Consider the following 144179-nt stretch of genomic DNA (forward strand, 5'->3'; position numbering starts at 1 on the left):
GACATTGGCTTGTAGGACACCCTGGCGATAAACGACCGAAAACTTGTATGACTGTAGGTCCAAGAACCACCTTGTGACTCGTGGGTTCGACTCCTTGTGCATGACAATCCACTGTAAAGATGCATGCTCCATTACCAGGGTGAACTCATGGCCTAAGAGGTTGTACCTGAGTGATTGCCCATTTAATCGCTAGGGCCTCCCACTCCAAAGCCGCATACCTGGTTTCTTGGTCCAACAGTTTCCGACTCGGGTACATGACTGGGTGTTCAACTCCATCGACACTTTGGCTCAGCACGGTTCCAAGATCTGTGTCTGAAGTGTCTGTCTGGAGGATGAAAGGCAAAGTAATGTTAGTACCTTTCAATACAGGAGCTGACGCCAGGACCTGCTTTAGGTCACTAAATGCAGCTTCTGATGTAGCATTCCATACTACATATTTCGGACTCCTCTTCCTTGTGAGGTTTGTCTGGGGTGCCACTCTCAGAGAAACTAGGCATTAACTGTTGATAGTAGCCCGCTAATCCGAGAAAGGCTTGGACCTGCATCTTGGTCTTCGGATGGGGCCATTTCAGTATGGCGTCAGTTTTAGAACACTGTGGTTGTACGGTACCCCGGCCCATCAGGTAGCCTAAATATTTGGCCTTGGTTAATCCAAAGAAACATTTCTTTGGGTTAATTTGCATCCCGGCTTCTCCTAATGCCCTCAATACTGCTTGTACCTGCTGTAGGTGTTCGTTCCACGTGCTGGAATAGATAATGACATCATCTAGGTAGGCAGCACTATATATGAGTTTTGGGGATGGAGCACTTTATCCACCAGATGCTGAAAAGCCACTGGCACCCCGTGTAATGGAAGGGCGCAATACTGCCAGTGTCTTCTGAGAGTGCTAAACGCAGTCTTCTCCTTTGCAGAATCCATTAAGGGAACCTGCCAGTGCCCCTTTGTCATATCTAGGATGGTCAGGAATTTGGCTTGTCCTAGCCACTCGAGGAGGTTATCCACTCATGACATTGTATATGCATCAAATTGGGAGACCTAGTTAAGCCGACGGAAGTCATTGTAAAACCTCCAACTCCCGTCAGGCTTTCCAACCAATACGATAGGACTGGCGCAGGGACTATGACTCTCCTCTATCACACCTAGTTCCAGCATTCATTTGATCTGCAGCTCCATTTCTGCTCTTTTTTCCTCGGGTAGCCGAAATGGGCATTCTCGGACTATTACTCTGGGTTCTGTCACTATGTCATGTGCAACCAGGGAAGTCCATCCAGGTTGTTCACTCAGTACCTCTGGGACAGACGAGATAACCGTTTCCAGCTCTCATCGTTGATGGGGAATCAAATTACCACTGAAGTAACAGTCTAATTTATGAGAGAAATGCGTATGGGGCTGTCTGGAGGAGGGATCGTGATCTCTGTCCTTTCATGGTTTCAGCAGATTTATGTGGTATACCCGCTCACTTGGCCGACAATTTGGTTGTTTAACCAAATAGTCAACAAGCCCCTTCCTTTACTTAACCTTGTATGGGCCTTGCCAATGGGCAAGTAATTTAGAATGTGAGGTAAGGACAAGTACCATGACCCGATCTCCCGGGAAGAACTCCTATAGAAACGTGCCATGGTCACAACAGCCAACCTGAGCTACTTGCGCCTTTCCCAAGTGGGTTTTTAGTATAGGTTGGATTTTAGCAAATCTATCATGTAACTGTGCGATATACTCTAATATGTTTGTTGAGGGGAAGGCCTCTTCTTCCCACCCTACTTTTAGAATGTCCAATATGCCCCTGGGTTGTTGTCCGTATAATAATTCAAATGGTAAGAACCCTGTAGAGGCTTGTGGGACTTCCCGATATGCAAAAAGGATGAGAGGGAAGAGCTAATCTCAGTTCCTTCCTTCCTCGCTGACCACCTTGTGAAGCATATGTTTGAGGGTTTGATTAAACCGCTCCACTAAACCATCGGTTTGAGGATGATACACCGAGGTTTTCAAATGTTTTATCTTCAGTAACTTGGCCGTTTCCCTGAATGTCTCCGAGATAAAGTGCGTCCCTTGATCTGTTAGGGTTTCTTTAGGGATACTAGCTCACGAGAAGACCCCTACCAACTCCCGTGCGATAGCTTTAGAAGCTGTTCTGTTGCGCTCAGCTACAACCAATCTGGTTGCGTAATTTACCAGGACCATTCCATACTTATGTCCCCTGGCCGAGGGCTCTAAGGGTCCCAGCAGGTCGACCCTGACACATTCAAAGGGAATATCAATCAGGGGTAGGGAACCAGAGAAGCCCAGTCCCTTCTAGGAATCTGCCACAGTTGACATTCCAGACAGGAGACACAAAAGCAGCGGACCTCCTCATTGAATCCCGGCCAAAAAATTTGGAGGTTGATATGCTCTAAGGTGTTTCTGGGGCCCAGATGTGCTCCCAGGAGGTGGGTATATGCCAGTTCACAGACTTGTCACTGGTAAGTCTGTGGGACTAACAGCAGTGACCGCACTTCCCCCTCGTGTTCAGCCACCCAATATAGAAGGTTATTGTTTAACACAAAGTGAGCCTTGTGGCATAGGATGCTGAGTGCGTGGGCCATCTATCAGAACAACTGCATTTTTTTATCACTCTTAAACCACCTGTTTGTTGTCTGGTATAAATCTTGTAATCAATATTTAACCCACTTCCTATTGTCCAAATGACTTGAAATTTTGCCCACTTACTCACTTCTGATGACAATATATGAATCAATAATCAGTTTCACTAATTAATAATTAATCCATGTTAATTAAGAAATGAAATTTTCACTTGAAAAATAGTTCAAGATTTCACCAATAGATGGCGCTAGTAACAGAGAGAAATATTCAAGGAAGTGTTAAAATATTGATTACAAAATTATACTAAAACAAACCCAAGACTAAAAAGTTGAAAATAATATATATATAAAATACTTTTTAAAAAACACGCTTATATTAAGTTAAAAAATGTACTAAAAACTAAAATATAAGTCTCTTATACATAACTCATAAAATAAAAGTGTGGGTGCTTTTCATCAATCAACATTCAAAAAACACTTATTAAAATCTTAGCAAAAATACCCACACTTTTTAACTTAATATAAGCGTGGCTTTTAAAAAAAATTTTTATATATATAATATTTGCAAATTTAAGGGGGGAATCATTCCATTGCTCCGTTTAAAATGAAGCCGAAGTCTGCCTAAATTGAAAGTGCGACCTCAAGTGGTGTAGTTTCTTTCCTCCAGAGCTGCCGCAGCTTCTGTGGATGATGTATCAGCGTGTGACATCCCGGGAGTTTCCATGTCACTGTTAGAAGCCGACCTCCGGATCTCCTCCAGCTGTGAACACAGCGTGGAGGCCATTAAGGACGCGTTCTCTTCGTCCATTACTAGGCCCAGTGTTTGTTTAGCAGTGGTGAGTGTTAAGCTGCTTTTACTATCTGACCAGTCTTGGCCTAATATTGCTGGGAATTGAGGTTTTTTCAATGGTCCTCTCATGGCTGAAGTAGCATTAAGTGGACTTATACTGGCAAATGTTCCCATGCACATAGGTTAGACTGGTCTTATGTTTAAGCCATTGTCACGGTAACACCAAGTGGCTAGCAACAACTGAAATGTTACTGCTGGAATCGAATAATGCTGCTACTTTAAATCCATTTACTATAATCACTCCAGTATGAGAAAAGGCTAGAGGATTATCAAGTGCATACCACCTCTCTCTCTCTCTCTCTCTCTCTCTCTCCATTTCCCCACAGACCCCTTTGTCACTGCGAGGAAACTGCCGCCGGGTATCAGGAGTTCCCGTCGTTCACTCCACAGTGTGAAGACAGGGGTCAAATTTAGAGATGCAGGTACGTCAGGTTTCACACAGGTTCCATTCTGGTTCTCCAGAGTAAGTCTCCACCCTTATGTTCTTATTAGGGATACCATGCTTTTAATTGGCTGTCCCCAGGCCGGCATGGCGAGATCGAGGGGCAAAGGCTCTGAGCACAATTGCACAGGCTATCTGCTCCACCACTTGTCAGACATTATTTTGATCTGGCCGTAGCCAGCACCCAATTTTAGCCCATAAGTGAAATGCATGGGAAGCAGCTGACAAAGATGGGCTAAATTCCCACTGGCCTGGGGCACCCCCACCTATCTCAAAGGCTTTTCCCTTTGTGGGGTTCCGCGGAGCAGTCCCTTTTCTCGGAAGCCCATAATAAGCCCCAAATATGCCCCCGTTTCAGCCATGCTCTAGTCCATAGGCCCCTTGTCCACATGACCAATGGTCTATACTAGACCCCTGGGTCAATGCTCGCCCTGGGTTTTCCTTACCCACAGCGACTGTCTCCAACGCAGCAACTCGGGAAGGTTGAAGGTCTTGGTTATGTATCAGGGTTGTCTTCTGGTTTTGCTCCAGGTCCCACAAGGAGGCCATGTAAAATGAAGATATCCTGACACAAAAGGAGGTTTGGGGCAGCCACCCGTATACTGAAAGAAGGCTGCAAAAGTAAGGTTTTGTTGCACAGAAGTGTACAGATCGAGTCCACAACACAACTGAGTTTGTGCTGGAAGTGGTCTGGGTTTTATGGCAGTTCAGCAGAAGTGACGCCATGGAGGATGGAACCGGTTGTGACGTCTTCATAGACGCCAGACCTGGAAGTGACATCATGGGAATCGGCAAGATTTTCCATGTCTGGTCTGCAGAGATTAAAGAGAAAGGTTTAATGCACCCCCTGGCCTGGTATGGAATTACCTTCTTTTGGTCCTTCAAGATGCCTCCCATGCGCAAAAATGTGTGACACTGTATTTGTTTTGCTGTTTATTATCATCTGCATTCACAAAGTACATGTTCATTCAATGTACTAGTTATCTGATATCATATCATTGAGTTTACTTGTATGCTGCCCACAAACATACACACCAGTGACGTCCTTTGTGTTCTATAATGCTATGATGACCAGTATGATTGTCTATGCTGTGGTGTGCTGGGCTGATAACATCACAACAAGAGATACCCACTGTACCTACCAGCTGATTAAGAGGTCAGGCTCAGCTATGGGATGCCCCCTGGACCTGCTGGAGTTTGTAGCAAAGGAGAGAGTTAAAACCAAACTGTGAGTGCCATTATGAACAAAGCTGCACATCCTCTCCTGATGCACTGAAACTGAAGGCTTTCTGCCAATGAATTATTCAGCAAACGTGTGTTAAAAAACACTACTGGGGCTCCTTACACCGATGACAATATGCCTTTATAAAGCCACGCTGTGACTGCTATTTAATCTTTTAGCACAGTCAGAAGATTTGTATTTGATTTTGTAAAGGTTGACTTTGCTTTAGGGGAAATTTCTGTTATAATATTTCTTCAGCTTCCTCTATAAAGCTATTTTTTTCTTCTTTGGGTGATGAAGATAAATCTATTCATCCATCCATAGGAGTCTAAGTGTCTATAATGCTTTATGCAGAAATCCTTGGTGGACGTAATTTATGAAATTGGCTGGGGAACTTTGAATGTGCAGAGAACGTATTCTTCTTGTTATTGAAAACAACAACAACAACATCATTTATTTATATAGCACATTTTCATACAAAAAGTAGCTCAAAGTGCTTTACATAATAAAGAAAAGAAAAAATAACACAGAATAAGAAATTAAAATAAGACAACATTAGTTAACATAGAAAAGGAGTAAGGTCCGATGGCCAGGGTGGACAGAAAAAACAAAACAAAAAAAAAAAACTCCAGAAAGCTGGAGAAAAAAATAAAATCTGCAGGGGTTCCAGGCCACGAGACCGCCCAGTCCCCTCTGGGCATTCTACCTAACATAAATGAAATAGTCCTCTTTGTAGTTAGGATTCTCACGGAGTCACTTGATGCTGATGGTCATACAGACTTTTGGCTTTTAATCCATCCATCATTGTTGGAACATCATGGTGCTTTGGGTAGATGGTGGAACTGCCACCAAAAGGACACCGGAAAAGGAAACAGAAGAGAGAGTAGGGGTTAGTACAGATTTTAGAGCCACCATGAATAGTTATTATAATGAATTGGATATACAGAGTATCAGGATTAAATTACAGTGAAGTTATGAGAAGGCCATGTTAAAGTAATGTGTTTTCAGCAGTTTTTTTAAAGTGCTCCACTGTATTAGCCTGGCGAATTCCTACTGGCAGGCTATCCCAGATTTTAGGTGCATAACGGCAGAAGGCCGCCTCACCACTTCTTTTAAGTTTTGCTCTTGGAATTCTAAGGAGACACTCAGTTGAGGATCTGAGGTTGCGATTTGGAATATAAGACATCAGACATTCCGATATATAAGCCGGGGCGAGATTATTTAAGGCTTTATAAACCATAAGCAAAATTTTAAAGTCAATCCTGAATGACACAGGTAACCAGTGTAATGACATCAAAACTGGAGAGATGTGCTCGGATTTTCTTTTACCTGGTAAGGATTCTAGCAGCTGCATTCTGCACTCGTTGCAAACGATTGATGTCTTTTTTGGGTAGTCCGGAGAGGACTGCGTTACAGTAATCTAGTCGACTGAAAACAAATGCATGAACTAATTTCTCAGCATCTTTCAATGATATAAGAGGTCTAACTTTTGCTTTGTTTCTTAAGTGAAAAAATGCTCTCCTAGTGATCTGATTAATATGCGATTTAAAATTTAGATTACAGTCAACAGTTACCCCTAAGCATTTTACCTCCATTTTGACTTTTAATCCTAATGCATCCAGTTTATTTCTAATAGCCTCATTGTATCCATTATTGCCAAACAGCAGGATGTCGACTTCCTCTATCAGAAAATCCTCTTTCACATGTTTTCTGGCCCCTTATTGGAATTTGTGTGTGCTTCCTGTGTCCATGTGCTTCCTCCTCTTCAAAGACATGCAAATTAACTGGATAGGCAAAGATTGGTCCTAGGGTATGCATGTAAGCAGTAAGCAAATTTCGTGGCCTTTACCTCACTTAAACTTTTGCACACTGTTAGTTTCCATCCCTGTAACGGCCGTACAATAAAGGGTGTCATAATGGCTCAGGTTGGGTCAATTAGCTATTCATTTTGGCAGAAGGGAAATTCACAGTTCAACACAATCAAATGCTTCAAAATGGGAAGAAGAGCGTCTATAAAATCTGTTACTGCAATGAAGCATTATAATTGGCTCAACAAGTAAAAGGGTGACTGAGTAGCAATTTTCTGAATGGTTTTAGTCAGTTACCAGGCCATGGTCTTTGTCTGTCCTGCCATTAAATATCAAAGGTAACCATCGTCAACGACACTTCAGCCTAAAGCCAATGTCACATTACATGACGTTTTTGTCATGAGGCACATGAGACATCACAACTGCAGTCGCTGATCTCATTACCTGACAATGTTAATGTAAACAATTGAAAATCGCTGCTTATGTCACATTTAGTGATTGTGTGCCAACCATTCAGCAGAGTCGTGCTCACCTCTGTTTCTAACAACCAATAGTATGCTGCCTGATGAAGCCCGTGGTGTGAAAAGGGTTAACAGCTGCCGCTGTTCAGTGGCCATCTCTGCCATTTGTTTATTTTTCCCTTTTGTTATGACATCTGAACCACGAGACATCAGAAAGGTTACGGTTCAAAACCTGCGCATTTCTTATTCCTCTTCATTTAATTTTATGCCTTCTACTTCAGGAGAACATTCATTGGTTGTCAGCTGTCCTGCACACACAGTCTGCTCCTAAGACTAAAGACAAAATCAAACCTGTTTAATTTTATCTCCGCGAGTCACAGGCTAGTTGAAGTCAGACGTTGAGTTTGTAACATTAGGCAACCAGCTTCACAGGAACACACCACCAACTGCCTCCATCTCTCTAAGATGATGTAAATGAAGGCTATGACTTAAAATTAATGGATATGTTGTCTAATGTGACATCACCCTAAGATTCATCCATCCATTTTCCAACCCGCTGAATCCGAACACAGGGTCACGGGGGTCCGCTGGAGCCAATCCCAGCCAACACAGGGCACAAGGCAGGAACCAATTCCGGGCAGGGCGCCAACCCACCGCAGCACCCTAAGATTGAAAAATCCAAATCCATTATTTAAGTTCCTCCTTCATTTGCCCAATTTCTTAACTTAATCCTGATGCCTAACTTGTATAAACCTTCCTTAACATTAACTGACAACACAATTCTGGGACCCCAACAACACTGAAAGTTTAAACAAAGTAGTGAATACTGTTGACACTCGTCTGTACAAAATGGCCTCCTTCTACCCTGATGGACCCTCCTTTCATTCCCAAACTTGTTTTATACTTAATTTGATTTAAAAAGTGAGGACTGATTGTCGGCTTGCTATGAACTATCTGAGCTGACATCAGCTTTAACTAGGAGGAAGTTATAAAAATCAAACGATTTTAGATCTGAATGGTGCAGTTTTAATTGTACTGAATCCTGTTCTTTTCACAGAGAGAAAGAAAAATCTGCCATTTACTGCAACATTTAGATGGATGTGAAAGCGGAGACATGTGAGGCTGACATGAATATCATGGAGGAGAGGACTGTAAATGTTAAGGAGGAGGACTGTGAATGGGAGTTTGTCCACCCTAAACAGGAGAGTCTGGACATTAAGGAAGAGGACTGTGAACTGGGGTCAGTGAGTATTAAAGAAGAGGATGAAGAAAAGTGTGTCAGCACTGAGATACACAACTATAGGAGTATGGAGAGTGTCAAGGAAGATGACCATAATTACGAACATCAAGATGGAGCAGTGACCGGGTTAGTCTCTTCTCATAGCAGACACTCTTTATCTCCGGTGTCATCTATCAATTTAAAATATGAATCATTACAGTCTGATACAAAGGGGAGTAAAGGAATTTCATCTGCTAAAACACAGGAGGGCCAGCCACCACCTAAGACGTCCTCTAAAACAAGTAAGTGAAAAATAAAAATTGGTGTATGTTTTAGGGTCAGGGTTATGAGCCTGAAAGTGCTGTCTTGCTCTTTTTTTTTTTTTTAAAGAGAAACTCAGACGAACTTTCAAACTATATTAAACCCACAATTAAACCCAGCAATTTCACTACAATTTTACAGGGTTTAGAAATGTGCTGTTCTTTTATAGTTTGTAACATTATGTAAACATTCTAAGAAAAAAAGTTTCATAACCCTTTGGAATTCACTTTATTTCTGCAAAAATTTCTCCTAACAGTGTGGTCTAATCTTCAGTTAAGCCCCAAAAACAGACACTGACAATCATCTTAAAACTAATAACAATTAGACTTCTTGTCATTCCTGACTACATTGTTTAAACCTGAACAGTCCAGTTTGTGACCCCCTGTCTTCACTAACTTGCCGATCCTCCTTTAGCTCCCATGACCTCCATCAAACATTTCCTGCAGCTTCTGCTTTCCAGGGTTTTCAGTTCCTTGATGTCTCCGAGATTCCTTGAATGATCGGCTGTCTTCAGGTAAAGCCAACAAATCTTAAGCTCTGGAATCTGATTGGCCAGTCGGGAACACCAGTTTCTTCTTTTTAAGCGTTTCTCTTGTCAATGTCTTCTGTTGTTTCAGCTCATTGTTTTGTTTCTTCACCTAGCTTTTATTACGCTTTCACTATCCAGCCATGGTCCAATCAGATTTCTTTATATTCAGTGTTACGTTGATGATGGCATCCTGTCCAGGTCCTGCTGGAGCAAAACAGTCCCAAACTATGATTCTACCATGAGGTGTTAGAATTCGTGTACGGTGCACTTTTACTTTCAAACCACTGTGAAATGGGGACACAAACATGGTGACATAGGGTGACAGGCCTTCAAAAGACCTACACACCAGACCAGGGGTGACATTTATAAAGCTTTGCATGGATCCGAGAGTGGAAATTTGCGCATGGCAAAAACAAAAGAACAGGAAATGCATACACCCAACAAAAAAATCAGATTTATAAAACCTGGCGTATGCATATTTCTATATAATGTACTCTTTATAAATCACAATTACTTTGTAAACATTCACATATGGAGCCTGCTAATTCATCTCATACATATGCTGTCAAGATGCTGAAGAACTGCATTGGCTGTGCTGTCAAGATGCTGGAGAACTGCATTGGCTGGTAATAATAATAATTTTTTACATTTATATAGCGCTTTTCTCAGTACTCAAATCGCTATCCACACAGGGAGGAATGGGGAAGCGAACCCACAATCTTTTACACTCTCCTTAATGCAAATCCGCAGCACTACCACTGTGCCACCTGTAAGGACCCGATGAGTATCATCTGTGGTAGATGAGTCTCACCTTCCTGACACTTTGAGACCCCATCACCTGCATTCAACAATATCTGGCTTTGCTCTTCATCTGAGAGTGAAAGCTCATACTTGGTATTTTAGCGCCTCTCCTCTGTGCTCTGGGGCTCGGGAAACGTGTACGGCAAAACTGTTTGAGCAGGTAGCCACTGTCACGTGGCACATGTATTGACACGATTGCTGTTACAATGAATAGTTCAGACCATATCAAACACTACAGGTTACTTCACCAACATGCAGTTCACCACATATAGCAGAATCACATCCGTTATGGCTGCTTTGCCACAAAATAAATGAATCACGGGTTGAGCCAGGCCATGGAGACATGACGTTTTGTCAGCCGCATCTTTGACTTGTGTATCATTGGAATGTCACTGCTTATAGTTAACAAAAGCAGCTTCAATCTTTCTATGTGCCCTATTTTGCAATATGAGTGCTTTAAAGTGCTTCGATTGTGTTAGGAGAGCTGGACACAACTGCAAATTGCCTTTTTTAGTTTACAGACACGTCGTTTTATGTGTGTACACCCACACTGTATGAAAACCGGCTGTAATGCATCAGCAGTCAGCTAACGGCTTCCAGCACAGCAGGCATAATGGAGTGACGCTTGGCCAAGGTACTGTTGAGCTATTGGCCAGTTCACTGAGAAGTGACATCAACTAGTGATGATAAAACAGAATTACTTTAATGCAAATACGTATCATTGGCACTCTTAAAGTGAACTAAAAAACAATCTCTACATCATAGTCATCATTTTTGAGGTGTAATGTTTGTCACTTCACCCTTATAAAAATGGCTAGGTGAAATGAATTACTAAACTTGTGAGTGGTCATTTAGCTGGTTTGGCTGCATTTTACTGCTTGATTAATGGCGTCATCATTTCCCAGTTTCACTGAAATATGATGTATGTGTGGGTCAGAGCTGCTCTAAATATATGTTTGTTCCCTGTCAAGTTTCCATTTGTAAATTTCAATATTTGTATTCGAAAGTTGCATACACAAATTTCAAGTCTCACTTTCTACGTACACAATGTTTATAAATGAGGGCTCAGGACCTTCACTAGCCTACCAATAGATAGAAACTTTATGGACAAGGAGAGGCAAAATCAGAATTATTAGAGTATCGGGTAATGTTAAAAGTAGAAAAATGTTCAGCTTTGTGAAGATTCAGTGGCTTTTTTGATTTCCAACCATCTATAATTTCAGGCTGGAAATGATGTGGGCAGATAGATAGATAGATAGATACTTTATTAATCCCCAAGGGGAAATTCACAATAGACGTGCACTGTCACTTTCCCTGGTATATATTCGATGTCCAGTTATCATCAAGCTGCTTTGCTATTCTGACCGAGTTACTATTCTGAAAGACGCACACAAAAATTCAAATGTAACCTTTCAAGAATGGAAGATCTTTTTTCACTCCCAATTACTCAGTCCACATCACACAAGACCACATCTCTGGTGATCAGAAAGGCTCCACAAGGTGGTCTTTCTGCCTCCCTGATTTACAGTTATATGAAAAAGTTTGGGAACCCCTCTCAGCCTGCATAATAATTTACTTTCAACAAAACAGATAACAGTGGTATGTCTTTCATTTCCTAGAAACATCTGAGTACTGGGGTGTTTTCCGAACAAAGATTTTTAGTGAAGCAGTAATTAGTTGTATGAAATTAAATCAAATGTGAAAAACTGGCTGTGCAAAAATGTGGGTCCCCTTGTAATTATGCTGATTTGAATGCATGTCACTGCTCAATGCTGATTACTTGCAACACCAAATTGGTTGGATGAGCTCGTCAAGCCTTGAACTTCATAGACGGGTGTGTCCAATCATGAGATATAAAGGTATTTAAGGTGGTCAATTGCAAGTTGTGCTTCTCTTTGACTCTCCTCTGAAGAGTGACAGCATGGGATCCTCAAAGCAACTCTCAAAAGATCTGAAAACAAAGATTGTTCAGTCTCATGGTTTAGGGGAAGGCTACAAAAAGCTATCTGAGAGGTTTAAACTGTCAGTTTCAACTGTAAGGAATGGAATCAGGAAATGGAAGGCCACAGGCACAGTTGCTGTTAAACCCAGCAGGTCTGGCAGGCCAAGAAAAATCCAGGAGCGGCATATGGGCAGGATTGTGAGAAGGTTACAGACAACCCACAGATCACCTCCAAAGACTTGCAAGAACATCTTGCTGCAGATGGTGTATCTGTACATCATTTTACAATTCAGCACAATTTGCACAAAGAACATCTGTATGGCAGGGTGATGAGAAAGAAGCCCTTTCTGCACTCGCACCACAAACAGAGCCGCTTGTTGTATTCAAATGCTCATTTAGACACGCCAGATTCATTATGGAACAAAGTGCTTTGGACTGATGAAACAAAAATTGAGTTATTTGGTCATAACAAAAAGCGCTTTATGGCGGAAGAAGAACATCGCATTCCAAGAAAAACACCTGCTACCTACAGTCAAATTTGGTGGAGGTTCCATCATGCTGTGGGGCTAGTTCAGGGACTGGGGCCCTTGTTAAAGTCGAGGGTCGGATGAATTCAACCCAATATCAACAAATTCTTCAGGATAATGTTCAAGCATCAGTCACAAAGTAGAAGTTACGCAGGGGTTGGATATTCCAACAAGACAATGACCCAAAACACAGTTGGAAATCTACAAAGGCATTCATGCAGAGGGAGAAGTACAATGTTCTGGAATGGCCGTCACAGTCCCCTGACTGGAATATCATCGAAAATCTATGGGATGATTTGAAGCAGGCTGTCTATGGTCGGCAGCCATCAAAATTAACTGAACTGGAGAGATTTTGTATGGAAGAATGGTCAGAAATATCTCCATCCAGAATCCAGACACTCATCAAAGGCTATAGGAGGCATCTAGAGGCTGTTATATTTGCAAAAGGAGGCTCAGCTAAGTATTGATGTAATATCTCTGTTGTGGTGCCCACATTTATGCACCTAATTTTGTTATGATGCATGTTGCATATTTTCTGTTAATCCAATAAACTTAATGTCACTGCTGAAATACTACTGTTTCCATAAGGCATGTCATCTATTAAAAGGAAATTGCTACTTTGAAAGCTCAGCCAATGATAAACAAAAATCCAAAGAATTAAGAGTGGTTCCCAAACTTTTTCATATGACTGTATCTGGCCAAGCATCACAGATCCTTCCCAAGAGAACAGTGGCTGTTCACTGGTCCTCAACAGGCACCCAATGCCCTGGAGTCCTTCATGTCACCGGTGCTTGGCCACTTTGATTGTTTTATGTATGATATTCCTGTACTGCTTAAACATTTTCCAGAATATTGATTCATAATGGCTACTTTCTTTCCTTTTTCATGTGTGTATGTTGTATGTGTACATGCACACGTGATCAGAGAGCTGTTGTGAGTGTTCGGGATGTGAGCCTTGCATGCTCCATGCGCTGAGTGTTTCTCTCGGCCCACGATTGTTTAATATCTGTTTGCATGTCATAATTATCTTCAGATTTGTTTTGTCATATTTTCACCACGTTGACTCTTGTATTGTCAATGATGGGGTTAGAAAGGCTCTCTGTTTGCCCACTCATACGCATAACCTGTTGCTTTTTTCCTTGTTTTTATTTGACAGAACTCTGTTTAGTTTTTTTGCATGTCTGGGGTGGGATTCTGGAGCTACTGTGTACATTATATGCGATTGCTGGCAGGACTGCGGGTTAATCTCATTATTAGATAGATGTCTGGGAACCTTGCCCCACCGGGATGCCGGGAGACGGAAAGGACCGGAAGAGGGGCTATATCTTCCCCGGGACGCAAGATGGCGACCTCCTTGGATTGTATGGGGGACATACAGCTTGGAAGCTCAACCTTATGGGAGGATGTGACCACCACCAGGGTGCGTCCGGACAGCTCCGGAACTGTGGTCAGGGTGTGGCAGAAGTGCTGCCGGTTGTTAATTGTGGAGTACTTCCAGATGCACTATAATAGCGGCCACCTCACTCCATTCCGAGAGCCGGAGTCAGGTGGAGGGAGACGAAGTTTGATGGCAGATGAGAGAAAAAAAGAGCCTTATCGTGGCTAGTTTGTGCCAACAATAAAACGTGTGTGTTTTGGATCATTTGGAGTCCATGTCTGTCTGTGTCCGGGTTCAAGGTTCACACACCTTATCATGTATTTCATTTGCAGTTCTTCTTTGTTGCTCATTTTTGTGTTGCTCTCTCCTGTCTAATCTCATTGAGAATTGCAAAGTTGCTCTCTTCTGACTGCAAGCATTTGAGTGTTGCTGATCTTTAAACCAAGTTGGAACAGCCTGTTTTAAAGAATCGTTTTTGCTTAAAGCTTAAATCCAGCTGCCACAAGGCAATATTGTGTGGCTGCATCCTCCTCTATTACTAGTAAAGAATGTGGAGTTTTGTTCATTGTGCTCTGCATTGTTGAGAATTGTGATCAAGGATCAATGCGCTGCATTATTAGTTTTTGTGTTCTTAGCTATGAAAAGCCTAGGCCTGAAACAATGTTAAAAGGACACCATTAGTTTTGTAAGAGAGGCCTCTCGCCTGCCTGCCCTTCTTACTTGCTTTATTTTGAGTTTCTGTGAGTCGGGCTGTGAGACAAGTTCATCATGCTCTCGGAGGAAGCCAGAAGGCAAACTTTGTCTCATCTTCTGTCAAAACAAACTGCATGCAAGGCCTTTGCCTGTATGAGTAAAGGGTAAGCTCTTCAGCTAGCGTATAAAACATATAAGCCATTAAAATAGCATTTAGAAGCATTAGAGCTCATCAATACCTTAGGCAATAAACTTAAAACACAATATATTATGATATTAGTTAGTTTGAACACTATAGGGGCTTAAGAGTTGATTACTGAAAGCTAGGGCACTTTTTCCTGAACATGTGCCGTGACGTAAACAGTAGCCTGGCCTCTTCTGTCAGACCACTGGGCAGCTGTGTGCCATGATAACAGCACTGCTGTCTGCAGTCATGGGCGTTTATATTAGCACGCACGTATATGTTTTACAGTAGCATTTAAGTTTATATGGCAATGTTTCTTTATATAGCTTAGTGATAAAAATAATAAGATATACCCTAGGTTCTTGTCTATAAGCCGGACTCGTGTATAAGCCGGAGACCAAAAATCATACGAATTTTTAAAATAAAATCTTATAATAGATAAGCCGGACTCATGGATAAGCCGAATGTACTATAACCTATAACTAATAGAAGAGAGGGAGGTCAGTGGTCTCACTCGCACCCATTTAATTTCTTTAAGGGGGGAGAGAGTGTGAGATATTGGCGTCTCTCTCACGTGGCTGGAGCGCGTTCTTTCTGCTCTGGGCATCGCTGAATCAACATGCGCGCGTAGCGGTCATTTAAATTGTGATTTTATATGTAAGCATATTTAAATATATATCGCGGATTTTTTGCTGGTTCGTGGATTTCTGCAGACAATGGGTCTTTTAATTTCTGGTACATGCTTCCTCAGTTGGTTTGCCCAGTTGATTTCATACAAGGGACGCTATTGGCAGATGGCCAAGAAGCTAGATTGCTTATTTTTCTCTTTCTCTTGCGCTGACTTTCTCTGATCCTGACGTATGGGGATTGAGCAGGGGGGCTGTTCGCACACCTAGACGATACGGACGCTCGTCTAAAAATGCTGAAAGATTATCTTCACGTTGCTATCTTTTGTAAAGCTGATTCCTGAAACGACATGCACGGTGCTTCGCATACTTAAAAGCTCGAATGGCACGTATTGATTTTTGACTGAAAAACAAACTCTGTCTCTCTCTCTCTCTCTCCCTCCCTGCTCCTGATGGAGGGGGTGTGAGCTGCCGCCTTCAACAGCTTTGTGCCGCGGTGCTTCGCATACCTAAAAGCCAAACAGCACCATTGATTTGTTTGCTAGAGATTGTTTTCTCTATCTATGTGACATTCTGTGCTCCTGATGTGCACTCCTTTGAAGAGGAAGATATGTTTGCATTCTTTTAATTGTGAGACAGAACTGTCATCTCTGTCTTGTCATGGAGCACAGTTTAAACTTTTGAAAAAGAGACAAATGTTTGTTTGCAGTGTTTGAATAACATTCCTGTCTCTCTACAACCTCCTGTGTTTCTGCGCAAATCTGTGGCCCAAGCATGACAATGTAAAAATAACCATATAAACATATGGTTTCTACTTCGCGGATTTTCTTATTTCGCGGGTGGCTCTGGAACACAACCCCCGCGATGGAGGAGGGATTACTGTATAATCCGGATTTATGTATAAGCCGATATTCTGTTTTTTCATTTTCACAACTTTTTTCCTTAGATAAGCCGCGGCTTATAGACAAGAACTTAGGGTACTAGCACAAAGTATGAATGAGCTTAACAAATCAATTGTTAAAGGCTTGTCTTTTCTCTCAAGCGTGAAGCACTGTGTCGTGTCAAGGTTGTTCACAGCTTGACCCTTATCAGTGAAGATGTGCACTGCCATTCACTGGCACAGTTGCCTGTTTTGTTAGCGTTAGCCTTACAGGATGCTAGTGCAACAAGTAATCATTTATTGAATTATTAATTAGGCAGTCCAGCTTTCATACATGGGTCCTTCTGATCTCAAGTTAATTGTTAGGAATTGAATAGTTAAGAATTGATTAACTGAAAGGCCATCGATCTTAACAGCGCAGGATTAGGCCGTAAGAATAAAGGGAGGGGTAATCAGGTGATGCTCACCGCCAGATGGCAAATATGTCCTGCCAGCAAAAATATTGTTATGAGAAGGTTTATCTGGAAAAAGACTATTATGGGGATGTTGTGATGGATGGCCGACTAAATATTCTGGCACACACCTCCAGGCCGCCAGGTGGAGCCCTCCCAACAGCATGGAGGTTCCCCGAATTCCAGCAGGGCCTTATGGACCTTGTAGTTTTTATACACAGCCCTGCTGGATACCTTGGGGACCACCGGGAGTCACTGTAGGGATGCTGTCGGACTCTTACGTGCCCTATAACCCGGAAGTGCGTCATGATCACATGACAAGAAGAAATGACGTGCTTCCAGGTTGAAGAAACTGACTTTTCCCCTGACTCGGAAGTAATGAGAACTTGTGGATTGTGGGACAGGAACACCTCCGGGTCAGGGGGTATAAAAGGACTCTGGGAAAACCCAGACATTGAGCTGAGCTGGGAGGAAGGGTGGCGAAGTGTCTGGGAGAGGAGGAGTGTTTATTTGTGCTTTATTATTGATTATTGATTATTGTATGTATAGTGTGGAGTGGAGGGTGCTTTGTGCACATTATTATTATAAAAATAAAATGGACTTGGACTTTTACCTGGTGTTTGGCGTACTACCTGAGGGTTCGAGAGGTCGATAACAGCCTCAACTGTTACAATGTCTTCAATATTGTGATGAGAAGGTCTGGAACACCAGGGGCCTCATGTATAAATGGTGCGTATGCACAGAAATGTTGCGTACGAACGTTTCCACGTTCAAATCGCGATGTATAAAACCTAAACTTGGCGTAAAGCCACGCACATTTCCACGGTAACTCATACCTTGGCGTACGCAATTTCTCCACTCGGTTTTGCAGACTGGCGGCACCCTGAGTGTCAAAGCAGTGCTACTGTTCCTGTGTGGTCACCCTTTCTTTCTTAGCTCCACATTCCTGACGCGGCTTTATACATACACTGAAACTAACTGCTGCGATGGACGACCGGCTACAGACTCCGGTCGCCACCCCCAGGCCGCTAGGAGGAGCCCTCCAGACAGCATGATGGTGCCCCGAGCTCCAGCAGGGCCTCATGGACTTTGTAGTTTGTATACACAGCCCTGCTGGATACCTTGGGGGCCACCGGGAGTCGCTGTAAGGGGGCTAGTGGGCTCTTATGTGCCCTATAACCTGGGAGTGCATCATCATCACGTGACAGGAAGGAACGACGTGCTCCCGGGCTGAAGAAAGGACTGTTTACCCTGACCTGGAGGGAATAAGGACTTGTGGGTTTGGTCAGGAACCACTTCCGGGTCAGGGGATATAAAAGGACTGTGGGAAAGCCCAGACACTGAGCTGAGCTGGGAGGTAGGAGGGCGAAGTGTCTGGGAGTGGAGGATTGTATTGGTTTTGTGAGTAGTTTATTGTATGAGTAGTGTGGTGTGGAGAGTGCTTTGTGCACAGTTTAAAAGTAAAATAAATACCATTTATACTTTTACCTGGTGTTCAGAGTGGTACCTGAGGGTTCAAGAGGTGGACCACACTTCTATCTGTTACACTGCATATTGTTTATTAGTGTAATGCATCTGATTGTAATTAACCTGCAGCAATATAATGGTCCAGGAAATGGCCATAGTATTCCAAATACTATAACTGCTTTAGCGTTGTTACTCTCACTGCATCTTCATCTTCTTTCAGCTGCTCCCGTTAAAGGTTGCCACAGCAGATCATCTTTTTCCATATTACTCTCGCTGCACCACTCGGAGTATTTATATCACTGTATCTGAGTGAGGAATCACAGCAGCAGCTGATCGGAAAGAGAATTATCAGTATACAGCATGAAGCAGATACTGCCTGAGCCACAGCAAAATGCTTCAGAGACTTCCCTGTACGGACTTCGCGGTTTAGAAAAAGTTTCATCCCAAGAACTATAAACGCACTCAATCAGTCCATCAAATGCTCCTTGTAGACCTGTTTGTACTTATAAGTACAATCACCTCACTGTAAACTTGCACTACAGTTATAATATTGCACAACCTGCGCCACTTTATAAAGCGCGTATTTACATATGACTATCATTTTTAAGATGAAATGCAGCAAAATATGTTGATTATATTATACAGATAAAACTTTAACTTCATTGAAATAATCTTTATTGATAATTATCTATCTATCTATCTATCTATCTATCTATCTATCTATCTATCTATCTATCTATCTATCTATCTATCTATCTATCAAACATGTGAGGACACGGTGCCGCAGCGCTAGCTAGTTCAGGGATTGTTCCTGCATTGCGTTGTATTCTTGCTGGTGCTGACGCGACACTGGAAGGATAGATGGCTATAATAATTAAACATGTACTACGAAGATATTTCAATGTTCCTTAAAAGTTTTGTAGAATCGGCGTTTTAAGCTTACAGATGGCTTCACGTCTATATAGCTGATTGTGTGGCGATTGGGTTTTTGGAGAAAGAAAAGTAAGGACAGGAATTGGAGGTTAGTACGTTTGAAAGAGATAGTACTTCTGTAATAAATTATTTCATTGAAGGTTGCGCATGGCGCCACAAGCCTCTTGCGTGAGACATGAACAAGCACTGCGCCACAGTGTTCCCATGTTTAATAACATGCTTTCATTCCTATCATCATGAAAAAGATATCACGTATACATCTCAGTATTTTAATTATTCGGAGAGCTGTAATATCATGAATGTAATGGATTATGTGTCCTGTCGGAGAAAGAGAAAGCCCGTTTAAGAAGCAGGTAGTGATTCACACATGTAGAGCACATAGAAGATCAAATACAGAACAAAGCATTTAACGTGCCACTTTAGTTACAATGGGTTTTGAGAAACTAGTAAATTAAACGATTTTAAGGTGAAGTTTATGATGTTCTACTTTAATGGCAAAAAAAACTATGTGATTAAAGTGGAAATTTCGAGATTAAAGTTGACATTTCGTGCTTTTTTCCCCACTGTGTGCCTATTTTTTTTTTGTCTGTACCCTAATAAGCTTTCATATGACACTCAGACGGTGGGCTACGACTCGCCTTTTCACGGCGACTTTGATATGTGATTTCTTTTTTATTTCGGGCACTGTGCGACTTTGTGAACTTGAGCTTTCGAGTTTCTCCGACACTGTCACTCGATCAACTTTCTTTTGTTGATTATACCACTGTTTAAACCAACAAATAGTACGTTTTTCCTTTGCCTCCACTTGGTATTCACTGAAATTCTTATTTTCCCCTGTGCTTTTCCCATTGTCTTTTCACAGAAGGCTGTTTATATTGATTTGCATATTCAAAGAGGCGTAATTCTGGGAGGAGTTGGGGCGGGACAGAAGGCACGCGCACATGCGTTACTTTTCATGCTGATCGGGATTTATGTAGTGGAAGAACGTGAAAGTATGCGTGCACACAGATTCCTGCATCTGGATTTTTCTGTGCGTATGCACAATCCCGCTTTGTACATACACCATGTTATAGTGTGAGTTCTACGCACGGCGTTATACATGAGGCCCCAGGTGATTGTTATGGGTAAAGGTGCTGAGTGGGTACAACATCATGGGAAACTCTATACAGTAGAGTAGAAGGTTCTTTGTTCTTGAAGTGTTTCAGAAGGCAAGTTTTGTTATGCATTAATGGAGATTGGTTGAAGAAAACTCACCTGTGTTTCAGTCTATGGCGCTCCTCCATAGAATAATAAAGTTGTATTCATCCTTTCTTTTTCTGAATTCCTACCTAATCATCGGTATGGATACAAATGTATTTATCAAACCCCAGCTCGATAAATCCCCTTCCCTGATTAAGTGGCACATTCCTCTCTCTTTCCAGGCACTCGCCAGATTTATGATGGATCTAAACTCGATTGATGTATTTGTATTCTTGTCCAGGTTGTTTGACCACTGATGTGTTAAGCTTCAGCTTTTTCTCCCCTGGCTTTTTCACATGTGATTTTATTTAACAAGCCTCTGCTACACTTGAGGAATTTACAGCTCTAAACAAAGACTCTGTTCAGGACCCAACTTGTGTTTGGGGGGCTATAAAAGAACATATTCGAGACTGGACCATTGCTTTTGCTTCCAAACTTTCTTCCATGGCATTCAGGTACATTGACAATCTTTAGAATCATCTGAATAGAATCATCTGAATAATCTTGAAAATGCATGGCCGTGTATTTCTGATCCTGTGCTCAAAATTATGCTAATCAGAGTTGAGGTAAATGACCTTCTTATACGGTTGAAGAGTTGAAAATTCATTGCACATGAACTTGTTCGCACTTTGATTGCGCAGATGGGACTCATTAGCCTCCATGTCCCAAGTCGAGCAAAACTATTGTGTTACTATACATATAGATAATATCACTAACTAATCCTGGGAACTTAGTAAAGAGTTTTTCATTTTACTTTTGTCTTTTTCTGAAATTCCCTTCTGCTGAATCCCCATTTTCAGAAGTGGTTTGATGTGTTTTTCAATTCAATTAATTTACCACAACTCTCACAAAATGATGCTGCCCTTGTGGTGGCCCCTGTTCTAACTGAAGATATGCACTTGCATTACTTCAACATATAAATAATTGTAAATGATATTTGAATGATATTTGATGATGCCATTCTAGAATGTAGCTGAAAAATGTGACCAATAATCATGTTGATTGTGCCTATCACAAGCGATCTATTTATTTTTCTATTTTAACTTTTTGGCTGCTGTAATTGTGCTCATGTGGTGAGTAGTTGTAATACAGATGAAAAAATTAAGTAGTATTTGGATAAACAATCAAATTGTTAAGGCTTAAGATTGTTTATGCTTGTTAAAGTTTGTTCATAAATTCAACCAACATTTTATTTACTGTTGTAATGTAATGTCAAAATTAGTGTAGTGGATTAAAAACTAAGCTTTTGTTTTTTCTCTTTTAAACTTTATACAGGTATCATACTTTACTGCTGTTGTGAGTGTGGAACACTCTTTCCTGACATGAGTATATTTCAGAGCCACAAAAAATTTCGCACAGGAGAGAAGCTATGCTGCTGCCATGAATGTGGAAAACAATTCTCTGACAGTTGTAATCTTCAGAAACATATTAAAACTCACGCGGAACAGAAGGCATATTGCTGCTCTGAATGTGGCAAAATATTTTCACAGAGAAGTGATCTTCAGGACCACCAAAGAATACACACAGGAGAGAAGCCATATCACTGTTCTGAATGTGGTAAACAGTTTTCACAGAGAAGCTATCTTCAGATCCACCAGAAAATTCACACTGGGGAGAAGCCATATTGCTGTTCTGAATGTGGCAAAAATTTTTTACGGAAAAGTCAGCTTCAAAGCCACCAAAGAATTCACACAGGGGAGAAGCCATATGATTGTTCTGAATGTGGTAAACAGTTTTCACAGAGAAGCTATCTTCAGAGCCACCAAAGAATTCACACAGGGGAGAAGCCATATGATTGTTCTGAATGTGGTAAACAGTTTTCAGAAAGAAGCAATTTTCTACGCCACAAACTAATTCACACAGGACAGAAGCCATTTGCCTGTTTTGAATGTGGTAAACAGTTTTCAGAAAGAAGCAATTTGCAACGCCACACAATAATTCACACAGGGCAGAAGCCACATTGCTGTTCCGAATGTGGCAAAAAGTTTTCACATAAAAGCTATCTTCAGAGCCACCAATTAAGTCACAGAATGGAGAAGCCATATGAGTGCTCTGAATGTGGTAAAAAGTTCTCACAGAGTAGCACTCTTCGGAAACACCAAAGAATCCACACGGGAAAGAAGTCCTATTGCTGCCCTGAATGTGGTAAAAAGTATTCACAGAGAAGCCATCTTCAGAGCCACCAAAGAATTCACTCAGGGGAGGAGCCATATCGTTGTTCTGAATGTGGTAAACAGTTTTTAGAAAAAAGATATTTTCAACGCCACAAAAAAATTCACAAAGAAGAGAAGCCATATTGCTGTTCTGAATGTGGCAAAACATTTTCATGGAAAAGGTATCTTCAGAGCCACCAAAGAATTCACACAGGGGAGAAGCCATATTACTGTTCTGAATGTGGTAAACAGTTTTCAGAAAGAGGCAATCTTCACCGCCACATAACAATTCACACAGGGCAGAAGCCATATTACTGTACTGAATGTGGTAAACTGTTTTCAGAAAAAAGCAATCTTCAACGCCACATAACAATTCACACAGGGCAGAAGCCATATTGCTGTTCTGAATGTGACAAAAAGTTTTCACAGCGAGGCCATCTTCAGAGACACCAAAGAACCCACACAGGGGAGAAGCCGTATTGCTGCCCTGAATGTGGAAAACTATTCTCTTGCAATAGTTATCTTCAGACACACATTAAAATTCATGTGGCAAAGAATTCACATAAGAGAGAAAAAATGACAAACTCCCCCTCCTTGTCCACTGCTGAACACAGTACAATATGTTAAGGAGCAGAAAAAGAATTCAAAAAGTTTGTTCAAAAACACACAAGAATAAATTGTGGAAACCACAATTATTGTGGTAAATACGCTGTCCTGCTCATGTGGGTGCAGAACTTTATCCATGCATGCCTTATGAAGGGTGAAGTATGACAAAAAGGTGAAGGCCTAAGAAGTACAACTTACCAGTACCAGAAAGACACTGGGACCACAACTCAGACCGTACAATGGAAAATGAGAAATACTGCCTGACTGAAAAATAGATGCCAGAAAACCAGATGTAATAATCAAAGAAAGCCTGGATAATAGAAGTATCAGTTCCTAGTGAGTACTCAGTCTTAAGAATGGAGAGGCAAAAGAGTAACAAAATACCAAGAAATGCAGTCTTAAATATGCCAAATGAAATATCGGACAAAAAAAAAAAAAAAAAACAGTTCCTGTTCTATGATCAACAGGACTGATAAAGAAAAACTTTTAGGCCCATCAAATTAGAATAACTTCTTATAACCTCCAAAAAGAAGCTTTATTATGAACAGTGCAGGTTCTAAACTGAGTCTGTGGGAAACTTGAGAAAGTTAGAAATTAAGTGTAACATGAGAATATCTTGACTAAAGACTGAGGTTCACTCCTATTTTGAAAGCAAGCTGTATCCAGCAGGGGGCGCTAGTTCCCTTATTGGAATAAGTTCTTTTGTAATTGCGGTATGTTGCATAACCCGACACTATATAGATATAATATAAAAAGGTGATACCCCTCCCTTAGTGAGATAACGTTATCTCTCATCTGTCCGTTGGCTTCAAGGGTGCGCCAGGCAATGTTCCAAGGCGTTATACTCTTTCTCCATGTGCAGGCCCCCACTTCGGTGAATCATGCCATTCCCAAACAAGGCACAGAGGATACAGTTTCATGCTGACTTTGACACACAGAAATAGTGCACATTGCCCATTTCGTAGTTGTTCTTAACTTGTCTGGTCTTAATGCTTGCCTAGCAGTTCTAAATGCTGTGCCCCTGTACTAAATCTGACTTTGTGTTAGCTGTACATGTGAGAAGAAAAGAAAAGCAGATTTAAAATATTTACACAGTGTCATATTAAACTTATATTCTGATTACATAAGCACACCAAGAAAATTTGGAAAAATGAAACCTGCGAGAAGCTGAATTGCTGTTCTGAATGTCGTAAACAATTCTGGCACAGAAATACTCTTCTGCTCCACATTCAAATTCACTCAGAAGAGAAGCCATATGGGTGTTCTGACTGTGGCAAACAGTTTTCACGAAGAAACAACCTTTTGGATACAACAGCATTTATTTAAATAGCACATTTTCATGCAAATAATACAGCTCAAACTGCTTTGCAAGATGAAATAAAAAGGAAGTTGATATAAAACATTAACAAGATTTGGCAATAATATTGTACAGTATGTAATAGAGAAAAGGGTAAAGTCAAATGGCCAGCAGGACAGGAAAAAAAGCAAAAACGTTAAGTTAGGCTGGAGAAGAAAAAAATCTGCAGGGGATCCAAGGCCAAAATACTGCCCGGCCCTCACTGGGCATTCCATGTAACTTTTTTTTGTTTTTTTTTTTAACATTGAATTTATTAAAATTAAATATCATTCCCTGAGGTAGGCTGGCGCCCTGCCCGAGGTTTGTTTCCTGCCTTGCACCCTGTGTTGGCTGGGATTGGCTCCAGCAGACTCCCGTGACCCTGTAGTTAGGGCATAGAGGGTTGGATAATGGATGGATGGATGGATGAAATATCATTCCATACAAGCAAGTCAGATTTTACAGACTAGGTTCAAAACAAATAATCACCCTCCCATGAGTAATAATAGTAGGAAAAATAAATAAATAGAATAAAAAAAGGAAAGGGAATCCACTTCATCAATTTAAATGCTTATTCTAAAATGGCATTAATTAGAACCTTCCAGGTTGTAATAAAGGTTTTGCACAGATCCTCTAAGTGAGAATTTGATTTTTTCCAATTTCAGATAATACATAACATCAGTTACCCACTGAGTTAAAAGAGCTGAGTTAGGATTCTTCCATTTGAGCAAGATAAGTCTACCTGCTAATAGCGTAGTAAAGGCAATTACAGTTTGTTGGTGCTCCATCCATCCATCCTCTTCCGCTTATCCGAGGTCGGGTCGCGGGGGCAGCAGCTTGAGCAGAGATACCCAGACTTCCCTCTCCCCGGCCACTTCTTCTAGCTCTTCCGGGAGAATCCCAAGGTGTTCCCAGGCCAGCCATGAGACATAGTCCCTCCAGCATGTCCTGGGTCTTCCCCAAGGCCTCCTCCCGGTTGGACGTGCCCTGAACACCTCACCAGGGAGGCATCCAGGAGGCATCCTGATCAGATGCCCGAGCCACCTCATCTGACTCCTCTCGATGCGGAGGAGCAGCGGCTCTACTCTGAGCTTCTCACCCTATCTTTAAGTTTGTTTGTCCTTCTCCACTTTAAGCTCCTCTGTGAGCCCACCAAACACAGCTGTTAGTGGATTAGGAGGGATTGTGACCCCAAGGCTGTCTGAAAGGCATTTAAAGATTTTGGTCCAGAATGATGTTCATTTGGCGCAGGCACAGAACATGTGGCTGGCCCAGTGATGCCGGAGCTTGATTGCAGCGTTCGCAGGTTGGATCTTGCCCTGGAAACATTTTAGACATGCACGACGAATGCTGGGACGGACGGGACCCTGGATGGAATAATTAGACATGTACAGTGAAGATTTTTCAATGTTCCTTAAAATTTCGGAGCACTTTGGTGTCCTAAGTTTATAACTAGGTTTACTATCGCAAAGATATTTATTGTGTGACCCACTTGCACACTACTTTGAAGGGAGGGAGTTGCAAGGCCCCGAGTTCTTCCCTGCCATTTAGCACATAACAAACCACAACTTACTCCTAGTTTACAGCAAAGGAACTTTCTCATTACTTGAAATCAACAACAGACAACCAAATATTTGCATATTATAACAAAAGAAAAAACAATAATAAACTATTTACAAAACCATATATCATCCTCCCAACACTACACTAGTGTTGAACTCACCCTTAGTCCCGATACCTTTCAGAGTAATTAGTCACTCCGTCGGGGGCCCCACATGTAACTCGGGTGCGTAGTGGGCAACAAATAAAACGGCACTGGCCGCTTCACTTGAGTTTCACCTCAAGCCAAATAACACTCACAGACCTTAGGTGAGTGAAATCCTCCTCCTCCTCCTTGTGTCCCTCCTTTGGCCATTCATCTCACCCCGTCTTGATTCAAAAAAAAAAAAAAAAAACTCACCAGCAGGTTGCTAGGGCTGCACTTGCATCCTACGGTCTTTCTCTTCTTCTCTTCTTCTGTTCCCTGCACGCTCCATCCACCTCGTTTCAGTTCTTGTCTCCCGACTACCTTTGCATCCTGGACACCTGTGGTGCCTTTCTGTTGGGGTTTGCTTTCACTTTCGTCTCCATTAACTTGTCTATCGACTTCGGTTTCTCCCTCTCTCTGCACACCACCGTTTTGCCATAATTTTCTTCTTGACATTTCTATATATTATACCTTTCTCACCCTCGTCAGCGTTATCCTGACACTTCTTTTCTACTCGTTTAGCGTTTTGCTAAAGCTTTCTTCTTGTGTATGTCTGTCTCACTTAAGAATTCTGCTTAAGTTATAATATCTTTCTGCTATTATGGCGTTCAGCTCTATTCCATGTGTCCCGCCTCTCCTCTCTTTACTTCCATTAATCTCCACTTCTTCCTTCTTCCTCCAATCCCATCCCTGTATCTACCTGACACAACCTGAGGATGGACCAGTGAGGGAGCACAGTCAGGTATTCGGCTAGGCGTTATGGCCCTGCACAGTTTATGGTAACTACTTACAACCACACTATTTTGAGTTATGGGCTTAACTTTATCAACAACATAACATTCTCCCCTGTTATAAGAGCCATTTTCCTAGTTATATAAGATTCATGAGTATTTTATTAGATGACAATGCATAATCTATAGGAGATTCCTATAACCCCCATAATTAGAATTGAATTGGTATATTCTTGCCATTTCTAACAGCTTTGAGTAAACATTATTCTTCAGTTAGTGACCAGCCTTGCGATGTGTAAGGTGTAGAAGGCATAAGTTTTTAAACCGTGCCTGGGCACATGCTCGTGCCAACGGGCCGTTTGAGTGTGTAAAGTAACTTGTGCTTATTTAATCGCAAAGCCGTACGTTTAAAGCCTATAGAAGAAGAAGCAGCTAAGAATCTTTAAGTACAGAATGAAGAAGTAAAGAACTGTTAAGTACAGAAATAACTAAAGTTTCTCAAGAGAAGTTAAGTTTAGAGAAGACACATTTTTCCCTTTTTTTTGCCTTTTATTCTACGTGTGTAATTAATTTTTTCTTTTATTCTTGTGTGGATTATTTGCTTTTAACTTTCACTAAATATTTTAAAACAAACTTTTGGACTGAGAGATTTCTTTCAGCACACGTTTTACCCGTACTTGATTTCGGTGGCTACACTAAAGTTTAAAACCTGCCGAGGATTGAAACCTGCCAAAGACTGAAAGCTTGAAAATTGCCTTGGATGGAACTCCTGGGTAAAGGGTCAAGTCATCAAGACAATGCCAGATGCAAAAGAGGCAGTCAGAAGAGTTTGTGTGCACACTAAGACCAGCACACTGGACAAACCTGCGAACAAACTGCGCCTGCTCCAGGAAACAGCAAATGATTGAAATGATTAATTTTTCTTTTTGCATGCTTAATTTTTTTGTTTTTGTGTTTTTACAGTAGAATCTAAGTTTTAAGTTTCTTAAGTCTGATTTAAGTTCAGTAAAGTAGTAAAGGCTCTTATTAAGTAATGTTAAAGTAATTGATTTCTGCCCTAGCATAAACAATTAGGGGCTGGATGTATAAGAGCCATTTTCCTAGTTATATAAGATTCATAAATATCTTACTAGATGACAATACATAATCTATGGGAGGTTCCTATAACTCCCATAAGTAGAATTGAATTGGTACATTCTTGCCATTTCTAACAGCTTTGAATAAACATTATTCTCCAGTTAGTGACCAGCCTTGCCATGTGTAAGGTGTAGAAGGCATAAGGTTTTAAACGTTTGAGTAGAAAGTAACTTGTGCTTATGTAAGCACAAAGCCGTATGTTTAAAGCGTATAGAAGAAGAAGCTAAGAATCTTTAAGTATAGAAAGAAGAAGTAAAGAACTGTTAAGTACAGAAATAACTAAAGTTTCTCAAGAAAAACTACGTTTAGAAAAGACACATTTTTCCCTTTTTTTTTGCCTTTTATTCTACGTGTGTAACTACTTTTTTCTTTTATTCTTGTGTGGATTATTTGCTTTTAACTTTCACTAAAGATTTTTAAAAAACTTTTGGACTGAGAGATTTTGTTTGGCACGCGTTTTACCCATGTTTGATCTCGCCTTCTACTTCGGCGGCTACACCTGTGTTTTTTTTTTCTTCTTTCTCATAATCTACCCTGGCTACAATTGTGTGATGATTGGTTATGTGGGGAAAGAAAACAGAAGGATAAGAACTGGGGATTGGCATGTTTGATTCCCAGGACACCTTGCCACAATATTTCTTAAAAGTGATTGCAAAGGCAGCTGTACATTCAATGCAAAGAACATTTATTGCAGTTGTAACCAATCGCCACACAGTACGTTCCGTAATAAATGTAAAACCAGCTCTAAGCTTAGAACGCCGATTCTTCATAACTTTTAAGGAACATTGAAAAATTTTTGTTATACATATTTCATTATTCCATTTATCCATCCACCTAGGGTTGCGTCAGTCCCCCCAAGCATCAAGCATGAGGCAGGAACAATCCCTGGATGGAGCGCCAGCTCATCGCAGGATGAATATGAGCAACATATTCACTAATAGTGTCAATTCAGCATCACCAAATCCCCTAACCTGCATGCCTTTGGAAGGAAACCCACCAGGGAAACATACAGGCAGGGGACAGTGTTTCTGCCATGACAACGTGCCCCCACATGTTTAATAACAGTATACATTATTTAAAAGAAGTTAACAAATTATCTGTAAAATGTCATGTACATACTTTAATGCATTTCATCATAAAACTGATATCAAGCATACAGCCCAGTATTCTGACAGCACAGAGCTCCAAAATGATAGTGCCTGGACATCTAAATCGCCTGAGACGACAGTCATCATCATGGATCAAGAAGTCAGTATGATCTGCAAAACACACTTTCTTCTAATTCCTCCATTTGCAATGTTTTCTAACAACTTTAAAGCAGCTGTGGTAGTTGGAACAGTTTGGTCATTCCATGCACTATTATATTGTTACAGAATAATTATAATCAGCTGTGTCAAATTTGTGAGCTATACTCAGTTGATTTTACTGTATTTGATAAAGCCCACATCATGGATGTGATAAAAGAAAGGCAGACCACACAGACACAGTAGCTGGTTTGGTCGTTGGGACTTTTACCAACCTGAGAGGCCATAATGGAAGGACAGAGGCAGACTGCTTGCCAGGACCAAGTGTTTCCCCTGTATATAGGGTGGCAGTATCCCTCTGGTGAAACACCCATTTGTACAGCTGCAGGGCATATTGGGAGCTGTAGTCCTGAGGGACAATCCTGTTGGGGTACTAGAGAGTTGCAAGGGAACACTTCTGATACTTTAGGGGGGGGTTCCAAATGGCCCAGAATTGCTTCCAACGTGCAGTGCTTGGACACTAAAAGTACTCCCAAGTCCAGCATAAAAGAAGCCTCCTACTCTACATCAGGGAGTCCAAGTCAGGAGGCAGTAGACGACACCTATGGAAGAGTGCTGGTCAAAGGTGACCAATTGTGCATTGTTATTATTATACTTGACTGAATGAGCCCTGTAAAGAACTTATAGTATGTTAGAGTACCTTTTATTTTACCTTAAATTGTGTTTGGGGCGCCCCCTGGTGGCCACACTATATAATGTGCCTTTGTAGAAATGCTGCTGTATGTGTTATGTACAGTATGTAATGCATCTCAGAATAATATATCTAAGAATTATATACTGTTGCTTGCAGTTTAGGTATTTTGATTCATAAAAATAAATTTAAAAAGCACAATATTCAGCTTTGCACCTTTCTGCAGTCTGAAGTAAGGTGTGTGGCATTACCCCTTCTGCGCAACTATAATTAATGATTCACAACAACGAGGGAAGGAATGTGGTAATTAAACCATTAACATGCAGAGGGAGGAAGCAATTCAGCAAAGTTCATGAAATGCAAAAACAGAACAAAAAATAAAAAATAAATCACAGACACTTGGCTACAATGTGAAAAGTTCAAATGACAATAAATGACATGGCCTTCCACAGGACTGAAGTGGCCTGATGACCAGACGAGCACTCAAGCCATGTAGTGCCCTGCTTTACTGGTCTACCTGACCTGTACCTCAGTTTTCAGCAACAAATCAATGGCACTCACTTGATGGATTTAAGGAGGAACATCAGCACCCAGGGTGGCATGGTGGCGTAGTGGGTAGCGCTGCTGCCTCACAGGAGACCCGGGTTTGCTTCCTGGGTCCTCCCTGCGTGGAGTTTGCATGTTCTCTTCATGTCTGCGTGAGTTTCCTCCGGGCGCTCCGGTTTTCTCCCACAGTCCAAAGACATGCAGGTTAGGTGATTGGCGATCCAAAATTGTCCCTAGTGTATGGGTGTGTGTGAGCCCTGCGTTGTTCCTGCCTTGTACTGGCTGGGATTGGCTCCAGAAGACCCCCGGGACCCTGTAGTTAGGATATAGAAGGTTGGATAATGAATGGATGGACATCAGCATCCACACTGAAGAGCCACAAGAGCAGCAGTCTGCATCAAGTGAGTAGTTAGTCAGTCTATCAGTCGGAGGGCTGCTGGAGCCTATCCCAGCTAGCGCAGGGCACATGGCAGGGACACACCATCGCAGAGCAGCAAGTGAGTCCTGTCAATCAACTCTTCTTTCATGATAAAAATTTTAAAAAAAGAGAAAACTCTGTAAAGGTTTTTGTTCATCATGTAAGGCACTCTGTAAAGTAAAATTAATCTGTAACCCCACTGCCTGCTTCTCATAATTTTTCATTTTGTCAGTTAAAAAAAATTAAAAGGATCTCAGTGTGAAAATGGTGTGTCATATTGATTGATGATTGAGTGATCTGTGGGTTATTCATTGTAAAATAAATAAAATTAATATTAACTAAAAATAAAGTACCATTACATTACTTATTGCAATATTGTGAATTTCCCCCTGGGATTAATAAAGTATCTATCTATCTATCTATCTATCTATCTATCTATCTATCTATCTATCTATCTATCTATCTATCTATCTATCTATCTACCCCATCTTACCAATATCTGCTATTTTAATGAAATTAAGGTTGCAAAAGTTTGGGGATTCTGAACCATAACAGACTGGGGCACTTGCACGGAGAAATTGTGAGGCTTAAAAACAAATGTCATCATCACAAAGTGTTTTAGGAAATGAGTGCACAGCTGAGAGAGAACTTGGACCGGTGACTTAGGGGAACACAAAGGACAAGTGAGGACTTCATCTGGATGGCTCTGTCCATGAAACTGTCTCAGTTTGCTCTCCTCTCGTCCATTGTCTGCCTGGTCTTACAGGTCCCACAATGGCTCTGCCCCTCACTCCTTCACATCTCTCTACCTGTTTCTCCCATAAATGTCCATTCTGCTTAATTTCCCCAACTCACTGTGTCTCTGCTCACAAGATGTCCACTGCTATGGAGTTTGTTTATGGTCAGCTGCCTCCTGATGACCCACCAACATCAGAGAGTATCCTGTGACTGCTAAGGGCTTCTACTCCTCAATATCTGCAGCTGGACTGACCAGTAACAGGACCGGTGGCTGTGCTTGTGTTTGTTGCGTTCGTTACAGATGGTCAATGAATATTAAAGCTTGTGCTCCTTGTGTATTTGTGTTTTTTACATTAGTTTAACTTAATGGTATATGTTAATTAATAATAAACTCTACCAGAACCATTGAGTTTCTCAAGTCAAGAATGTTCTACCTCTGTCAGTGTTTTATCTGAAGGCTCATCTAATCCACTGTGACAGACTGCAGTTACAGTTGGATAGAAATATTGGAATATTTGTAATGGCATTGTCATCTTTTGCTCTTTTTAAACTGTTCTCACCCCACGTTTACAGCATTTCCTTCAATTTAGATGAACAATCCACACATCGTGATGGCACAGCAGTAACCAGTGATAAAAACACTGGAGCTTGAATAGCCTGATCATGTTACAAGATATCGAGGCATAGGTACTGTATAACAATAATGGCTACGGTTTTACTTGGCCTCGACAAAACAGCAAGGCTTTGGACAAATATATTTTATTCACGTTGGCTTGTCAAATCTCCACTATAATTACGAGTAACTCTTCGTAAACGAACTTAAAAGGTGACACGGCGGGATTTTGTCCCCTCCGCTTCTCGCTGACCACAGCAGTTCGTCCAGTGCTGGGCTGCGTACGGGTCAGTGTGCCCAGTGTGATGAGTCCACCCAGAATAGAAGGAGCACGTGGCGAAGTCGAAGTGTACCGCACAGTATAACACTTCACAGGGCACAACCGCGGAGCCGCAAGTACACTGAAAAATGCGTAACATTGATGTTGTTCATTCAACGTAAATTTTCTCTTTCAAGCAACTTAAGATTAGTCATTTAGTGTTGTAGCTTGAAATATTTGGTTTCAGATCTCAATCAAAGTAAAAAAAAATTGTTTGTACCAAAGTAAGTTATGGTGTAGGGTATAAACATAAAAATCCTATTTCCGTTAACCTAATATTTTAAGGAAGTTCGTGTACTGTGTGGGAGGGGCTGTTTGTATTTTCTTCTGGTCGAACGTTCCAACTGCCAGTAAAGAAGAACACTTTCCTGAGTGGAGTGGACGTGGCTATACCTGTCTGGTCATTTTCAGCAGCAGACTTTTATAACGGAGGATTTCTGGTAAATAACCCTGTTTCTCAAATGTTAATTTTAAGTATAAGAACTCGTAATAAAACATACATTTAAGAAAGCTGTTGAAACGCTTAATAATTTTTTGTTGAATATTTAAGATTTATACTGCAAAATGCTTGTGTATTTGCACTAGATTTTTAAATAAATGTAAAAACTACAGCATTAGAATGTGTTATATTCATAATATTTCTAATAGCATAAAAACAGGTTACGACCAATTAACCATTTAAAATTGTAACAACTTAAAAAAATAGATTTACTTCAGTATAAAACAAGTGAATTGCACCCAATCACTCTAAATGATTTGCCTCAACTTAAAAATTGTGGGTTCAATAAGATAAAAAGAATTATATTGGATTAGATTGGAAATATTGAGTGTGGATCATTACCTTAATTATTTTAAGTTGAATGGAGGTTATACTTTTTTCAGCACCGCCGTGTTCCCAAGTGCACAGTTTGCTGAAAAACTCGGCTTACTCAGCGCCGAGTTTACCCGGCGATTTGCCGACTTTGATGCCCAGAAATGTAGGTTTGAACTGCTTAGTAATCCGTTTGCAGTTGACGTGGAAAGCGCACCAACTAACCTCCAAATGGAGCTGACTGAACTCCAGTGTGGTGACACATTGAAGTCAAAGTACGACGCTGTGGGCGCTGCACAAGCTGCTCAAATGCTCTCTATGTTCAGCAGCACATATCTGTGTGAGCAACTATTCTCCTTGATGAAGATGAACAAGCCATCACACAGGAGTCGTCTCGCTGATGAACACCTTCACTCAGTCCTGAGGATTTCCTCAGCTCAGAGCCTGAACCCAAGCATTGATGAACTAGCATCCAAGAAGAGATGCAAGGTATCTGGCTTGGACCAGTGTGCATCAGAGTAGATCAGAGTGGAACAAACTGAGCTTGAATGAATGTTTTCTTTATGCACTTGTCCTTGCTACTGCAAGGCATGGACTCGACTGGTTGGATTTTCATTAAAGGAAATTATTATTATTATTGTTAGCCTGTGAAAAAAAGGTTACTATTGAAATTTAACTCAGAAGGCAAATAGAGACAGAGGCAAAAGATTTTTTTTTAATTTTATTTACTGCTTTTTGCAGATGATGTTGTCCTGTTTGCTTCATCAGGCCGTGATCTTCAGCTCTCTCTGGATCGGTTCGCAGCCGAGTGTGAAGCGGCTGGGATGGGAATCAGCACCTCCAAATCCGAGACCATGGTCCTCAGCCGGAAAAGGGTGGAGTGCCCTCTCAGGATTGGGAGCGAGATCCTGCCCCAAGTGGAGGAGTTCAAGTATCTCGGGGTCTTGTTCACGAGTGAGGGAAGAATGGAGCGTGAGATCAACAGGCGTATCGGTGCGGCGTCCGCAGTGATGCGGGCTCTGCATCGGTCTGTTGTGGTGAAAAAGGAGCTGAGCCATAAGGCAAAGCTCTCAGTTTACCAGTCAATCTATGTTCCTACCTTCACCTATGGTCATGAGCTATGGGTAGTGACCGAAAGAACGAGATCGCGAATACAAGCGGCTGAAATGAGTTTCCTCCGCAGGGTGTCTGGGCTCTCCCTTAAAGATAGGGTGAGAAGCTCAGTCATCTGGGAGGGGCTCAGAGTAGAGCCGCTGCTCCTCCGCATCGAGAGGAGTCAGATGAGGTGGCTCGGGCATCTGATCAGGCTGCCTCCTGTACGCCTCCCTGGTGAGGTGTTCCGGGCACGTCCAACCGGGAGGAGGCCCCGGGGAAGACCCAGGACACGCTGGAGGGACTATGTCTCTCGAATGGCCTGGGAACGCCTTGGGATTCTCCCGGAAGAGCTAGAAGAAGTGGCCGGGGAGAGGGAAGTCTGGGCATCTCTGCTCAAGCTGCTGCCCCCGCGACCCGACCTCGGATAAGCGGAAGAGGATGGATGGAATTTTATTTAAGAAATTAATGCCACAGATGTGTCTTTTATTTGACATTTGATGTCACATGTGTTTATAGTATTAACCTTTGCTTGTTCCAGATTCAATGTTTAAGCAAAACTTAAGTTTGTTTCCATATGAAAAGGTTCATCGTTATTTCTGACGAGAAGGAAAAACTTCCTCAGTTGTAGACATTTTTTCAATAAATATCAAGGTTGGCCCGCGACTTTGTCGAAGTTTTTAATTTTGGCCCACTGTGTATATGAGTTTGACACCCCTGATCTACACGATAAACAGAGTTTGGACCCAGTGGGTGGTCTACTCTTTGGGCAAATCTTGTCCTCCTAGCTGAAGTTGCAGACAGATTCATTTCAGATAACAAATTCATGACACCACGTCGCCTCACACAGTTTTATATTTCTGCATCACGTGATCCAAGAAGTTGATCCCACCCTCGTATCTCGATGTCGGTGGCCAAGCGCACTTGACTTATATTGGAGGAATTTCTACGTGTTGACAATCCCAATTCTGACAGTCACATTTTCACACTTTTTAAACACATCGTTTCCCAATGAAACAGGGAAAATGAGAAGTGGCACATCGTGCTCTGACCTCCCTAGATGGATATGATAAATTAAAGCCTTATGGTAGAGAGGTGTATCGGGCGGTTTTCAAGAAAGATTTTATGGCTTACATATGGACCAAACAATAATCACCCAGCGGTTAATTGCAACAAATCATGTGCTTTGTGTATCAAAACTTGTGATTGTACCGATGAGACTGAGGAAGGACTGTGGAACAGAAAATACCTTGATGGCAGCAATGCAGTGCACGTTGTGCTCTCAAGGACACAACCACTTCACTGTGTAGGTAGCCATGTTTATGGAACGTCTGTAATGAATCATAGAACATGATCCTGTGGGCGCATTTCAGAAAGCAACAATATTTGTGTTTATATTTTGTTATAGTAAGTCCAATCGTAACTTACTTAAACAGTAATTGTAAAACATTTATGAATAATATAAAAAAGAACTTGGCCCCTGCATCACGGAGTTTTAATTTCTTTTAAATGTGTAACCTGCCATTGTACCAAGCAATGAAACTCCATTAAATGAAAGGAGACAAAAAAGAAGCAGCAGCGGCCAAACTCCATTAGACAAAAGAAAAAGATGAAGTGATGAAACTAATCGCTCGCTATTTTTGACAATGGAAGTAGTTGTGTGCTTCGAAATGAAAACTTTTGAAATTTGCACAGTTTTCTTCTTATTTTTTTAATAACTATGTGTTCCATGGTTATGTTTGTACTGTGAACCTTTCTCGTTTGTATTAATTTTTGCTGTACTTCCTTAGAAGACTGGCGTCCTTCAACATCTGCAATAAGATGCTGCAGATGTTCTATCAGACGGTTGTGGCGAGTGCCCTCTTCTACGCGGTGGTGTGAAGAAAGAAGAGGGACGCCTCACGCCTGGACAAATTGGTGAGGAAGGCAGGCTTTATTGTAGGCAAGGAGCTGGACAGTCTGACATCCGTGGCAGAGCAACGGGCGCTGAGCAGGCTCCTGTCAATCATGGAGAATCCATTGCATCCACTAAACAGTATCATCTCCAGACAGAGGAGCAGCTTCAGCGACAGACTGCTGTCACTGTCCTGCTCCACTGACAGACTGAGGAGATCGTTCCTCCCCCACACTATGCGACTCTTCAATTCCACCCGGGGGGGTAAACGTTAACATTATATAAAGATATTGTATGTTATACCTGCATTGTTATCACTCTTTAATTTAATATTGTTTTTTGTATCAGTATGCTGCTGCTGGAGTATGTGAATTTCCCCTTGGGATTAATAAAGTATCTATCTATCAAGTAATTGATTTACAGTGCATCCGGAAAGTATTCACAGTGCATCACTTTTTCCACATTTTGTTATGTTACAGCCTTATTCCAGAATGGATTAAATTCATTTTTTTCCTCAGAATTCTACACACAACACCTCATAATGACAACATGAAAAAAGTTTACTTGCTGTTTTTGCAAATTTATTAAAAATAAAAAAACTGAGAAATCCCATGTACATAAGTATTCACAGCCTTTGCTCAATACTTTATTGATGCACCTTTGGCAGCAATTACAGCCTCAAGTCTTTTTGAATATGATGCCACAAGCTTGGCACACCTATCCTTGGCCAATTTCGCCCATTCCTCTTTGCAGCACCTCTCAAGCTCCATCAGGTTGGATGAGAAGCGTCGGTGCACAGCCATTTTAAGATCTCTCCAGAGATGTTCAATCGGATTCAAGTCTGGGCTCTGGCTGGGCCACTCAAGGACATTCACAGAGTTGTCCTGAAGCCACTGCTTTGATATCTTGGCTGTGTGCTTAGGGTCGTTGTCCTGCTGAAAGATGAACCGTCGCCCCAGTCTGAGGTCAAGAGCGCTCTGGAGCAGGTTTTCATCCAGGATGTCTCTGTACATTGCTGCAGTCATCTTTCCCTTTATCCTGACTAGTCTCCCAGTCCCTGCCGCTGAAAAATATCCCCACAGCATGATGCTGCCACCACCATGCTTCACTGTAGGGATGGTATTGGCCTGGTGATGAGCGGTGCCTGGTTTCCTCCAAATGTGACACCTAGCATTCACACCAAAGAGTTCAATCTTTGTCTCATCAGACCAGAGAATTTTCTTTCTCATGGTCTGAGAGTCCTTCAGGTGCCTTTTGACAAACTTCAGGCGGGCTGCCATGTGCCTTTTACTAAGGAGTGGCTTCCATCTGGCCACTCTACCATATAGGCCTGATTGGTGGATTGCTGCAGAGATGGTTGTCCTTCTGGAAGGTTCTCCTCTCTCCACAGAGGACCTCTGGAGCTCTGACAGAGTGACCATCGGGTTCTTGGTCACCTCCCTGACTAAGGCCCTTCTCCCCCGATCGCTCAGTTTAGATGGCCGGCCAGCTCTAGGAAGAGTCCTGGTGGTTTTGAACTTCTTCCACTTATGGATGATGGAGGCCACTGTGCTCATTGGGACCTTCAAAGCAGCAGACATTTTTCTGTACCCTTCCCCAGATTTGTGCCTCGAGACAATCCTGTCTCGGAGGTCTACAGACAATTCCTTTGACTTCATGCTTGGTTTGTGCTCTGACATGAACTGTCGACTGTGGGACCTTATATAGACCGGTGTGTGCCTTTCCAAATCATGTCCAGTCAACTGAATTTACCACAGGTGGACTCCAATTAAGCTGCAGAAACATCTCAAGGATGATCATGGGAAACAGGATGCACCTGAGCTCAGTTTTGAGCTTCATGGCAAAGGCTGTGAATACTTATGTACATGTGCTTTCTCAATGTTTTTATTTTTAATAAATTTGCAAAAATCTCAAGTAAACTTTTTTCACGTTGTCATTATAGGGTGTTGTGTGTAGAATTCTGAGGAAAAAAACGAATTTAATCCATTTTGGAATAAGGCTGTAACATAACAAAATGTGGAAAAAGTGATGCGCTGTGAATACTTCCCAGATGCACTGTATTTATATATATATATATATATATATATATATATATATATATATATATATATATATATATATATATATATATATATATATATATATATATTGTAGCAGAAGAGACGTGTGTCCACCTCTTGAACCCTCAGGTACCACTTCAAACACCAGGTGAAAGTACAAGACTCTTTTATTTTCTTCTTATACAATGCACAAAGCACCCTCCACTCCACACTACTCATATAAACAATAAACTAATCACAAAACTTTCTCCTCCTTCTCCCAGACACCTAGCCTCCCTACCTCCCAGCTCAGCTCAGTGTCTTGGCTTTCGCAGAGTCCTTTTATACACCCTGACCTGGAGGTGTTCCTGCCCAACAGTCCACAGTTCCTTATTCCTTCCGGGTCAAGGTAAACAGTCCTTATCTTCAACCTGGAAGTACGTCATCTCTCCTGCTCACGTGACCAGGATGTACTTCCAGGTTATAGGGCACTTATGAGTCCACGGGCTTCCCAACAGCGACTCCCAGTGGTCCCCAAGGTATCCAGCAGGGCTGTGTATAAAAACTACATAGTCCATGAGGCCCTGCTGGAACTTGGGGCACGTCCATGCTGTTGGGAGAGCTCCTCCTGGCGGCCTGGGGGTGAGAGCCGGAATAAGAAGACGGCAATCCATCACAATATATATATATACATATACAGTATATATATATATATATATATATATATATATATATATATATATATATATATATATATATATATATATATATATACAGTATATATCTATACTAATAAAAGGCAAAGCCCTCACTGACTGAACTCACTGACTGACTGACTGACTGACTGACTCACTCACTCATCACTAATTCTCCAACTTCCCGTGTAGGTAGAAGGCTGAAATTTGGCAGGCTCATTCCTTACAGCTTACTTACAAAAGTTAGGCAGGTTTCATTTCGAAATTCTACACGTAATGGTCATAACTGGAACCTGTTTTTTGTCCATATACTCTAATGGAGGAGGCGGAGTCACGTATCGCGTCATCACGTATTACGCCTCCTACGTAATCACGTGAAGTGAAAACAAGGAAGAGATTTACAGCACGAGTCAAACGCGGGAACGAAGTTAAATGACGTTAATTGTTGAGTGTCTTTTAATACTGTGTAATTGTTGAGTGTCTTTTAATACTGTGTAAGCATACATATTAACAAATGTGCAATTAAATGTGTGCATTTACGGGGTGATTTCTCAGGCTTAAAGCTCGAAGTGATCACTCCAGTGAAGGCAGCTTCACAAAAAAACAGATCCTTAACAAACTGTTATTGGTATATTTTACCTCAATTTTAAAAGGTTTTCTTTTCTTCTTAATAAAAATTTAAAAGCAGAACTTCGCCGGTGCAAACCGCGGGGATTTGAGCGACTGACGCATACAGACATATTCATGAGTGCAGGTACTTCGTAAAGAAAGCACCGTGTAAACCTAAAGTTTAAATTAAGTTCATAGGCCTACAAAAGGTTGCCATTGATTTGAGGCAAGATTGCTTTTCTTCTGTACAACTATATGTTGCATTCTTAACAGTAAGCTTGCACGGCTTGGTCATATTCCAACAGGAGTGCTGAACTGACAATAGATAGATAGAGTTATATATATATAGATAGATAGATAGATAGATAGATAGATAGATAGATAGATAGATAGATAGATAGATAGATAGATAGATAGATAGATAGATGTGTATGTATGTAGATATGTATATATGTGTATATATATATGTAGATATGTAAATATGTATATGTATATATATGTGTCTGTATGTGTATATACAGTCGACCCTTGATATACGACCGGCTTGACATGCGAACAACTTGATTTACGACCAAAATTTTTATTTTGATTTACGACCAACATCTTGCGTTACGACCTGAATGCGGTCACGTGTATCCGCTTGCGCGATTGTAAACAAACAGAAACATTCCTATTAATGCGGCACTCATTCAATAAAATGTCAGGTTTGTAAACTCTCTTGGGACCTCTCCCAAGTAGAAGACATGCCAAAGTCCAAACTCCGTATGAAAGACTGTTTATCTGTTGCTGGGGCAAAAGCCGGCTTAAAGCTGTGCTGAGTCTCTCAGCCTAAGCAAACAGAAAAGATATCGATGGGTGATATGCATGTGATATCCCTGCCCGGCAATGGACAAGCAAGCTTCCACAGTCGCGGCAATCGCGCTTCAGGACGCACTTCAGCACGCACTTCAGCATGTCGTTCCCATTGAGTGGGGAGTGGGGGGTCTCAGAAGAGTTCAGAAACAGTTCCTTGTATCATCGCAAGGAAATGCTGAGAAAAATTCTCATCAGAATAACTTGTAGGCAGGAGGAGATTAAAATTAACGCAAAAGAAGCTATTGAAATGATTGCAAATGCCTGAGCGCAAGTTAAAGAAAGCCTTTAAAAAGCCTTCAGTTTCATTATCATCCTCCTCCCTTCCTGCAGCCCAAAGATGTCAAATTAAATGGTGAGTACAGTATGAAATTGTTGTTTCTGGTAGGCTAGGCACTTTTTATTACTTTTTGGTTAGTACATTAGAAAAATTATTGGTGTTTTGGTAAATTATGCACATTATACAACCCTTTTTTTATTATGAAAAGGTTAAGTAAGTGTTGCAGTGGGAGGTTCGGAACGCATTATGGGTATTTCCATTATTTCTTATGGGAAAAATAGTCTTGACTTACAACCAACTTGAGTTACAACCAACCCTCGCGAACGAATTGAGTTCGTATGTCAAGGGTCCACTGTATATATATATATATATATATATATATATGTGTGTGTGTATGTATGTATATGTGTATATGTATGTGTATATATATGTTGATATATGTATATATATATGTGGATGTGTATATGTATATATGTAGATATGTGTATATGTAGATATGTATATATAAGTATATATGTTTATGTATATATATGTTTACATAACCTCTTTAACACACTACTTCTCCGCTGTAAATCAAAGACAAAGAGTCAAAATGCTTACTTAGTGCTTCTTTTTGAAATCACTAAAGTACCTGCTCACATCGGACTGAGCGAGTAGACACCCTGCTAAATGAAGGCCAAGAAGCAAACAGAAAATTAGAAGGTACAGAAATAATGGACAGCCAGGCCAGGGTCATTTTTTGTTCTTATTCTTTTGATTCTTTTTTTAACATTTCCTTAGGTAAATATTATTTTCTCTGTTTTCAGGTTTAGACTTTATTGAACCATTAATGAGAAGACAGAAGATAAGTAAAGTCTTGCACTACATCTGAAATGAAAAAACAAAATGTCTTGCTATTCTGTTCCTTAGCACTGCGTTCTGCAGATTTGAGATCTTTACTTTTAGAAGAAACATCAGCCTCCCTTCTCCAATATCCAGCACAGGGCACCGATGAGCAGGTTCAGACACCTCATTTTATAAACTTCCATAAGAAAGATGAATTACATTTTGTTGATGCTGGCTTACAATGCCAATGGTATAGTGAATAAAGTGTATAAAAAGACAATGTTTGTCTCAGATGCCGACTGTTAATCGTTAAGCAGTAGGAGTCAAAGCCCAAAAGACTAACAGCCTGTTTTACATCTTCTGACAAACTGTAGTACTAGTACAACTCTTAACAGCCTTAAAACATTTGAAATGCATTGTGTGCTGTGTTAATAGTGTATTGTAAGAAATATTGAAGACTTGTAGAATCTGTGATTGAAAGCAGTAATCTTTAATAATGTATAACAAATTCAGAATATACTGTACATTATTTTTTTACTTTCTTTTTCTTACATTCCTTGTAAACGTGGAGGAAAAGTCTATAAACTTAATAATGACCACTTAAAGAATTTTCTTTTTTTTTGTTTCATTTATTTTTTTCATAAAACATGTTACAGCAACACGGAATCCTTCAGCATCTTACCGAGGCAGAGAAGTGGTGTGCTGAGAACATTTCTGTGTTTTAGGGGGCACATCTCACTCCTTTCATTACTGTCAATGGACAAAGACGACATTGAGGAGGCCCTTCAGAAATTTGATTTGCTATCTGAATTTCCAGAAGAAGAGGAGAGGGAATATGTCTTTAGACCCTTTGTCAAATTTGGAAGATATGCATCTGTTTTTAGATAACATGAGAGGAAAAAGGAAAATGACTGTGTTTTGTGAGAAAATGTAACAAATATACATTGTTCAGTTACAACCTACAATTCTTGCTCAATTCTTGTTCTATATTTTATATATTCTTTAACTTTTTTTGTAATGTTGCAAACCAACTTCATCTTTACAGTCCATTGTCTCAGTTCTGGACTTCTTAGTGTTATGTATTAAAATAATGTTTTATAAAGCAAGGCAAGGCAATTTTTATTTTTAAAGCACATTTACAACAGCAGCCAGAACTGAACCAAAGTGCTGTACAAGGAAGGGTAAAAGAAGCCGTTCAAATATAGCGTATGTAGACAGCACAAAACTGCAAGCATAACCAACCATTACATAAAAGAAAAACTCAAAATACCCACACATACAGTATATATTTATAATCATGAATGTACATGAGCCAACATATACAAACAATGTGAACCTCTTGCAGGGTCAAATGGTAGCAAGAAGAAATAAGACTTTAATGATGACTTAAAAATGGCTGGTTCTGGAGCAGACCGAATATAATAAGGCGATCCATTCCAGAGAAAAGGAGCAGCCACTGCAAATGCCCAATTCCTCCTTTGTTTCGGCCTCGACACAACTAAGAGCATCGGGCTAGTAGACTGCAGGGCTCTTCTTGGTAACATACAAGTGAAGAGGTTCTGAGAGGCAAGATGGGGCTGATCCATTTAAACATTTGATAACAAGAAATAGAATTCTAAGGTCAATTCTGAAACGGACCAGAAGTAAATGAAGCAAGGTCAGTTTTGGTGAAATATGGCCACACTTATGAGAGCCATTCAATAAGCGAGCAGCAAAGTTGTGGAATAGTTGTAAGCGTCGTAACAGGGCCTGACCAACACCTACATACAAAGAACTGCAATAGTCCACACGAGATGTTGTAAAAGCTTGGATGGCCTTTTCAAGATCACTGAAAGAAAGAAAAGCCTTAAAGTCTCAGCTGGAAAAGCATCATTTAACCTCACAATTGTCGAGTTTGAATGAGTTGTCGAAGATCACGCCTGGGTTCCTAACTGAAGCTTTATGATACGTATATGACAAGGGGTCCAAGAGCAACGTCAGAGACCCTCAAACTATCTTAATGTTTGGACACCATGATCACAGTTTTATTATAATTTAGTTTAAGAAGATGCATTGCCATCCAGGTTTTAATACCATTTAAGTAAGCATGGAGGGTCTGTATTTTTTTATCGCTTTGATTTTAGTGGTCATCAGCATAGAGAAGCCATACTTGTTAACAATGGAGCCTAAAGGTAACATGCATATCAAAAAGAGAACTGGTCCAAGAACGGAACCCACAAGTAAGAGGAGCTACAGAGGATGAGAACTCACCCAAGTGAATAGAAACACTCCTATTGCTTAGATAAGATTTAAATAATTTCAGGGCATTACCTTGGATGCCTACATACTGTTCAAGGCAGGAGATAAGAATCATAAGATCCACGGCATCAAAAGCTGAGGTAAGATCTAGCAGTACAAGAATGGCAGAATCACCAGCATTAGCAGCTGGGAAGAGGAGGTCATCGTAAACCTTTAACAAGGATGTTTTAGTGCTGTAAGAACATCTGTATCTGGACTGAAATTTTTCCAGAATACTATTTTCATCCAGAAATGTTTGAGTTAGGACAACTTTTTCTAAGACTTTAGATAAAAAAGGCAGTTTAGAAATTGGCCTGAAAGTTGACACATTTATTTTGGTTTTTTAAATAAGTTTCTGCACCACAGCATGTTTCAAGGCAGCAGGAACACAAACAAATCAAGCTAGCATTTATTAAGGTAACAATACTTGGTCTGACAGACTCAAAAATCCCTTAACTAATTGAGAGGGGACATTGTCCAGGGGGCAATTTGTAGGATTCAGGCGTTACACCAAATCAGACAACAGAGACGATGACACACGCTGGCTCAAAGTGTTCAAAGACAGCTGAACACACTATGGGAAGAGATGAATCCTTAGCAAGCAGTGAGACCGATGACCTAATAATGGTAATCCTATTTACAAAAAAGTATATCTCCGTTTGGAGGGTAAGTCGGGGAATGCGACAAATGACAAATTCCTAATACAAGAAATTGTATATGGCGATTAAAGGATTTAAAATCACTAAAAACTGGATTTGTAATTATTGCATCTACCCAAACAAAACATTTTTAAAGTTAAGTTTAAAATCTGTTAGTTCAGTTCCAAAATAAATAAAAAAGACGCTGGAAGTGCACCTTTCAATAATGCAATTTTTTACATTTCTTTAGAAAAACAAACGATATAATATCTATTAAGCAATTTAAGAGATTTGATTCACTTTTTTTGATAAATACATACTTATAAGTTAGTGTCCCAGGGAGAACAATTATGCATTATATTTAAAAACCAGGAAAATGTTTGAAAGTTTAATAACTCCGCTTGAAATGTATCAACATTACAGCAGCAGCGTAGAACAAAATTAAGAATACACAATTCAAGACAGACAATAGAAATGAAGGTATGAACTGTATAGTAAGCTGGATCATTCAAAAAATTGTTCAGTATAAACAACTTTAAAAGTATCTTTTACTGAGAACCCAAAAGTTTAGACCTTCATTTTCACGCCTGTTGATTGTTATGTTGTGTTACTGATTTATCATCATGATTTAACATCATTTAACATCATTTATTTTGTAACATAATAAATTAATGTCCGTGTCTGTGTGGGTTTCCTACCACAGTCCAAAGACATGCCAGTTAGGTGCATTGGCGATTCTAAATTGGCCCTAGTGTGTGCTTGGTGTGTGTGTGTGTGTGCACGCCATGCACTGGGCTGGCACCCTGCCCGGGGTTTGTTTCCTGCCTTGCGCCATGTGTTGGCTTGGATTGGCTCCAGCAGACCCCCGTGACCCTGTGCTTAGGATATAGCAGGTTGGATAATGGATGGATGGATAAATTATTGTCATTAACGGAATTTTCCTTTATTGAACGAGGTTCTAGAAATAATGTCAGACATGCCGTTTAGTACACAAGTACCGTAAAAATAATTTCAAATATTTTGAATGGTAGAATTCACTATAATAGCAGATAGAGCAACCACATTCATATTTAGTATGGTGTTTCCTTAATCTAAAAATATGTTATGTTCTCTTTCTTTTAACTATATCGAATCCTGATGCATATAAAACTGTTTTTTTTTTTTTGTTTCTAAAAGTAAATACGACACTAATACCATAAAGAGAAACTCAGATTCTGGCCTCATGATTGAAGGAAGTCATATTAATATCATCTTTTAGGGTTACAGGGTAAATCAACGTTACTAGTTTTTTTCAACGAAAGCAATGTGACAGAGAACAGACGCGAATGCTGGGGGCATGGTGTGGAAGGCAGGAGGCATGGGAGGCCGGGGGCGTGGAAGGCCGGGTATGCCATAGATTGTGTTGCCCAGTCGACACGATACGTCAGCGCGCCTGTCCTATTGCGAGTGACAAAAGTGCCATTTAAACTAATACAGGTAGACGTGGAAACTGGGTTTTCTGATGAAAACAACAATAACATTTAAAACAGTATTGCTTACATACAACAGATTTTGGCGAATCATTTACATGCAATTATTTATAAACATTTATACACTAATAATGGCAATTATTAAATAATAATCATAATTATTATTATTATTAAATAATTCCTCCGATATAAGTAACATTTCTCGGACTGCCTTCTTCCATCTCCGAAACATTTCTAGATGTCCTGTTCTTACGCAACACAGTACTGAAGTATTGGTTACACCTCATGTATAGATTACTGTAATGCTGTTCTAACTGGCATCCCACAAAAACTTATCCATCGCGTGCAACTTCTTGAAAATTCTGCTCTCAGGATAATAACCTGCTGTTCTAAATCCACTGAACATATTACACCTACTGGCTCTCTGTTCACTACCCTTCTTTTTCTTCTTTCGGCTGCTCCCATTAGTGGTCACCGCAGTGGATCATCTTCTTCCATATCTTTCTGTCCTCTGCATCTTGGTCTGTTACACCCATCACCTGCATGTCCTCTCTCACCACATCCTTAAACCTTCACTTAGGCCTTCCTCTTTTCCTCTTCCCTGGCAGCTCTATCCTTAGCATCCTTTTCCCAATATACCCAGCATCTGTCCTCTGCACATGTCCAAACTAATGTAATCTCGCCTTTCTGACTTTGTTTCCCAACCGTCCAACTTGAGCTGACCCTCTAATGTCCTCATTTCTAATCCTATCCATCCTCGTCACACCCAATGTAAATCTTAGCATCTTTAACTCTGCCACCTCCAGCTCTGTCTCTTGCTTTCTGGTCAGTTCCACCGTCTCCAATCCATATAACATAGCTGGTCTCACTACCGTCCTGTAGACCTTCCCTTTCACTCTTGTTGATACCTGTCTGTCACAAATTACTCCTGACACTCTTCTCCACCCATTCCACCCTGCCTGCACTCTCTTCTTCACCTCTCTTCCACAATCCCCATTACTCTGTACTGTTGATCCCAAGTATTTAAACTCATCCACCTTCGCTAACTCTACTCCCTGCATCCTCACCATCCCACTGACCTCCCTCTCATTCACACACGTGTTCTGTCTTGTTCCTACTGACCTTCATTCCTCTCCTCTCTAGAGCATATTTCCACCTCTCCAGGATCTCCTCAACCTGCTCTCTACTCTTGCTTCAGATCACAATGTCATCAGCAAACATCATAGTCCACGGGGACTCCTGTCCAATCTTGTCTGTCAACCTGTCCATCACCATTGCAAATAAGGGAAGGGCTCAGAGCCGATTCCTGATGTAATCCCACCTCCAACTTGAATGCATCCGTCACTCCTACTGCAGATCTCACCACGGTCACACTTCCCTCGTACATATCCTGTACAACTCTTACATACTTACAATACAATACAATACAGTTTATTTTTGTATAGCCCAAAATCACACAGGAAGTGCCACAATGGGCTTTAACAGGCCCTGCCTCTTGACAGCCCCCCAGCCTTGACTCTCTAAGAAGACAAGGAAAAACTCCCAAAAAAACCTAGTAGGGAAAAATGGAAGAAACCTTGGGAAAGGCAGTTCAAAGAGAGACCCCTTTCCAGGTAGATTGGGCGTGCAGTGGGTGTCAAAAGAAGGGGGTCAATACAATACAATACAGTACAGTACACAGAACAATTTCTCAATATAGTAAGAAATAAAAAATATAAATTTTAGAAGTACAGAGCAGAATTTAACAGTAGATGATATATCCCATAATAAGATTTGTATTTGTATAGAGTCCTGGAGACCTCATCCTTCAAGCTGCCTCCCCCATTTGGCCATTCCACAGCTGAAACAGTGCTGGGCCAGCCAATCCGATGAAAGGAGCCCTCTCTCCCACGATTCCTGCGATCCTCCATCTGGGATGACTTTTCCTTAGGCAGGCAAAACAACTTGGCAGGTGGGCCGTGGCACCAAGTGCCACATTTAAGTACCGAGAAGAAAAACAGAATAAGTGAGGGTTAGTATACAATTATAACTGTCATGTTACTTATGTTTAAGTGCTAATGACTAACAACAGAGATGCAGTCTGTACAGTTAATCAGCAGCTCTAGTCAGGATATGCTAAACTGAAGTAGTGAGTCTTCAGCCGGGATTTAAAAGCTGAGACCGAAGGGGCATCTCTTATAGTAGCAGGCAGACCATTCCACAGTTTAGGGGCCCTGTAACTAAAAGCTCGACCCCCCACTGTTATTTTATTAATCCTTGGAATCATAAGCAGACCGGCATCTTGAGATCTTAATGTGTGCTCTGGTTTGTAAGTCATGATAAGTTCAGACAAGTAAGCCGGACCTCGACCATTTAATGATTTATATGTTAAAAGAAGGATTTTGAAATCTGCCCTAAACTTAACCGGGAGCCAGTGTAAGGATTTAAGAACTGGAGTTATGTGTTCGTATTTTCTTGTTCTTGTAATAATTCTCGCAGCCGCATTTTGGATTAACTGGAGGCTGTATAAAGAACAGTTTGAACATCCAGTGAACACCGCATTGCAGTAGTCAATCCTACTAGAGATAAATGCATGAATTAGTTTCTCAGAATCCTGTTTATTTAAAAAGCGCCTTAATTTCCTAACATTTTTAAGATGGAAGAAACATGTTTTGGACAACTTTGTAATATGTGCTTTAAATGACATGCTAGAGTCAAAGATAACTCCTAGATTGCGGGCTGATTCAGTAAAATTGACTGGGAATACCATTGAGTTAAATGATGACAAAATATTATTGTGATCAGCATCATTCCCTCCAACAATTAACATCTCTGTTTTATCTGTATTTAAAGACAAGTAGTTCTTATTCATCCACTCCTTTAATTCACTAACACAACTAATTAAAGACAACATTGGAGAAACTTCATTTGATTTAAATGAAAGGTATAACTGGGTGTCATCTGCATACGAGTGAAAATTAACATTATGTTTCCTAATGATAGATCCCAGTGGAAGCATGTACAGTGAAAACAGTAAAGGTCCCAGTACTGAGCCCTGCGGGACACCATATTGAACTTCTGTGTATAATGATGAAGTACTGTCAGCACATTTCTGTACATATTGGAATCGATTTGATAAGTAAGAACTAAACCAAGCGAGAACGGTGCCTGTAAGCCCAACATCATTTTCTAGCCTGTGCAGTAAAATAGAATGGTCGATGGTGTCAAATGCTGCACTTAAGTCCAACAACATAATTACAGTTGAGTTTCCTTCATCAGAGGATATCAGAATGTCATTTACAACCCGCGTTAGTGCCGTTTCTGTACTATGACCAGTGCGAAAACCAGACTGGAATTTCTCAAATAAATTGTAATGCGTAAGGTGTGTCTGAAGCTGACTGGTGACTACTTTTTCTAGTATTTTAGAGAGAAACGGTAAATTTGAAATTGGCCTATAATTATTTAGTATATGTGGGTCAAGGTCTGACTTTTTAAGTAATGTTTAATGACCGATACTTTTAGTGTATCAGGTACTGTACCATGCAATAATGAACTATTGATAATGTTTAGGATAGGCGCTGCAAGAACATCCATTGCACTTTTTACTAGTTTTGTTGGCACTGGATCTAGGGAACAAGTAGTGGGCTTCATTTTAGAAATTAAACTTAAGACTTCCTGCTCAGTTACAGGATTAAAATTACTAAAGTGCTGAGTGCAATGTGAGACAGGGTCTGCTAAGCTAGTATTTGGTTTGTACTGTGATGCAGAGATCTGGGATCTTATATTTTTAATTTTCTCATTGAAGAAGTTAATAAAGTCTGTACTGCTAATGTCTGTTGGTATTTTGCACTGTTGATCTGAATTTCCATTTGTTAATTTAGCCACTGTTCTAAACAGTGCCCGAGGATTTTTATTATTGCTATCTATTAATGTAGAATAATATTCTGACCGAGCTTTAAAGAGGGCTTTTTTTTATTTATTAACACTCTTTGTCCATGCAATTTGAAAGACCTGTAGCTTTGTTGTTCTCCATCTGCGTTCCAGTTTTTGACACTCTAATTTAAGAGCTCGAGTGTTTTCATTAAACCAGGGAGAGTTTCTATGTGCTTTGATCTCTTTTGTTTTAAGGGGAGCCACTGTGTCCAGAGCATCTCTCAAGGTCACATTATAATGTGATGTTAGCTCATCTAAATTGTTTTCCGTGTTTACATTTGATGTTAACTGATCTAAATGGTTTTCCACAATTACATTCGACTTACTCAAAGTATCTATAAATTTTGAAGCAGAATTACAATCTAGATGCCGCACTGTCTTTGTTTTAATCTGGGAGTGTGTTCGCAAGGGCAGGACTAAATCAAATGTAATTAGTGATCGGAAATAACTTCATTTAATGGAGTAATAATTAAATTTTGAATTTCAACTTTGTAAGTTATAATTAAATCTAATGTGTGGTTATGATTATGAGTTGGACCTTTGACATTCTGACAAAATCCTACTGAATTTAACAAATAAGTAAAACATTTGCTAAAAGTGTCAGTTTCCACATCAATGTGTACATTAAAATCTCCCATCAGTACTACGTGATCATAATTTATAGCCAAGTCAGATAAAAGGTTGCTAAATTCAGACATGAACAATGAATACGGCCCTGGTGGTCTATAGACTAGCACTATAGTTGTGTTGGAATCTGTTTTAATATTTAAAATGAATGCCTCAAAGGATGTAAAGTTGCCTACATTTTTAGAAGTGATTTGCATTTTGTTACAATTAATTATTCCAAGGCCCCCTCCTCGACCTGAATCTCTAGACTTATGAAGGAACGAGTATCCATCTGGTGACGCCTCAGCTAGGGGAACAGTGTCATATTTACTAAGCCAGGTTTCGGTGAGAAGACACAGATCAGATTTTGTACTTAATATAATATCATTTACCAAAACAGCTTTAGTGCCAAGAGAGCGAATGTTCAATAAGCAGCATTTAAAACTGTATGCTTCTTTCTGAATTGGTGATATACTTTTTGTTTTAATTTGTAGTAAATTTCTATTACAGGTGCCCCTGGTGGAGGGTCTGGTTTTATCCCTTGGTCTAATCATACACCTTATTTTTTGGTTATCAATTAATTTAAGGTTTGTATCAAGACTAAATTTACTGGATGCCCCAAGACAAGGATTATGGGTAACAGCTTCAGGAAAGTAACAGGTGGGATAAACAACAGCCTGTGATTTAAGATCACATGACTGAGGCCTGGATGGTGCTCTAATCAGTCAACCAGGCAGTTTTGCTGCCATATTTTGGGATAATACATAAGATCCCCTCCAGTTAGTATGAAGACTATCTCTTCTGAAAAATCCAGGCCTTTCCCAAAAATCATCCCAATTGTTCACAAACGCTATGCTTTTGTTTGCACACCAGGTTTCTAGCCAGCAGTGAAGGGAATGCAATCTGCTATAAATCACATCCCCTCTATATAATCTTGGTAAGGGGCCAGATACAACTAAGTTCCGACATTTTCTTTTAGCTTTGATGCAAAGAGAGATGAAGTTCCTCTTTAATACCTCAGATTGCTGTGAATAAATATCATTAGTGCCGACATGCAGCAACTTCTCTGCCACTCCCGACTTCCTCATACAATACCACAGCTCTTCTCAAGGCACCCTGTCATATGCTTTCTCCAGGTCCACAAAGACACAATGCAACTCCTTCTGGCCTTCTCTAAACTTCTCCATCAACACCCTCAGAGCAAACATTGCATCTGTGGTACTCTTTCTTGGCATGAAACCTTCCTGCTGCTCACTAATCAACACCTCACTTCTTAACCGAGCTTCCACTACTCATTCCCATAACTTCATGCTGTAGCTCATCAATTTTATCCCCATGTAGTTACTACAGTCCTGCACATCCCCCTTATTCTTAAATATCAGCACCAGTACAATTCTTCTCCACTCCTCAGGCATCCTCCCACTTTCCAAGATTCCATTAAACAATCTGGTGAAAAACTCCACTGCCATCTGTCCTAAACACCTCCATGCTTCCACAGGTATGTCATCTGGACCAACGGCCTTTCCATTCTTCATCATCTTCATAGCTGTCCTTACTTCCTCTTTGCTAATCCATTGCACTTCCTGATTCACTATCTTCACATCATCCAACCTCTTCACTCTCTCATTCTCTTCATTCATCAGCCTCTCAAAGTAATCTTTCCATCTGCTCAACACACTCTCCTTGCTTGTGAGTACGTTTCCATCTTTATCCTTTTATCACCCTAACCTGCTACACATCTTTCCCAACTCGACCCCTCTGTCTAGCCCATCAGTCCTTTTCTCCCTCCTTAGTGTCCAGCCTGTCATACAACTCATCATACGCCTTTTTTTAGCCTTCGCCACCTCTCTCTTCACCTTGTGCCTTATCTTCTTGTACTCTTGTCTACTTTCTGCATCTCCCTGACTATTCCACTTCTTCTTTGCCATCCTCTTCCTCTGTATACTCTCCTCTACTTCCTCATTCCACCACCAGGTTTTCTTTTCCTCCTTCCTCTTTCATGATGTCACGCCAAGCACACTTCTTGCTGTCACCCTTACTACATCTGCTGTAGTTTCCCATCTGTGTGGTAATTCTTCACTGCCACCCAGTGCCTGTCTCACTTCCTCCCTAAACTTAACCTTGCAGTCTTCCTTTTTCAACTTCCACCATTTGATCCTTGTCTCTGCCCTCACTCTCTTCCTCTTCTTGATCTCCAGTGTCATCCTACAGACCACCATCCTATGCTGCTTAACTACACTTTTCCCTGCCACCACTTTGCAGTCTTCAATCTCCTTCAGATCAGGTCTTCTGCATAGGATGTAATCTACCTGTGTGCATCTTCCTCCACTCTTTTACATAACCCTATGTTCCTCCCTCTTCTTAAAATATGTATTCACCACAACCATGTCCATCCTTTTGGAAAAATCCACTATCCTCTGACCTTCTTCATTCCTCTCCTTGACACCATACCTACCCATCACCTCCTCTGTTCCCTTCACCAACATACCCATTGAAATCCGTTCCAATCACCACTTTCTGTCCCTTGGGTACACTGTTCATCACTTCATCCAACTCACTCCCAAAATCTTCTTTCTCATCCATTGCACACCCAACTTGTGGTGCATATGCACTAACAACATTCATCATCACACCTCCAATTTCCAGCTTCATAGTCATTACTCTGTCTGACACTCTTTTCACATCCAAAACACTCTTGACATAATGTTCCTTCAGAATAACTCCTACTCCATTTCTTCTCCCATCCACACCATGAAAGAACAATTTGAATCCACCTCTGATCCACCTGGCCTTACCCCCCTTCCATTTAGTCTCTTGCACACACAATATATCAACCTTCCTTCTCTCCATCATATCAGCTAACTAAGTCCCCTTACCAGTCATACTGCCAACATTCAAAGTTCCTACCCTCAGTTCCACTCTCTTTTCTTTCCACCTCTCCTCCTGCCTTCGGACACGTTCTCCTCCTCTTCTTCTCCTTCTTCAGCTAACAGTAGCCCAATTTCCACCAGCATCCTGTTGGCTAACAGTACTGTTGGCGGTCATTGTTAACCTGGGGCTCAACTGATCCGGTATGGAAATTTGTATTGTTGTCCGCATATTGATTTGGCAAAATTTTACACCGGATGCCCTTCCTGACGTAACCCTCCCCATTTTTCCAGGCTTGGGACCGGCGCGAAGAAACACACTGGTTTGTGCATCCCCTGTAGCTGGATACAATACACAATACTGCTCTTAACATTTAAAGCTCTCCACAACCTCACTGATCTCCTACAGACTTGCTCACTCAGATCCTCATCTGCAGCTCAACTTTCAGTACTGCACATCAAATTCTGTTCTCTGGGAGCTCAAGCGTCTCTCATAGTGCTCCTCAACTCGGGAATTCTCTTCCCTCTCATGTACATCAGCTCGATTCAATAACACATTTTAAAACTGCCCTCAAAACTTATCTTTTCAAACTGGCATACCAATTGTGAATTTTGTACTGTTACTGCCAGTTATCTTCGTGTGTCTTTCTTTTAACAGTGAAATGATACACTCAGTGACAAAAATAAACAATTTTATTATATACAAATTGGCTTAATAATTTCTGAAAACATTTCACTCATTCCTCTCTCAATCTCTCTCTCTCTCACACACACACAAAATGTAGTTACTTAAATATGTACAGGATAGGATCTAAAATCCTTGAAACAGAACTGTCTTACATAGCCTTTTCCGTGTGTTGCCACTCTGTAACTTCAGAGTATTCAGTCTGGCAATATGGTGCAGCCTTAGTTTGTGGAAGACAGACACAATTAAAGACTTGAGCATAAAATGATGGTTGTCAATTTCAAACTGTGTTTCCTCAACGTGCTCCTTGAGAAAAACACATCATCTGAACCAATCTCAGCCCGAACAAACTGATTGATCAAAGATACACGGACAGCTTGCCCTAATGTCGACTGTCAGATAACACGCTCAGCTACTTTGACCACCTTGACTGTACCCTCAGAAGGAATCATCAAACCTTCTTTGTTTTTTTTAATGTGAGCAAGTGATTACTTTGATCATATGATGCCGGTACAGCATCTGTTACCAAACTAGCATGGCACACATCACAGGACAGCTTTCTCAAAATCCTGTCTAAGGGCTACCTCCCACTGCTTCCTGAGGTGGATTTCTTTGGGAAACTTTCAAAGTTTGAGAAATGTTAACAGCTAACAACACTCTACATAGTTAGTGACTAAATACGTTTAGCCAAAACGTTGTTTGGAGGCTCACTTGAGCACATAAATGAATAGCTTTGCTAGCTTAGCCTGGCGTAGTTAAAGTTAAGATTATAAAACAGGATTTTCTAATGGCCAAATATAACCAAAACAATTGTTCAGCTTTACCTATGAAATGTAATCCCTGTGATCTGGTTTGGAGCGTACAGCAGTTTGTACAATTCCAAGCAGCACATGCGTGAGGCATCTTTATCCATTACTTCACTCCACAGCAGTGCCACTCGCAATGTGGCGGCGCCGTTGACGTACGATGTTGCTGGTCATGAGGCGTCTAGTAATGTCTATGGGGTATGCGACCTGTAGCCGGATTCAATTGGAGAGAAAAAAAAAAACAAACAAAAAAAAAAAAAAAAAAAAACCATTGTCACGTGACCCGTGACGTTTGCAGCTTCGAAAGTCATCAGTGCTTCACAGTGCGCTTTATTGGTTTGACAGTTTTGGAGCTATATTAAGAGGTAGCCTATATGTAGCTGCTGAAATATAAAAGGTGTCATCAGGCACGGGTAAGACGCGTGTCAAAAGAATTCTCAGAGTCCAAGAGTTCGTTTTAAAGGTAGTTAGTGAAAGGTAAAAGCAAATAGTCCACACAAGAATAAAAGGAAAAAAAATAGTTACACACGTAGAATAAAAGGCAAAAAAAAAGGAAAAAAGTATCTTCTTTAAACTTAGCTTTTCTTGAAAGACTTTAGTTATTTCTATACTTAAAGGTTCTTAATTTCTTGCTCTGTATGCCTTGGCGTACGGTGCGGTACTTAAGTAAACAAGTTTTCTTTACTTGTTATTTCTCACATTCAAAGAGCCCGTAGGCCATCGAGCACTGTTACGTGCGGTCACGTTTCTTCTTCTCTACTTAAAGGTTCTTAGCTTCTTCTTCTGTACGCTTTACGTACGGCACAACACATAAATTAAGTGTTGTTAAGTCCATATTTGCTTCAAACTCAAAAGGCTCGTAAGCCGGTTGGCACAGTGCAAGTGCCCAGGCACGGTGACGTGCGATCACGGTTAAAAACCGTATGCCACTACACCTTATACAAGGCAAGGCTATCACTAGCTGACTGACTAATAATGTTTACTCCAAGCTGTTAGAAATGGTAAGAATATACCACTGCGAATCTATTTACGGGGGTTATAGGAACTTCCCGTTATTTATGCATTGTCATCTAAGAAATATTCATGAATCTTATAGAACAAGGAAAATGGCTCTTACACTATATAAAATGCATCATTGTCATTCAACAATGTTGGGTTGTGTGTAGAGAGAGATTTGGAGAGCTTTGGTGACAGCGAAAAACGGCGTTCAAAAGTTAAATAGTATAAATGGACAAGGACCTTAGAAGAATAGAATGAACACAGACGTGTCTGGCCTTTCACCGGTGACATGAGGCTGAAACAGCGAGTGCTGCTTCACTAGCGCTCATGAACGGTTGCCTTGACCTCAGTTAACCACCAGATGTCGCACTTCATACTGGGGCTGAGGCTTCAAAGCTTCGAATCTTTTTCGGCACAAACAGAAAGAGAGCTTTAAAGCTTCACGAGGCTTCATTTTCCCATCGCTAGTACTCAGTTAATTCGACAGACTTCTGAATATATTAGCAAACGCTATATTTACATTTTTTTTTTATTTTAAACACATTACTTTTTTGTCCGGATTCCAATCAAGAAAACTTTGGATTTATTGTTTCAAAAGAGAAGCTTCATCAACTGGCAACACAATGCAAGAAAATGTACAATTGTGAAGATGAAAGCATACAGGAACATTTAGATTTTATAAAATATCCGTAAAATTACCAAAATCTACTTTCAAGGAAATCTGCTGTAGAATTATGTTTGAGACTAAAAGAAATTTGGAAAATCTGAATATTTTTGTAATTTGTAAGTATCAGGTAGATTATTTTTCTTGTGTATGTCACAACATAAAGTCCTGTTACTTCTCACGTATTTCAGCTCAGTGGTTACAACGCCCACGTTGTAGCACTTTATATTTAAGTAAATATACATGTATTTTAGGATTCTTTTCCATGAGTCCATTTCTAGATTTTGCTTAATTTAAATCAGTTATTCCAGTAACATCAAGGATGTACCAGAAAACCAACTGCAGACAGGACTTGCATTGGGTCTTGCAGAATGAAATGCTAATTGAATTGATTTGAGTCGACCGTCAGAAATGCAGTTGCTGTGAATTTGAGTTTGTGTTGCAGCGACAAATATGACAGTAAAAAGACAACTGAGACACTAAATGTTATTTAACCTTTCAACAGCAGTGTACCAATAGTGACAATATAGTTTACAATACACAATAACTACATGATTAAAAACTACAGTGGTGTGAAAAACTATTTGCCCCCTTCCTGATTTCTTATTCTTTTGCATGTTTGTCACACAAAATGTTTCTGATCATCAAACACATTTAACCATTAGTCAAATATAACAGAAATAAACACAAAATGCAGTTTGTAAATGGTGGTTTTTATTATTTAGGGAGAAAAAAAAATCCAAACCTACATGGCCCTGTGTGAAAAAGTAATTGCCCCCTGAACCTAATAACTGGTTGGGCCACCCTTAGCAGCAATAACTGCAATCAAGCGTTTGCGATAACTTGCAATGAGTCTATTACAGCGCTCTGGAGGAATTTTGGCCCACTCATCTTTGCAAAATTGTTGTAATTCAGCTTTATCTGAGGGTTTTCTAGCATGAACCGCCTTTTTAAGGTCATGCCATAGCATCTCAATTGGATTCAGGTCAGGACTTTGACTAGGCCACTCCAAAGTCTTCATTTTGTTTTTCTTCAGCCATTCAGAGGTGGATTTTCTGGTGTGTTTTGGGTCATTGTCCTGTTGCAGCACCCAAGATCGCTTCAGCTTGAGTTGACGAACAGATGGCCGGACATTCTCCTTCAGGATTTTTTGGTAGACAGTAGAATTCATGGTTCCATCTATCACAGCAAGCCTTCCAGGTCCTGAAGCAGCAAAACAACCCCAGACCATCACACTACCACCACCATATTTTACTGTTGGTATGATGTTCTTTTTCTGAAATGCTGTGTTCCTTTAACGCCAGATGTAACGGGACATTTGCCTTCCAAAAAGTTCAACTTTTGACTCATCAGTCCACAAGGTATTTTCCCAAAAGTCTTGGCAATCATTGAGATGTTTCTTAGCAAAATTGAGACGAGCCCTAATGTTCTTTTTGCTTAACAGTGGTTTGCGTCTTGGAAATCTGCCATGCAGGCCGTTTTTGCCCAGTCTCTTTCTTATGGTGGAGTCGTGAACACTGACCTTAATTGAGACAAGTGAGGCCTGCAGTTCTTTAGACGTTGTCCTGGGGTCTTTTGTGACCTCTCGGATGAGTCGTCTCTGCGCTCTTGGGGTAATTTTGGTCGGCCGGCCACTCCTGGGAAGGTTCACCACTGTTCCATGTTTTTGCCATTTGTGGATAATGGCTCTCACTGTGGTTCGCTGGAGTCCCAAAGCTTTAGAAATGGCTTTATAACCTTTACCAGACTGATAGATCTCAATTACTTCTGTTCTCATTTGTTCCTGAATTTCTTTGGATCTTGGCATGATGTCTAGCTTTTGAGGTGCTTTTGGTCTACTTCTCTGTGTCAGGCAGCTCCTATTTAAGTGATTTCTTGATTGAAACAGGTGTGGCAGTAATCAGGCCTGGGGGTGGCTACGGAAATTGAACTCAGGTGTGATACACCACAGTTAGGTTATTTTTTAACAAGGGGGCAATTACTTTTTCACACAGGGCCATGTAGGTTTGGATTTTTTTTTCTCCCTAAATAATAAAAACCACCATTTACAAACTGCATTTTGTGTTTACTTGTGTTATATTTGACTAATGGTTAAATGTGTTTGATGATCAGAAACATTTTGTGTGACAAACATGCAAAAGAATAAGAAATCAGGAAGGGGGCAAATAGTTTTTCACACCACTGTAGTATAACTTGTCAAACTCATCTTTACTTTTTCTCTATAAGTCTTCATTAAGTAAAATAAAAGCTGGTGGGCAGCATTAGAAGGCTGGTGGCAACAACAGGAATATCACACGCTGTGACTGATCAGGAAAGACTGTGGATATAACAACGTGACATACTGTCTGTGTGTGTGTGTTTGGTGCCGGTTTTAGGCATACTGTCCTTTCCGCTACCCAAACAGTTCAATACTTAATATCTCCTCATGGCTGCTTGTGGCCTTCTGTAATCTGACAAATTGAAAGTCGTCATCAGCCCACCTTACAAGTTCTACAGAGCAGCCAGGAGAGGCGCAGTCAGTTGTTGCTGTACGACAAGCAAATGTCTGGAGTCAGAACACGGCCACGAGACAATCCTGTGTTTGGGGTCAGGGACTCTTAACACGTCTACAGCCTAGAATCTGCTCCTCACAAAGGCCCACGTCAGACAGAGACGTGTACGACTGGAAACTTTGTTTTGGAGAGCTTCAGCTACAGTTGTGTTGAATGATGCAAGAAAATCCTTCAACGGGATTGTGGACTGAGTACCTTAATGATGGTAAGATCCTGGGCTGATTGTATACCTGATATAGTGGTTATGGCTTTGGACCTCAAACCCTGAGGTTGTGGGTTCAAATCCCACTACTGACACTGTGTGACCCTTCACCTGCCTGTACTCCAACTGGAAAACTAAAAAGAACTTTAACCAGTTGTATCATAAATTTTGTAAGTCGACTTGGATAAAGGTGTCAGCCAAATAAGCAAATGCAAAGGACAGCAGCTACACCAGAGAGTAGTTTGAATCGATTTTCAGGCTTGCATCAAGAGCTTTATTGGATATACATGCACATGCGTGTGATATCTAAACAGAAATAAATACAACAAGTTCACAAGTAAGATGGAGTACATATACAAACATAAATGATCAAAAAGCAAAAATGAAACATTACAGATTAGTCAGGAAGAGGAATTGCAAACCACAGTTCCTCAAAACTTAAATATCCTTTACCCCAAGACAACCACAAGATGGCACTATTAACATACTTTTTGAATAAAGGCACGGCGTTGGCAAACAAAAGAAAATGCTTTACGTTTAATACATTTTATACACTTTAAACATGTTGATATTAGCAGCTTCGACTGCATGGCCGTCTTAACAGCATCAATGACCCCTTAGTAAAGTAGCGTGCTGGGACCGCTGAACATACATAGGCACCAGAAACATCGTGGGCTCCTGGGGTCCCGGCCAGTGCGCATACATTAAGATGGCCGTGTCTTGGAGCAAAGTAAAGCCGCCACACGTATGTTTATGTGCCATTTCTATAAAGCTCTGCCGATGATATGAAGTCAGCGTTAACTCAAATATTACAATAACTTCAAACCAACCCACAGCACACTGTAGAAGTATCTTTAAATATTAATAATAAATTGGAGTCAAACTAAGAGATCCTCAGCCTTATTTCTTTGTTGGTCAAGAGGAGTGACAAGTTTGGTTTAATGCTGGTGAAATCAAAGGTGTAAATTCATTAAATAATCTATATATATAATTCACTAAGCCGGGAGACAAGTAGCCACCCATGGAAAGCACGCCAGAAGGGGTGTGGATTCACTAAGCCGCCGACAAGTAAGCCGCCCATGGCGCACGCAGGAAGGAGCCACGCCCACACACTCTAAGACCATTGGATACGACGACAACTCGCAGAGCCACGCCCACCAACTCGGACGCGATGACTGGGAAAAAACACCGTCATTTATGTTCGTCTGGGCTAGAGGCCACATGCATCTCTGAGCCACATTGACTTTTCATTAGTCAACCTCAGTCGAACCTCGGTTCACACACAGGCAGCCCGAGAGAGAGAGCCGCGCACACACGCAGGCAGAGCCAGAGAGAGACAGAGGCACACTCAGATAGATAGATAGATAGATAGATACTTTATTAATCCCAAGGGGAAATTCACATTCTCCAGCAGCAGCATACTGATACAATAAACAATATTAAATTAAAGATTGATAATAATGCAGGTAAAAAAAACAGACAATAACTTTGTATAATGTTAAATGTTAACGTTTACCCCTAACAACATGGGTGGAATTGAAGAGTCTCATAGTTTGGGGGAGGAACGAGATCTTCTCAGTCTGTCAGTGGAGTAGGACAGTGACAGCAGTCTGTCGCTGAAGCTGCTCTTCTGTCTGGAGATGATCCTGATCAGTGGATGCAGTGGATTTTCCATAATTGACAGGAGCCTGCTCAGCGCCCGTCGCTCTGCCACAGATGTTAAACTGTCCAGCTCCATGCCAACAATAGAGCCTGCCTTCCTCACCAGTTTGTCCAGGCGTGAGGCGTCTTTCTTCTTAATGCTGCCTCCCCAGCACACCACTGCATAGAAGAGGGCGCTCGCCACAACCGTCTGATAGAACATCTGCAACATCTTATTGCAGATGTTGAAGGACGCCAGCCTTCTAAGGAAGTATAACCGGCTCTGTCCTTTCTTGCACAGAGCATCAGTATTGGCGGTCCAGTCTAATTTATCATCCAGCTGCACTCCCAGATATTTATAGGTCTGCACCATCTGCACACAGTCACCTCTGATGATCACGGGGTCCATGAGGGGTCTGGGCCTCCTAAAATCCATCACCAGTTCCTTGGTTTTGCTGGTGTTCAGGTGTAGGTGGTTTGAGTCGCACCATTTAACAAAGTCCTTGATTAGGTCCCTATACTCCTACTCCTGCCCACTCCTGATGCAGCCCACGATAGCACTGTCATCAGCGAACTTTTGCACATGGCAGGACTCAGAGTTGTATTGGAAGTCCAATGTATATAGTTACAGTTGGTGGGCGGGTCTCTGTTAGTTGCTTTTGCGAGCGGGCACATGACCAGGCAGTGTGTATGCTTTGAGAGCGAAGGTGGACGCGACAGCACCATCTAAGAAACATCAAATTTGTCGTGGATGTGAATTGCTGTATGCAGCGTGTAAAACAGTTTGTGAGGGGTATTCCATGGTCTTAGCAGTGTCTGTACTTCAATGTGAATCGATGTATGCGTATTGTATGTTGCCCTCTCCAGAGTTACATCTTTTCATTCACCTACAGTCGTATCCTCAAAACCAACCCCATTCGGACAACTGTGTCTTTCAGGAAGTGTTCACCCATCAATACATAATTATTGGCTAGTAAATGTATAAATTGCTAGCCAGCTATAAAGGTCTATGAGGTGTAAAAGTTTAAAAAGCACAAATTGCTTAATCAGTGCGTTTATCACAAGTAAATGAGGTGAACGCTGATTTGTATTCTAAACTCGTGGCCCACATAACAGAAGCTCGAATCCTTCTGACAGTCACTTGTGTTTCTCCTGCTGTGCACACATTCAGTGTCGGAGTTTCATAAATGACGTAAGGTGCAAGTCTGCTGTGCATGTGCTAAACACCACATTACCAATTCCATGAAGCTTACGAAGCAAATGTGTTCTCCAACCCTTGAGTTCTGCCCTTCAGTACCTCACAAGTAGTCGGCCGAGCGTGCGACCGTCCTCACCTCCTCTCGTCTTCTAGTGACACTCAGCCGGCTAAACTCCACTTTAAAAAGATTCTCTAGAATTCCTGCTGTTAGTTTATAAGCAGAAAAACAAAAGTGTTTCAAGAATCCTGATGGATTTTGTTTCATTGCTTCAAGAACATCGAGTGTGGATGTCCTTCCTTGAACCTGCTAAAAAACCTATTCAATGAGATGAGGTTGTTCTGTTTTTTTATACATAGCATTTATTTCATACTCTGAACATTACAAGGTGAATGTCATTAGAAAAGAATATCCATCCAGCCATTATCCAACGTGCTATATCCTAACTACAGGGTCACGTTGGTCTGCTGGAGTCAATCTCAGCCAACACAGGGCGCAAGGCGAGAAGAATAAATAAAATAAATTTACCAAGAGAGTAAGCTAAGAGTCAGACCAGAATGTCAAACCACCTTTAATGCCCTAGGAAGGACATATTCCTGAGAGGACACTTCATGACTGTGATGTCCGTCATGTTAAGACATCCTGTCCGTATCTGTCAGCCTTTCTGCATATAAAGAGGTGTCATGGCTTTATAAAATGTGACCAAGAGCATAGAGGCCTGCAGATGACCTGACACATGTGCCACTTGTAACCTCCACAAACAGGAAGACCACATAAAAACTCTACACTGATTTAATCCTGAGTACAATTCAAGATGTGCGGAGTGGGATTCAGCAGGTTTGAGAATGTTATGCAGGTCACATCAGGACCTAGTGGGACATCAAAAAGCAGCCCTCAGAACATGGAGCCCACGCTAATATGGCCATCGACACACAGCTGTACGTTGTGATAATTGTTGTGCTGTTGACGTCTGAGGACTTCTGTTTCCATGAGATCTGCAGCGGCGTTTGCCAGAACCTCAGCAGTGCAGTCACAGGAGTTTCAAGCTGTTAGTGTGTTTCTCACAGAACCAGTAATGGGACACTTTATTGCCATTCACTGATCTGTGTGTTTCACAGGGGCACTCACAATGAGATACTCAGCCCCAAATCTTTAATATGTCAACAGAAGGCACTGCTATGAATGTACATCTCCACAATCTAAATACACTCTAATGAAAAGAGCAAGTCCTTCTAGTGCACGCGTGCACACACACACACATAAACACACACATGGATAACAAAACTAACAAGCATCTGGACTTGCCTCTAGTGTCACTGGATTATGTTTGCTGCTAAAACAGGGTTACTGTTTTTCTGTGCCACTCTGCAAATTTCCTGCGTTCAGAAATAATACAAATGAATATGTTAGAAGTGAGGGCAGCATGGTGGCGCAGTGCTAGCGCTGCTGCCTCGCAGTTAGGAGACTCGGGTTCGTGTGGAGTTTGCACGTTCTCCTTGTGTCTGTGTGGGTTTCCTCCGGGTGCTCCGGCTTCTTCCACAGTCCAAAGACATGCCAGTTAGGTGCATTGGCGATCTTAAATTGTCCCTGGTGTGTGTTTGGTGTGTGGGTGTGTGTGTGTGTGTGTGTGTATCCTGCGGTGGGCTGGCACCCTCCTGACCCAGTAGTTAGGATATAGCGGGTAGGATAATGGATGGATGTTAAAAGTGCTGATTTGTATTACTTTAAAAGAATGCCAGCACTGTACAAATGATACAAAAATAGTGTGGCATAGTGGGGCAGTGGTAGTGCTGTCACCTCACAGTAAGGAGACCTCAGTTTGTGTCCAGGGGTCCTCCCTGCATGGAGTTTGCATGTTCTCCCCATCTCTGTGTGGCATTTCTCTTGGTGGAGCTCAGGCTTCTTCTCAGTGACCAAAGCCATACAGGTTAGGGGCATTGGTGACGCTGAATTGGCCCGTGTGTGTGTGTTTGATGTGTGTGTCTGTGTGTGTGTGTGTGTTCACCCTGTCATGTCCAGGGTTTGTTCCTGCCTTGCCCCCTGTGCCCACTGGGATAGCCTTAAGCTGTCATGTGACCCTGGTCTGAATTAAGCGGGTTAGTAAATCTCTGGACATATCCACCATTACCATTACATTATTTACCATTATATTCACCATTACCTGATATCCTTCACTGCTGCTCGTTTCTATCTGACTCAAGTCATGTGGTATTGTGTGTGTGCCGCATTCCTCAGCAACACATTCAGATTTGGATTAGCCATTAATTGCTACTTAATTTTACTTTCATTAAATCAAAGTGGCAACGTGCTGAGCTGGACAGATCATGTCATTCTGTGCTCAGCATCTTCTGCCAACTCCTCCTGGGGAATTCTGAGATGCTTCCATGCTGGTCAAGAGGCACAATCCCTCTAGTGTGTCACTTGTTCACTCCTAGTTTAACGGAAATGCTATTTCCTCATCTTGGTCAATTTCAGTATTCATATACAGTATATCTATGAAGAATTCATTACAACATACCTTTGGATACAAGAAGCATTTCTGCTTACAAAATCCCACGTCAGATAATCTTCTACAATTCTGTCTTTGTCAGAACGCCATCCCGCTATCAGAGGCGCTGTAGCATGAACCTCCACTGCACTCCTACGGCATTCCAGTGAGGACGACGACTCGATCACATTCACTTCAAGGTTATATTACAATGTAACTTTAGTAGCAGTCAGGCACAAACAAAGCAATGCTTTATTCAAATATGAAAACAATATTGATTCAACATTTACCTGAACAGTAACCAAGAGGTGTAAAAGCAACTTTTTATATTAATTTAACCCTCAAATTTATAGAAGAATACTTTGTTGGTTTTGTCTTTTATAACACATTATGTGGAGTCTGGTTCTTTATATATATTATTTGTACAGAGAAGTTTTTTTGTTTTTTTCATTTAACTACTAACTGCTGTAAAAAAAAATAAAAAAAAAATTTCTGTTGAACTCACCATACCCATTAGTCCTTCATACCACACAAGCTCCGTCAAGCAGCACACTTTTGGCTGTGAGAATAAGAAACAAGTAACACCAACCTGGAAAGTGGGCACAGTGTCATTAAATTTGACATGGCCAGTGTAAGTGGACGTGATCCAGCGATGAAATCAGCAACTCTGATATCCCCAGTGGCTGCAAATCATGAAATGTGACATCGGCTCAGTTTTGTTAAATTGGCCCCGGTAACAATGTCACCCTGTTATTATCTGGTGCCTTGGCTAGGTGTTGTCCCAGCCTTGCACCCAACATGGACACCTGAATAGGCTTCAACTCCTCTGCAACCCTGCTCTGGAATAAGATGATTTAGTAAAAACAGGAGACAGAGCTGGAGGTGACACAGTTAAAGATAAGATTTGCATTGGGTGTGATGAGGATGGACAGGATTAGAAATGAGGACATTAGAGGGTCAGCTCAAGTTGGACGGTTGGGAGACAAAGTCAGAGAGGCGAGATTGGATTGGTTTTGACATGTGCAGAGGAGAGATGCTGGGTATATTGGGAGAAGGATGTTAAGGATAGAGCTGCCAGGGAAGAGGAAAAGAGGAAGGCCTAAGAGAAGGTTTATGGATGTGGTGAGAGAGGACATGCAGGTGATGTGTGTAGCAGAACAAGATGGAGAGGACAGAAAGATATGGAAGAAGATGATCTGCTGTGGTGACCCCTAACGGGAGCAGCCGAAAGAAGAAGTAAATATATATATATATATATATATATATAGAGAGAGAGAGAGAGAGAGAGAGAGAGAGAGAGAGAGAGAGAGAGAGAGAGAGCGAAAGAGATTCTTTAAATTTAGTTATTCCATTATTGTTCTCCACATCACTTCTCTTCTTATTCTCATTTTTGTTAGCACCTGAACGGTTTCTCTCTACTTTGGCAAAACATATGGAGGCGCGCCAAGTGAATGAAGCCGTTTGGAATGTTTGAGGGAGTGGGAGAGAGAGAGAGAGAGAGAGAGAGAGAGAGAGAGAGAGAGAGAGAGAGAGAGAGCGAGACGCTGTCTGGGTGGGCGGAGTCAGAGAGCGCTGGACAGCTCCACACAGAGGGTGTTCGAGTGCACCGATTAAAGCTGCGCGATCACAGGATGGAGAGAAAATATCATCGTGGATGACACAATTTGAGAAACAGTAAAGGTACGTGCTTTGCCTATACCGTCACCATTTATTGAACAAGGCGGCCACTTAGATAGTTTATTTTTTTAATCTATACAACCTATTAACGCGATTACATTGTTTGATATAATTTTCGAATACTAGTAATGTCTGACGACCTATCTGAGCCCATGTACAGGACGGGTGGTCTTCTAAATCTCGGGACAGACTGTACTCCTCTTCACAGAGGCTATGTTTACGCGGAGTGTCCGTGTTTCTTTATTTTCTTCAAGTTCAGGTTTGCACGTGTACTTGTTTTAGTAAAACTTTGGCAGGCTTGTTCTTCTTATTTCCGACACTTATAGACGATGTCTTGTTGCACGAACAAGCTGCGCTGCACTTTTGATCACTCGAGAAAGTCGGCGAGTGGAGACTCGGATGAGCACTAAAAGACTTGCCAGCATGGGCTGTGAGTGACAGCGTGCAGATTTGGGGCGCAAACCACGAAGGAGAATGTTAAGAAAGGGCACGATGGGGAACACACGCCGTGTCTGTTTAGTACAGAAGCTGTCTCCACGAGAGCTGCAACAGGTGAAAGTGTCGGACAGTCGGACCGAAGAGGTACTGCGTGGCTAAAACACCAGAGAAGCTCGGCACGGGTGCGCTGCGTGTCTACAACACACTCGGGGCGCTTTATAGGGTTAATTATGGCGAGCTCTGGGGTCTTAAAACATTGGAGCTCCTCCCATCGGCTCTTGTTCCAAACCCTCTTTATGATAAGCGGGGGCGCGGTAGAAATGCTCCTATTCCAGCAAGCAAATGGCTCCAGTCCATAGCAGAGCAAAACACACAGACACACACACACACACACTTGGGCCAATTTTGCCTCACCAACCACTTAACCTGTCATTGTATGGACAGTGGAAGGAAACTGGAGAAGCCAGAAGAAATCTATGAAGATAAAAGTGGAGAACATGTAAACTCTACGCAGGGATTACCCGGGCTGTGAACGGTGGTGCCGTTACTGCAAAGAATTAAGTAAAGTAGGTGCAGAGCGCAGGTGCACAGCAGGTAGCTTCGGAGCTCATTTAAGAAATATCTCATTTTCTTCTTGAAACCAATAGCTTCAAGTTCTTGTTTCTTTATCTTTGTATTCTCGTGTCTTGAATAAACGGCTATCGGAGCATCTGCAATAACGCTTGAGACCTTTCTTCGTCCTTCTTTACGGACAATTCGGCGGCTCCTTACAATTTAGTCTTCTTTCCGTTCTCTCTTTTATCTTGATTGCATCGTGCATCGCCGGAACGAGCGATTTTACAAGCAGCGTTTATGCGCCTATTATGAATCTGACAATATGAGGAGCAAAATGATTGAAAAGATACGGTCCTGTAAATTGTCAGGTGTGCTGTGAGTGTGCCACCTTCCAGTAGTGGACTCTTGACTTGCGGCTTGCCCCTTCCATTCTGTGCTGTCTTCTTTCTTGGAATCTGCACTAGACTGTGTATTAGCTACTCCGAGTGTATGAAAAACATTTTAATGTCATTCCCGGTGATTTTATATATGGCTTTACCTAAGCGAAGTCATGACGTGAAGACGTGTCCTCTGGAGCAAGATTCATCCTGAGTGGCAGCTTGAGGCATGTCCATGGAGCTACACATAAGAGCGGGTGAAACTGCATTGCATTTGCTGTCTTAGATTTGGGAAAAAGCCATGGCCACCTGAATATCAATGCAAAGTTCAGAGGGGAAAATCAACACACCCAATAAAAAATACTGGAGAAATGAAAAAGGCAAATTGTGCAGGGACAGAGCCGAACCGCGGTGAAAGAAACACACTGAAGGGCCACAACTGTCAATGATGACATTCTATCAAGCCTAATAAGTCGAGGTTATGATCATTAAAGGCCTGAGGATAACATTTTTGAGTGAGTAAATATAATTTGTTTAGTCTCACAGTTTCTTCATGGAAGACTTTAACTCAAATCCGTAACATGATGAGGTAGTTGATAGTTTTGATTTGTATCAACTTTAAATATTATTATCATAACTAATGAAAGACTGACTGATCATAAGTGTTACACTTTTCGGCAAGTTCTGTCCAGTGATGGCAATCAACATTCAGTGATGTTGACAAGAAAGTGTGGAGATGAGTTTTCAAGGTCAAAAATACATGTTGGAGGAAATAATGGCCAGGAAGATGAACAGGGAGGTGACGCACACAGCTGGTCTCCTTTTACAGCGTTATTTTGGGAGAATTAAGTGGTGTGGGCTGGCAAGCTTTGTTACACTGAATGGCCTGTTCTCGTCTGAATTTTCTTAAAAGTTCTAATGTTCTAAAAAATGGCTAAATCTCAGAAAAATGTTTGATCCTCTCTAAAACAACATGGAAAAATGTACAGCAACCTCAGCTTAGTTCTTCTGATTTTTTTTCTAGTGTTCCATGATATACTCAATGCAATATTATAATCTTGAAAAATCTGTCCTTTTGCAGTGTGTGACATTTTCTTTGTGCCCATTGTGCAAAAACTGGGAATATAGATAGATAGATAGATAGATAGATAGATAGATAGATAGATAGATAGATAGATAGATAGATAGATAGATAGATAGATAGATAGATAGATAGATTTGCATCTAAATTTGTAATTTTAAATAACCTGTAAAGGTATTTTGTACAATGAATCAATTGTTTGAATGCAGGACTATACTGATATGGACTGATATGGTACTATGTTAGGAAAGAAAGGATGTCACATCATTTGATGGAAATGAAAATTATCAACCTGCAGAAACTCCAAATCATGCTCAGTAGTTTGTATGGCCCCCACGTGCTTGTATGCATGCCTCACATGGGGTGGTGGGAGGCGCGGTCATGCTCCTAATGAGACGACAGATGGTGTCCTGGGGGATCTCCTCTCAGATCTGGACCAGGGCATGACTTAACTCCTGGACAGTCTGAGGCGTCAGATGGACTGAAACATAATGTCCCACCCAGAGGTGTTCTATTGGATTGTGGTCAGGTGAGTGAGTGTGGGGGCCAGTCAATGGTATCAATTCCTTCATCCTCCAGGTACTGCCTGCATACTCTCGCCACATGATGCTGGGCATTGTCATGTACCAGGAGGAACCAGCATAGGGTCTGACAATGGGTCCAAGGGTTTCATCCCGATACCTAATGGCAGTCAAGGTGCCATTGTCTAGCCTGTAAAGGTCTGTGCATCCTCCATGGATATACCATCACTGACCCACCACCAAACCGGTTATGCTGAACGATGTTACAGGCAGCATAATGTTCTCCACGGCTTCTCCAGACCCTTTCACGTCTGTCACATGTGCTCAGGGTGAACCTGCTCTCATCTGTGAAAAGCACAGGGTGCCAGTGGTGGACCTGCCAATTCTGGTATTCTATGGCAAATGCTAATTGAGCTCCACAGTGCCAGGTGGGCAGTGAGCACAGGGCCCACTAGAGGACATTGGGCCCTCAGGCCACCCTCGTGAAGTCTGTTTCTGATTGTTTGGTCAGAGACATTCACACCATTGGCCTGCTGGAGGTCATTTTGTAGGCTCTGTCAGTGCTCATCCTGTTCCTCCTTGCCCAAAAAAGCAGATTCTGGTCCTGCTGATGGGTTAAGGACCTTCTACGAGGGGCCCTGTCCAGCTCTCCTAGAGTAACTGCCTGTCTCCTGGAATCTCCTCCATGCCCTTGAGACTGTGCTGGGAGACACAGAAAACCTTCTGGCAATGGCACGTATTGATATGCCATCCTGGAGAAGTTGGCCAACCTGTTCCACCAAACTCTGTAGGGTCCGGGTATCGCCTCATGCTACCAGTAGTGACACTGACCATAGTAAAAGGAAAACGAGTGAAAAAACAGGTGAAGGGGAAAAAATGTCAGTGGCCTCCACCTGTTAAACCATTCCTGTTTTGGGGGTCGTCTCATTGTTGTCCCACATTAACACCAAAGCAGCTGAAACAGATCAACAAGCCCCTCTGCTACTTAACTGACCAGATCAATAACCCAGAAGTTTCATTGACTTGATGCCATACTCTCATTAAAAAGTGTTCCTTTAATTTTTTTGAGCAGTATATTATAACAAATACAAACTCCCTTATGACCAAAAAGGAAGAAAACTGAAAAAGGCTGAAGATATCTGCTATGAATGTCATTGGGGTCTCTGCTTTGTTAAACAATCATATATATGATCATTTATATATCATATATATATATATATATATATATTGTAGATGAGATACCTTTATCTGTTGATGTTGTCTTTTGGTGGATGTACAATGTGAAAGATTTTTTTTTTGCTTGATCTTAAGTTTCTGCAATTTGATTTTTTTATGATATTATTCAGCTGATATTTCATCATTACTGGTGCTGGTAGTCTAACACATTCTCAAATACAGTGTCTCTCCATTACTCCTTCACATAAGCTTTACTGAAGGTTGTCTCCTTCCTCGCCTGCCACTCTGGTCTTTCATCACTACCCTCCATGCAGCACCAATGATCTTTTTTTTGCAACGTCCGCTGCTTGTATATTCACTTTGCCAACTCCACCTCTCACTGCTCACTTGGGGTCAGAGGTAATGCCATCTGCATTCACTTTCATCCACGCTGGAGATCCTACCCTTTTCTTGCAGCGTCACTCTCTCTTTCTCTCCTTCTCTGTCAGGCCCTGTCCTTTCTCACAGAGTGTCTCTTTCAGGTCCATGTGGACTCATCCTTAAACATTTTCCTTCCAAAAGTGCCATTGGTTAAGAGGGGTCTCACAGTAATGAGCTGTAAAGAATAACTGAATGAATAAACTCCAGTGTGTTTGTTTTTGGTGCACTCCTCAGTTCTAGTCTTCTTTTTTTACAGATAACACTGAGATTATTATCTCCACTTGTACGATATGGACAAGGTGAGCCCAACTGTCCACGGACCTCAACAAGGGAAATACAAATGTGAAGAGGGGGTCTCAGAAGAAGCGTGCAATGTCAAGGATGAGAAATATCTCAGACGGAACTGGGGGCTCCTCTTAATGAATGGCATAGAAGTTGATGAGGAGTACTGTAAATGGGGGTCTGATCATCCTGAAGAGGAAAGTGTCTGCATCAAAGAGGAGGAGAATTGTGAAAGTGGACCTATAGACTTTACAGTAGACTGGGGTTTCCTTTTAAGGAATTGCATAGATGTAGATAAGCAGCACTGTAAAAGGGGGTCTGAACATCTTGATCATGAAAGTGTCTGCATAAAGGAGGAGGAGAAGGAGGATTGTGATAGTGGACCTAAAAACTTTACAGTGAACTCTGAACCAATGTTTTACATCGGTGATGTGCAGAAATATACATGTGAAGAGGGGGTCTCAGAAGAAGTGTGCAATGTCAAGGAGGAGACAAATCCCACAAGCCACTGGGGTCTCCAGTTAAAGAATGGTGCAGATGTTGATGAAGAGCACAGTAAGTGGGGGTCTGAACATCTTGAACAGGCAAGTGTTTGCATAAAGGAGGAGGAGAAGGAGGATTGTGATAGTGGACCTAAAAACTTTACAGTGAACTCTGAACCAATGTTTTACATCGGTGATGTGCAGAAATATACATGTGAAGAGGGGGTCTCAGAAGAAGTGTGCAATGTCAAGGAGGAGACAAATCCCACAAGCCACTGGGGTCTCCAGTTAAAGAATGGCACAGATGTTGATGAGGAGCACTGTACATGGAGGTCTGAACATCTTGAACATGAAAGTGTCTGCATAAAGGAGGAGAAGGAGGATTGTGAGAGTGGACCTAAAAACTTTACAGTGGACTCTGAGCCAATGTCTTACATGAGTGATGTGCAGAAATACACCTGTGAAGAGGGGGTCTCAGAAGAAGTGTGCAATGTCAAGGAGGAGACAAATCCCACAAGCCACTGGGGTCTCCAGTTAAAGAATGGTGCAGATGTAAATGAAGAGCATTGTACATGGGGGCCTGAACATCTTGAACATGAAAGTGTCTGCGTAAAGGAGAAGGAGGATTGTGATAGCGGACCTACCTGTATAGACTTTACAGTAGACTCTGAGCTAATGTATTATATCAGCGATGAACAGAAAAACAAAACTGTCGATGGCATAAAGGGAGAAGACCTCAGATATGAGTCTGACCGACAGGGTTTTTACCAAGATGAAGAGGCTCCTGGAGTAGGATTCACCCCCAGTAGACACTGCTCCATACAGCAACATTCTATAACTGTGAAGCTGGAATCTGTGATGAAGAAGACTACCAAAGCACTGGGTTCATGTCCTTCAGGAGAAGGTAGGTGATGAAATTCAAGAATTAGCCTGAGGCTCTGGGCTGGTGGGATTCACCTGACATGCACAGCTTTTTCTTATCACTGAATTCAGAACTGCAGGCTTGTTTCAGTTTGTGCCAAACCTTTACACCTCTTAAACAGTAACATGGCCAGCACTGGGCAGCATTAGGCTCAGTAAAGGAATACATTTTGCTGTTAGTGAAACTCCATCCGTTTCAGGAGTGAAATGCTGAGTTTTGCTACAAATTACCTTTTCTAGCGCAGTTATATCCCAATGCAGCAGTGTCCACCAGCTCTATTTATTTAGATTTAGGGTGCAATTAAGTCACATCTAGGGCTGTCAGATCGAATGTCACTATTCAAATATATTTCAAACGTATTTTAAAAAAAGGTCTTATTTGAAGACAAAAGCAGACATTTGATTTTTAAAGAGCGGCTGTTTTTATTCATTTTGGCATCATGCTAATCCTGACACGTTAGGCAATGCAACACTTTTTTACTGTTTATGCACATCAGTTTTTATCATTTTAAATGGTTAGTTTTTTGTTCTCTTTATTGATAAAACTTACCAAGCACACCCCTTCACAATGTAGTTTGGGACAATTTGATATCCCTGACTGTTTAATGCTTAAATGTTGTCATTAATGCAAAGGGAATATAACTGTCGTATTTCTGATATTCCCTTTCTTAATACAACATTTTCAAATCCTCACGTTTAAGAGCCTCTTCAGTGTCAGTAATGGATATTTAGTTACCTTAGCTAACTCACAGTGTCCCACAATTAGTCTCCATTTTATGTGCCTGATTGCTCAATGCCTAAAAATATGGAGTGTAACTAAAAATATTGAGGCCACCGCTATTACAATATTGACGCATCTGTGAAGGAGATCAGAGTAGTCAGAGTGTGCAGATCCTGACTTAGCACATTTGTAGTGCAGGATGCCAGATGAATGTGGCAAGCAGGACCCACACAGCATTGTCATAAGCGCTTCATGCAATGAGTGAAAATATTCATAATTATGGAGTGAAGCGCGCTGTCAGCGCATGTGGCTTGTGAGGATTTCCACTCCTGCTTGTGGCTGATTGTTTGGCTCGCTGCCCTAACAAGTGTTTAGTGCTCACTCATTCGTCAGTTACAGACTGAAGACAAACCATCTTTGCAGATCCTTCCTTTCCATAGATGGTTCTTCTATTTAAATAATCATTGCTTGAGTGACACTAGGATTTTTTTCTGTTTATTATTTCTGAGGCCAGTGCTGCCACCGTGACTGTAATAATAATGTTGATGTTACATCCAGAATCATTGATCTATGTCTGAGTATTTTTAAATATTTACTCACTTTTATTTTGAACATTCATACCTAATTTTTGGCTTGGTTTAACAGTCCTAACAGTGGTTTATCTCACTGATGAGCCCCGAGCCCCCTTACCAAGGATAAAGCCTTCTCTGAAATGTCCACGCAGCCCCAAGGCCCACATACCCCTCTTACACACCTCTATCTCTTTTTGTTTATACATTTCTGAATACTCTTCACATAATCCTTGTTTGTGTGCCTGCTCATGGTTTTCATAGACAAATCACAATGATTTATTATAAGTTTCAATTAGATTTATGAGTGGAGACTGGCTCATAACTAAAACAATTCCCATTCTCCATGTTACTTCTCTTATTCCAAGGGTAATTTTTCCTTTGCACTTGGGATTCCATTTCAATCCAAAGGAACCCATCCTTGATAAAGTGAAAGTACTGATGGTTGATCTCACCTCTAAGTGTTTGTCTTTCTTAGAAATGCACCTCTCTTTCCATGTTTGTATTTCTGCAGCTTCACAAGACAATGGCAGCTTCTCCTTATCTTCATTGGCTCAGACGGCTCTTCAGTGCACATCACAACATGCAACAAATGAAGAAAATTTAAAGAAACTTACATCTGGATCAGAGCATGAGACATCAGATTCTATGCACAATGATTCTCGACCGGTAATGAAACTAACAACACTAAGTGCCATCACCAGTCAATTCAATTCAGACTCAAACAGTGTCCACCATAAGCAGACAAAAAGGTTTAAAAGCAGCTCTCAATCCAGGGATGGTAATCAGAGTCAAACACAGCAGAAGGTGTACCAGTGTTCTGAATGTGGCAAACAGTTCAGACACAAAAACAGCATTTACAATCACAGAAAGATTCACAGTGGAGAGAAGCCATATTGCTGTTCTGAATGTGGCAAACGATTTACACAAATGAGCAATCTCTACTCCCACAAAAAACTTCACACTGGAGAGAAACCATATTGCTGTTCTGAATGTGGCAAACGATTTACACAAATGAGCAATCTCCGCTCCCACAAAAGACTTCACACTGGAGAGAAGCCATATTGCTGTTCTGAATGTGGCAAGCAGTTCAGACACAAAAGAACCCTATACAGACACAGAATGATTCACAGTGGAGAGAAGTCATATGGCTGTTCTGAATGTGGCAAGCAGTTCAGACACAAAATAAACCTTTATAGACACAGAATGATTCACAGTGGAGAGAAGCCATATTGCTGTTCTGAATGTGGCAAACGATTTACACAAATGAGCAGTCTCCACTCCCACACAAGACTTCACACTGGAGAGAAGCCATATATTTGTTCTGAATGTGGAAAATCATTCACCAGCAGTAGCGCTCATCAAAAGCACAGAAAACGTCATACTAAACTGAAGGGACAGTAGGGACAATACGTACCCTACACCAAGCCCTGTCACCACAACTAAGAGAATAACAAACATCACAGTGTAAATATCACTACATGACCTATGAGTGAGGTTCACTCCTGTCTTGAAAGTAAGCAAAATAAGTCATTGCTGAGAAATTAACCCAGAGAAGTCCTGAATGAGTAAGCTGGTAAGCTGAAGAATAAAAGGAGCAGAGGAAGAAGTGAAACGTAACTCTTCACAATACTTAAGTCTTGATGAGTGTCTTCATATGATGGGCTTCATTGTATGAGATCTCTAGACGAAGAGAAGTACACCTCCATTGTGATGTAAGTCTAAATGCATAGTGTTGCTGGTCACTCCACAGTTGAACTAGTCAGGCCACAAAAGCACACAACTTGAACAAGAAGTTAAGAGGACTGGACACAGTTGAATGTTCTGCTGAAGGTTAAGAGAGGGTTGTGTTCTGCCACCTTTATGCAACAAATCCAGAGTTTCTAAATAAAGGATATGCCAGAATAGCCTGTAAAAAAAAAAATTCTTGCAAAGTAATCTCAGTTTCCAAAAGAAATTAGATACCTAATCAAACATCAAATGTCTAATTGGAATAATTAAATAAAGAAAGCACATTAGTCAAGGAATTAGAACATTTTCAAAGAAAAACAAAATGAGATAAAGGAAAAAAGGGAATCCAGATGTCGTGAGAATAAAACTTGGGAAGAAGAGATGGAGAGACTTCATATGGCGTGGGCTTAATCATAACATGAAAGCACCAGCAGCCAATCTAAGTTGAAAAGAGGAAAACAGGAATATTTTAAACAAGTTCAGAAATAAACTCCAAAATATGAGCAGACTCTCTCAAAAGATGATTACACAAACCATTTTACCATTTTAGTTCTTAAAAGATGAAGGTTCCAGGACTATCCTTTATTTATTTAGATCTATAAGAATGTCCATACATATCCATGAACAGAAGATAACAGATTTATAAAATACCAGTGGGTTCTTGATTTTCCAAGGCCTCTTGCTATATACTGTGACGCAAGCTAAGTTCAGGTGTTCTGAGCCTTTTAGGACCCTGCCAGGTAGCCTACTAGAGTCAAGTCAAGTCAAGGGGCTTTATTGTCATCCCATCCATACAGTGACACAAAATAACATTCAACAGGACCACAGTGGTGCAATTTGTACATAAACACAGGGCAAGTGCAACACAGGTAAAGAACTATACTGTACTATATATCAGACCCACAAAATACTGTGCCTGCAGTCTTAACAGCACTTACAGAATTTCAAAAGACATCCGGTCTCAGAATTAATTTGACTAAAAGTATACTCTTTCTAGTGAATTCTCAAGCATCTAATATTAGACTGGACACCTTCCCTTTTATCATTGCAGATCAGTTTAAATACCTAGGGGTAAATATCACAAGTAAACATTAAGCTCTTTATCAACAAAATTTCGCCATCTGTATGGAAAAAATGAAGCAAGACTTGCATAGATGGTCAAACCTTCATGTCACTCTAGATGGAAGAATTAACGTTGTTAAGATGAATATCCTTCCTAAGCTTCTCGTTTTATTTCAAAACATTCCAATATACATCAATAAATCATTTTAAGCAATTAGATTCAACCATAACCTCATTGATTTGGAACTCAACACATCCACGTATTCAAAGAGCGACCCTACAAAGACCTCAGGCAGAAGGTGGCATGGCTCTACCTAACTTTCAGTTTTATTATTGGGCAGCAAACATACAAGCTATAAAAACCTGGACACAAATAAATGAACATACACAGGCCTGGTCCGCAATAGACATAAAATCCTGCAGTACTTCTTTATATTCCCTGCTTTTTGCCCCAATAAATGCAAGTTATTGCCAATATACTAATAACCCAATTGTGCTTTACTCACTCAGAATATGGAACCAATGTAGGAAGCATTTTGAAGTAGAGAAGCGTTTTTCTGTGGCACCTCTACACGAGAACCACCTTTTTCAACCCTCGCAAACATATGCAGATTTTAATATCTGGAAAACATTTGGGATCAAATTGCTTAGAGATCTTTATATAGAAAACATCTTTGCATCCTATGAACAATTACATTCCAAATTTAACTTTCCAGCAACACATTTCTTTCACTATCTTCAAATCAGAATCTTTGTTAAACAGAACCTGCCTGATTTTCCTCATCTCCCACCTTCCTCTATGCTGGAAAAAATATTGCTCAGTTTCGAGGACTCAGACAGCATTTCTGCAATATATAAAATTATTTTACAGTCCCTCCCTTTCAAAGATCCAAGAGGACAATGGGAAAAGGATCTCTCACTCAACATATCAGAAAAGGAGTGGAAGGTAGAAATGCAGAGAATTCACTCAAGCTCCATATGTGCAAAGCATACAATTATTCAGCTCAAAATTATATATCGAGCACATCTGTCTCACTTAAAACTGTCCAAAATGTTTCCAGGGCAGGATCCAACCTGCGAACACTGCAATCAAGTTCCAGCCTCACTGGGTCACATGTTTTGGGCCTGCACCAAATTATCATCATTCTGGACCAAGATTTTTAAATGCCTCTCAGACAGCCTTGAAGTCACAATCCCTCCTAACCAATTAACATCTGTGTTTGGTGGGCTCACAGAGGGGCTTAAAGTGGAGAAGGACAAACAAACTGTGATTGCCTTCACTACACTATTGGCACGCAGACTTATTTTGCTAAACTGGAACAATCCTAACTCTCCTATTCTAAGTTGGTGGGTAACTGATGTTTTATATTATTTGAAACTGAAAAAAATCAGAGGATCTGTGCAGAACTTTTTCAAAACCTGGCAGGATCTGATCAATAATATTTTAGAATAAGCTCTTAAAGCACTGAGGAAGTAGATTCTCTTCCCATTTCTTTTTCTTCTCCGTTTATCATTGTCCGCCTATTAAACACATCAATTTACTTATTTTTACTAGCTTTAAGTTGTACTCCATTGTCCATGCTCTCTTTCTCAGGGGTGGGGGTCGATTTGTTTTCAATTCTATTTTTTGTCAAAATTGATCTATTTGTATGGAATGATTACAATAAAATCAATAAAATTTTAAAAAAAGAAGAAGAACTATACCATACTATAATGAAAAAATAAATAACAGGTAAGTAAATAAATATTAAATATTTGAATTAGATATTAATGAATAAATAATCAATAAAAGTAAAACTAATAATAAAAACCACAGTAGTGACAAATGTACTGCATATAAATTTGCTACTTGGTGTACATCTGAGGGCTCTGGGAGGGGTGGGGGCACACAGAGTTCAGAGTCCAGACAGCCATGGGTAGCAGAACTGGTTTGGATGCTACAGCACCTTCTGCCAGACTAAAGTGAGACAAAGAGACCATGGGAGGGCTGGGAGTGGTCCTTCACAATGCTGTGAGCTTTGCAGATACAACACTTTACAAAGACGACTCAACAAGTGTGTATGGTCAGAGACACTGCAGTTCCCAAACCAGAGAGTGATGCAGCAGGTCAGACAATCTCAATGGTCCTCCTGTGGAATGTGGTGAGAAAAGAGGAAGGCAGTCTTACCTTCTTCAGCTGTCGACAGATGTGGACATGCTGCTTCACCTGCCTGGCCATGGAGGTGGCGTTAATTGACCAAGTAAGGCCAGTCACCAGGTACACAGCTACAAATTTGGTGCTCTTGACCAGTTCCACTGCAGAGCTCTCAGTATGTAGTGGGGTGTGGACTGCATGGACCTTCCTAATGTCAACAACCATCTGTTTCGTCTTGCTGACATTAAAAGACAGACTGTTTTCCTTGAACCAATCTCCATTCTGTAAGCTGACTCATCTCCCTTGCTGATGAGACCCAGCACTATTGTGTCTTAATGATGGTGTTAGAGCTCTACACAGCCATACCATCGTGAGTCACCAAAGTGAACAGAAGTGAGCTGAATATATAGCCCTGGGGGGCTCCAGTGCTCAGTGTGACAGAGCTGGAGATGGTATTTCCAACGATAACTGTCTGGGGTGTCTCTGTTAGGTAGTCCAGGACTCGGGGAAGAGTTGTAGCCTAGCACACTCAACTTTCCTTTGAGCTTCTAAGGCATAGATGTCAAGCTCAGGCCTGCGGGCCAAATCTAGCCCGCAGTGTAATTATATTTGGCCTGCAATGTCTACTAGTGCTGGCCTGCACCATTAATACTACAAATCCCAGAATGCTCTGCTGGTGCATTGGCACGTCAGTCAGGACCCACAAGCTCCCCCTCCTCTGTTGACATTCATTAGTGACCTCATGCTACCAGTTACATCAGGCCACCCCCTCCCAAAAATGGCAAAACGAAAGGTGGAAAACAGAAGCTTTCTAGAAAGGTGGGAAGCAGAATATCTGTTCAGAAATATAAAGGACAGACCTGTTACAGCCAACGTAGCTGTAACCTAAGAATATAACGTAAGAAGATGCTATTAAACAAAACACCCCGACACGTACAAGGACCTGGGCGTAGCACAAAAGTGCCAGAAAGTAGAGGCGATGAAAAGAAGTTTGGTTTCATGACAGACTGTGTTCACAAAAGAAATATATCACAAAGTGAGGCTGCTGTAAAGGCTAGTTTTATTGCGGCACCAGAGATTGCAAAATCAGCCCGGCCTTTTAATGAAGGAGAGTTTGTCAAAAAGTGCACCATCAAAGTTTAGGACGTCGTGTGCCCAGATAAAAAGCAAGCATTTTTAAATGTGAGCCTTAGCAGAAACACAGTAGCTGACCGTGCTTGTGATCTTGCCACAAATCTACATGAACAGCTGATGGAAAAGGTAAAAGATTTCATTTGCATTGTCCCTTGCTGTGGATGAGAGCAGCGACACATCTGATACTGCCCAGCTCTCAGTCGTCATCCGTGGAGTGGATTCAAATCTGTGCGTTACGGAGGAACATTTGGGATTAAAATCAATGCATGGCACAACCACAGCAAAAGAAAGAGGTTTCCAAATGTGTAACTCAAATGAGGCTACCTTGGGATAAACTTGCGGGACTCACAACAGATGGTGCGCCTACGATGTGCGGTCAAAAGAGTGGATTGGTGGCCAGGATTCAGGAAAACTGTGCTTGGTGAGCTAACTGTTTATCACTGCATCATACATCAGGAGTCGTTGTGTGGCAAAGCCCTGAAGATGGGACATGTTATGAGCACCATAACACGAGTAGTTAACTTTATAAGAGCTAAAGGTTTGAATCACCGCCAGTCCAAGTCGTTTCCGGAGGAGTGTTGTTTGGAATACACAGACGTGCCGTATCACACAGAGGTGGGATGGTTAAGCAGAAGAAAAGTACTGAGCAGATGTTTCGAGCTGCATGAGGAAATTTGTCAGTTTCTAGAAAGCAAAGGGGAAGACACAACAGAGCTCCGGGATAAAGAGTTTCTGTCTGAACTGGCATTTCCCTGTGACATCACGAGCCATCTCGATGTGCTGAACCTGCAGCTTCAGGGACAGGGCCGTGTCATCACAGACATGTACGCTGCAGTGAGGGCTTCTAAAACAAAATTGTGCCTGTGGGAGACTCAGATGCTGCAAGGAAACCTTGGCCATTTTTCTTGCTGCCAAACCATAAAAACGCAGATCTATGAGTACAAGACTGAACCGTCATGCTATCTATCTATCTATCTATCTATCTATCTATCTATCTATCTATCTATCTATCTATCTATCTATCTATCTATCTATCTATCTATCTATCTATCTGAGCGGAAAGGAACTTGCAGGAAGCTTCAGCCATTCTGAAACAGAATGAGGATGATGACCATTTATCTCTGCATGGTTGTCAGTCTGCAGACTTTTTTTCTAGGAGTCAAAGTGGACTATCAAGTGGCAGTATTGTAGCCTCATTGTCTTTACATGGCTCTTTAAAGAGGCTTTCTATGTTTTAAAGGACTGCTCGCCTTTTGCTGCACTAGTTGGAAAACCATGCGACTTTTCTGGTATACCATTTACTTAAGTGCTCTTTCCACTGATGATGTAAGGCCAGCTCACACTTTGGTGACCCGTGCCTGGGTGATGTAACTTGTCACTGCCGTTATATAGCCCTCCCATTGAAGCCGCTCTCCCCAGCACCATTTCCAATTCCTTGCAGCGGCACACACACTCATTGAAATGGCAGTGTGGTCTTTTGTCTCACTTCAGTCATGAAGCTGGTGACAAGGGTACATCAGCAGGGATTTTGAGCGCAGTATTGCTAAATGGCACAGCTGGGATGTTGAGTGTGTCACTGTCATGTGGTGCAGGAGATGCTATACGCAAGCAGGCGAACCTCCTAGTGGTGTGATGCAGATGTACTGTTTTTTTCGCTGTTTTCCTTCACTGAACTGGAGCTGCAAATTGTGTTTCAGAGGCCTCATATATAACACCTTGTGTAGAATTCACACTTAAACATTGTGTATGGACAAAACTAGAAATGTGCGAACACACAAAAAAATCCAGATGCATATAACTGTGCATAAGCAAAGTTCTATACTCTGTCCCTTTATAAATCCCAGTTCAGCATAAAATTAAATGCACATGCACAATCCTACAGTCCCTTTCCCAGAATTACTCCTATTGGAGTATCTGTCTATCATAAACCATTTTGAGCACATCCATCACATGACAATTTGCAATAGAAATACATGTTCTTGGTGTTGAATCAGTATGCAATTTAGAAATTGACATTTTGACATTAAGACACACATTACAAACCTATCAAAAACATGTTTATACATCACCAAAAATAATAGAAAATTAAGACATTTTCTAAATATGCAGGGTGCTGAGAAATTAATCCCTGCATTTATTTCTAGTAGGATTGACTATTGCAGTGCGATGTTCACTGGTTGTTCGAATCATTCTTTATTTAGACCAAACAAGGACAGAGAAGGTTTTATGGAATAGCAAAAAATAAGAATAAGGCTGTAACATATTTGGGTCAGATAAAGCAGGTGTGGTCTGGAGTCAGCATGATAGGATCAAGAAGAGATGGAAGAGGTACTTTGAAAAGCTGTTGAATTAAGAAAATCCAAGGGTAATTAATGGGAATGGAGTCTTAAATGAAGGACTAGTACCAAGAATAAGGAGACAGGAAGTAAAGGAGGCACTGTTTGGTGCAGGCAGCCCAACCATCGGCTGAGCGAATGGATATACCATGTCAACCTGCTGAAGTTGTGGAGGGAAAGGGATCTCATACCTAACTCTGCTCAGCACTGTTCCCTCTTCACTCTGGCAACCACTATTAACTTCTTCCCAAACCTGACAGTGGCTCAACGACAGGTCATTCCCAGAGGTGGTAAATGAGAAAATTGGTTGAGCTTGACATTGTCACCAAACCTGGAATTGTCATCAGGGAATGGCCCTACCGGCTTTCGTAAAGAAAATGAACTGAAGTGGAACTGGAGATCAAGTGTATGCTGGACCTAGGTATTATTGAGGAGAGTCATAGCCCCTGGTCTAGTCCTATTGTCCTGGTCCCAAAGCCTGATGGTACTTGACACTTTTGCAATGACTTCCTTTTGCTTAATCAAATTTCAAAGTTTGACGCCTATTCAATGTCCCGGGTTGATGACCTACTCGAGCAGCTTGGGAAGGCTCAGTATCTGACTATGCTTGATATGACTAAAGCATACAGTGGAACCTCGGTTCACGACCATAATTCGTTCCAAAACTCTGGTCGTAAACTGATTTGGTCGTGAACCGAAGCAATTTCCCCCATAGGATTGTATGTAAATACAATTAATCCGTTTCAGACCATACGAACTGTATGTAAATATATATATTTTTTAAGTTTTTAAGCACAAATATAGTTAATTAAACCATAGAATGCACAGCGTAATAGTAAACTAAATGTAAAAACATTGAATAACACTGAGAAAACCTTGAACAACAGAGAAAACTAATCACTGCAATAGTTTGCGCTATAGCGCTACCAACCGCTGGCTAAAAACACTTTTTTTTTAATGAGTTTTAAGCACAGGGAAAAAAATGAACATTTGAAAAAATCCATAATTTAATAAACCACCAAGAAAGTAACATTGCAACAATGCAGGCTACAAACCGATCGCTGTAAACAGAAGTGAAAACAAAATCAAGCCCAGTGCATTCTTTAACTGTCTTCCTACCTTATGCGTCTGTCTCTCTCTCTCGCGCTGCCTGTGTATCTATGTCTCTCTCTCTCTCTTTTGCGCTGCCTGTGTGTGTGTGTGTGTGTGTCGCGTGCTCTCTCACTCTCTCTCTCTTGCTCACTGCACAGGAAGTGCATAGGGAGAGACTGAACATGTACAAACAGAAAGGGAAACTGGCTTGTTCGTATACCGAGTGTGTAGTCGTGAACCAAGGCAAAAGTTTTTGGTTGTAAACCGATTTGTATGTGTACCGAGACGTTCGTGAACCGAGGTTCCACTGTATTGCCAAATTCCTTTAAGGGAGTCCATCAAGGCAAAGATGGTGTTTAGCACCCCTATTGGACACTGGAAGTATTGTGTCCTCCCATTTGGCTTTCATGGGGTCCTCGCGGACTTCCAGTGTATGGTGGATAAAGTACTGCTGCCCCATAATGCCTATAGTGCTGTCCACCTAGATGATGGCAGCTGGGAGGAACATCTACTGCATGTCCAAACAGTGCTCCAAACACTAGGCAAAGCCTAGCCTTTGGGCAGATGGAGAACAAATATTTGGGCTATCTAGTCGGCTGGGGTACTGTAAGGCCCCAGTGTTCTAAAGTTAATGCCATATTAAACTGGCCCCGTCCAAAAATCTAAGATCCAAGCCTTCCTACTGTTAGTGAGCTACTACCGCAAGTTTGTACCCCACTTCTTAGAGAGGGTAACACCCTTGACAGATTTAACAAAGAAGCATGCCCCCAACACTGTGGTATAGAATCACAAAGCAGATGCTCCATTTAGTGACCTTAAGCAGGCCCTAACATTGGCACTGGTGCTGAGAACACCAGATTTCTCTTTGTCCTTTATAATCCAGACAGATGCTTCTGATACTGGAATGGGAGCCATATTACAAAAGAAGATCAATAGTGCTGAGCACTCTGTGATATTCCTAAGCTGGAAACTGCTGGACTGGGAGACCAGGTATGCAGGGAAGCTCTCGCAATCAAATGAGCAGTGACACAGCTGAGGTACTACCTCCTGGGTTGGGAATTCACTCTTGTCACAGAATATGCAGCTCCCCAATGGATGGGCCTACACAAGAAGACAAATCCCCAGAACACGAGGTGGTTCTTGGACCTTCAGCCATACAGGTTTATGGTCATTTACCAAAGAGGCTCCCTCAAGGCTAATACCAAAGCCCCCTCTCGGGTACACAACCTCATGGTCCGGAACACGCAATCCAAAGGGTCTGGGCTGAGGGGGAAGGTGTGTCACACATGTGCATATGGGAGGCAGCAGGGTGTCCTAGCTAATGCTGAAATGCAACTATTGGGGGGGTGGGGGGGATTAGGTGTGCTAATGCTTCTTTTCCCATTTTTACAGGAGCAATAAAACCTTAATCCTCTCCCTCCTCCGGCTTCAGACCACGCCTCTTGAGGACCTCACTTCCTCTTCTCCAGATGACCCACCTCTTCCTTTCCCTCAGCTATAAAAGCCAAGAACTTTTGCTGTGCAAGATATGTATACATGTATATGTGTTTGTTAAATGGGACAGCTGCGGTTGAATTTTCATATCACAAAACAGCTTTCTCATTATTTTTTCTCAAAAATACTTGTGATTTCTATCGTGATTTTTTTCAATAAATCATGAATTGTCCATAAATTTAAAACAAAATGAAGGTTTTATTTTTTTGCCATATTGCCCATGCCTACTACCAACCACCAATACAAAACAAAAGAAGAAGCAAACCCTCAGCACCCCTGACAGTGGCTCCCCCTTCTGTCCAGATGAGTAGTTTGTGTCTGAGTGGATGCCATGCTCTTCTGCTGACTCGAAAGGTGGTTGTGGAGTTTATGACGAGTGCCTGCTGCTGTCCTCTGACTCCTGCGATGTCCTCGGACACTCTTCAAGGGGCACTTGCAGAAGCACACTTGCTATTCCATGGATGTTCTTTGTTACTGAGATCTTTTCAGCTGCTTGCCTATCCAGGGTTGGTTTCCTCATTTTGCCCAGTAATGCAGTTATTGGTCCCAGCAACCCTAAACTGGATAACCGGGTTAGAAAATGGCTGGATGGACAATTGAGCTCTGTCAGTTTATCTCCTGGGGGTCTGTGCTCATGTAGAAATTACAAAGAGCCAAATCTGTGTGGACAAACAATCGATAAGAGACAAGGAGGAGCAGACATGGAGGGAACGGTTAGTGAGGCAGAAGATGAGGAGTTAGTGAATTGTGGGTGTTATGTTCTGTACTTTGGCCACTAGGTGGGGATAGTGAACCCTAATAGTGAAGGGTTGTCAAAGCAGGGAGGACACCTAAAGAACGCTCCAAGCGATTCATGAGAGAGGAAGGACATCCACTGCCTAAGCGAAAACCCTTAGTGATCCCGTATGTGTCAGGAGTATCGGAACAGCTGAGGCTCATTTTCTCGAAACACCAGGTCTCAGTGGCTTTCAAACCCCAAAACACGCTACGCCAAAGATTGGTCCATCCCAAGGATCGGGTCCCACGGCACAAACAGAGTAACATAGTTTATGCAGTTAAGTGCCAGGAGGAGTGCCGTGAATTGTACATCGGGGAAACCAAGCAGCCACTGGCTAAGCACATGTCACAACACAGAAGAGCTTCCTCGTCAGGCCAGGACTCCGCAGTCTATTTACATCTACAGGATAGTGGTCACTCCTTTAAAGATGAAGAGGTGCACATCCTGGGCAGGGAGGAGCGCTGGTTTGAGAGAGGAATCAAGGAGGCTATTTACGTGAAAAAGGAACGACCATCTCTGAACAGAGGAGGGGGCCTAAGGGTACATCTGTCGCCATCTTACAATGCTGTGATTGCAGCCATTCCTCAACCCTCTATGAATGGTTCACACGTCTACTAATCAGTGGACAATTTGCATATCACTGATCAACTGGCCCTTTGTCAATGGTGCTAGTCTCTGTGATTAAGCAAAGGTACTGTTTATAAGGTTGGGGAAACTTGCAGTCAATTGAGACTGAGGAAGAGACTTGGATAAGTCTCGAAATATTTCTCCCACTTAAAAACTTTGTCCAGATGAACAGAATCAAATTTCTAGGAGGGATAGAAAACGAGTGTTAAGGAATCTAGAAAGTTCGGAGGACGATTGTTGTCCTGTTGTTGCTTCCAGTTGTTGGATTAAACTTTAACTTTTGGGCACTGAGTCTCTTCATTTTATCCTCTGACAACTTAACAAATTGGCGACAAGGTACTTACTTGCTTCTACTGGTCTACAATGGCTGTTGCTACTACTCCTTTTTCTCCGCCATTTCTGCCATGTCCGGGTGAACCCGCTATACCGTTCGAAATGTGGCTGAAAATGTCCTGTAACTACAAGCTGGTTCTTGGTGCATCAGGAGATGAATGGCCGGACGCACGCAAGAAGGCACTTCTCCTTATTTGTCTGGGAACAGAAGGTCAGAGATTGTTTTACACGCTTCCAAATCAAGGTATGTCAATGGAGTACGCCATTATGGCTTTAAGTGCTCACTTTGCTCCACGGAGAAATGTTGTTGCTGACCGTCATGCTTTTAGAAAACGTGCTGAGGCTGCTAATGAAACTATTTCACAGTACGTAGCCGCACTATGTGACTTGGCAGTTACTGTAAATGTGAGTTTGACACTAAACTGGATGAAATGTTACAAGATCAGTTGGTGGAACACGTGGTTGGTTAGTTGGGTACTATTTATTCATAATTTTGAAATGGATTTCTTTAACCTTGTTTGGTAGAAAAAACTTCTATGGCACAAAACAGGCAATTTTAAAATTTATGTCCAAAGCCATCAGAGTATTGTGGTGTGTGTCTGATGTGGCACAGTGGCAGACTGGGCACCTGCCTTTGTCACGTGTCATTAGCTTATCGTTTAAGCTGTTGGTTTAGGAGGAGTACACACACACATACATTTAACTGAATATAATGGAGAAGGCTTGCTCCTTAGAAATAACATTTCTTATTGCTGCAGTTAGAAAAACAATGCCCCTTTATTATATATATTTTTTCTTGACCCTACAGGATGCCCAGTGGTAACCAGCCTACCATGTCGCTCAACAGATGCCAGTGTACCCGAATACTGAGACACAATTGGATGTTCTTTTCTTCTGCTTTTAAGATTCCCAGTTTGGGATGATGTGCAGTTCATGTTGGATTTGCTATTTCTACTGGTAAGACTACTGCATAATTCCTGCAAAGCCTCCCCATATTTATTATTTGATCTGTAATATTTTGCTGCCTTGAGTACTGACCTCTATGTCTGCTCACTCTGTCCAGTGACTAACACAGGCTTTTTAATTTTGGACAGGAAATCCTCAGAGTGTGAATCCTCGCAAACACAGAGACTAAGGCACATCAGTCCCAGCAGTCACTAAACAGGGATGTTGTTCCGTTTTGAAAAATAACATTTATTTTCTTAAGTTACTGTGCTCTGTTGATTTTGAAAGAACCAAAAATTAATTTTAGCCTAAAATAAAACTAAGGCAGGAGAGAAAAACAAAGATGTTTTCATGTAAGTAATCACACCTGAGCACAGCACCTTAGAAGGTCAGATATACAGAGATTGTAACTCAATGTCTACTGTATGCATAATGTAAAAGTAAAAAAAATGATGCTACATATAAGGACAATTAAGTTGGGGTTCCTTCAAAATCCAACAAAAAACAACAGTAATTAAAAATAATATTGTTAGTTAGACTTTACTCTAAGCAGAACTTTAACTGTTGTGATGGTTTACTTTGGTAATAATTGATCTACAGGTGTACCAAGAAAGGACGCAGAAGAAGAAGTAAGGATACACTTTATTAATGTTTGAACTCCATGAGTGAACACCATGTATCTACTGTTTATGTTTTTAACAGTTACAGTGAAGTAGAAGAGTCCGGTCGTGTTATGGGGCAGCAGTTGAAGAAGAAGGATGGAGAGATGTGTGCCATGTTGAAGTATCGGCTGGTCCTCCTGCCCGCTCTTCTAGAATCCTCCATCTAAACCTCTGCTCTGATCTGCTGTGCCTTTGCCAAGTGATCACGAGGTATTGGCCTATTTTGTTTTTCTTTTTCTTCAGAAAACTGTGTTGGTCTCATTACACTTGCCGCCTGTCTCACACAGAATTGATTTCAAGGTTCTATTAAATAATTAGAAGGCTGTGAGTATTTTAGACCCTGCCTGTATTTTGGAGTGTTCGCTTCCAACATTTCTTTTCTCAAACGTTGCTTTGCTTTTTATTCCAAGATCAACCATAAAAACCAGCAGCTTTCTGTACTCGTGCAACAAAATCTGGAATGCTTTGCCAGTAGAGAAGTGCCAGGCTACAAATGTCAAGCATTTCGAAAAACTTCAACAAGCCCACTTTTCTAATTTGGCTTTTTCTTAATTACTTGCATTGGTTGTAGTAGATTAGAAATGGTACTGTGTACACTTTGTAAGCTCTGCACTGGGCACTAACTTCCGCTGTTTTTCTCTGTTGTTTTTTTCCAGTTTATTGCAGTGGTGCCCCCCTGCGTCTCCACCGTCTGTTACATCAACTTCAACTGCCTGTGACAGAAGAAAAGTTCACAAGAAATGGAAGTGGAATTGTGAGTGGAGTGAGACGGCCACATTCATGTATGCTGGGATGTGCAGAGGGGGCTGTTTGGGCTTTGGCTTGGGACCCCCAGAGGTTTATTATCTCCAGTGTCCTTGAAGGCTGCAAGTTTGTCTTTGTCCCCAGCCATTTGACCAGGCAGTGTATTTATTACAAAGGACAAGGACCCCTCCATTTGCTTCTTATTTACTTTTATAATATCTTCAGTTTTCTTTGTAACTGTATATCTTTGTGGAGCAATTTGAGCAACACTTGTAAGCAAAGGTGATATAAAAATATTATCAGTGAACAAATATTAAAGGACAGATAAGGAAAAATGTCAGTTTAAATAGAACAGATTTTTTATGGAATATTGCTGGATAACAATTCTTTGACTCTGAGTAGCATCTTGTTCATAAAGCTAAAATAGCATTTTTCCTTTTTTGATAAATTTAATGATTCACTTTTATTGTGTTCAAAACCTTGACTAACATTTTTTTTAAATACTAAAGTAAAAATCTGTAAATATATTTGTGTTCTCCTTCCCTAATAGTTTTTAACACCTCCCCTAGTTGGCCATTTTCATTGCAGTTGTGTTCTAGTTAAATGCATTTACCATTTATACATCTTTATGATTACTGAATTTTCAACTCATAATATATATATACAGTATATATACATATAAGTATGGATGTGTGTATAATTTTTTTTTTGAGAAACATTGTTCACAGATCTTTCACTTTTATTTTTAAACACATCATTTATTTCTTCAATAAAAAATGTATGAATAAGTGTATTGTATTTCTTTTTTTTAAGTTATAAAAATGAACTGGCTCTGTATCAATATGGGTGAATAAAACCATTGACATGAGACGAGTCTACACAGAAACAGCGGTGTGTTATGTTGATTAAACTTGTTAGAAAGAATATCACTGCCTTCTGTCCACATGGTGTTCATCAGAAACTGAACTATTTCATGATGTTAAAATTCTGCTCAGTGGAGAATATTTTGTTTTACAGCTGTCAAATTCAGTTTTATTATATTAATAGGTAAGTTGGTTTCTCAGCAGGTTTTACAGAGACACCTTGAAATAACATTAAAAACATATCACTAAGAACAAATGTATTACAAGTATGAAGTATAGCAGCAAGCACTTACTGTAAAAAAAATAGATCAAATGGACTGATTCAAGTGATAACAGCTCACTTCCTTAATTTAAGTCTGTGGATATAAAGTTAAACTTCTCTGTAAGACTAATAGCCATTGGAATAAATGAGGATTTGAACCAGTGACTTTATACTCCTGATTTCTTCAGCATATGACCTGATTGCACAACTGAGAACGAATTAAAGAATTTTAACAAGTGGACAGTCACAGTTAACACTAAGGTTAACAGCACAATGCAATACAACGCAACACAGTGTTAATTATTTTCTTTTTTTGAAAAAGGACCATATATTTCTATAAAACTGGTTGGATACATTAGGTTTTGTAAACCTGATGTCTTAAGACAAATGGCAATTGTATTAATAATAATTGATGTCTAAAGATATTTTTAAACAAACACAATTTGTTCATAAGAGGGAAATTGCAACAATAGATCAAAATGGAAAGGAAACTTTATATGATTTATTACGTGAGTGGGAAAATAAAAACACTACATACTTTAGGGTGACCATATTTTGATTTCCAAAAAAGAGGACGATCGGCACGGCCTCCAGACGAATTCAGACAAACTTCTTGGTGGTTGATGAACATTATTTATTATACTTCAATGGTGCAGAATTAACCTCTGTAATAAAATAAAATGAAATCTGTAAAAACTTATAACAAAATAATAGCTCTCTTAGACTCTTCAAATAAATAATTAAATATTGTTCTAAATATGAACTATTCTGTTCCAGCTTCAACAATATATCTCTTAAATGTAATAAAATAAATAACAGAAGAGTCTCACAAAGACAAAAAAACTTAAACAAAAAGAATCTAGACTTTTCATCTTTAGTTTTCTTCTTCATCCTGCTTCTCTTCTTCATCCTCCTTGTCAGCCCATCCATATTTTGCTGTAGAGCTGATCTTTCCTAGCAGTTTTCGATAGCTTAACAAATAAGCATGAAAGTCTTTGCAAGACATGTCTTTGAAGTTGTACTGAACTAGTAGAATCCCCTTTAGTGACTCTACGGAGAGCTGGTTCCTCTCCTTGGTCCACTGGCTTTGCATTAGTGAAAAAACCCTCTCAACATTTGCATTGTGAGAGGGAAGTGCAAAGACAAACTGTGCAATTGTCAGTAGCTCTGAGTAACATGCAATGCTTTTTGCCTTTTCAAAATATTTGGTCCACTTCTGGTGTACCTGCAGGCCACTGAACTCCTCATCATGGTTGCACGTTTCTGTGAATTTCCTCAGATTGGTGACCTGGTCAAAACACTTAACATCATCAACTGCCACCCCCTTCACTCCAAGGTAATTGATGCATGCCTCCACATCATTCCAGTTTGGTGGCTCACTCAGATCCATTCACATGAATGTTGAGAAGTCTTCCATGGGAGTCATCCACTTCTCCAGATACTCCAGACATGCACTGTACATGCCATGCACATCTGCACAGAACTGGTCACGGCCTTTGTCAAGTCCATCTTTGTGCTTCTGTGCCAGTAATCCCTTAAGTTTAAGGGACATGAAGTTGTTGCTCTTGCGTTGAAGAAGAATGGTATGTATATTGTTTAATATCTTCTTCACTTCTATAATGGACATGTTCTCCTGTTCCATTTCTTGAATGTGGGTGTGGAACACAGACATGAGTGTGTGCATGTGCCAAAGGTAGATTTCAGAAAAATCATTTTCAAAAAAACTCTTGAGTGCTATGGGTGGCTTTTGCTGAGACAGAAAATATGCCTTTAAAGCTGGAAACATCTGTAACATCCTCTCAATGCTTGGGAACAATGACAGCCACCTTGTCGTGCTGTGAGAGAGCATCCTTCTGTAATCAATCTCAACAAAATCACAGTACTCCTTCAGGCTCTCAGTGCACACAGTGTAAATGTGAAAGTCCTGGTAGATTTTGAATATGATATTCTCAATGTCAATTTCTATTGTGCCTGCCCCATGGTGTGCACAATTATTCAATATGTGTGCTGGGCAACCCACACCAATCAGAGTCTTGTTTTGCAGCAAACTCTTCAAATTTGCAAACACATTCTTTCCAGCTTCATCACGTCGGATTCCTCCAAAATTTGTGTTGCAATTGTCTCCAGTAAATGAAATGCATTTTTCCGACAGATTGTTTTTTGCCAGGGTTTCTGTGAGATATTTTGCAATGGTTTCTGCTGTCTCATTGGGTGTGTCTTTAACTTCAATCAATTTTGTTTGCATGCCACCCTTCTTCCAGTCAAAATACTGGATTATGACTGGGAATATTTTCACTGCTCCGTGGTTACTCCCGTCTGTGGAAACACCACAGTACTGGATTTCTTTGAGTGCTTCATGAGTGATTTCAACAGAGTGGGGGGCTATAGCACCATTGACGATGGCTTCGGTCTTGGTGCGAGCACTACTAAACTTTATTGCAATGTCAGAGTCAGGAAATGCCTTTTTAAGCAAAGTACTGGTGCAATCCATGGACCTGTAACTGTTGTGATGTTTCACTGTATGAAAAGCCATTGCACCTTCTGCTGCATTTACATCATCCTCTGTTTTTCCTGGTCTGACAAAAATCTGTCAACTTTGCAGATGAACTAGTCTCACCTCGCACAGCTTTTTTATGTTTCTTGGTGTCCATGTGGGCTTTCAGATCCCCAGCACCTTTATTGGATACCGAGACATATGTACCGGCTTTGCACACGGTGCACTCCGCCTCCCACTTGTCCCGACCGGGACGGTATGTGGGAAATTTTCTTTGCAGTTCATCGGTGAAGCTGCACTTACGCTTCGGCATTTTCCCTGCTATACTGCTCCGCTCTCTGCTCTGATCCCTGTCTGCACTGCTCCCTGTCTGTGTCTGTGTGTTTGACCTGCCCACAAGGCAGCCTCCCGGTAATTATGTCGCGCAAAAAAGTAGTACCCTAGTATTGTGTGCAAAGCGCCAGTCAATTTACGTACACGCGCAATGGTCCTATGAAAAACCGGACATTTTCGTGAATTTATAAAAAACCGCCAGGACGCCCCGGACAGGACGTAAAAAGTGGACATGTCCGGGCAAAAGAGGACGCTTGGTCACCCTAACTTTTTGTCCTGGATATCTTATAAGATATCTGAGTGTGTGCCAAGTCACCATCAGCCATACCTGAAAGTCCCCAAGTCCTCTGCTCTGCTCAGCTCTGTCCTCTGGTGGTGATGCCCTGTCACTGCTCTACTTCTATTTATTCCAGCTCCCATTTCTTCTCCCTTTTTCTTCTCTTCTTCACTCTCAAGTCCTGAGTCAAGTTAGGTTATGAGACAAGTCTTAAATTTCAAGTCCCAAAAAAGTCATAATGTGTTGTGAAAAGATCAGACTCAACATAATTATAAAGGTTTTTGGAAGCCACCTGTATATAATCCCTGGCTGCAATGGGTTGATTTTTTAGACAAGTGTCTTGGTTGGAGTCCAGACATGAACTGCTGAAGGTTTGGGAAGATGGCGGTTTTAAGTGATCAAAGTGGAAGTGACGTAGGGGAACTGGAAGTGACCGTCTTTTGATGTTAGTCTAGGTGCTGGAACCGGAAGTGACGTCATCCTGGGCACTGGAACCGAAAGTGACGTTTTTAATTTTGAGTCGACAGGATAACAGGAAAAGGTTTAGTGCATCCCGCCACTCCCTGGCCTGGCGTGGAATTACCTTCACTTGGTCCATACAACATCCTACTCGCACGTGTGTGACAGTGTTTTACACCAAATTCACATGTTATTTCTTAAATTTACAGATATCATTTATTACATTTATTATTACATTTCCAGACTATCAATAACCTGTTAAGACAAGCATGAGCAAAAATGAAGTTTAAATCCAGATGTAATGAGAAACAATTCTCAAAGTTCCGCTGAATGCAACAATACAAGTAGTGTAAACAAAATAGCAGGTTAGCTATATCTATTGTCTCGCATGCGTGCCTGGAGATTACCTTTCTGTCTCTGCCAAGGAAATTAACACCACTCTGAGACGAGAGGGGGCGCTCACTCTCACTGTCTCTACTTTTCCACCTGCAGTTCTGAGAAGCCACCAAATGCAGGGGAACTGATGCCCCTGCCCCTGTCCTTCTGGTTGGGGCTCTTAAAAACCTGCCGGCCCCCAGAAGATAAGAATCTGCTGTTGGACCCGGAAACTCGATGTGGAGTAAGTGCCATCTTGTTGACACAACCGCTCAGTAAATCAGTCTATTGGGCCATCAAATCCAGTTTTGTTTTGTCTTACTTCATTAAACGGGGACGCCCAGTTGGGGCCCAAACATTACAAAGCAACTTGTGTAAGTGAGTCCTCCAGTCACCAGATAAGTAGACCAATATTGTCTGTTTGAAATACATATATTGTCATTAATTATGTCCATTATATCTGTTTTACATTGCATTTATCTATCACTTTATATATAATTTATTATAACTGAATAATTTTTTACCTATTTTTAGTTGTCTTCATCATCATGTTAAAATTGTTTTCTTTTTGTTTATTATTTCTTTATATTTGTATGTATTTGGCTTTGATAATCAATTTCTATTATATACAGGGGCAGAGCTACTATGAAACTAATGAAGGTTACCTTCAGGGTTCAGGTGGGACTTTAGACCAGTTGAATTAAAAAGATTGGGTGTTTCCCGTATCAGAAGGGTTTTTTAAATACTATAATAATAATTAAACAGTGGAATTCAAGACAAAATATTACTTAAAATTAAAACTAACCTTGTTGCTGATTGTGAGGGGGCCCATATAAAAGTTCAAGCTCCAGGGACACAAGAATGTATGGTTTATATACGCTTATTGGTTGTATTACTTTTATTTGTATTTATATTTAATTATTCCTCTTTACATTTTAATATTCTAGAAGTGTGTGTTTGCATGTATTATTTTCACATATTATTACTGTACAGTGCATCCGGAAAGTATTCACAGTGCATCAGTTTTTCCACATTTTGTTATGTTACAGCCTTATTCCAAAATAGATTAAATTCATTTTTTTCCTCAGAATTCTACACACAACACTCCATAATGGCAACGTGAAAAAAGTTTACCTGAGATTTTTGCAAATTTATTAAAAATAAATAAACTGAGAAATCCCATGTACATAAGTATTCACAGCCTTTGCTCAATACTTTGTCGATGCACCTTTGGCAGCAATTACAGCCTCAAGTCTTTTTGACTATGATGCCACAAGCTTGGCACACCTATCCTTGGCCAGTTTCACCCATTCCTCTTTGCAGCACCTCTCAAGCTCCATCAGGTTGGATGGGAAGTGTCGGTGCACAGCCATTTTAAGATCTCTCCAGAGATGTTCAATCGGATTCAAGTCTGGGCTCTGGCTGGGCCACTCAAGGACATTCACAGAGTTGTCCTGAAGCCACTCCTTTGATATCTTGGCTGTGTGCTTAGGGTCGTTGTCCTGCTGAAAGATGAACTGTCACCCCAGTCTGAGGTCAAGAGCGCTCTGGAGCAGGTTTTCATCCAGGATGTCTCTGTACACTGCTGCAGTCATCTTTCCCTTTATCCTGACTAGTCTCCCAGTTCCTGCCACTGAAAAACATCCCCACAGCATGATGCTGCCACCACCATGCTTCACTGTAGGGATGGTGCCAGGTTTCCCCCAAATGTGACGCCTGGCATTCACACCAAAGAGTTCAATCTTTGTCTCATCAGACCAGAGAATTTTCTTTCTTCAGGTGCCTTTTGGCAAACTCCAGGTGGGCTGCCATGTGCCTTTTATTAAGGAGTGGCTTCTGTCTGGCCACTCTGCCATATAGGCCTGATTGGTGGATTGCTGCAGAGATGGTTGTCCTTCTGGAAGGTTCTCCTCTCTCCACAGAGAACCTCTGGAGCTCTGACAGAGTGACCATCGGGTTCTTGGTCACCTCCCTGACTAAGGCCCTTCTCCCCTGATCGCTCAGTTTAGATGGCCGGCCAGCTCTAGGAAGAGTCCTGGTGGTTTCGAACTTCTACCACTTATGGATGATGGAGGCCACTGTGCTCATTGGGACCTTCAAAGCAGCAGAAATTTTTCTGTAACCTTCCCCAGATTTGTGCCTCGAGACAATCCTGTCTCGGAGGTCTACAGACAATTCCTTTGACTTCATGCTTGGTTTGTGTTCTGACATGAACTGTCAACTGTGGGACCTTATATAGACAGGTGTGTGCCTTTCCAAATCATGTCCAGTCAACTGAATTTACCACAGGTGGACTCCAATTAAGCAGCAGAAACATCTCAAGGATGATCAGGAGAAACAGGATGCACCTGAGCTCAATTTTGAGCGTCATGGCAAAGGTTGTGAATACTTATATACATGTGCTTTCTCAATTTTTTTATTTTTAATAAATTTGCAAAAACCTCAAGTAAACTTTTTTCATGCTGTCATTATGGGGTGTTGTATGTAGAATTCTGAGGAAAAAAATGAATTTAATCCATTTTGGAATAAGGCTGTAACATAACAAAATGTGGAAAAAGTGATGCGCTGTGAATTCTTTCCGGATGCACTGTAATTCCTCTTGTGTTATATTCAATCATTATCTCTATTGCCAGATTTCCCACTGAGTTTATGGTGTCTGACAGACATATAGCTAACTGACAACATTCCCGATGCGAGCATGGACATTATGGGGTTCACAATCATTGAAGCCATCAGGGACCCTAAACAGTGTGTCAAAAGCAAAGGTAGGGGACTCTCAGTATTAATATCAGATGGTGTATCCCAGGCATGTAACAGTTAAGGAAACAATTTGCTGTCGGGACATTGAAATGTAAGCAGTGGGTGTCCATCCATACTACATGCCCAAGGAGTCTTCTCATGCTATCGAAGTCATTGTTTATGTATGTTGTGACAGCAGGGGTCACTGTTGACCCATGAAACCCGCAGACAACACGTTCAGACACCAGGTAAAAGTCCCAGAAATGATTTTAATTTCTTTAATACTGTGCACAAAGCACCTCCACCTCCACAATACACAATAATCATCAATAATCAACACTAAACAATAATCCTCCTCTCCACCCAGCAGCTCTGTCACACATCCTCCCAACTCCGGCTCAGTCTACTGGGTTTCCCACAGTCCTTTTCATAGTCCTCGACCTGGAAGTGCTTCTGTCCCTCAGTCCATGTGATTCCATAGCACTTCTGTCCTCATGACAAGGTAGTACTTCCGGGCTATAATAGAAACACTCGTGCCTCCCTGCAGCTTCCCCTGGCGGCCCCCATGGTATCCAGCAGGGCTGTGAAACCGAACTCCATTGTCCATGATGCCCTGCTGGAAAATTGGGGCACCTCCATGTTGTAGGAAGGACTCCATCTAGCGGCCTGGGGATGCTGGCCAGGATAAACTGCTGGCCATCTCTCACAATGTGTAACATCATACTCTCAATCACCATGAGACTTCAGACACAACACTCTGTCAATTTCAATCATACTACACGGGACTCAGCTCTGACTTCCTTCTTTTAGTATCTTGATTGTCCCACCAGAAAGAACCGGACAATTGACCCTCTGTATGCAAATGTGAGGGATGTTTATCAAGCGACTCTCCTCCTCCCACTGGGTAAATCTGGCTGTGTGCCTACAGCCTCAGTACAAGCCGCAGGTTTAAAGACAACCCACAACTACATGCTCCTTCAGGAAATGGTCTCCTGAAGCTGAAAATGCTCATGAGGTCTGTTTTGAGTCAGCTGACTGTAATATCCTGCAGGAACCACATGGAGAGGATATTGAAGGGATTACAAACTGTGTGACAGACTATCTGAACTTCTGTATACACGACACAGTTGTTCTGTTGCTTCACTAATAATAAGCCCAGGATTACCAGTGATGTTAAGGGCCTTCTTAACAAGAAATGGAGGGGTTTCACAAACAAGGACCAGGTAGACCTGAGGAAGGAACTTAATGTTAGACTAATAAAGGCTATGAAGTCCTCCATGAAGAAGGTAAAGTATAAGTTGCAGCAAAATAACATCAGGGAGGTGTGGGATGGTATGAAGACCAACAACAACATTTATTTATATAGCACATTTTCATACAAAAAGTAGCTCAAAGTGCTTTACATAATGAAGAAAAGAAAAATAAAAGACAAAATAAGAAATAAAATAAGACAACATTAGTTAACATAGAAAAAGAGTAAGGTCCGATGGTCAGAGGGGACAGAAAAAACAAAAAAAAAACTCCAGACGGCTGGAAAAAAAATAATATCTGCAGTGGTTCCAGGCCACGAGACCACCCAGTCCCCCATCACAGTTTATAAGCGAAGGAGCAGCTGTACAGCAGAGGACCATGTGGAGCTATTCACCCACCCCACCCCAAGATGTCAATATAGATCATGTAGCCCTCTCCCCCCACCAGCATGGCAGCACATCAAAAGGTGCCAACAATCTCCCTCTTCTCCACCCCGTTTCCCACACCATCACCGCTGATGAGGTTAGAGGTGAACTCAGGAGGCTGCATCAGGAAGGCAGCTGGCCCAGATAAGGTGTATCCAAGACTTCTAAGGGCCTGTGCTGCTGACTTGTCAGAACCCCTTCAGCAGATCTTCAACCTGAGCCTGCGACTGGCGAGGGTCCTCACACTGTGGGAAGCCTCATGTCTTATCCTGGTTCCTAAGAAAGTGAAATCCAGTGAACACAATGACTCCACAGCCGTGGCCTTAATGTCCCATATCATGAAGACCCTGGAGCGACTACTTCTTCATCTCCTCAGACCACAGGTGAATCACACACTAGACCCTCTGCAGTTTGCCTATCGAGAGAAAGTGGATGTGGATGATGCCATTCTCTACCTTCTCCACCGGACACCCTTGCATGTGGACAAAGGATGTAGTGCTGTGCGGATCATGTTCTTTGACTTTTTCTTCACCTTCAACACCATCAGGACCCTCCTACTGAGGGACAAGCTATCCAGGATTAGGGTGGACTCGCACCTGGTGAGCTGGATTACAGATTACCTCACTGGTAGACTTCATCAGTTTGTCAGACTGGAGAACTGCACATCTCAGACTGCAATCAGTAGCACAGGAACTCCACAGTGGACTGTTCTTTCCCCTTTCTTTTTCACCCTGTACACATCGCATTTTAACTACCACTCAGAGACATGCCAAATGCAGAAGTTCTCAGATGACACTGCCGTTGTAAGGTCTGTCTGGGTGGACAGGAGGAAGAGTACAGGGGTCTGGTGAATGACTTTGTGGGATGGTGTTGGTCAACCCAACTGCTGTTGAATACTTCCAAAACCAAGGAGTTGGTCGTGGAATACCGTAGGTCTAGACCACCACTGAGACCTGTCTGCATTGAAGGGGTTGATGTGAAGTGGGTCAAGACCTGTAAATATCTTGGAGTGCAGTTGGATGACAGGCTGGACTGGTCAGATAACACAAAGGCTCTATGCAGGAACGTGGGCAAACCTGGCTCTGTTTTCTGAGGAGGCTGGACTCCTTTAACATATGAATGTAAGAAACTCCTACAGATATTCTATCAGTTACTGGTTACCAGTATTTTCTACTACTCTGTGGTGTGCAGGGGGGTAGCTTGAAGAAGAGAAGTGCTGAGTGTATTGACAAGCTGATATTGTGAGCAGGATCTGTGGTTGGCATTGAAATGGAAACGAACTCTCTGGTGACCGTGGCAGAAAGAAGGACACTAGACAAGCTGCTATCTATTAGTGGACAATGAACATCACCTTCTATACACCACCATAATTAATCAGAGGAGTTTGTTTAGCGGTAGGCTGCTATCACAGAGCTGCAATACACTCAGACACAAGAGATATTTTGTCCAAAAAGCCATTAGACTCTAACTCTTCCTAAGAGGCATGGGCAGTGGTTGAGTTCTGGGCCTGATGCTCCTTCTCTGCTCATAAGCTGTATTACCTTACTAGCTGTGCACTACATCTGATATCTCACTGCCTGGTCACTACTGTATAAACTTGTTTTTGTTGTTTTCACTTGTTATGGGTCACTTTAAACATGTTATCCTATCTGCATAAGTCATGTCACTTTTTTTTTACTTACTATTATGTCACTTTAGTATTTGACACTTTAATATTATGTTTAATATTTTATGCCACCTCTCACTTTGGTAGTAGTATTATTTGCACAATTCTCACTGCACTGGCATTATTGTAGGCATCATCTATCCATCCATCCATCCATTGTCTCCCGCTTATCCGAGGTCGGGTCGCGGGGGCAGCAGCTTGAGCAGAGATGCCCAGACTTCCCTCTCCCCGGCCACTTCTTCTAGCTCTTCCGGGAGAATCCCAAGGCGTTCCCAGGCCAGTCGAGAGACATAGTCCCTCCAGCGTGTCCTGGGTCTTCCCCGGGGCCTCCTCCCGGTTAGACGTGCCCGGAACACCTCACCAGGGAGGCGTCCAGGAGGCATCCTGATCAGATGCCCGAGCCACCTCATCTGACTCATCTCGATGCGGAGGAGCAGCGGCTCTACTCTGAGCCCCTCCCGGATGACTGAGCTTCTCACCCTATCTTTAAGGGAAAGCCCAGACACCCTGCGGAGGAAACTCATTTCAGCCACTTGTATTCGCGATCTCGTTCTTTCGGTCACTACCTATGGCATCATCTATATTACCTGAAATCAACAACAACAACAACATTTATTTATATAGCACATTTTCATACAAAAAGTAGCTCAAAGTGCTATACATAATGAAGAAAAGAAAAATAAAAGACAAAATACAAAATTAAAATAACACAACATTAGTTAACATAGAAAAGGAGTAAGGTCCGATGGCCAGGGTGGACAGAAAAAACAAAAAAAAACTCCAGAAGGCTGGAGAAAAAAATAAAATCTGCAGGGGTTCCAGGCCATGAGACCGCCCAGTCCCCTCTGGGCATTCTACAAACATAAATGAAATATGTGGACTTTAAGATTCCAAATCCAGCATACTGTGACTGCATTATGTATACAGCATTTGTAATTTGTATAGTGAGCACTTGAATGTTGGTATTTATCTTGGTATAATTCTTGGCTGCTACGGGTACTTGAATTTCCCATGGTCTGCGGTATCTCAATTAAGTATCTATCTATCTATCTATCTATCTATCTATCTATCTATCTATCTATCTATCTATCTATCTATCTATCTATCTATCTATCTATCTATCTATCTATCTATCTATCTATCTATCTATCTATCTATCTATCTATCTATCTATCTATCTATCTATTGTGACAGATAGCGGTTTTGTCCACCTCTTGAACCCTCAGGTACCACTCTGATGACCAGGTGAAAGTATAAATATTCTTTATTTTATAAAAAATACCGTGCACAAAGCACTCTCCACACCCCACTCATAAACACTACAATTCTCTCACTACAAACCAATCCTCCTCGCCCAGACACTTTGCCACCCTACCTCCCAGCTCAGCTCAGTGTACTGGGCTTCCCACAGTCCTTTTATATCCCCTGACCCGGAAGTGGTTCCTGGCAAAACCCACAAGTCCATTTCCTTCCAGGTCAGGGTAAACAGTCCTTTTCTTCACCCCGGGAGCACGTCGTTCCTTCCAGTCACGTGATGATGACGCACTCCCGGGTTATAGGGCACACAAGAGCCCACTAGCCCCCCTACAGCGACTCCCGGTGGCCCCCAAGGTATCCAGCAGGGCTGTGTATATAAACTACAAAGTCCATGAGGCCCTGCTGGAACTCGGGGCACCATCATGCTGTCCGGAGGGCTCCTCCTAGTGGCCTGGGGGTGGCGACTGGAGTCTGCAGCCGGTCGTCCATCACACTATCTATCTAAGATTAGATGGCTAAGTGCTTAGTAGTCTTATTATGCAACAAAACAAAGTGTTCAAAACCAAAATAGAGTGCAGTTCTTCTTCAACAAAGAAGTTATTAATAAATAAATAAATATTCCCCGATACAAACAGTGTTCTTTGGTGAAGGTTAAAATCATAGTAAACAGTTAATAAATAATCCATAGATTATGAGTGTGAATATCACAGTCAGATTCGGACCATTAAACACAACAAGAGTTTTGTGCCACCTTCTAAAATTGATATCTCCTCTGCTTACTCTTTAAGTTCTCCTCAGCAAGCCAAAAGACCACCAGCAACAGCAATATTCCTTCACATCGGCTTCTGCCCCAGTCACCTTAGCTGGTCATCACTTCTTCTTCTTCTTCTTTTGGCTGCTCCCATTAGGGGTTGCCACAGTGGATCATCTTCTTCCATATCTTTCTGTCCTCTCCATCTTGTTCTTTTACACCCATCACCTGCATGTCCTCTCTCACCACATCCATAAACCTTCTCTTAGGCCTTCCTCTTTTCCTTTTGCCTGGCAGCTCTATCCTTAGCATCCTTCTCCCAATATACTCAGCATCTCTCCTCTGCATATTTCCAAACCAACGCAATCTCGCCTCTCTGACTTTGTCTCCCAACCGTCCTACCTGAGCTGACCCTCTAATGTCCTCATTTCTAATCCTATCCATCCTCGTCACACCCAATGTAAATCTTAACATCTTTTCCTCTGCCACCTCCTGCTCTGTCTCCTGCTTTCTGGTCAGTGCCACCATCTCCAACCCATATAATATAGCTGGTCTCACTACCATTCTGTAGACCTTCCCTTTCAGTCTTGCTGATATCCGTCTGTCACAAATCACTCCTGACACTCTTCTCCACCCATTCCACCCTGCCTGCACTCTCTTCTTCACCTCTCTTCCACAATCCCCATTACTCTGTACTGTTGATCCCAAGTGTTTAAACTTATCCACCTTCACCAATTCTACTCCCTGCATCCTCACCATTCCACTGACCTCCCCCTCATTTACACACAAGTATTCTGTTTTGTTTCTACTGACCTTCATTCCTCTCCTCTCTAGAGCATATCTCCACCTCTCCAGGGTCTCCTCAACCTGCTCTCTACTCTCGCTACAGATCACAATGTCATCAGCAAACATCATAGTTCACGGACACTCCTGTCTAATCTCGTCTGTCAACCTATGCATCACCATTGCAAATAAGAAAGGGCTCAGAGCTGATCCCTGATGTAATCCCACCTCCACCTTGAATGCATCCGTCACTCCTACCGCAGACTTCACCACAGTCACACTTCCCTCGTACATATCCTGTACAACTCTTACATACTTCTCTGCCACTCCCAACTTCCTCATACAATACCACAACTCCTCTCGAGGCACCCTGTCATATGATTTCTCCAGGTCCTCAAAGACACAATGCAACTCTTTTTCTGAAGGCTGTAAATTAAATGTATGCACACAACAAACTTACAAAATGCCACCAGTCAGTCCAGGTGTGTGAAGTGAACCGCAGACACATGCAGTTACCAAGGGACAACAAAGCCATGTGATCCTCAGGGAGACTCACTCAAGCAAAGTTCAGTTGCATGGACATGACCACGCTGCTCGCCTTGTCACTATCCAATCTGTGCTGCCAATCCAATCCATGCGCACATGAACTGGAACTGTTACAAAGCTGCTCAATCTACGCTTCATACTTTACAATGAGTCCCCATCCGATTTGTGTTGCATGTGCAGTCTCTGCTTACTAAGAATTATTTTTTTCTGACACTGCCCTGAGTTGTAACATTTTATGACATGAGTCACTCGTCATATTTGAATTGCATTTTATTGCGGATTGTCTCTGTCTGTAAGTGGATTGTCACTTCTTAACTTCTTCATTTTATAACATCTCGAAAGATGTTATAAAAGATCTTGAATGAAATTCTGCTGTGATGGGGTTCAGTTTAACTGAAGTGGAGAAAGTGGAGAAAGGCTTGCGGCAGGCCAAAACAAACAGTGCAGTGGGACCAGACGGCACATCAGGTCGGCTCTTAAAGTCCTGCTCTAAGCAGTTCTCTCCAGTTTTCCATTTGCTTTTTAACTGGTCTCTGACCTGTGGTATTGTAACTAATCTGTGTAGGGAAAAGCCAAACAAAATGGCAGCTTTTATTGGCTAACTAAAAAGATTACAATATGCAAGCTTTCGAGGCAACTCAGGCCCATTCTTCAGCCAAGATGTATTAATCAATTATTTTTAGCCAATAAAAGGTGTCATTTTGCTTGGGTTTTCTCTACATTCATATTGGCTAACACGGTACAACACCCTAGTACTACCTAATTTGTGGAAACAATCAATCATTACCCCTGTATCTAAGGTTTCTAGGCCAAGCTGTTTAAATGACTACAGACCAGTGGCACTCACCTCTATCCCAATGAAATGCTTTGAACACTTGGTGAAAAACATTTTAACGACGGCGACAAAGGCTTTTCAAGACAATAATCAATTTGCTTATTGTGCAAACAGAAGTGTGGAAGATGCTCTGCTTGTTATCTTACATCAAATCTACACCTTTCTTGATCAGCCTGGTTCATATGTCAGAGCACTGTTTTTGGATTTTTCTTCAGCGTTCAATACTATACAGCCTCATATACTGATTGGGAAATTGAACAGTATGAATGTAAACCCATTTATTACACTATGGATTCAGAACTTTCTTTTAAACCGTTCACAGACAGTTAAAGTTCAGGACACTTTTTCTATAGCCGTTCATTGAAACACAGGAAGTCCGCAGGGCTGTGTCTTATCACCATTACTGTTCACTCTGTACACAAGTGACCTGAGACAGAACAATGACCACTGCTCCAGAATCAAGTATGCAGATGACACCATGATCATAGGACGCTTATCTGGGGAGGATGAAAGCCACTATCTATATCAAGTGGACTGGATGGTAAACTGGTGCAATAAAAACTTTCTCACTCTGAATGTAAAAAAGACCAAAGAAATGATATTTGATTTTAAGAGACAGAAATCTGTATGTTCACCTATTGTAGATCTGGGAGAGGAGGTAGAAATAGTGACTGAATATAAATACTTAGGAACTTACCTAGATAACAATCTTGACTGGAATACAAATACAAAAAAATTATTTTCTAAATGCAACCAGCGCTTATTTCTCCTCCATAAACTCAAACTATTTAAAGTACACAAGGACCTCATGTTGTCCTTCTATCGCAGTCTGATCCAGTCCGTGATCACTTTCAGTTTCATTGCCTGGTTTAATAGTCTGACAAATCAAAACTCAAAAAAGCTCCAGCAGATTACAAAGTATGCAGCTAAAGTTATTGGGGCTGATGTAGATGATTTGACTAGTGTGTGTCAAAAAGGGCAATGTTAAAGAAACTGAAAATCATCTCAACTGATGACAGACATCCATTACAAGTAGAACTAAAGTTCAGTAAATCAGGAAGGATAGTCGCTTTGAAAACCCACACAAATCGCTCCAGAAACTCCATTATTCCTAGTGCCATACAACTTTTCAATAAGAACTATCGGAGATAATGATTAAGGTTTTGATATATATCCTGTAACCCTTTCTTTGGTGTAAATATGTATTATCTAACTGCCTTACCTTAACCTTTCTTGTTTCTATTTGTCTGTTTTATTTCATTCTGTCTGTTATTAGATGCAACTGAGAAGACAAATTTCATGTTTTCTTGTGTAAACATGACTAAATAAAGAAACCTTAAACCTTAAACCTTATGTGTCATCTGAACAATGTAACTGCAGTCAAACGAAAAAGGAATGAAATGAAATGCAACGTATATCTGTGGACTTTATAATGTTATTTTCTTTTACTTTGTGATATACGTAACACTTTTTGTACATTCATCATATTGAGAGAAAAAAAGAGACAAGGACTTTCATTTTCAGTTGACATATGACCTTCGTAATCCAGTGATTTAAAGGTAAAAGTTATGCTGTTTCTCCATATTAGAGTGAACCATTTTTTTCATAACAACCTAATTGCATTTGCTGGTGTGTTTTTTTTTAACATTTGTCCACAGCCTTTGTCCTTAAGGGTAGCACAGCCTCGCAGTTAGGAGACCTGGGTTCGCTTCCCAGGTCCTCCCTGCATGGACTTTGCATGTTCTCCCTGTGTCTGCGTGGGTTTCCTCCGGGTGCTCCAGTTTTTTCCCTCGATTAAGCGTATGCGGCGTGTGTCACATCAGCTTGGTAAGGTTAATCACACATGCCATGAATTGTGTCACTACCCGATTTTGACCGGAAATCTGATTTGGACCACTCATGCATGCAATAACATAATTTACATTACTAAGTTTTATGGCAAGGTGGTGACTGTGTGATGATGTAATTATTCTGCATATGCTTAATAAAGAGAGACAGCGAGAGAGAGAGAAAAACAAAACTAAACATTCCACTTCATGGTACGGCCCAATCTGAACTGCACATATTGATTTACAACTGAAAGTGCCGCATTCTCATTAACTGGAATATTATGGAAATACTTCGTTGTTCTGCAGGGACTCATTGTTGGTTGTGTCTTCAGGGCTGGATTAAGCATCCATAAAAAGGGATATTACACACACACACACACACACACTTTGTTATGTTACAGCCTTATTCCAAAATGGATTAAATTCATTTTTTCCCTCAGAATTCTACACACAACACCCCATAATGACAACGTGAAAAACGTTTACTTGAGATTTTTGCAAATTTATTAAAAATAAAAAAATTGAGAAAGCACATGTACATAAGTATTCACAGCCTTTGCCGTGAAGCTCAAAATTGAGCTCAGGTGCATCCTGTTTCCCCTGATCATCCTTGAGATGTTTCTGCAGCTTAACTGGAGTCCACCTGTGGTAAATTCAGTTGACTGGACATGATTTGGAAAGGCACACACCTGTCTATATAAGGTCCGACAGTTCATGTCAGAGCACAAACCAAGCATGAAGTCAAAGGAACTGTCTGTAGACCTCCAAGACAGGATTGTCTCGAGGCACAAATCTGGGGAAGGTTACAGAAAAATTTCTGCTGCTTTGAAGGTCCCAATGAGCACAGTGGCCTCCATCATCCATAAGTGGAAGAAGTTCAAAACCACCAGGACTCTTCCTAGAGCTGGCTGGCCATCTAAACTGAGCGATCTGGGGAGAAGGGCCTTAGTCAGGGAGGTGACCAAGAACCTGATGGTCACTCTGTCAGAGCTCCAGAGGTCCTTTCTGGAGAGAGGAGAACCTTCCAGAAGGACAACCATCTCTGCAGCAATCCACCAATCAGGCCTGTATGGTAGAGTGGCCAGACGGAAGCCACTCCTTAGTAAAAGGCACATGGCAGCCCGTCTGGAGTTTGCCAAAAGGCACCTGAAGGACTCTCAGACCATGAGAAAGAAAATTCTCTGGTCTGATGGGACGAAGATTGAACTCTTTGGGTGTGAATGCCAGGCGTCACGTTTAGAGGAAACCAGGCACCGCTCATCACCAGGCCAATACCATCCCTACAGTGAAGCATGGTGGTGGCAGCATCATTCTGTGGGGATGTTTTTCAGCGGCAGGGACTGGGAGACTAGTCAGGATAAAGGGAAAGATGACTGCAGCAATGTACAGAGACATCCTGGATGAAAACCTGCTCCAGAGTGCTCTTGACCTCAGACTGGGTTGACAGTTCATCTTTCAGCAGGAAAACGACCCTAAGCACACAGCCAAGATATCAAAGGAGTGGCTTCAGGACAACTCTGTGAATGTCCTTGAGTGGCCCAGCCAGAGCCCAGACTTGAATCTGATTGAACATCTCTGGAGAGATCTTAAAATGGCTGTGCACCGACGCTTCCCATCCAACCTGATGGAGCTTGAGAGGTGCTGCAAAGAGGAATGGGCGAAACTGGCCAAGGATAGGTGTGCCAAGCTTGTGGCATCATATTCAAAAAGACTTGAGGCTGTAATTGCTGCCAAAGGTGCATCGACAAAGTATTGAGCAAAGGCTGTGAATACTTATGTACATGGGATTTATCAGTTTGTTTATTTTTAATAAATTTGCAAAAACTTCAAGTAAACCTTTTCATATTGTTATTATGGGGTGTTGTGTGTAGAATTCTGAGGAAAAAAATGAATTTAATCCATTTTGGAATAAGGCTGTAACATAACAAAATGTGGAAAAAGTGATGCACTGTGAATACTTTCCGGATGCACAGTATATATATATATATATATATATATATATATATATATATATATATATATATATATATATATATATATATATATATATATATATATATATATATATACTGTATATATACATATAGATACATTATACACACACACAAGTCTAAAGAATTCTTATTTTTCCAATCATATGAATTATATAATGCCCCCTTTCCATTCTGAACTATAGTTGCAAATGTGTTTCTTTAAAAAAGTTTTAGATATTATTATTATTATTTATAGAAATAAACTTTATTAAATGCTTTGCACATTCAAAAAGTATAACATTTTCTTACAATTTTATATACACAATAAAGCAAAAAAAAAGGAAGTAACCAATACTAAAAACATTTAAATTAAATAAAGATGAAAAACCTTAACAAAGAAATAGATTTATTTAACTTTTTCTTTTGTAGAGATCACAAACTTATTACTGTGATTGAATAATTCAATAAATCAGTGTTAAAAAAGATAGAAATGATGGTATCCTTCTAGAGAGTCTCATCTTGTATATATAAAATTTAGCTAGTGTAATAATTAAGCTAATGATGTAGTGTTCATCTCAGTTTAAGGAGGCATTATCGAAGCACAGCAGTGTGTAGCAACTTTCAAGATGACTCTCTCTATCAATTCTTTCCTTCAAGTTGTGAATTAGATGCTATATTGCGCCCGACCTGGCACAGACTCACTCAGAGGTACATGTAAAAACACAAAGACTTTTATTTTCTTCAGCTGGAGGGCACGTCTTCCCTGTGAACCCCCCAGCCACAACACAGTCCCAAAAGCATTAAACAGTTAAGTAAAAACACTCCTGTTTGGCACCACCACTCTACCCTGGCAACCTCGTCCTCTTCCTCCCGATTCTGGCTCCTGAGTGGTTGTTGCTGGCCCCTTTTATAGCCCACCCAGAAGTGCTCCAGGTACTTAATCAAGTGTTTCTGACTGCACTTCTGGGCGGGACTGTTGAGTCGTACAGGTCGGCTCAAGGACCCATGCAGCACCCCCTGGCAGCCACCCGATCCCAACAGAGCTGTGGAGAACTCCATCTCCCATGGAGCCCTGTGGGAAACTGAGGCACCATCATCAGCCAGGGAGGCTGCCACCAAGCGTCCCAGGGGAGGTACTGAGAAGCCCATGGTTGCTCCCCCCGGAACATATGTAGAAGAGGCATCCCAGCTGGGCATGGAACCTGCCACAAAGTCTAGGAAGAGATCTAACCAAACGGAATTGACAAATACACAATGAAAAAATAAATATTAAAATGTAGATATGAATTAATAATAATAAAATTGACATTTATTTTAAAGCATCAGGTTTACAAAACCTAATATAGCCCACCAGTTTTATAGAATTAAATGGCCCTTTAAAGAAGAGAAAATAATAGAGCATTGGTTTGCATGGCACTGTCTCCTATGCCCGTGTTAACTGTGAGTGCCCGCTTGTTCAGGTTCTGTAATCTTTTCTCAATTCCAATTGTTGCAATTGGGTCACAGGGTGAAGGATTCAAGAATAAAAAGCCACCAGTTCAACTCCTTCATCATTCCAACTGCTAATTAATCTTCTACAAAACTTTACATCCATAGATTGGGGTGGTGTGTCTCTAAAACCTGCTGAAAAACCAAACTAAGCAACTGAGACAAAATTGTATTGAATTTACAAGCTTTAAAATGAAAATATTCTCTGGTAACAGAGCAGGATTAAAACAGCATCAAATAGTTCAGATTTTGACTAACGGCGCATGAACAGAGTGCATTGAAATCCTTACTTACACGTCTAATCACATCTGCAGTGTCGTTTGTGCACAGACTCCTCATCTAATGGGAACATTTCTATACCCCCATATGGATGCAGTGGCAGTTCAATTTCAACTTTAAAAAAGGGAAATAAAGTTTTTCATACATTTTTATTGAATAAAGAAATGGTATGTGTACAAAAAATGAAAGTGAAAGATGTGGGAACAATGTTTCTCAAAAAATAAATAAATAAATAAATAAATAAATAATAACAGTGAGTCAAATGAGTAGGGAAATCAGTAATCATAAAGATATATAAATTGTAAATGCATTTAACTAGCACACAAATACAATGAAAATGACCAACAATGGGGATGTGTTAAAAATTATCAGGGAAAGGAATAAAAAGATACTTACAGACTTTTGCCTTAGTATTAAAAAAAGAACTCAGACTAAGTTTTGAACACAATAAAAATAAATTATTGAATTTGTCAAAAATGTGGTGGTGCTACTTTAGCTGTATGAACAATAAAAACATGCTTTCAAAAAAGATTCTGTTCAGAGTCAAAGAATTATTATCCAGCAATATGCCACAAACATCTTGTTATGTTTATATTGATATTTTTCCTAACCAGCGCAGTCAGCACAACGCCATGCAACACAATGTTACATTCTTTCTTTTGTTGAAAAAGGATAATTAATTTCTACAAAACTGGTAGGCTACATTAGGTTTTGTAAATCTGATGCCTAAAGACAAATGCCGATTTTATTAATAATAAATAATATCTAGAGATATTTCAAACGAACACAATTTGTCCAGAGAGGGGAAACTGCAACAACAACAACAACAACAACAATAATAATAATAACAATAATAATAATAATAATAATAATTCACTGCGGTGGGTTGGCACCCTGCCCAGGATTGTTTCCTGCCTTGTGCCCTGTGTTGGCTGGGATTGGCTTCAGCAGACCCCCGTGACCCTGTGTTCGGATTCAGCGGGTTGGAAAATGGATGGATGGATGGATGGATAATAATTCATTACATTTATATAGTTCAAAGTGAAAAGGGGATTTATATAATTCATTAACAGGAAAAATAAAATGACAACATGCATATAGAGGTAAAACACAAAAAAGAAATAATAATATACATTCAGCGGGTTGGAAAATGGATGGATGGATATTATTTTTCTCATCTTTTCTTATGTGTAAACTTGCTTCGTTGTGTAATGAAAATCAGAAAAAAATAATGCTTAATGCAGACACAACTTACAATGAGTCTCTGCAGAACAATGACGTACTTCCACAATATTTTCAATGTACTGTTAGTTGTTGATCGGCAGGCACAGTGTGTCACTACCCGATTCCCCGTTGCTGGCCCAATTGAAATGGTATGTCGCTATTGATGCTTTGGGTGTGTTTGTGCGCGTGTGCGCGTGCTCGCGCGCGCGGATCGGGCAGTCACCAAAGATAGGCTTAGTCACTACATACGTGAACAGTTTACGGCATGTTGTGACAAAACGCGCGTGAACAGTTTACGGCATATAGGCTTTCAATGCACATGTTCGCACAGAGAGCGAGTGATCTAGGATTGTAAACGACTTTAGAAAACAAAAAATCATCGATGAGAGGCAGAGGGTAAGTGCTCGGGGATTATGGACGACACTTTATAGGTGTGTGAATTTTTATTTGCTTCACTCAGCGGCGAGCCGCGCGTTCGTGTCCATCAACACATTCCTGTTCAGTTTGCTGTCTGTTTCTCCGGTTCGTTTCACGTTTACAAATCCCATTTTTGCTTCACACCGTGCATTCCTTTCCGTGTATTCTTTCAGTCGCGTCCCTCTCAAATCGGCGGCCACTCCACACACAGCGCTTTGATTTCTGCCTTCTTTTGAATTCGCGGTGCCCTGTTTGAAGACAATAGAAGAGTCGGTGACGAATCCACTGTTGAAAATGCAGCGAAGAGTCAGTCAGGCATTTACACTGATTAGTAAAAGAGAGAAATGAAATGAACTGGAGAAGAGTCGAAGTGGATACGAGTAGAGAACGAGTACAGATAAACAGAGTGAGAAGGAATTGTAGTGCTGTTGTTATTCCTTCGTTAATTTTCAAATAGAAGTATGAATTGAGTGTTGATGGCCGCCAACCATCATCACTTTATGTGCATATTTATATACCCGGACTAACATTCTGAAATCTGTCTAATCCAAATTAGACAATATCAGTACATAAATTGCTTAGATGAAGGGATGTATGTTTTACATTAAAATGTGTCAAAATCTTATATTTCTACATTAAAGGCCAATCCAGTATTAGAGGAGTTAATAGAAATGCTTGGTTAGTGTCTCAGCCTCACAACTTCAGCAGAACGAATTTGAACCTCAGCCCATTTGCGCTTTGCAGTGTTCATGTGTACTCTTTGTGTGTTTTGTATGTGTATGTGCTTTTCCTCTCTTTCTAACCAGGCACTCTTAGGTGGACACCAGGCCTGGCATTCCTCTTCTGGGGAAGGGCCTCTTTGAATTAATTAGAATATTCATGAGGGTCAATGGTGAGTTATTTTTTTAAGGTTGTCCAAGGCAAATTAGTCTATCAGGAGCACAAATTTCCAGGCAACGGAGCTCTGAAGATGACTGAGGCACACAAGGTCTTCACCACACCAATGTCACTGTACTGGTAGAAGCTGGGATTTAATAGGAGTTTATTACTAAGTTAAATATTATTTATGTGTTATTATGCAGTACTTACTTCCACAAGGCGTACCAAACAGAGCTGAAGTTCTGTTTTAGGGGTAATTAAAGTAATGTCTGCACCCTAATTGAGACTCGTATCTCACAAGTGCTGTCCTCCATTATTAAGCACCTTTTTCCAGACAGTTTTATTTATAAGGTCTCTGCTAATGCCTCTGTTATACATGACCCATCAGTCTTCAGGCTGTGAGGTGAAAACAGTTGTTATGGCTGTGGACACAAGCACTTCATGTTAGAAATGATTTGGATTAAGAAGGTAGGAGAAGATTACATGAATTAATTAAAAGTAAACAATGGCTCTGGTTTATTGGGCTAATTTACCACATTGAGGTTGTATATTTTACAACTCTTTGATTTAGGGAGGAAAATATTAAAAATTATACAGTTGCTTTTATTATTATAAAGTTGGGCTGTTGAGTGGACACAGGACCCCCACTCCCCTAATATTTGTGTTGATCTGCTGAGTTAAATTCAGGCTGCCGTCAGTTCATTAAAGTGTATATCTGGTTATTCATGGGATACGTCAGGCGACATTACAGCGGCAGCAAACCCCCATGAGGTAGCATGTGAGCCGACATGCAAGTAACAAATGGAGTCAAAGAAGTACAAACCCTTCACTCTTCAAAATGTCCTCTGTTTATTTGATTTGTAAAACTCTTTTGATGTGTGATATTTAAATATCCTGTCATCTTCTCATAGCTTTTTCTGGCGAGTCTCAAGGCACTATTTAACTCTGTAAGGCAGAATTCCAGCTCCTCTTGACATCTGCCATTATTTTGTGTTTTCTGCATTTTCCTACTTTGATTTCATTGTTCTGATCAATTCAAATTTTTCTTCCTAATTTCTGTGAAGCTACTTATGATGGCATCCAGTTGTTGACAAAGCTACAGTATGTAAAGACTCTAATTGTCACCCCATACGCTGGTCTTCATGTGCCATACTACTACAGCTGTCCCTCTCTATTCAAAATTTCTCTAACTGAAAAGTTGCAACTCTTAACAGTTTGTAGTCCGAATTCATTATCCAAATTGAAAACCTGCTCTTGTGTATTTATATCTGCCAACATGGCCAAGTGCCCACCAGTGAAGCCCTTTAAACGGGTTGACAGTCCAGAGAGGGTGAGGAGTGCGCTGGGGTCGAGGATCAGCTGTGCATATCGTGACGTCGTGTTCTTGTTGTTTAAAAGTGTTGTACTTTTGCCTGCATTTTTGTTAATTACTATACTATCTGTGTAAGCCTGTGCTGAAAAAAGCCCGGAGTCCTAGAAACTATTGAAATCGGCAGAAAAAAAAATAGAAATGTAGAGATGTCAGGTAATTGAAAGGAACTACCCTGGGCATCTCTCTCCTAGGAAGATTCGTTTAGCTGATGTGCTCGCATTGCTTGTGCAGTAGCAGCGGGAGGAAAAGTAAAAGGGATACCATTCTGCTGATGCGGCTAAGCGACTTTGCCTTTCTTCTGAGGTTTCGTATTGCCGACTTGCTGGTCTCACTAGTGCTATTAGTGGCTAAGCGAGTTTTCTGTTTCCTCGGAGATGGAACCCTTACCCCGACTCCACCTCTCACTTCCCGGCCAGACAGACGCACACACTTCCACACGTAGACATTTATATATAAGACTAAATGTGGCCATCTATTTGTGTTAGGATTGCACTACTCCATAATAACTTAGTGCATGACTGTGGTTGCTCAAATCAAAACAAAAAATAAACTAAGCAATCCTCAGTGCATTGGTTACTGGCAAATTCAGTGCACAAATTTAGGCATTTGGAGGAAATTTTGTTTTTTTTGAGTCTTTCGATATTCTCATTCTTCTTGGTGTTTGTTGCTTTAATTGTTCATTATTATTCTGTGTTTCAGGCCTCTGATTTCAGGGTCTTTATAACTATTTCTCTGACTATCCTTAAGTTCTCAGTTGTCCCATACCTCATTGAACTTCAACTTGCTATTTCTTTTATTGTTTCTGTTACCTTTATTATTCAGATTGTACTGATTTTCATAATTTTGTAATGGCATGATGAGGTATTTTGGTTCTTTTTAGTAGTGATCCTTATATAATCATCCTGAGCATAAAATTAAGTTCTATCTGTTAATCTTTTTAAAATTAATCTGATCTCTACAAGTCCCAGTGGTGCCACACTACTGAATTCTACATGTATGTGTGTATGCGCGCGCTATGTATGTATATGGATAAATATGTGTATGTATATAAACTGAAATAAAATAATTAATGAAGCCGAAATGAAAAACTAAACAAAACTATTAAAATAGCTGAAAAGACAAACTGAAATAAAATAAAATTTACTAAAAATATTTTTAGTTTTCGTTTTTGAATAAATATTCTTGCTGTTAATCTATAACCCTTGTAACTTTTAACTCAGCTGGTTACAGAGGCTGGGTGTTGACACAGCATTTGTAGCGACAGAGCGAGCTGAACACAGGCATGTAAAGCGTGTGAAATAGAAAGCAATTTTCTGTGCCGCCTTTCTTTGTGCTCATTATATATCAAGATGTAATTTAAATGCCTGAAATCGGAATATGCTGGTCACAAAAACTTTACCATATGGACAGAAAAATCACGAGTGAGGTAACGGTTTCAGTTTTATTTCTCCGGTGTCCTGCATTTTGTTGACAATAATTCACCTACCACTTCGCACAGGAGAAATCCTTTCTGAAAATAAAACGTCACTGATCAAGGGACTGACTAGGGGGGGATTTTTCATACGTGGATTACTCGTTTAGCCGGATGTAATTGTTGACTATTTCGCATGATCCTCGATCTGTCGGTTTTTTGAAACTCTTGCTGGATGTGTTGTCATAGCAGCACATCTAAATCCTCAAACCTGCTCGGAGCAGGTTTGTTCGATGTAAACAAGGATTAGCTTACACACTTAATCAGTGTCCATGCATGGAATTCATTCAGTCATGGCTTCACTGTTCATGAATGAGCGACCAATTGATATCGGTACGCAAATTACAAGAAGAGAATTTCATATAGAGAGGGTGTTGATCCTTTATTGCTCCCGGAGGAAATTCTTTTCGAAAGATACCGCTTTAGCCAGGGGGGAATATTGTACCTCAAAGATTTATTAGCACCTTATATTTGAAGTCAAACTCGACGAAGTCGGGCTCTCACAACCACACAGACAGTATGCATTGCTTTGAGGTTTTTTGCAAGCGGCACTTTTTTTATATACTGTAGGCGATGTGGAAAATCTATCTAAAAGTGCAGTTTGCCAGGCAATTCGTAAAGTCTGTTTGGCTCTGAAATATTTCCTTCGGGTTTTCCATTGTGTTTCCTGGACTCCTGCGTGTGCAGACAATAAAAAGAGGCGTTCATGCCATTGCAGGTAGGTAATACACAGGCAAAAACACCCACAGTTCCATGAAGAATCCCACAATCAGTCTAACATTCTCATTACCAGGATTTCCAAATGTGATTGGAGCACATGGGACTGATCAGAGTGGAGTTTGATCAAACATTATTTGGAAAATTTACCTCTCCTCCTGATGAATAATCAGACAGTGTCTTCATCAAATATTTGACCTTTGTCAATATCTCATTGGTCAGACACAGGTTCTAGGGATAGGACATTCCCTGCAACTGACCCAACAAAAAGAGGGCTATATGGAACATACCTATGGCACACATTGAGGACAAATATATGCAATGACCATCCTTTACCTGAAATGAAGTGACCACTGCATCCTGCCACTGGTTCTGAGGAAGAGCTTCCCCTGGAATGCCCTCAGAAACAGGGCGATGGGCATTTTGCTGGAGAGCCCAAATCTTCTGCAGGCGATAGGTCTGGACCGCATGGACCTCCACCTGTTGTTTGCTTGTCTGCCCTTCTATTAGCTTTAAAATTAATGTTTTTTATATTATATATGATTATTTATGTCAACAATTCTTTAAATAGTTATATACCAATATTTACCAGTTTGAAGTATATTCTTCTACTTCACTTTAACCTTTCCCATGTTCTCCTTGTGCTCACGTTGATCTGGAATTATGACATATTAAAATAAAATCTGACACATAGGAAAATGAAACGCTGCATTCAGTAAGTACAATGCACACTACTTAGCATTTAATTTGTCGGTCACTTTTTGCCAGCTGTCTTTTCTGGTTTGAGCTGCTTTTGCAGTGTTACCCCTTGTGCATATTAAATCTTGAAATTCTTCATGTCCTTCGAATAAAAGGTCCTGCTCTGCTTGTGTGAAAAAAAAATGTGCCTGTTCTTTCGTCATTTTGTTACAGCCTATCAAAGACTTGCTGATCATGTTTTCTAGACTCAATATTATGGGCTTTTCAATCAGCATGGGTGCGCACATTCATCTCGGATGATTAGATCCAGCTAGACTAATCTACTACATGGCTGCGTTTGAAAAACCGACTTATCCCGGATGAGTTTCACTGGCATTAACTCATCCAAGATGAGGCATCTGATCTCGGATGATTTAAGCGACGTACGGAAATACCCCCAGGTCACATACCATACAAGATCAGCATATTGTTGCTGACCAATCACTTTTGCTTTAACAGTAGAATTACCAGAGCCTACTAAAAAACTCATAGATCCGTCCCACCCTTAAAATCGCTTCACACTTCTCCATCAGCGTCTTTTTGTCCTGTAAATGTGTCGATAAGCAGCCTACTATCACACCCCCCACTGCCGCACAGTTTTCTCAGCTCAAATCTGTTTACCTGTGTGTCAGTTGCTTGGAGTTGTATAGAGTGAGAAGTCAAGCAAAATGACACCCTTTTATAAATACTATATCGTTATTTGGAACACATGCATTCATGTGTGTTCCATGTCTACAACGATCTATGTAAGCACATCGTTAAACAAACGTTTTCATGTTTTAGTAATAATTGACAAAATGTGGACATGAAGTTTTATAATGTGTGAAGCCTAAAGTCCAAATATCAAAAAAACTTTCACAACAGGTACAAATATAACAGAACAAATGCACTCAGTCAGTCCTGTAACAGCCGGTGTAAATGTGTGATACTTGTAAAGGTTAGCTTTGTTTTGTTTTGTTTTTTTTTATTCAGTTTCATTCTCTGTCACGATTCACGATTCCACCCTACCCCCCTCCCCATCTGACACTGCTGTTTTCACATAAAGACGCACTATAGCTCAAATGTTTATTTATTTGGATAACATAAAGACGCGCTATAGCTCGCATGTTATTTATTTGGATCACATGAAGACGCCCTATAGCTCGCTATAGCTCAAATGTTATTTATTGGGATCACATAAAGACGCGCTATAGCTTGCATGTTATTTATTTCGCCAACACTATACCTTCCAGATCTAAACACTAGCGTGGTGTATGTGCCCCAAAAAAAGGCTAACTGCATTCTCGTACCATTGCTCGCGTACTAAAGTGTCAGCAGGTATTTTTCATGACATTACATGTGTAATTTGTGAGCATTGCCTTTGACGATCAAGCAGAGGAAGCTCTGCAGTTTCACTTGTGACTTTATGCTGTAGATCTGGCTCTTACATACAAATTACGGTGCATGTGCCCAAAACATTAACATTTATATGTTACTTGCATAAAAGCCAGAGCTAATGTTATTTACCTATTTACCTTGAGTTATTTTCTACATCGGATCAAGAAATGTACTTTTGCCATCACTGTACTTTGTATATGTACATGGGAAGCTCTGCACTCAAGACTTTACGCTGTAGGAAGTAAGTAGATAAATAAAAGGTAAATCAAATGTTATTTACCTTGAGGTTATTTACTTGCATGACGATGGTTCTACATCGGATCTGGCTTTTATGTAAGTAACATGTTTAATGTTTTGGGCACATGCACCGTCCTTTGTATGTAAGAGCCAGATCTACAGAGTAAAGTCACGAGTGCAGAGCTTCCCATGTACATATACAAAGTGCCTAAAACTTTTGCACAGTACTGTGTGTATATATATATATATATATATATATATATATAATGTGCCCACCTTAGTTAAATGTGTCTGTTGTCTCTGTTTGCTACGTCTCTGTAATTCCAGCAGATGGCGCATCACAAACATTTGTGCTAATAAACTGGCATTGCAGTTTTTCATTTCAACAGATGGTGGCATCACAAACTTTCACACTGCTTTCCACGAATCCCATACCAAATGGCACATAAGAAAGACCAAAGCATTGCATTTTATTACTTCTTGCATTACAAAATACATTCTAATAGATGGTACAGTGCAAAGGTTAACGCTCAGTTCTTGTTGATTACTTAAATTACAACCTATCTTACACAGATAGCACAGCTAGTATACTGTATATAAAATCACAAAGTGTCCAGCATCCATCCATGCTTGGACGTAATGTCATTTGCAGTGATTGGGAATGACCAATAAACAAAGGAAACAAGAAGCACCATATTCAAAACAAATGGACTTCACACTGTATGCCTGTTTACTGAAATGGACATTTTGCTATGCTATTGTAAATACAGGTATATAGTGATTAAAACTACACACAGTTAAATAAAGTAACTTAATATTAACAGTCAAAAGAAAACATTTAAATTCTTTGAGATGTGAATTACAAAAGGAAAAAATCAAACAAATTCACACCCAAATTAATGCTCACATACCAAAGGTATAAAACAAAATGGCATCAAAATTAAACTTCAAGCATTACCACCAAGTGACCAACCACCCTTGTTTAAAAATCAGCATGTGAAACATGCAGTCATGAAGTGTTTTCAGTGTTTAATTCAGTTACAGCGTGCGCTCATTCATAATCATTATCTGATACCATACAGTATTGTTGAGCTTACTTGTGTACCTCACACAAACATGCACACTAATAAGTCTATGAAATCTTAATTATTAGTTAATTGTTGTTTTATTTTATGCAGAAATCTTCAGTGGGACTGTTCTATAGGTATTTAAGAGTGTTGTAGTGATATTTGGGAAAATTTGTTTGGGGTCTTGAAGTTTCTAGGCATATTTTATTAATTAGACAATTGAAGACAATGGACACTTTCTCTATCTGAAAACTTGGTGTCAGATGTTTACTAAAACATTTTCTATGTGGATAACAATCCGTAGCTGTACATCGTTTCCTCTAAGTTGTCGCAGAAATTCAATTACGTATTTTATGTTAATTAATACATTAGGCAAATCTGGTGGCCTTCCATATAACACTATTAATTTTAAACATTGCAGAGTCCATTTAAAATATTCACATTTTGTGCCTTTTCAGTCTGAAATGAAAGACAAACACATACAAAAACAAATCTCCAGCTGTATGTACTCAGTGCAACTTATAAACAGCCAAGTGGAAAACATAATAGCAACAGTTTAGAAAAAATAAACAACCACTGAGATTGTTGAAGGATCATCCCCCCCCCCCCCCCCCCCCCCATTCAGCACGTTTGTGGGACCACCTTTTGCTTTAATTCTAGAATTGAGTCTTTTGTCATTCTTCTCTACCAACTTTGCACATCTCAACTCAGCCATATTTGCCCACTCGTCTTTACAGAACTGTTCAAGCTCAGTCAGATTGGATGGTGACTGTCGGTGGACTGCAATCCTCACGTCATGCCACAGATTTTCAGTAGGGTTTAAGCCTGAGCTCTGACTCGGCCATGCAAGGACATTCACTTTCTTCTCTTTCAGCCATGGTGTAGTCAACTTTGCTGTTGGTCATTGTCGTGCTGGAAGCTGAACCTCTTCCTATTGACAGTTATCTGCAGAGGGCATCAGGTTTTCCTCAAGAATTTGATGGTAGTTTGCCCCTTTCGATTTTTTTTTTTTTCCCTTCTATCTTTACTAGTGTCCCGCGGCCTCTGCTCTGCACAGAAACACCCCCACAACAGGATGTTAGCACTCCCATATTGACCATTTATTGTAGGTCTGTTGTTCTTTGGATGGTGAACTGTAATGGTTTCTGCCAGGTGTGGCATTTGGCATTTGCGGCAAATAGTTCAATTTGTGGTCTCATCTGACGATAACACCTTTTTTCTATTTGGCTCAGAATTAGGGATTGCTCAATCGAAACTTGATGAGGCCTTTCTTGTGGTGTGGCTCCTTTCTTGCAACTCTCACATACAAGCCATATTTGTGGAGCATTTGTGATATTATTGTTGCATTCACACAATGGTCACTCTTTTTTTCCAAAAATTCCGTAACCGCATCAAAGTTGCCATCGGCCCTCTTGTTAGCCTCTCTGACCAGTGTCCTCCTTGTTCTTCCATCCAGTTTGGAGGGTGTCCTGCTCCGGAGGGGTCCTAGTGGGTACCAAACATTTTCCACTTTTTGATTATGAAATTCACTGTGCGCTCCTAGGGATTGATAAAGCCTTTGACTTTATTTTTTGTATCCATCTCCTGACTTGTGCCTGTGCACAACTTTAACTCTGAGATCTTCTGACTGTGCCTGGCCACCCAGAGTTGATTGTTGGCTTTCAGTTGCACTTCCAAGCACTGAGATGCTCCATTTCGATTCGTTCAGCTATTCCTGATTTGGTGTGCAATGGAGAAGGAGATTAGTTACACCTGATTGAGTCTACAAAGATTTTTTAAGAGGGGCTGATCCTTTAACCATCTCTGTCATTCTGTTGCTATTATATCTTTTCATTTGGCTGTTATAAGTAGCATTTAGTAAATATAGCTGGAGAAATTATGTGTGTGTGTGTCTTCATTTGAGGCTGCAAAGCAACAAAATGTGAATATTTTGAAGTGGGGGATTCTTTTCTATACCCACTGTAGCTCTTTAAATCTGCAGAAGGAAGTTCGCAGTTACCGTATATACTCACGTATAAGTCGGGTCTTGAAACCCGAAAAATTGAACATAAAATCAGACCCCGACTTCTACGCCCGTTCAAAAATAAACTTATTATTTTTTTTTTTTTAACATCATCTTGCCACCTCCAATCTCGCAGCAGTTTCTTAGACACATCGAATTTTACTACAGCAGCACAACTACCAATTTTGTTTGCTACTTCAATGACATTTAATTTAAAACCAGCTTCATATTTTCTTCTGATCGAATGCTTCATCGTAGATAAGGGATGCTCTTACGATAAAGGTGTATGAGGGTGTGAGGTACACAAAACAGGGCAAATGTCGCTTCAGAATAGTTCAGGTATTACATGTGGTCACGTAGGCACAATACATAGAAAAAAAAGGCAGTGTGCTCCGTGGTTACGCTCTCTGGTGGGCGTTGGCATATCATAATCTCTTGAACCAATAGCGTGAGTTTTCCGCATTCAACTTATACGACCAACATTATAAAATACCAGAGATTATAGGGTAAAATCAAGCCCCGACTTATCTGCGGGAGAATTTATCCGTGAGTATATATGGTAAATAAAACAAACCACTTTGAAATGTGTAGTGGGAACAAAGGGTTTTATAAAATCAGTTACTACAATCAAACAGTGTGATTGGCTCAGAAGGCAACTGGGTGAATCGCTCGATTTTAATTTTTTTTTTCTTCATCACTTACTATGCAAAAGTTTTTGTCCAACCTGCACCAAGTAAGTAGAAGATAAGCACCATCAGTGACACGTTTAAACCTAATCTAGAAAACCCTTTATTTCACTACCTTGTCATCTTCTGTTGCAGGCTGTGTGTTTTACCAGAGTTACAGTCCTCTTTTATTCTCCCCATCTTGACATGCGTCTGTTTCTCAACACAATCCTGAGGCCCTCATTATATAGACATTTCTCAATATAACTAACAACACAGTTCTGGGATCTGAATTGATTCCATCATTAAGATCATCAGTATTCACAATTTTGATTAAATACACACATACTGTTGTACCGCCGCCCCGGTATGAACAACTAAACCCCGGGCCGCTGCACTATCAAAATACTGCTAGGGAAAAGCAGTTTATTATTGAAATCTTTCGGGGTAACATGACCAACACTTGTCCTTATTTATGACCCACTCACCACACGCCCCAGATCAGCATTAAAGCAATGAACTGGAAAGAAAATAAGGTATATTTACATGTTAACCGACAAGACAGTTTTATGTAATTCCCCACCAAAAAAACAAGTAAATAACAAGAATCAAAAACAAACTTTTACAGATTAGGGTGTGAGTCTTCCTCACCTGAGATAACCCAGTTTCCCCAATTTGGATCACTGTCCTTACAGTTCATGAGCAGGGTGAAATGCTGGAAGCCCCACGGATGTACGCCGTCAGCTGTTGCCAATAACAAAAATGTTCTATCCTACCAGTCTCAAAGGTCGTTTGCTCTGGTGAAACCAAAAAAAAAAAGTTTGTCTTCAGAGACATGTTTCTCTTGTATCCCTGAGTAAAATAAAACCTTCTTCCAACAGGTGGCATGCAGGTGGATTCTTCTCGCTGCTTCTCCTTGCTCCACCGCTCAATGTCTCTCTCCCCCTTCTTTTCCGGTTGAATTGTCTTCAGCCCCAACTTTCCCATCCGCACTGTCTTCCCCTTAAAGGTGTATTTCCCCATTTTTGGGGAACACTCGGCAACCCATTTCCTGATGTACATCCTAAGCAGAAGCAAACTGACTACGGGACAATAGTACATGTGGCAACCACCACACTGTTTGGGTCCCAGAATTGTATTGCGGTAACGGACAAGATCCTATTTAAGAGGAGGTCTGCCAGAGATTTTCTTTCAATCCTTGCGTCTTTCATTTGCTTATGGATATGTTGACTCATGAGATAAAGACCAGTTCCCCAATGTATGCTTTTAGCTGATGACATTGTGTTGTTTAACACCAGAAAAGAGAAAGTTGGAAGAATGAAGAAGGGCTTTGGAAGATAGAGGGTTAAAGATTAATAGGAAGAAGACAGAATATCTGAGCTGTAATGATGATCAAGATTCAAATGTTAGCCTTCAGGGAGAACTGTTGAAAATAGTGGGTACATTTTAAATATGTAGGATGGGTGGTAGCCCAAGATGGAAAATGAGATACACAGATAAACTGTAGAATGCTGTATGGATGGAACAGATAGAAGAAGGTATCAGGAGTATTGTGTTATTGAAGAGTAAGGTGAAGGTTAAAGGTCAGGACAGTGGTAAGACCAGCAATGATGTGTGCAGTTGAGACATGGTGGGCAGTAAAGGGATTGCAGGAGAAGAAGTTAGATATGGCAAAAATGAGAATGTTGAGATGAGTGCAGAGTTACAAAAAAGGACAGAATAAGAAATGAGACAATCTGAGGTACAACAAAAATGGGAAAGTACAGGAAAGAAGGTTGAAGTGGTATGGACATGTGATGAGGAGAGACAATGAATATGCGGGCAAAAAAGTGATGGGAAGAGAAAGTATCCATCCACCTCAGCTTTGGACTCCTTTAAAGTAAAAGTAGATAGTCAAGGAAAATGGTCTGAGTGGTGAGGAGGTGCAGGATGAAGCTGTTTGGAGATGATCGATCAAGCACATCAACCCCAAATCAAAGTGGAAAAAGAGGAAGAAGAAGAGAATACTGCTGAACCACAACTATGCAAGATGGTCTTCTCTTCCAGTCTATAGGACCTTCACTCCAGTCCAAAAATTGTTTGACATCTGAATATTTGATATTAGAGGGATGAGCCACTGTTGTTGATTTGAAATGCCTGACTTGATGCGAGTCTTAACTAAGAGGGTATTGTGAAATGAAATGCAAATGTCGTTACGTGTGACTGATGCACTTTTGATTGAATTACAGTAAATCCTTTTCCTTTTTTTCACAGAGAGAAAGAAAAAGCTGCTGCTTAGGTTACATCTAGATGGATGTAAAAAAGGAGACGTGTGAGGCTGCCATAAATACCAGAGAAACAATGGCTGTAAGTATTAAGAAGGAGGAGTGTGAGTGGGAGTCCATCCACCCTCAACAGGAGAGTCTCTGCATTAAGGAGGAGGAGGAGGAGCAGGACTGTGAGGCAGGGTTAGTGAGCATTAAAGAAGAGGCTGAAGAGACGTCTGTCAGCATTGAGACAAACATTTGTAAAAGTGTGCAGAATGTCAAGGAAGAGGACCATCAGTGTGGGGGTGAAGATGGAGCAGTGACCGGGTTAGTCTCCTCTCACAGCAGACCCTGTGCATCATCAGAGCCTTCAATACTGGTGAAGTCTGAATCATCACAGCCTGACACAAAGAGGACTGAAGACCCTTCATCCGTTAGAATTGAGGAAGATGAGCCACCACCTACAAATCAGGCTGATAAAAGTAAGTGGAAAGTAAAATTAAGACTTAGTTTTAGGGTTGGGGATTATAGGTCTAAAAGGGAGGTCTTGTACTTTTTATGAGAATCATAGAAATGCAGTTAAAGGGGTGTGTTATATTGTGTGTTTAATGTCTTTTGACAGTTCATCTATGTTAATGTTGCAAGTAGGGCTGGAAGCAAAGATTTTGGTAATCGATTAATCTGATTATCTTGTCGATTAAGCAAATAGTTGGGTGGTTTAAAAAAAGTTAATTTAAAATTAAACACACAGATCATGAAATGGAACTTTTCAGCAAATAAAGATTTGTATAAAATTTTCAGAAATGTGTTTTTTACATGACATACCTATAGATATTTTAAACAAAATTTACGTTTTTATACAACATTTATATAATAGTACATTGAAAATAAGCACTAATAAATAAAAGAAATAAAACGCTTGGTAGCACTTTTGGTTCTAGTTGGGCAATGCACACACTCTCCTTAAAAACACAAAAGTTTTTAACTAATTAAACTCACAAGTTGGCTTATGTATTCAGAATCGCATTAAACACACACTTCAAAGTTAAATATGTAATTTACGTTTTTTCCTCCAGTTTCTGTGAAAGTTTTATTAGCAAAGCATCATGTAAAAATCTGACCACCACAGTTGAATTTGTTGCACAATTGATATTTGAAATTAGGGTAAATGTCCAGACTATATTTTCCTTTTGCAGCAAAGCAAGTGGTTTCATTTGTATGAAACTCAGTCCTCCCCTTGCCTTGTAATATGCCAAGTTCATTTTAAGTGAAAGTTCATTTCTTTTTTGCATCACCGTTCAACTTTTTTTGTGTCTGGAAACCTCTCACCACCGCAGATTCTTTGGCACACTTGCTTTCAGCCAATACACTGTCACAGCCTGCCGCCTGTCATTTGCTGTCAGCAGTATGCTGTTAGATTTTCACTCTTGAAACTCTGTGATCCTGCCACAACATCTGTTTAACCAGCTAAACATGGTGTGCCGCAGCAGCACTTGCACATTATCACGTCTTCCTCCAGACTGTAAAATCCAGTTAAATTCCAATAGCCAACTAGTCTGGATCTTTGGCTTTTCCACCCCGCTGCTAACTTTTGACTCAGAATGAGAGATTTGCCTTTTAGTCGTGGTTGTTGTGCTGTTGGATTCACTGCGGCACTGTCGCTGAATTTTTGATTTCCTTTGCACGCGAGACTGAAAAAAAAGTTTTCTGCTTGTACTGGTAATGGTAACTTCACAGCCATTTTTTGTAAGCACACACACACTAACGTTACACATGAACGCAAGTTTGCAATGTAATATAGCACCATAATTAACAGAGCGACGCAAAAAAAAAAAAAAAAAAAAAACAAATATGTAAAGTGAAGATCTGAACGAGTACTAGCTGGTGGCTAATGGCACATATTTTTTAGTCACTTAAGGCCTAATAGAAGGTTTATGGATGTGGGGAGAGAGGACATGAAGGTGATGGGTGTAACAGAACAAGATGCAGAAGACAGGAAGATATGGAAAAAGATGATCTGCTGTGGCAACCCCTAACGGGAGCAGCCGAAAGAAGAAGATCATAAAACTCTGTCACATGTGCTGCAGCATTACAGAGGGCTGGACTATGAGTCGAATTATTCCTCACTTCAAACCAAAAGTCATGTCATAATGCCTAGCCTAGCATACATTGTGTTCATATACCTGTAACACATAACACTGAAGTAACACTCCGCTTACTAGGATGACAGCAAGTCTTACTCCTCCACAGAGCCTCTAACAGAGCCTGTTCAAATATTTGTGCATGTGCTCTTGTGCCATATGAAGTCAGACCTCATTTTGCAACTCACGACTTTTTATTTCCCATGTTCAGAGTGAAGTGTTCTCAAACCTTGAAAGTCTTAGGTCACACTACCTTTTTCTGCCACTTGCTTACCATTTGCCTTTTTTCAAATGTCTTCACAGCTGAGAGAAGTAGTGACGCAATTGCACGCCACAGCATATTAAGCCTAATGATGTAATCAACTAATCGATGAAAGCGATTGTTGCCAGCGTTTTTTTTTTTTTTAATTTTAATTTTAATTTTATTGTAATCATTCCATACAAATAGGTCAATTTTTACAAAAAATAGGATTGAAAACAAATCAACCCTCACCCCTGAGAAAGAGAGCATGGCCAACGGAGTAAAACTTAAAGCTAGTAAAAAGCTAAGTAAAATAAAATAATTATCCGAGTTTAATAAGCGGATAAAGATAAATGGAGAAGAAAAAGAAATGGGAAGAGAATCTGCTTCCTCAGTGCTTTAAAAACTTAATCTAAAATGTTATTAATTATATTCTGCCAGGTTTTGAAAAAGTTCTGCACAGATCCTCTAAGTGAGAATTTGATTTTTTCCAATTTCAAATAATATAAAACATCAGTTACCCACTGACTTAAAAGAGGAGAGTTAGGATTCTACCAGTGGAGCAAAATAAGTCTGCAAGCCAATAGTGTAGTAAAGGCAATCATAGTTTGTTTGTCCTTCTCCACTTTAAGCCCCTCTGTGAGCCCACCAAACACAACTGTTAGTGGGTTAGGAGGGATTGTGACACCAATGCTGTCTGAAAGGCATTTAAAAATGTTGGTCCAGAATGATGTTAATTTGGTGCAGGCCCAAAACATGTCACCCAGTGAAGCTGGAACTTGATTGCAGTGTTCACAGGTTGGATCTTACCCTGGAAACATTTTGGACAATTTTAAATGAGTGCATATGGAGCTCGAGTGAATTCTCTGCATTGCTACCTTCCACTCCTTTTCGGAGATGTTGAGTAAGAGATCCTTTTTCCATTGTCCTTTTGGATCTTTGAAAGGGAGAATGGTAAAATGATTTTATATATATTACAGAAATGCTGTCTGAGTCCTCAAGACTGATCAATATTGTTTCCTCCAGGCATAGAGGAAGGGGGGGAGATGAGGAAAATCGGGCAGGTTCTGTATAACAAAGTATCTAAGTTGAAATAGTGAAATAAATGTGTTGCTGGGAAAGTTAAATTTGGAATGTAATTGTACAGATCTCTTAAGTGATTTAATCCTAGATGTTTTCCAGATATTAAAAAACTGCATATGTTTGCGAGGGTTGAAAAAGATGGTCCTCATGTAGAGGGTGCCACAGATAAGATTCTCTATCTTAAAATGCTTCCTACATTGGTTCCATTTTCTGAGTGAGTGAAGCACAATTGGATTGTTAGTATATTGGCGATAACTTGCATTATAGGGGAACAAAGCAGGGAATATAAAGAAGTACTGCAGTTGCCAGCATTTTTAATAATCTATTATTGGTCAGTAAATGTTGATTAGTTGTTGCAGCTCTAGATGTAAAGGTTTAGCAATTTGCTGCTCTCGGCATTGTAGCTGTAAATATGTGCAAACACTCCAAGCCTGTCCTTAGTAAAAAGTGTTATACAAAATTAAAATTGTAAGGAAAAGTTGGTGAATTCTTTGAAATTCCCTGAATTTCTGCATTCATTTCTGATGAATCCCACTAATAGACAAACTCAATCACATTAAACTAATAACACAAAATTCTTTGTTAGATGGTGTCAGTCCTGAACTCTTTAATTTAGGAGGTCAAAACAAACCCACAGGGCCAGTTGGCATCTCTCGTGCTGCCTTCATGAGCTTTAAGAATTGTGGAATTACAAAGTTCATACCGAAAATGTTTCACATGAAAATTGTGTACTGAGATATGTGTTAAAATGCATTATACAGATATCAGAATTTTTTCTTAATATGGTATTATTTTTTTATGACCATTTCTGGTTGTAATGTACCCACAGGCAGTGAAAATGCTCATTGATATTAGAACACTAGAACAATCTAGGCAAGAACAGGCCATTAAGCCAACAAAGCTCACCAATCCTATGTACTTAACTCTTCTGAGAAAATTTCAAGTCGAGTTTTGAAAGTCCCTAAAGTTCCACTGTCTACCACACTATTTGGTCACTTATTCCATGTGCCAGTGGTACTTTGTGTAAAGAAAAAACTCAACAAAGTTTTTGGGGAAATTTACCCTTGACAAGTTTCCAACTGTGTCCCTTTGTTCTTGATGAACTCATTTTACAATAAGAGTCCTCGATCCACTGTTCAAAATTCCCTCATCATTTTAAACACTTCAGTCATGTCTCCTCCTAATCTTCCTTTATTTAAACTGAAAAGGCTCAGCTCTTTTAATGCTTTCCTCATGATTCATCCCCTGTAGCCCTGGAATCAGCCTAGTTGCTCTTCTCTGGACCTTTTCTAGTGCTGCTATGTCCTTTTTGTAGACTGGAGACCAAATCTGCACACAGGAATCCAGATGAGGCCTCACCAGTGTGTTATAAAAGCTTGAGCAGAACCTCCTGCGACTTGTACTCCACACATCAAGGCGCTATATAACCTGACATTGTTAGCCTTCATAATGTCTAAACAGTGTCATGAAATTGAAAGCTTAGAGTCCACTACGACTCCTAAATCCTTCTCATAAGGTGTACTTTTGATCTTCTGACCTCCCATTGTATATTCAAACCTAACATTTTAACTTCCTCTGTGTAATACTTTACATTTACTGAAATTAAATTTTTATCTACCACAAATCAGACCAAGCCTGTATACTACCCAAGTCCCTCTGTAATGCCTCCGGATTCCAGATATCTGCCCTATCCACCAATTTTGGGTATCTAAAAACATAGCCAACTTGTTATTTATATTCCTGTCCAAATAATTTACATTTATTAAAAATAGCAGCGGCCTAAACACTGAGCCCTGCTGGACACCACTCTTGCCATCAGCCAATTCTGATGAGGTTCCTCGCACCATCACCCTCTGCTTCCTGTGTCTGAGCCAATTCTGCACCCATCTATAAACATCACCCTGAACTGCCACTTCTTTAGTTTGATGCCCAGCCTCTCATGTGGCACCTCATCAAACGAAAGTCAAGATAAATAATTTCATAAGCTCCACTTTGATCGTATCCTTTTGTTGCCTCCTCATAGAATTCCAGCATGTTAGTAAAACACGACCTTCATCTTCTGGACCCATGCTGACTGTTCAGAATAACTCATTTCCTTGCCAGGTGTTGCTCCAGTCTTATCCTTAATAATTCCTTCCATTAATTTTCCTGTGATGTACATTAAGCTTACTGGCCTATAGTTGCTTGGATCTGCCTTGTCACCCTTTTTGTGTAATAGGATAATAAGTGCCACTTTCCAGACTTTTGAAATCTCACCAGTTCACAGTGACTTTCTAAAAAAAATATACATCAAGGGTTTATATCTGTACTCCGCGCGCCTCCTTAAGAACTCGAGGGTAAATATCTGGTCCTGATGATTTGTTTGATTTCATCTTATTTAATCTGAGCAGCACTTCTCCCTCTACAATTTCCAAATCCCTCAGTACATCCTTAGTGGTCCTTTTTACCAATGGAAGCTTACAGTATCTACTTCCTCACTTGTGAACTCAGAAAAATGTGAGTTTAGGGCATCCGCTTTTTCACTGTCTGTATTTTTTAATTCCCTTATTCTATTCCTTATGCGCTTAATCTTCTCCTTGACGGATCTTGTACTACAAAAAATAGTTAAGGCGAAAGATGACCCTAAGTGATTCTTTATCTGCTATATTCCCCTCTAGCTGTCTTTTAGCCTCCCTAATATCCTTTTTAATGGTTGCCCTTCATGTTCTCATACATCCTGTAATTCACTTTAATAACTCTTTGCATTTATGTTGCGCTTTTCTCACTACTCAAAGCGCTCAGCAATTGCAGGTTAAGGGCCTTGCTCAAGGGCCCAACAAAGCAGAGTCCCTTTTGGCATTTTACAGGATTTGAACCGGCAACCTTCCAATTGCCAGTGCAGATCCCTAGCCTCAGAGCCGCCACTCCATCTCCGCAAAAAACAGCTGTGGGCCTCCCCGTCGGGAAACAAACCTCGGTTCTCCCGTGTTACAGGCAGGGATACTCACCACTATACTAACGTATAAAGTTATTAGTCTTACACACCTTATTCCTCTGTTTTTTTTCCTTTGCAGCTTTTTTTAACTCTTTATTACCCACTGCAAAGTTTTTTTTTTTTTTTTTTAATTTCCTATTAATTCCAAATTGAGGAATGTATCTGTCCTGCATTACATGTAAAACATTTTTTAAAACTACTCCACTGCTCCACAACTGTCTCTACGTTTCAAAGCTTATCTCAGTCTATCCTTCTTAGACTTTGCCACATCTTCCCAAAATTTGCCCAACCAAAGTTCAACTTAACAATTTTAGCCTTTGAATCCCACTCTTACTAAACACTGATAATTGTAATACATTATGGTCCCTTGACCCTAGTGGTTCAATCACCTCTACACCTTCAATTCTATCCTGATTATTACAAAATACTAAATCCAGACAGGCTTCACCCCGTGTTGATGCTTTAAGATTCTGTGTTAATAAACAGTCACTGATAACGTCTAAAAATGGCTGCTATTGTGCTCTGCTATATTGCACTCTAACGTCCAAATACAATGCATTTGCTCCCCAATCGGTAGATTTTGAAAAATAGAAAAGAAAAAAAAATGACCCCAAAATATCACAGGCTGATTAAAATCATAGCTTTTTAATTTTGAAAATTAATTTTTCAGTGTGAATACAATTTATTGTATCAGCGCTGCTCCTGACTGGTCACCCATAGACTTGTATAAGAATATGTTCCAGACACAAAACAGTCCATGAATGGCCTCATGACTGTCCACAGCTCAATTAAAAAGAACCTCACCAAGCATAAGATTACTGGACCTCCTCCCTAGAACCAGGCCTTTTGAGTGGTGATCACTGGCGAGTGCATGGTGGCAAAGTGGTCCATGTAAACCAGTCTGGCATAGTCTGACAAAGAGAAAAGAAGTCACCCTGTGGGCTAACAGGGTGGGTAGTAAGAGGTGAATGCAAAGACAGTTGGTTATAAGCAATAGTAGGATGTGCCTATGTATGCTAGACCTTGATGAAGACAGCTGGCTACTAGCACACGAAGCATAGTAAGTTTCAAGGCAGGGGGGTTGTCAAAAAGCAGGACCTATTAAAAACCCACTGAGATTTTGGGCTATACAAGAAATAAATTGCTATTGTTGTTGTTGCAACTTTTCTGGTGTGCAGTAAGAGCTCCAGCCCTTTAGAAGGGACTGAAATACTGGCGGACATAAAGTGGGACTCCTGTCTGCACACAGCATTGGCTCAAAACCTGACTTCATAATTAAATGAACTCGTTTGTAGGTTGAAGTTGTCTGACTGGAACGTCTTTAGATGGGACGTGTGTTCTCTGATGGCCTCACTTTGGATGGATGCTAATAGAGTTTCTTCTAGCACATTAGAAATTCGTCTCACCGAACTTTCAAGAGGAGAAATTTCACCCTCGTACGTGTGTGCCAAACAACTATTTAGAGCATGTGGCCTTTTTAGAGCAGGGGTCTCCAATTTTTTTTCCCTGAAGATACAGTGGTGTGAAAAACTATTTGCCCCCTTCCTGATATCTTATTCTTTTGCATGTTTGTCACACAAAATGTTTCTGATCATCAAACACATTTAACCATTAGTCAAATATAACACAAGTAAACACAAAATGCAGTTTTTAAATGATGGTTTTTATTATTTAGGGAGAAAAAAAATCCAAACCTACATGGCCCTGTGTGAAAAAGTAATTGCCCCCCCTTGTTAAAAAATAACCTAACTGGTGTATCACACCTGAGTTCAATTTCCGTAGCCACCCCCAGGCCTGATTACTGCCACACCTGTTTCAATCAAGAAATCACTTACATAGGAGCTGCCTGAAACAGAGAAGTAGACCAAAAGCACCTCAAAAGCTAGACATCATGCCAAGATCCAAAGAAATTCAGGAACAAATGAGAACAGAAGTAATTGAGATCTATCAGTCTGGTAAAGGTTATAAAGCCATTTCTAAAGCTTTGGGACTCCAGCGAACCACAGTGAGAGCCATTATCCACAAATGGCAAAAACATGGAACAGTGTGAACCTTCCCAGGAGTGGCCGGCCGACCCAAAATTACCCCAAGAGCGCAGAGACGACTCCTCCGAGAGGTCACAAAAGACCCCAGGACAACGTCTAAAGAACTGCAGGCCTCACTTTCCTCAATTAAGGTCAGTGTTCACGACTCCACCATAAGAAAGAGACTGGGCAAAAACGGCCTGCATGGCAGATTTCCAAGACGCAAAAAGAACATTAGGGGCTCGTCTCAATTTTGCTAAGAAACATCTCATTGATTGCCAAGACTTTTGGGAAAATACCTTGTGGACTGATGAGTCAAAAGTTGAACTTTTTGGAAGGCAAATGTCCCGTTACATCTGGCGTAAAAGGAACACAGCATTTCAGAAAAAAGAACATCATACCAACAGTAAAATATGGTGGTGGTAGTGTGATGGTCTGGGGTTGTTTTTGCTGCTTCAGGACCTGGAATGCTTGCTGTGATAGATGGAACCATGAATTCTACTGTCTACCAAAAATTCCTGAAGGAGAATGTCCGGCCATCTGTTCGTCAACTCAAGCTGAAGCGATCTTGGGTGCTGCAAACAGGACAATGACCCAAAACCACACCAGCAAATCCACCTCTGAATGGCTGAAGAAAAAACAAAATGAAGACTTTGGAGTGGCCTAGTCAAAGTCCTGACCTGAATCCAAGTGAGATGCTATGGCATGACCTTAAAAAGGCGGTTCATGCTAGAAAACCCTCCAATAAAGCTGAATTACAAACAATTTTGCAAAGATGAGTGGGCCAAAATTCCTCCAGAGCTCTGTAAAAGACTCATTGCAAGTTATCGCAAACGCTTGATTGCAGTTATTGCTGCTAAGGGTGGCCCAACCAGTTATTAGGTTCAGGGGGCAATTACTTTTTCACACAGGGCCATGTAGGTTTGGATTTTTTTTTTCTCCCTAAATAATAAAAACCACCATTTACAAACTGCATTTTGTGTTTACTTGTGTTATATTTGACTAATGGTTAAATGTGTTTGATGATCAGAAACATTTTGTGTGACAAACATGCAAAAGAATATGAAATCAGGAAGGGACAAATAGTTTTTCACACCACTGTACATTTACAAAATGAAAATGGCCGAGTGCTATTGATGTTTTCTAATGTTTATTCTCATAGCTTATTTCAACCCAAACAAACTGAAAATGCTTCTTTTGCCTGAACATTTACAAAATGTTGGTGTCCACAACTCACATTTTGCATTAAAACATCACAAAAATTTAGTTCACCTGCAAGTGCATTTTGTATGTCTGTATGCATTTTCTAGTGTATCTCACACTATTGAATTAAAACATGAATGCTGTCAAAACAAAACAATGCAATTCCAAATACACAGATGTGACTTCTTCATTTGTCATTTTGCTCCATGTCACTGTGTCACTTTATTCACATGTCCAGTTGCATGTGTGATGTGTTTTTAGTTAGTCAGATGACTGGCACTGAGGTGTATGGTGGAGTGGAGCCACTTAGGTTCACTCTTCTGGAGTCATTTCAATGTTCATCTCTCAGTCTTGTTCTGAACTTTGACTTCATGACATTCATATCAGACTCACAGAGGTATGGAGACCCAAACAAAGCAGACATTTTCAGAGCTGCTTGGTGAAGATTCTTATAGTTATCGGGCTCTACTAAGCTCCAGAAATGCTGAGAAATGCTGTTGAGACTTTAATTGCACATTATTTTGAAGGTTCACTAATATATAATATGTAAAATCCAATGTCTCTCTGTCTGTATATCTGTCCGCTGTAAATGCGAGAACTACTTAACGGATTTAGATCGGGTTTTTTTCTATAATTTCCTTGATCATTCCGGTTGATTTTGCGACTTCTGTCATTTTGTTATGTATCGTAGTTCGCTTGTGGTACCGATTTATTTGCGATGAATCCGAAATCCACACAATGGACCGGGGGTAGAGGTCTTCCTCACTCACTTGCCAGCTTCGGGGCAAGTACTTCGCTTAACTAGCGAACGAGAGAACAATTGAATTCAGCTTTGTTGGATATTTAAAATAAAGTGTTACTGAGGTCTTGATGAGTTTGAGTCCGGGTATTCTCTTAAGTGTATGCCACATTGAAAAGATAGATTGCAATTCAGATTGTGGATCGTGGTGAGATTTTTTTGGAAGGATCGCCCACCCCAAATTTGACTAATCAAGTTTTCTAATTTATGTAGGATTCATTAACCCTTTGGCGAGCTACTTGGAAAGAGATGGCGAGCGAGCGATGTGTTGGAGACCCCTGTTTTAGAGAGTTTGGATTCAGTTATATAAAAGGATACCATTGACAGGCAATGTAGTCCTACTGGGAGATGCCAGTACTCATTTTGGAGAGGCAGAGATTTATGGATGGGAGTGATTGGAAGGTATAACCTGAATGATGTTATCCTTTGTGGTGAAGTGCTATTGGATTTCCTTGCTGGTCATTCATTTTCCATACCAAACACCATGTTTGATCACAGGGTTTGTCACAAGCATTTCTGGTACCCGAATACCTTCAGACCATAATCAGTGATTGAATGTAGTTGTGTCTTTTACTCAGAGTTCAAATGTTCTGGACACTTGAGCAATGAGAAGTGCTAAACCGTCAACTGATCATTACACTACACTGCTGTGATGTCCCAGGAGGAAGACCCAAATAAGTATGGAAAGCCTCTGTTCAGAATGATTCCAGAAAAGCTTTTCTAGCATCACAGCAGGTGACAGGGATGTAGAGTCCAAATAGACCAAATTCAAGACCTCCGATATAGACTTCAGGAGACTGTAAGTACTTCTATCCAGACACTTACTCATACCTGTCATGGTGGCAGACCTTCGAGTTACGGGAGGACACAAACAATATGAAGTTCAGGAAATGGGCCTTTTATGTAATGTTAGGAGAATCTGATGATGTGACTGAAATGAACCAAAAAGGGTGTCGGCCACCAGTATGTTGTTAATGACAACTACAGAGAGAGTGTGCTACAGTGGTTTGTTTTAATAGCAGACTTCAGTAACTTTGTTCATTTACCTTTTTTTAGTTCAATTTCTTTATTGTTTAGTGCTCCTCACTGAGGAGAGACTTGGAGTGCTTGAAGTTTTATTCTTTGACAGAAATAATTAAAAAGGTGTGTTTTACATGAACATATCAGTCACATTTACATTAACATAACAGTATCATTAACATGAACACACAGATGTCATGAAATTTGCAGTAAGACGGCACATTTTGAGTTGAATGGCATTAATTAATCATGAGCGTACATATCCATTAACAACATAATGGGAAGAATAAATGTCACCGGAGTGTCCCCAAGCTGACCAGTCCTGGTTTCATCTGCCACTCCCCTATCAGAGCAGACACAAATAACTCTGAGGATTCTGGTTTTTCTGATCTTCTTTTTTTATTTGTAGACCACTGCAACTCATGTAGGGCTGTGCATTAATTTGCCACCTGGTTAATGTCTCAGAGTTTCAGTGGTATTTTAAAAAAGCTATTCAGACATATATTTTGTAGTCAAGTGTCTCTGGTCTAAGTGTGGAGCTCTGTTGGGACACATTGTGAATGTCATGTCTGACCTGAGTGTCAAATGCTCCACTGAGGTCTAACAGAATTAATCTGCTGGTTTGTCCTGAGTCTGCTGCAGTAAGCAAATCATTGGTTACCCGAAGCAGAGCAGAGTCACGGCTGTGCTGAGCTCTGAAACCAAACTGAAAGGGTCCCATCTTTTAGAAGTGAAACAATTGGTGAGTTGGGTGTCTACAACACACTCAAAAACTTTTGACAGAAAAGGTCAAGTTAGAAACAAGCAGAAAATTGTTAAGACAATCAGCATCAAGACCGGATCTGTTTTTAACATTGGGATTAACAAAGTGCACGGTGTCATGGGATGTTTATTATTATTATCATAAGAGTCTGGATTATGGCATAAAGACCGGCGTTAAGAAGTGTGGTGGGGATGGGGTCCATCCAGTTCACAAATTGTCGGCCTCCTCTTACAAAGCAAGTCATTAACAAATGCAGATGTCACTGCTGAAACTTTAGAAAAGGAGCTGAATAGAGTGGGAAGACAGATATAAATGGGTGATGGATTTATGTTAGTTGAATTGTTTAGATTTTTAATTTTATTTTTTCACATACTGTATTTCAGTAGAGGATGTAATTGGACCAGATGTAATTTATTAACTACAGAGTACAAACCCTCTGTTTGTCATGGCCATTTTCTGCTTTTCTGCCATAATGTGTGTTCTTGGCTGCAATTAGTGCATCTCTGTAAGCCTTTTGATGGCCAGAGGAAGCCTGCATGTGCACGGTGAGGCCAGTCTTACGTGATGTTTTCTCAAGGTGTCAGCCAGCTGCTTTCATAGACCACAACTCTCAATTGTGCCATGGAGCTGAAGGCTTAACACTAGAATTACCAGAGCCTACGAAAAAACTTGTAGATCCGGCCCACCTTAAATCCATTCGCACCTCTCCGCCAGCGTCTTTTGTCCTGTAAATGTGCCGATAAAGACCAGCAGCAAGCAGCCGGCTATTCCATCCCCCCACCGACTTAGAACGTGCACGAACTTCTCCCGGCTCATGCCTTGATTGATTATCTGGGAATGAAGTGGAGTTTTAGAGTGAGGGGATGGAATAGCCAGCTGCTTGTCTTTATCGGCACATTTACAGGACAAAAGACGCTGGCGGAGAGGTGCAAAGGGATTTAAGGTGGGCCTGATCTACGAGTTTTTTCATAGGATTAAGATTGGGGTGGGTTGGCGTAGCACAAATGATCGGAAGCATAGAGGATTGGAGGATTGATACATTAAAAAAAGGAGATATTATAAGATGTGCGTGAAGATGATAATTACATCAGTTCAGTGGTTCCAACATATAATCTTTTACGTGAACATAATTACAACAGTTCAGAAGTTCCAACATATACATATAATTGTGTTTATTGCAGGTGTGATTGCATTAGCACTGCAAGTCTGGTGATTGTGAACATCAGATCATTCTTCCTGTTCAAGTGCATATAGAAGATATCAACAGCATCCCAATATATTCATTTTAATTAAAGTAGAACATTTCCAAAAAAAAATAAATCAGGCATCAGGCAGGAGCCGGCAATCAAAAGAAAGTTTCATCCAGTGTACGACAAAAAGATTCAAATCAGTTGTCCCTGCGGCTGCAAACTCACTCAAGGCAAAGTCCATAAAAATAAATCCAAATTCAATCCAAAAAGTAATCGATTGCATTCATGAAGATATATAAAGTAAGAGAAAGTGAAAGAAGTACAAAATGTGCAAGGTTCAAAATGAATAATAGCAAAAAATGTTAACAGGGAGGAGTGGCAGGAACATGCATGTGCCAGCTTTCCCTCAAGTGTTCTGCATAGTGCCCTATTTTATAATTTAAACTCTCTTCATCAGTGTATTAACTGAATATGATCACTTTTCTCAATTAATTCCATAAAATTAGAACAACATATAATTCTGAATAATATCTTAAGACTATAATGACATAATGGTGAGGCAGTTCTGTAATATAAATAACAAAATGTGGATGTTACTCATTATCAGTTGGGACTCTCACACTTGACCTATTTAGTTTACTTGTTTCAACCTGTTGGCTCCAGTTGTTGCGCTCATGTGGTGAGTTATTGTAAAACAAAATGGAAAATTAACAAGTTGGGCTTCTTTTCACGTGGAAAGTTAAGTTTGATTGCTTATGTTTCTACAAGGTTGTTCATAATTTCAACCAGTATTTATTTAGTCAGTAAGAAGAAAAATAAAATCTTATTTTCATTTTAAATTTCATACAGGAGACAAACCTCACTTTTGTTCTGAATATGGCAATCAGTTATATCACAAGAGTGCTCTTCAGCACAACAAAAGAATTCACATTGGAGAGAAACCATATTGCTGTTTGGAATGTGGCAAAGAGTTTTCAAGAAGAAGCAACCTTCACAGCCACAAAAGAATCCACACTGGAGAGAAGCCGTATTGCTGTACAGAGTGTGGCAGAAAGTTCCGTCTCAGTAGTTACCTTCTGATCCACAAAAGAATTCACACAGGAGAAAAGCCGTATTGCTGTACAGAATGTGGCAAAGAATTCAGTCACAAGAATGGTCTTTGGAGCCACAAAAGAATTCACACTGGAGAGAAACCTTTTTGCTGTTTGGAATGTGGCAAAAAGTTTTTATCAAGAAGCCTTCTTCAGACCCACAAAAGAATTCACACAGGAGAGAAGCCATTTTCTTGTTTGGAATGTGGCAAAGAGTTTTCAAGAAGAAGCCACCTTCAGAGCCACAAAAGAATCCACACTAGAGACAAGCCGTATTGCTGTACAGAGTGTGGCAAACAATTCCGTCTCAGTAGTTACCTTTTGATCCACAAAAGAAATTCACACAGGAGAAAAGCCATATTGCTGTACAGAATGTGGCAAAGAATTCCGTCACAAAAATGGTCTTTGGAGCCACAAAAGAATTCACACTGGAGAAAAGCCTTTTTGCTGTTTGGAATGTGGCAAAAAGTTTTTATCAAGAAGCCGCCTTCAGACCCACAAAAGAATTCACACAGGAGAGAAGCCATTTTCCTGTTTGGAATGTGGCAAAAAGTTTTCATCAAAAAGCCTTCTTCAGACCCACAAAAGAATTCACACAGGAGAGAAGCCGTTTTCCTGTCTGGAATGTGGCAAAAAGTTTTCATCAAAAAGCCGTCTTCAGACTCACAAAAGAATTCACACAGGAGAGAAGCCATATTGCTGCACAGAGTGTGGCAAACTGTTCCGTATATGGAATTATCTTCTTAACCACAAAAGAATTCACACTGGAGAGAAGCCTTTTTGTTGCTTGGAATGTGGCAAACAGTTTGGTTCCAGGATATCTCTTCAGACCCACAAAAGAATTCACACGGGGGAAAAGCCTTATTGCTGTACAGAGTGTGGCGAACATTTCCGTAACAGCAGTCATCTTCTGAGCCACAAAAGAACTCACACTGGAGAGAAGCCTTTTTGCTGTTTGGAATGTGGCAAACAATTAGGTTCCAGAATATCTCTTCAGAACCACAAAAGAATTCACACGGGAGAAAAGCCTTATTGCTGTACAGAGTGTGGCAAAGAATTCCGTCACAGTAGTGGTCTATGGAACCACAAGAGAATTCACACAGGAGAGAAGCCATTTTCCTGTACAGAGTGTGGCAAACAATTCCGTGGCAGGGATTATCTTCTGAAACACAAAATAATTCACACAGGGGAGAAGTCATATTGCTGCGCAGAGTGTGGCAAACAATTCCGTAGAAAGAGTCATCTTCTGAGCCACAAAAGAATTCACACCGGAGAGAAGCCTTTTTGCTGTTTGGAATGTGGCAAACAATTGGGTTCCAGGATGTCTCTTGAGAGCCATGAAAGAATTCATACAGGAGAGAAGCCATATTGCTGTATGGAGTGTGGTAAAGAATTCCGACATAGGAGTGGTCTTGAGAGGCACAAAGGAATTCACAGCGGAGAGAAGCCGTTTTCCTGTACAGAGTGTGGCAAACAGTTCCATGACAGGTATCGTCTTCTGAGACACAAAATAATTCACACAAGTTAGAAATTATATTGCTGCACAGAGTGTGGCAAAGAATTCCGTCACAGGAGTCATCTTCTGAGCCACAAAAAAATTCACAATGGAGAGAAGCCATTTTGTTGTTTGGAATGTGGCAAACAATTTGGTTCTAGGAGATCTCTTCAGAGCCACAAAAGAATTCACACAGTAGATAATCCATATTGAAGCACAGAGTGTTTCAAACAATTCCGTGACAAAGGTAGTTTTCAGATTCACACTAGAATCAACGCTGGAGAAAAGCTGTCCTGCTGATTGGAATGTGGCAAACATCTCTGTCACAAGAGCAGTCTTCAGTGCCACACTAGACTTAACACAGGATAGATAACATTTAATTGTTCTGATCATTGGAAATAATTCTATCACAAGAGGTTTTACACAGGCTCAAACGAATGTACACTGAATGTGGCAAACCATTCCATGAGAAGTGTGCTCTTCACAGCCATGCAAGAATTCACATTGGAGAGATGCTGTATTGCTGTTTGGAATATGACAAATAATTTTGTTACTGCCATAATCTTCAAAGCCTCCAAAATAATGTCCAGTGGTGAGACCTAAGAAACACAAAAGGAAGTGGAATGGCTTGAGAAATGAAAGACCACAGGTTCAGACGTCATACCAAACTTCTGTCTTAAACAAAGTACAGCACTGCACTGGGATATGGCTGACTGTAGAAATATGTTAAAATCAATGCGGAACCCACAGTTCACAGCAAAGTGGCTCACTACAGGAACAACTCTTTGACTTTTAAAATCGGATCAATGCAAAGAATCCAAAACACATCACCTCATAACCTGCCTCTCTGCCATGTTTTAACACTTTAAAACTTCTTCTTTCGGCTGCTCCCATTAGGGCTTACCACAGTGGATTATCTAAGATTGTTGTCCGCATATTGATTTGGCAAAATTTTACACTGGCTGCCCTTCCTGACGTAACCCTCCCCATTTATCCGGGCTTGGACTGGCACGAAGAAACACACTGGTTTGTGCATCTCCTGTGGCTGGGTTGTTTAAACTCTTTACAACAGTGTTTCTTAAAACTCTGGGTCTCAACTAAAATTGTTCTGTTTCATATTACTAAATGAATATAGTAAAGTTACCCAAAGTGAAAGGCAAATGATATGCAGCCCTCTGTTTAGTGTGTTAACAAGTGCTTTTAATAAAACACGGAGAGCTTTCATTGTTATAACACAAAGGTATTGAAAATATTCCCCATGAAACACCACCTTCCATGACATAACTAGTGAAACAATCAAACCGAAATGACTGTCAAGCAAAGACACGTATAACAAATGGGGACCGATAAGATTAGCGCTGTGGCTCCTTTCACTGCTCAGTTAGGAATGTTGAAAAAAAATGAAGTGATGTAGCATAAGAATGTGACAATTTTCAACAAAGGGACAGTGAATAGGATCAGGGTGCGAGTGTCCATCCATCCATTATCCAATCTGCTATATCTTAACACAGGGGTCACGGGGGGTCTGCTGGAGCCAATCCTAGCCAGCACATGGCGCAAGGCAGGAACGAACCCTGGGCAAGACGCCAGCCCACCGCAGGACACACACCAAGCACACACTAGGGACAATTTAGGATTGTCAATGCACCTAACCTGCATGTCTTTGGACTGTGGGAGGAAACCGGTGCACCTGAGGAAACCCACGCAAACGCGGGGAGAACATGCAAACTCCATGCAGGGAGGACCCAGAAAGCGAACCCGGGTCTCCTAACTGTGAGGCAGAAGCGCTACCACTGCGCCACCATGATGCCCAGGTGCGAGTGTTGTATAATAAAATCAGTTTAAGTGGCCATGGTCGATAGATCATCATGTGCTCGTCATTCAGCAATACATTGATTTAAAATTTGTAGCAGATGTGCAAGGAAGATTCTGCTTTAAGTTTAATGAGCCTCAGTGATGAAGAATAGAATTCCACCTCGTACCATTCTCAAGTGCTTGGATGAATGTCACTCTATTGGTACTAGAAAGACATGTTGGGACCACTGAGAACCGTAAACACAACAAAGTATGAAAATGTCAAGACAAGGTGGGGACATTTAGCACAATCTCAGTGTGCAGCATTAAACACTTAAAAAAGGGGCCGTTCACTGAATTGTTCATCAAGATTTCTCCTATCCCCGCATAAAATACAGATGGTGCATACATTTTTTTTTTTGGAATAGTTCAGCTACTTTTTTAAAGAATTGTAAATGAAAAGTGGCATATGCTGAACAATTTGAAAACTCCCTTTAGATATAATGCATGTACTTGTTAATGGTGTCACTCTTTTCAAAAATGTTATTTGAAAAATAAAATGCTATTTAGGACAAAGTAAATAAACTGCATTAATTGTTTTTATTTTAGTATTTTATTCTTTATCCTGCCCCACTAATCAAGTGACAGAGTTAAGTGACCTTTCATATTGTCCTTTCAAACCTCCTCAGATCTCCACCCAAGAAGTTCTTTCTCTCATCTTTACTAAAACTTACACTAAGCATTCACTCTGGCAGTGGTAGGCCTCAGGAATCTCACCCATGTTTAGAACAGAAGTTATTGTTTCATTAACAACATCTTTTCCTTTTTAGAACTATTCAGGTTAGAAATGTGCTGGAATAGAAGTTTTACTGTATTATTGTATTGTGAGGTAGACCACAGCAGCATGTCCTTCCATTTCATAGTACAGCTGCAGGGCCTCCCCTGACAGAAATGGCTCAGTGAGGTGTGCCCAGATCCATACTAGCGAGTGGCATTGCACTGAGAGATCAGAAGGTATGTTTCTACGCCATCCCAGGGGCACATTGGAGCGAGCAGTTAGGTTGGCCCTTGGCTCCTTGCATGTCAGTGCAGTTCTGTGCCATCGTGCTGTTTCTCAACTTCCATCGAGTTCAGCCTGCTGGTTGCTATCTGTGCCTGCAGTTGGTTCAGCTGATTTACATTTCTGTAAGGTCAATTGGTTCACTCTTCTTTCAGTAAATCTTACTGACTACACCAATGTGGGTGGGTGGTGGAAGGACACAAGAGGACTCCAAGTGTTGGGGTCTAAGGTTGGTCACTCCGATTAATCTTATTTTGATCATTTCCAAAGAAAACTGAAAAACAAGCAAAAATGTCTCAGAGTTTCTGTGGTAGTTTATAAAAGCTATTCAGACATAGACCACATGCACTTGACTCCAAAGTATAAGTGTGGAGCTCTGTTGGGACACATTCTGAATGTCATATCTGACCCAATTGTCAAATGTTGCACTGAGGTCTAACCAAATTAATCTGCTGGTTTGTCCCGAGTCTGCTGCAGTAAGCAAATAATTGGTTACCCAAAGAAGAGCCGAGTCATGGCTGTGCTGAGCTCTGAAACCAAACTGAAAGGGTCCCTTAATTTAGAAGTAAAGCAATTGGTGAGGTGGGTGGATACAACACACTCAAAAACTTTTGACAGAAAAGGTTAAGTTAGAAACAGGCTGAAAATTGTTAAAGCAATCAGCATCAAAACCAGAGTTGTTTTTAACATTGGGGTTACTGAAGTGCACGTGTCATGGGATGTGTTTATTATTATCATAACAGTTGGAATTATGGCATAAAGACAGGCATTAAGAAGTTT

General features: G+C 40.8%; 2 protein-coding genes, 2 long non-coding RNA genes and 1 pseudogene across 6 annotated transcripts in view; all 5 read left to right on the top strand.

Annotated features, from left to right (window-relative positions):
• Positions 1–13989: 13989 nt before the first annotated feature.
• On the top strand, positions 13990–75556 carry LOC127525830 (zinc finger protein 845-like). The gene is made up of 4 exons (XM_051933880.1): positions 13990–14122; positions 21830–23224; positions 43588–43591; positions 75007–75556. Exons 1-4 carry the CDS (start codon positions 13990–13992, stop codon positions 75554–75556), a joined length of 2082 nt encoding a protein of 693 aa, XP_051789840.1.
• Positions 41763–43036, top strand: LOC127527898 (uncharacterized). Its single transcript, XR_007935071.1, has 2 exons — positions 41763–42103; positions 42587–43036. It is a non-coding gene; the product is annotated as an uncharacterized LOC127527898 (long non-coding RNA).
• Positions 75557–87528: 11972 nt separating the features above from the next.
• Positions 87529–89659, top strand: LOC127527859 (uncharacterized). 3 transcript variants are annotated; one of them, XR_007935027.1, is made up of 4 exons: positions 87541–87830; positions 88521–88690; positions 88891–89044; positions 89137–89659. It is a non-coding gene; the product is annotated as an uncharacterized LOC127527859 (long non-coding RNA). The 3 variants fall into 3 exon arrangements; XR_007935021.1 differs by lacking the exon at positions 88891–89044 and having other exon boundaries at positions 87529–87830; XR_007935014.1 differs by lacking the exons at positions 87541–87830; positions 88521–88690 and having other exon boundaries at positions 88735–89044.
• A 21962-nt stretch (positions 89660–111621) lies between these two features.
• LOC114667157 (zinc finger protein 208-like) overlaps positions 111622–144179 on the top strand; it is a 193266-nt pseudogene continuing 160708 nt past the window's right edge.
• LOC127525845 (gastrula zinc finger protein XlCGF26.1-like) overlaps positions 137287–144179 on the top strand; it is a 32363-nt gene continuing 25470 nt past the window's right edge. The window contains exons 1-3 of the mRNA XM_051932204.1: positions 137287–137314; positions 138809–139114; positions 139374–140573. Of these exons, the coding sequence (XP_051788164.1) occupies positions 137287–137314; positions 138809–139114; positions 139374–140573 (1534 nt within the window). The remainder of the gene's footprint in view (positions 137315–138808; positions 139115–139373; positions 140574–144179) is intronic.

This window comes from Erpetoichthys calabaricus, chromosome 1 (assembly GCF_900747795.2).
Source record: "Erpetoichthys calabaricus chromosome 1, fErpCal1.3, whole genome shotgun sequence".
NCBI classification, from domain to species: domain Eukaryota; kingdom Metazoa; phylum Chordata; class Cladistia; order Polypteriformes; family Polypteridae; genus Erpetoichthys; species Erpetoichthys calabaricus.

Bases quoted from the DNA above. Each gene is read 5' to 3' on its own strand.
- LOC127525830 (XM_051933880.1), top strand. From the start codon at position 13,990: ATGCCGGGAGACGGAAAGGACCGGAAGAGGGGCTATATCTTCCCCGGG. The intron at 14,123-21,829 runs GTGCGTCCGGAC...AACTTTATACAG, and splicing joins AGGATGTGACCACCACCAGG to GTATCATACTTTACTGCTGT.